General features: G+C 45.3%; 1 protein-coding gene across 1 annotated transcript; it reads left to right on the plus strand.

Annotated features, from left to right (window-relative positions):
• The first annotated feature begins 36,185 nt into the window (after nt 1-36,185).
• SCML4 (Scm polycomb group protein like 4) lies at nt 36,186-79,130 on the plus strand. The gene is made up of 7 exons (XM_059843382.1): nt 36,186-36,356; nt 44,472-44,601; nt 47,138-47,338; nt 50,542-50,736; nt 66,125-66,397; nt 74,465-74,610; nt 78,997-79,130. Exons 1-7 carry the CDS (start codon nt 36,201-36,203, stop codon nt 79,120-79,122), a joined length of 1,227 nt encoding a protein of 408 aa, XP_059699365.1. The 5' UTR covers nt 36,186-36,200; the 3' UTR covers nt 79,123-79,130.
• Nucleotides 79,131-112,474: the final 33,344 nt, after the last annotated feature.

The following is a 112,474-nucleotide window of genomic DNA, read 5'->3' on the forward strand; positions in this document are numbered from 1 at the left end:
GCAAGTAGGAATAGATGTATTTCTGTTCCTCTGTGTTAAACCATGAAAATAGAGTGCTGTAAAATGTGACAAATTCTCATACAGAATAGCATTCCATCCTATAAAAATTGCCCAAAGTCAGAATAGGTGCACACTAATTTGCGACCTTGTTTGTTAGAAAGGGTTGTCACTTTAAATGAAAATTTATATTGTTATATTCTTTGTAATTACAATAGATGCAAATAAAATTTGAAGGTGTTCTCATGGGATTATGGTATTTTTCAAAGTACTTCTGAAGTGCACATTGTGCAGAAAAAACTTGTAAACCATAAGCAGTGTCAGATGTTCAAACTCAAGAATGAAGGCTAGGTTTAAACTCAATGGTTTGTACACTTGATGCCTTGTAACTCCAGTTCTAACTTGCAAAATACAGTCGAGAAATAGCAACACAAAAGCTCTAGTTGTAGTCCCTAGGCTTTTGAGCCAAATACTGCGCTGGTGAGAGAAATGATAGGAAAGAGTCTAATGACTCTTCCTCAAGCAAATAGGCAAGGTGAATGCTAAGATGACTGAAAAACTCCTAGTGCAAGTCTGCAGTTGTTAAACGTAGGAGAGTGGTGAGTCAGGAGGCAGAGTTGATAATAAGAGCATTCTGGATGGGTTGGGCTGCACTCTGACCTCTGATCCCTAAATTTTGCTGTTAGCGGTCAAGGTATATAGATGTGAATGCATTGGAATGATTTTAAAATGAAAGAAAAAAAGAATCATGTCTCTGGTCTGAACACTGAACTGGTTTCTTCTTGAAGATTGAAGGTGGCAGCTGGGATAACCCTTTAAGTCTACCAACTGGGGATAATTCTGTTGAGCCAATAAAGGCTAAATCTAATACTTCAAAAGTGTGTCTCTTGTATTGTCAAGGTAACTTAGTAAAAATGTAAGGAGAAAAATTGTGGTGGTATTGGAAATCTTGATAATGTGAGAAAGCCATGCTGATGCTTTTTCTCGTGGAAATATCAGCTATGTAGTTGTGCATGGTTTTACCACATCTCCCAAGAGAGAGGCAGAAGGAGGCCAAGGAGGTATTGAAGAGCTTCACACAATCAAAACCACCCAACTGCAGCTGCCCAACATTAGTAAGCTGCTGGTCTTCTGTTGTGTGGTGTATCCATTAATAACTATTTTTATTAACAATATGAATTGTCATTCAAGCATTGATCAGCTCCCTCATGCATAACACTTACCAGGATGGGTAAAACTACAGGAACAAGCAGCATTTTGCATTCACTGCTGTATATGCCTCACTTTTTGATAGGGTTTAGGAATCAATCTAGCCAATTTTCTATGTAAGTGTTCTGAAACTCTGGGCTAGAAACTGAAGAACAACAACAACAACAACAAAAAGTTCAGGAAATAAAATCTGCTTTTCTGCTGCACTCCTTGGACAATGGTGACTCAAGCATAACTGGGAAGCAGCTACTGTTCTTATAGCCTGAACAGATTTGTTTCTGCCCTTTTGCTGTCATGGTGTTTTTTGTAGCCCCTTGTTCTAGGCCAGAGGAGGCAACTGTGCAGAGCCCGACTGTCCTCCCAGCCAGAGGTGCTGCAAATACCTTCAGGGCTTGTGGCACTTCAAGGAGTAAAAATGGGACTTGGCTGGGACAGGCAGGAGAGTGATGCAGTGCCCCTGGCCCTGCTCCTCCTGCTCCATCTCAAGGATGTGTGCAGGCTGCTGTGACTGCAGTTAGTGCAGGGAGGCACCACCTTGAGCTGGACTTAGGCTGCTAAATGCTGCTTGTTGAAGTCGGTAAGTGTAGCTAAAAGAAGTTATAAAAGTGATGTTTTCTCTTGGGTATTTTGTGTAATATGATTTAAACTACTGCCTCCCCCTCCCACCAAGCGTTGACAATGCTCGATTAATATTAAATCAAATAATTTAATGACTGGCAAGTGCCTGTGAGTGGGAAAACCATTGAGCTGTGGCGCAAGAGAAGGTGCTTTTCTCAAGGAGCAGGCGCAGTTCCCGGCCGCGCTCAGCAGGGGGAGGCAGGAGCATGGATTTCTTAGGAAACCTTAGGATTTTTCCGGTGGATACCTGCCGTATTTGAACTGTAGGTTTACTTTTGTGTTCTTCCTTTCTGGAGGGGAAGAGGGCTTAGATGGAAGTTTCTTTGATCTGTTTTCTTTCTTTTCAAGAAACTACTGATTTCTATATGTTTTTCTGAGGTTTGTTTTCCCCCAACCCCCTTGCTGACCTTTTAAAACCTGCAGAAGGTGACCCATTTTAATATTGGGATTAGTGTATTATTGAATTTATTTTAAAATAAAAACCCGAGGAAGGCAGAGCTTCCTTTCTTAGCGGTAATTGAGGCGTTAATGAGTCCATTTTGAGCTTTAAACATTGCTTTGTGTTAGTTTTTGTTAAAGTGTGTGCAGAAGATGATCGTTGTGACAGTATCTGCACTTCAGCTGTGTTTTAAGCTCTGCAAAGGGAGGTACATGAGGTGGTTCCACCATGGGGGTGCCCCTACATTGAAGAGCTGATTTATGGGATACCTGGGGTGCCTTGTGGGCACCCCACAGCACGCTGTGATCGCCCGAGTTTTAAATGATGTGCAGGGAAACATGTAAAAATGCCCCTGGCAGCAGCATCTTTAAAACCTTTTTTCTTAGGGTTTGTTGAGGGCTTGGCAGAGCACCCAAGTGCTGGATAAAAGCAGGTGCTTGTTTGGAATGAAGAGAAGAGAGAACTGGGTGGCTCGTGTTCACTATTGAACTCTAGCTCAGATATCAAATTTGTTCACAATACATCTATTGATATTCATGGTTGCACCTAATTTCTTTCATGGGGTGATCTTTTGTTTTAAGATGCAGTTTGAGCCAGCAGACACAATTAAGTTGGTAGAAATAACTGTGTGCCAAAATTGTTTATATTTTTCATTTAGCTCAATAACAGAACTATCACTGGTAATGAAAGCTATTAATTAATCTAATTAGCACGATGGATTGTAAAGCTAACAATAATATTTTAAAGCCAAATTGCATACACTCTACCTACAATTTGATTTCTAATGTGTGCTGAATCAGGAAGCACTGAATAATTTTCAACCTTTCACTGTGTGTAAGGCTTCCATATACATGCTCTAATCATTAAACATGGAAGACATTACATTTACATTGTATGGGTGGAATTTAACAGCGCAAAGGAAGCTGCATGGGCCACCTTGAACAGCTGCTTTTAATTCATCCACCTCTACTTTAAGGTGTGACTGCTTTCCTTTTTGTGCAAGCAACATAGATAGATGCTTCATGGCATGGAAGCATTCAGGGGAGAGACCCTGGAAGAGCTGGACATATTTTAGGTACCTCCTGCAGGGTAGTCCCTGAGCTGGAAGAGCTCAAATCCCTCTGGGGCATTCCTGGTCCCTCATGGGCCAGTGAGGATCTGCCAGGCATTGCTTTGGCTTAGCTGGGGTATGGTTAGTAGGTGCTCCAAAGTCCAGGCTGGTATGAGGCCACCTTTAACTTAAGGTAGCTGAAAATGCAAGCTGCCTTTGCTGTGAAAGTCTGTCCTGGTTTTTAGGCATGGTTCTCCTTCACTGGAGTTGTTCATGTGTATGCCACAGACACAGCATCTTTTGTAGCCCTTACATCCTGAACTCCATCAACTCGCTCTGTCCTCTCTGATGGAAACACACCCACACATGGGCAGGGATCAGAATGAGGCCATACTCACCAAAATGCCAGGGTGATGCTTCCTGCAGCTGGGAAATGTGATAGCAGTGGCAGTGAGACTTTGCCTTCTACCTCCAGGCATCCAAACTGAGATGTCCAGGTTTATTTGTGTGTTATGCTCCCATCGAGGGGAGATTTGCAGTGCAGGAGGTGTGACAGGCCAGTGGTGAATTTTTTCCTGGGTGTTTTATTTCTTCCTTCCCAGCACACAACCCTTTCTCCGTGCCCACATCACAGCTATGGAATTTGTGCTTCCTAATGTATGCACATGCAGTAAATTAAACTCAAATTGAATGACCAATTTCCTCACCACTGAAGCTCCATTAATTACTATGTGTAAAACACACTGGCTGAGATGAGGTTATAATGGCTCTAAAATAGAGACAGACCATGACAGGGTGGTGAGATTTGGAGGCCCAAATGACAATCAGTTGGGTCCCTTGAAATGAGACAGCTTTTGCTTCATTTGCAGCCAGCTGTTGGTCCACCCATATGGCCCAGCTGTGCAGGTCCCCCTGGATCAGTTCAGATTCCAGAGAGCCTGTTGCTCTCCTGACCTCATGTACAGGGCAGTGGGTGTCAGCCTCCCCTCACAAGGCAATTTCATCAACCTTATTTGCTTCATTCACCCTCTCTAACATCCTGGGGCTGGAGGGGCTGCTCATACAGGTACTTCTTCCTGAAGTTATGAGGATTTACTATTCACAGTTAACTTCCCCACATAAGGTTTTATCTTGGTTGTATCTTTTTATGATTCCCTCCTCATACAGATTTGTTAGGTGTATTTGATCTCTTTTTTATTTTATTTTTATCTCCTTCATTCAGTCGGGACTGAAGAGTTAATTCAAAAGATGCAAAGCTGCCCTTTTATATTTTGCATTTAAATTCATATTTAATTATAGTATGTACACTAAAAGTTACTGGTTTTTACGATATATGAAATACTGAGATGACTACACAGGGGCTCTTCATTCTCCTTCTGTCCCACCTCTCAGCAAGCTTGTAAGACTTGGAGGTGATCAGGCAGGGCAGCTGGGGCTGGACCTCACAGTGGGGTGCAAGCAGCCTGTGTCACCTGCTTGTCCCCCAGCCCATCCCCATCCTGAGAACAGTCACAGGAGGGGTCAGACTCTAACAGATGAGTGGAGAACCTCTTCTCCCCATTGTTGCTCTTGCCTGGTAGCCATGCAAGTCAGGATGGTGGCCCCCACCATGTGAAGGATTGTCTCTTGGAAAGGGGGTGTTGGGTGCTGGTGCAATGATGTTGTGCCCCTTGCAGTGACACTGAAGCTGGCTCTGCCAGGCACACAGCAACAGGCAGGGTGCTGCATTGAGCACTGTGGGAGCAGTGAGACCAGGAGAGAGAGGGATGGGTGGCAAGGTCAGGGGGATCACCTTTGTTATGAGCTCGGAGAAGCAGGAGGCTTAAAAGAGAAATAATTGGGATGAAAGCAGCTTAGTTCGTGCAGTCCATTGCCTCCTTGCAGCATCAATGCTGATATTATCCCTGCACAGTGTGCCTCTAACCTATTCTTCCAAACCTGAAGCCTTGAGTGGTGCCTGTGGGATGTCACTGGGGTGTCAGTGCCCGGCAGCAGCAGTGGGTGAGCTCCAGCTGGCAGCACAGCCTTGGACAGCCCTGCCCAGCCCAGCGTCTTCCACGCTCGCTGCTAAAAGCCCATTAAAACAAAAAAAAAGAGCAATATTCTTCAAACCCCACTGTGTCTTAAAAGGGAAGCATGGACCTCTTGGTCAAATGTGAGCCTGGGAGACTCGCAGGAGTGACAGCAATTAATCACCACGCTGCTTTGAATCTTTCTGTTAGTGCTCAGTGTTAAACATTACCACGGCACTGATGTGGAAGCTGACACCAGCCTTTGTAAGCCAGGTCTCTGTAGATGCGGGGTTGCAGGCTAGGCAATAATAAAATAGTTCAGCTTGTTAGACACAGGCAAGGCTTTTTGGTATGCACATCATGCCAGCCTCAAAAATTCAGTATGTGTCAAAATAGCAGAGGGAAAATAAGAGGAAACCCCAAAATCAAGCCTTTTATTTGAACGGTATCACTACTGAAATTGGATTAGTTTTATAACCACAACATAATTTCTGAAGTTTAGCATGCAAACAATTAATCAGCCCGCTCAGAATACCACTGGGAAGTATGTTTTGGTTCTGGGTGGGGTTCTTTCCCCTTTTTTTCTGTTGGCAGCTATTCCACATCTGAAAAACAGAAGAAGCCTTCTCTGGCGTACAGCAGAGGTCACTTGAGGAGCTCAAATCACCTTTGCCAGTTCAGCTACCTGCCCACCTGTGACAGGATTCAACAAGTCTCTGCAGAGGTATGTGTGGATGGAGGACAGCAGAGTCTGGCCTGGGATTCTGAATTTCATGTGACTTTGGGGTGATTTAGGACTAAACTACACTATAGTACTTCCCCGCCACCCAGTAAAATAAAGTCCAGATACAGATTATCCTCCAAAGCTGAGTGCCGAAATTTTGGTTTATTTCTGATCTCTGCTAGTATTATCTTTTGTTAAAAGTGACTAGTGTATGGCTCAGAGATGGTGCCATTTTCCTTAGGGAGGCAAATATCTGTAGACGCCACAGCTGCCTGGGCAGCTGCACAGCTGCATTGCAGGACAGCCCTGCTGCCTGGCTCTACCCACAGGTGTCACAGCCCTTGTGCTGGGGCACCCTGCGCCTCTCCCCACCACCACTGACCTCCCGTGTGTTTATGCAGAGGGATCTCTCTATTCCCTCCTGGGGACAAGCAGATGTCCCCTGAGCAGAAAACGGCCCTTGTGACTGGTGTCAGAGGCGGTGCTCTGCCCTGTCCCATGTGCCCACCTGTCAGGTTTTTAGCAAGTGTAGCACTGCGTTTCTGATCCTAGATCCATGCTCATCCCTGATGTACCCTCTTCCACCCAGGTTCCCCTTCCCTCCCCCAAGAGCCGTGAAATTTGAGCCCTTGGTTCAAGAGGCTCGAAACTGTCCCGAGGTTTGGCTCCCGGGGAGGGTTTGCCCTTCCTCAGTTTTACAAGCAGATGCTGTGTGGGGAAGTTTCCCGACGGAGTTTGTATGCAAACAACATACAGCTCCTGACTGCTGATGGCTATCCAACTCCCTGGCAAATTAAAATCTATAAACTATGCTGGCATATGTAATTTAAAAAATAGCTATGCTATAGTATGGCTATGCATGTGTATTGACTAAAAATAGCACTTGCCAAGAGAAAAACAGAGATAATTACAGTGAATTTGGATTGCAACTGATTTTATTTTTTTTTTTTTATTGAATTAGGAAAAGGAGTATGCAAACACAGCTTGTATAGAGACATATATCTTTACTGCTCTTTTTGCTGTGGAGGAAAATAAAACCAACTGGACTTGGACATTTGAAAAAATTTTGTTATATGAAATTGCTACTAAAGTCTTTTTCTCTGATGAGCTTTGCTTGAAGGTGGCAGCTGAGCCCATCCTGCTAATGAGATGCTCCTCTGGCAGGAGGCAGGAGATGGCACCATCACACCTTGTCTTTCCTGTCTCTCTGGTGCGTGAGCAAGTGTTTAGTCTGGGGAAGAATGGCTTTCCCTGTGACATGGCTGGGCAGTGCCTGCTGAGGAGGATTCTGGTGGAAGCACAGTTTCCTCCTTGCAGGAGTCTTAATGACTGCTAAATGACAGACTTCTGGGACTGAATCCCTGGCTGGGAATGGGTTTCTTGGCCTTCAATCCTTCAATCAGGTGTGACATGCATTGCCCATTGACATCTTTGACGCGATTTCTTTCAGAATACCTGTGCTAACTTACTCTCAGAAGTGTCTTTTTTCTCTTTTTTTGCGATGGGGGGAATAACATCTGCTTTCCTGCTGCCACACCAGCTTTCCATGACTAAAGGAAGGGTGGAGGCTGGAGAGGATGTGATCCTGCCCTCACCTGAGGTGAGAGAGCTCACACAAGGGTATGGCATGCACTGTGACAGTTGCTGGGGAGGGAGAACATCCCTCTCCCCCCACCTCCTCCTCTCAAGAGCAGCTTGCCATTTCTTCTCTTTTATTCACATCCATGCAGCAGGGGCATCCCAACATCTTGGGCTTTGCCTCTGTGAGGCAGGGCCAGGCACACAGGGAGGCAGAACACAGGCATCTGTGCTGCCCTCCTGCAGAAATGGGGGCTGATCCAAGAAATCCAGCGGCGCTTCACACAGGAATGTCCTTGCTGCCAGGGCCTCTTGCTGCAGAGCAGGGAGCTGCCAGCAGCTGCCAGGCTGTAGGTGTTTAATTGGTTAAGTGCCTGGGGAGCCTCTGGGATGGAAATGACTGCAGAAACAGAAGAGTAATCCAAGGAACAAAACCCCTCACCTGGAGGACTTTTTTTTTTAATTACTGCTCAGACCCAGTTATCTCTACTGCAGAAAGTGAGAAAAATTATTTGAGGGAGATGCTCAAATATGGGTCCATGAGGGGCCATCCCTCTGCCACTTCTTCCCCTCCCCAGGGGCGGTTGCTAGGTTGCCATAGCAAGGGGGAAGCTGTGTCCAGGTGCTGATGGCACCGTATCCCCCAGGGTGACATGTACAAGAGGGGAAGTGGGCCCAAGGTTGGAGGGGAGGGCAGGGCTCCTAAATATTTGCAGATAAGCAAGTTAGTGTTTTACACCCTGGCAAGCATCGATGGGAGCTGCCTTCTCTGGACCTGGAGGCTCACCTCTGTTTTTGCATCACTGCTGACGCTGGCCAGAGTGAGATGGTCTGTGGAGAGTCACCTGAGTTGTATAAACAAACATTTAATGAATGACCACGTGTGTCAAGCACCTTAAACTTGGGTATGAATAAGGTTTCTTTGCTTTTTATCTGCAGCAGGTTGCTTTGAAGCTGCAGCAGGTTGCTGGTTTGGCTACAGTTTATTTCACTTTGTTCTATCTACCCACTCTGGGTGTATGGGATTTTGTCCTTTTGGTTGCAGTTCCTCCCAGATTTTGGGTTTTCTTTTGCTTGAAAGAAGCTCAGAAGGGAAGAAGAAGGCACGATCTCGGCAGCTCAAGGGATTGTTTCTTTTATCACTAAGGATGCTGTGTGACTTTATTGCCTTTCTGAGCTTTACCACAGCAATAAAAGAGCCGTTAAAATATTTTAAAATCAATAAATGTAATAAAGAACCAAGCAAATTACAAAGCTGCTCCTGATATTTAGTGATTTGGGAAATAATCATGTCCTCAAGCGAGCAGTGGGTTGGGGTGGGGAGGTAGCTGGGTGACCTTGCAGGGGCTGCTGCTCCAGGGCTGGAGGAGCCCGGAGCCCGTCCCGGGAGCAAAGGGGGCTGTGGGGCGGGCAGTGGGCACGGGCTGGGCGGGGTGGGGGTCTGAGCAGGATGGCACTCCTGTTTCCTGCTGCCCCTTGCCCATCTCGGCTGCTGTCAGGCTTAAACCTGAGGTTTCTCTTCCCCTCAGGCATGTGCTGAATGTTTAGCTCATCCTCCCGAGCCGGCTGCCGGAGCGCACCTGAGTCTCTGAGGCTTTGCTCCCACCTAGGGACGAGCCTAAACAAAAGGGGACCTCCAGGACCGGGCTGGGCAGGGCGTGACTGTCGGCTGCGGTGGGGTCCTGGCAGCCCGGGGCTTTTTTGATTGCCCCAGCGCTGCCATCCCGCACCGCCTCCTTTGCTGGGCAAGCTGGAAGGAGCTGGGCTGGAGGCAGGGAGCGATTGCAGCCGGGGCAGGAGTCGCAGCTCCTCTCACCGCTGTTTTCAAAGGTTCATGCATCTAAATGACTTCTCAGCAGCTGTCCTCCCTGGAGACCCTCTTTCTTGAAAGATGATACTGCTCTTGTAATTAAGGTAATTGTTTAAATTCATTCCCTTAAACCGGACTCCACCATAACTTAACCAACGGTGTCTGTGCAAGCGTGGCAGGGTTGAAGAGGGTCGGGGCGGGTGTCACGGGGTTGATTCATCATCCGGAAAGATTTATAGGTTCAAATCTCGTTAAACTGAAATGCCTAATAAAGATGCAGGGGAAAAATCACATACAGGGCATCACCTGGGCAGGCAGCTGCCCCAAAAGACCCGCTGATATCTTGTGTGCAGCAGCGACTGACAGGGTGAATGTCAGCCCTGCAGCCAGGGGCAGACATGCTCCGAGCCCCACCCCGCCCCCATCATCTGCCCGAACAGCAGGCTGGCCTGCACACGTTTACCTTGTTTTGGGATATTTAATTTCCTCTCTCACTTACTCTGAATGATTTCTGATTTCATGGAAGTCTGAAGGTAATTGAATGTAATTGTTTCAAGGATCAAATTATTTAAATTATAGGGTAATGCTTAAAATAAAATGACAATCTGTGTGAGTTCATTAATGCTGGTGGTGGATGGAGAGCTATGTGTGCCATCGTGCCCAGCACAGGGCTTTGGGCTGGCTGTGCCAGGGAGCCCAGGCTGGGAAGGGGCAATGGGTCAGGGCAGGATGCAGCATGGTCCTGAGTGGGTGGCAGCCCTCTGTGGTACTCACCCCTCCCTGGCCAGGTTTGTTTTCCATCTGAAATGACCTGGGCAAGAGCTGGCAGCTCAGTGCCTCTTTGAGGCTGTTTCAAGGTATCTGTGGGGAGTGGCAGGGATTGTTCTGGGGATAAGGGGCTTTTCCCCGTTGCCACCTTGAGTGCCCCATGTCCAAACCCTGGATGCTGGCCTGCTTCCTGCCTGGTCATTAAAGCCCTGGTCCTTTGTCCCTCACCATGCCATCACCTGCCCCAAAAGCTTCACTTCCATGTGAGGGAACTGTTCCTCCTCAGAGAAGGCTGTGAAGACAAGCAGTGTAAAGAAGGGGTGAAATATAACCAGTACAAAATAGCTGAAATACAAATGTCAAGACACTGGTGAAAAGAGTGTGAATAGGATTTGCTCTAAAAATAATAATAATTTTGGAGATTGATGGTGACCTGTGGCTCAAATAGTTGGGGAAGAAGTAGCAGGAGGCAGGAGGCTTCAGCTGTGCTCCTTGCTCTGCTACTGCCTGCCTCTGTGCAGAGACCCTATTTCTCTGCAGTGCCATCTTAATCTGAAAACCTTATGCCTACAGAAGAAAGAGTTTCAATGGTTTAGGGGCTGGGTGACAACCAGTGCCTCGTGTAAACACAGCCTTTTCTTTCCCCACCACCACTTTATCACCTTTTTCACTTTCCTTTGGAAATGGGGCAAGTGATTATGCTGCCCAGCCACATTTCTGGTGTTGGGTAGGCAGCAATTTAAAGCTCCCCTACCTCCTCCAGCCACTCTTTCCCTCACCCCACAGTCAGGCATGTCCCTCTGCAGATGGGAGGGTGGTGTGAATCAGCTTTCTGTGGAAGGGCCAGCTTTGGGTTGAAGGCATCAGTGGGTGGCCATGGCTGTGACATTTGTGTGAACATGCCACAGGAGCACAGGCAGGCAGTTCCCCTGCACCACCCAGGGCACAGCTTTCCCCTCAGCTCCATCTCTGGCTCATTTCTCTCTGCCCCTCTTGGGGAGCCTGAGATCAGGGAATGAGCCTTGCATTTGACTCCACAGCAGATGTAAACACTTCAAATCATCCCCCCAACACTATCTCATCCACCCTTACTTTTAGCTGTGATTTAAATTGCTCTCCAGACCAGCTGTGTGTTTTAAACTAAAATTCAACTCTTTAAATTAAACTTCAAATTCAAGGCTGTCAAACAAACCCTGCAAAAGGCATATTCCAATGAACTCTGCCATCCTTCACTGTGCAACATTTGCTCCCAAGGCAGTGGGGTATTGGCTGCTTTGAGGTCTGGTTCGGATTTTGGCTGCAAAATTATATGCAGCATTAATATCAGCAGTGATGAGAAAGCAAAATTCCCAATCACCTCCCCAACATTTTGCTCTTGCATTGCATTTTATTGGTATGGTATTTTTTGTGAGAGGCCACAGCTGATGCCTCCATGCTGTGAGGTTGTGCCAGCCTGCCCATGCTAGATGACATTGGTAACGTGGTGTGACACAAACAACAGCACCGGGTGTGACAAGCCACAGCAGCAATGGATCTGCAGAGGCAATGGGAAATGACAGGGATGGCTAAGACTCATGCTCGAATTTTAAATGGCTTATAAGAGAAGAGAAGCTTTCTAAAGGATTTTGTCACATTTTTTCGTAATTACTAGTACTTTTCCCCATTTATCCCGTTAGGCAACTTAAAACAGGAATTTGCATGGTGGTCCAGTTCCCTCCATTTTTACTCTGGTAAGGGAATTAATGAGCATTGGCCCACTGACCCTCGTTTTGTCCAAAATAAAGAAAAAAAGAGAGAAGAGGGAAAATGAGGGATTACAGGTCTTTGCCAGGACGAAGGCTGGGATGAAGAGCATTTTTTGTGCTTTGTTATCAGTGTGTTTGTGAGCACCACGGGTTTCATACACCAGTTACAGAAGACAGAAAACAGTTGTTCCAATTCTGTGCTGATAAAAAAATTTTCACACCTACAGTATCTCTCAAGCTTGTAGCAATGCAATCAGAAAAACCCCAAACAACAACTTAATGCCACCTTGATTGTCCTGGATCTACTAAACCTCATTTTTTTTTTCCTTAAATGCAGAGTTTTTCTCTAACCATGACTCTAAGGAACAAATAATACCATGGCCATCCTCCTGACCTTGTGCTTGCAAGGGACTGTTGGAATGAGCTTGAGCATCTCACCTGGCTCACAGTCACTAGTGGGCTGGTGCTGGCCCTTCTCCCCACTGACAGGGAAGGGGACCAGCAAAGCCCTGGCTCTTACTGGTACAAATAAGAGAAAGCAGAGAGCCCAAGATCTTTGCTTTCTGCTTTTCCCCTTCTTCCTTGCTAAATAAAACAGGCTTAATGTTTATCTCATCTCTTGTGGTGGCAAGTCAGAAGTAACTCCCCTAAATGCCAGACAGCCCAACTATCACAAAACCAGTGGGCAGGGACCACAAAACCAGCAGAAACAATGGCCATGACTGCAAGCCTGTCTGGTGAGGCATCCATGGGACTGGAAAGAAAGAGAGGTGAGAAACACTTTTGGCTTGCCATGAATACTGAGTAACAGTATATGTGAGCGTGTGAAGTGGGCAGTGGGGAGCTGTGCAGCACTCACAAACAACTGTGACAAACCCCTTTGCTGGGATAATTCTGGCACAGTCAATGGAGCATGGCAGGATTATTACAACTGTTATTTTTCATGTGGGCTACAGAATTTTCTTTTTTTTTTTTTTTTTTTTTTTTTTTTTTTGTTTCTTTTTGTTGGTGGTAAGGGCTGCTAGTGCTATGCTAAACAAGGGAAGAATTGGTACTTTCTGTGATGAGTGACTGGAAATTCAATGAAAAGCCAGCCCTGCATTCTGCCCAAGCAGCACAGCATGGCAGCCATAACTAGTTGTACAATTTCTGTATATTAAGGATATTTTGCCTGGCCATACCTGTAAGATTCTCCACAGAGCCGACTTTATGAGTTTGTGTACAGGTACATTTGGGTGTGGATGTGAGCAACACTGTACACACACCCTCAGTGCCTCTGGCAGAAAGATGCCAGGCACTATTCCCCCAATTTCCATGTAAATTATCAAAACCAAGTGGCTGCTCCTTCCCATCCGTGGCACATCACGTAAGCTCAGCATCGGGCCAGGCTGCTGCAGGAGTGGGACAAAGGGCTGATGCTACACTCCGGTTTCCATGGCAACAGAGGAGGGGTAGTGAGACCAGAAATGTTGCAAACACCCCTTCTTCTCACCGCAGCCCAACACACCGTACTGCAAAAGACAGTGCTGTTCTGAGGGGGGGGAGAGGGGGCAGGAAGAGTCCAAATGAATCTACCTTTCAGGTTGCAGAGTTTCTGAAATAAAAAGAAATGACAATTTTCCTTCTCAACCTGGTGGCAGAGGGAAAGGAAACCCGCCACGCAGGCCTTGTCTTCTGCGTGCAAAATGCGTGTGTTCTTTAAAAGGCAGTGGTTGGCTGCTTATCCGGACATGATGTGGTTGAAGCTGTCATCGTAATGGAAATTCATTGCTGTAGCTATGGTAAATTGAGTTTTCTGCCTGTGCTGAATGCATTAGTCTAATGAGATGTTTGCAGCTGGAGAGCTGAGCTGCTGGAGACTTACACTGTGCTAAAAGACAGGGAGAAGATGGCTTTTGCTGGGTCCTTGTGACTGTGCTGAAAGTCCTCTGTCCTTTGGGTCCCAATGCCCAGGCTTTCTAAAGACTCTGCTCAGTGTCTTAGCCTAAGGAATAGGTAAGGGGAAAGCATGCTTCTTCTTCTTCTTCTTCTTCTTCTTCTTCTTCTTCTTCCTCTTCTTCTTCTTCTTGTTTGCCTGGTGTTTGTCGCTGAGCCTTGTCAGAGCAGTTCTTGTTCTGTTTGTGTGTATGTGTGAACTTTGCAGCTCCTCAGTTGCAGACTCCCTTCCCCAAAGCACATCCTTCCAGAGCCCTGGGAGCAGTTCCTGCGGGGAGAGAGGCAGAGATCAGCCCGTGCTGCCAGCCTGTGCTGTGTCTGTGTCTGTGTGGGGGGCTGTGTGAGTTGGTGAAGACTTCTGACTACGGGGCCCTCTGCATGCAGAGTGGCTTTGGGCTTTTCCAAACCTGAATCTAAGTGGGTTTTTTTTGCTGCCAAGGTAAATGTCTCTTCCATTTTAAAAGCAACTTATATTGCAATATATGCAGCAGACAGTAAATATGTCACGTGTTTTGGGGTTTTGGTATAGTTCATAGAGCAATGAGGTTAATTATAATCTCCTCATATCTTCAAACCAGCTGTTAACTTGAATCTTTACGTCTAACTGAAACCTGGAGGGAGCAATACTGTTTGCAGGCTGGGTTTTTTCCTTCGAGACCAACAGGCTTCTAGCTTCTGAGAGACACTGAGGAGCACACTTGAGCAGAGTTCGTGTCTGCCTTTCCAGGTGTTTTAAAGCTAACTTTGGGGGAGGACGGAGCGGGGGCATGCAATGCCTGCGGGCACCTGGCCAGCCCTGCTGCTCCCTCCCCTGCCCGCACCCACCGCTCGCTGACCGAGGGTGAAGCCCGGCGTGCTTCAGTGAGTAATTCCACCTTTCCATCGCTGCTGAAGGGCTGTGGGGTGGTTCAGTGGGTAATTCCACCTTTCCATCGCTGCTGAAGGGCTGTGCGGGCTGCCTGCTTTGCCTGGGGCTCGGCTGACAGCAGCGGTCTGGCAGAGGGAAGTTGCTTTTGGGTTTGGTGCATGCGGGGCTTGTGGCAGGAACAAAGTTAACCCGGTGAGCTGCGGAAGGAAAGTTGCTTGAATGCTCTGCTTGGAGGGGGATTGCTGTTTAATCCTGGGTTTATTTCATAGAGGCTTCTGAAGACGTTTTTCTCAAGGACAGACCAAGGGCTTTTCAAATTGAATAAAGGCACAATGGGAGAAGTAAAGCAGAGAAAGGGATGCTGTTTTTTGTGGGAGCAGGGCTTGAATCTAAAGAGTGTCTTTGTGCTACAGGAGTACTTACAGCACCCTCCACCCCACCGTGCTGCCGGTCTCTGGTGCAGCTCAGCACACCAGGTTCCACCACCACTGGTGTAAATCAGCATAACTTCCCTGGCTCCAGCCTCATCTGTCACCAGCTGAGGACATGTCTCAGAGATATGCAAGTTCAGGTTTTGCAATTTTATTTTGATGAGGTGCCTCCCAGTTCTCTCTGTCTGCAGGTGACTTTGTATTTTAATTCAGATGTCACACTGATTTTCCCAGTCAGGCAGAGCCCCTTTGCCCCATCATAAAAGTTAGTTAGCTGATGCACCTGCTCTTTAGATTAGAAAGACTGCTAGGGGCACGAGTTGTTCAGTGATTGAGTGTGAAAGATGGACTGGGAAAAAATCTACCAACAGGAAAAGCACATGTGCTGAATTAAATCAGAACACTGCAGAAGGTATACTTTGAGAAATGTTTTGTTGGTGAGTGGAATCATTCTGATGTTTCTGTTATTCTGTCTATTGGCAATGTTTAAGTCAAATATTTCCTTATGGTTTGTGGGAAAGGGTGGGTAGAAAGTGGGTAATTTTCTTTCTTGGGCGTTCCGTGACTTGCCATGAGGTTTCTCACCTGCAGGGTTGAGACATGGCTGCACAGGTGCTTGACGGTGGCTATGGGACCTAGAAAGAAGAAATTGCAATAGGATGCTTTCTCTCAGCCATTCCCTTAGTTCCATGCATGACACAAAGATTTGGGGTTTTGTTAAACATAATTTTCAATTTTTTTTTTTAAGAGAAACACAACATAGCACCTGATCATGATACCGGAGGTTCAGTAGCCTGAGATGTGACCTTACACAGATGTGTCCCCAGCATCTTTCCCTCCCTCAAATTTGGGTAATATTAAAGAAAAGGAAAAAGTAAGGGAGGTCAGGTTGTGGGGTGAATGTGGAAGTGGGATTTGAGACAGTTTTCCATTCACATTCTGGTGACAGGAGAGAAGCAAGCCCTGCCAGCTGGACTCCTGCCTGCTCCCCAGCCAGCCCTGCTGTGGGGAGGCACTTGGGCAAGGGTCTCTCTCCTGGGACATGGGCTGGCCTCAGTGGGGATGCATCCATCCTCCTCATCCCTGGCCATGCTGGTGCCTGTCAGCATCCTTGGACTCCCCCAGCACCCAGCTCTGGTGGGAGCCAGCTCAAACCCCATAGTAAAATATGGGATAATTTAGCTTATTTAGGTTGAACCATAGAAGTTGGACTTCAGTGATCCTGTGGGTCCCTTCCAACTCAGGATATTCCACCAGTCCGTGATTCAAATTCCCCAGCATCAGCCCTTCTCAGTGGGCTCCCTCCCTGCAGTGACCTGAACTCACTTCACTAAGGCTAGCCCATGTTCCTAGCACTATTTTGGAAACCCCCAGGGTACTTCCAGCTGGAGGCAGAGGCATGCTCTCCTCCTGCAAATGGCTGGGAACCCACACACACCTGGCAAGTAAATAAAAGGGATAAAAGCACATTTTGGGGTGAGGAAGACCTTCAGGAAATAGTTGATGAGAGCAAGCCAGCAATGATTCTGTTGAAAATTGAAATAAATTAAATGTTTATATTTGGTAACACTGAAGTCAGCAAAGCCCTGTTTTCCTCAGGGGGTTTTAGTTCACTTTCATAAACTATACTTGATGGCCACATGGTGTCTTTAAAAAAAATGTAATAATGAGAAAATATACCCCAATACCCTAAAATCCTACCCTACTTCTTTCTCTACAGTATTAAAATGGTGCAAAGGAGGAGTCAGCTTTATGTATATAAAACACTCCCAGCTGAGCTCTCCAGCTGACCATTAGGAGCAGCTACAGTGTTTAACAGGTGATGGCTCTGCACAGTGAGAATGAACAATAATTGCTTTACTTTTGCAAAGAAAAATATTCCAGGCTCACCTTGGAGGGAAGAATTAATTACATGTATTAATTCTGCCATAACAAGTTGCCTCATGAGGAATTGGTTTCCTGTACAAAGGAAGCAAAATTTTCTCTTTATTTTGCTGTATATTAGAGAAGAAACTTGATTCAAAATTGTGTGTCAGGAGATTACACACTGCTCTGCTGAACACAATCATGATATATTGGTGTGCTAAAGGTACTGGCTAATTTGCTATTGACAAATAAAATTGAAAAGAATTTATAATCTAAGTAAGCACCTTTGCACCAAGTTCTTCTATTGATGAGAATGAAAAAATTCACAAAAGAAAAGGTGATGCGCAGTGGAGGTGGAGTCAAAATTTATTAAACTTCTAAACTTCTGATGTTATTTTTTTAATAAAGCCTTATTAAAGATTATGAACCTGTCAGTCATTAAGATTGACTGTTCCCTTTAGGAAATAGTGTAAATTTGGCTTGAATAAAGGATTGCCCAGAGAGAGTCTGGATGTGTAATTATATTCCACTGAAGGATGAATAATTCCTCTTGAACTGAACAGTTTGCTGCAGCCCTGCAGTTTATACTGCCCTCATCTTTAGGGGTGATTCTCATCCTACAGAAGAAATGGTGCTATAAATGCTAGCCTTCCCCTTTCCCCCTGTAGGAGTTTGTTACTCTGCTCACTTTGGGTGTGAGACACAAAGGATGGGGTTTCCTTTCCAACATCACTGGCAGGGCAGCCAGGAATATGTGTCTGGTTTCCTGCTCCTCTTCCCTGGCATGTGCGCTGCTGCCGGTGCGCTCGGCATTCGAAATGCCAGAGTGACAGAAGCTTTTGCAGGCCCAGCTGTTGCTCTCGTTGCTTCAAGTATTTTTATCCATGGGGCTCCCAGGAGTATTGGCTGGCATTTTCTGTGTTTGTGACAGGTGTGACTGAGCGGGAGCATCAGAGCTGTGCCCCGAATTGCTCGGAGTGCTGTGGTTACCCTGCTCCTCACAGGGTCTGCTCCCCACTGCCCCCCACACTGGTGCTGGGCACCCTCACAGCTCTGCTGCAGCTGGAGCAGCAGGGAAGGGGCTGCACTTGGCACAGGGAGGGGGATGCCCAAGGTCTCACCCCTCTGTTAACCCTGCCCTGCCTGCCTTCCTGCCACCATGCTGCAGCTCCGAGGCTGTGGCTCAGGAGATGGGCAGCTGGCTAAGGCACCTGCAGCTCCACCCCAGCCACATGCTGGTAGAGATACACTGTCCTTGGTGGCTGGAACTGGTGCTGCACCTGAAGCAGTGCCTGGCTCTGTACACTGCTCCCACCTCAGCACAGAGTGCCAGGGAGTAGCAGCTGCTCAATTGCTGGACTTCTGCTGGCACCTGTGCAAGCCTTGCTTTCTCAGGGACAGCTACAGGAGGTTACTGCCACAGCATGTGCACTGATAGGTGATTCCTTGTGATCTCCAGTAGTTTAAAACACCGGCTGTGTTTCTCTGTGATGCTCCTCAGACATGAGCAGCACATGAGCCCATGCTGCCTTTTGCTGAGGGGTGAGTCCCCAAGAGCTGCCCTGCTTCTCTGTTGTGAAAATACCTCCTCATGAGGCTTGCCTCCATCTCTCCATGCTTCCACTTGTGTGTCAATGGTGTGAGGGAGGTACCACAAGATTCATCGTGTTCTGCTTGGTGGGAGGTGCAGGGAAGGTATGAGATGCTTCCTTGTTTCAGCCCATATTCCTGCAGGTGTCACACCCCTGAGCTTTCAGTGAAAGAGCTAACTGTGGGTCACATGTAAACCACCACGTCTCCAAAATGCAGGATAAGTCTTTGTTGGCCTGAAAGCCTGTAAGCAGCGTTGGTCCCCAATGATTCCTTCCTGCCTGCCTGTCAGGAAAAACACCATAGACAGGTAGGTTTTTAATCCAAGACCTTGTTGTGCACCACAGGGAGATTTATTGAGAATTATGGTAGTTGTCATCCTGAGAGGCTCCAGTGAGTTTTAAGGCACTCTAGAACTCACAGTCAGAGGGAATGTGTTGCTCAAACACTCAGTCTATCAAGGCAAGAGAAAGGAAAGGTGGAAATGAGGGATCACCACTGGTCTTGTTTGCTGGCCCCCCAGAGCAGCCTGAATTTGGGGCAGAATGGACGGACCTGAGCCATGAGATCTGCATTGCACCTTGCAAGCAGCTGTGGAGGTGCTTCTGGGAAGGCAGCAAGGAGGCAGAAGCTGCTTTGTGTTGGAACCTCTGTCTTACAGGATCAGTGTAAAATGATGTGATTTCCAAAGTACACATCGGTGGTTTGCAGCCATTGAGACCTGTGGACACTCTGGGGAGAGAAACATGACTGGGGGCGGAAGTAAAGGTTTGGGAGAGGTCTTCACACCTGGCCAGAGATGGTACTCAGATGAGATCCTGAAAGGAGACACAGGCACTGAACAGGGCAAAAGAGAGCTCTGGGATTTTAGCTAAGGACAAACCCAAATGGCAGCATTACAAATAGGGGTTCCATATTAAAGAACCTGAGAGATTGTGGGGTTTTCTTTTGTCTCTGCTATAATTTTTGGTTTTGAGCTGAGCTGCCACTGTGCCTGGCTCTGGCTCTGCAGGGAAATGATTGCACACACTCAGTGCTGTGCTTTAAAGCCTGGGCAGATACACCAGCCCAGAGCCAGCACAGGGATTCCAGAATCACTTCAGGGTTTGTTGGTGACTCCTATGAAAAATCCCACAGCATCAATAGGATTGCAGCCCAGCAGATGCTGTGGAGTCTAATGGTAAATAAGGCCTTTTAATATATGTGTCAGCATATTTCCATGAGCTTGCATGTGCACAGGAACTTTCCTATTGAACTGGGCACTAGAGATAGAGAATTTTCCTTGTTCTCCATCAGAAAGAATGAAGTGAATCAGTATTTTTTCATTCATTACCCCCAGGAAGAAATATCTTGTGGAGGACACATCCATTTGGCATGGCTTCTTAAAAATCATGCAGAGGGACCTGAAGGAGGACTTCAGTAATGCATCTGATGCATTTTTAAGATCTGTTTCCCACAGAGGATGTCTGTTTTCTGCCTCAGAAAAGTACAGACCTGGTGAAGGCTCTTGTTTTGCAAAAGCCCAGTGCAGATTCTCAAGAGAACATCTGTGAGAAGAAATGGCACAAAAAGTCTCACCTTTCTTTCCTGCACCAGGTGCCAATAAAGGAAGAGTGCTAGGAAAAAGGGTGTTGTAGCGGGTGGCCCATCTTTTCAAGGTGAGAATATTCTCTTCCTGCAGCTTGTGCAGCTGCCAAGGAGGTGGTGAGCGAGTTAGCAGGGATGGTGCATGATCCTCCTCTATCCCTGAGGGACAGAAGTGGCTCCTGTGCCAGTCAGGCAACAACAATGCAACAAATGGTGCTTCAGTGCAGATGTGTAGTAAAGACACTCACAGAGTAAAAACAAATAGAAGAGGGGATGTATTCAAGAAGCTGTTTAAGATCATTATTTATGTATATGTAGAGACTCAGTACCCTGTTGCCTTAAAAAAAAATGTTTGTAGCATTTATCTCCCAATTTAATCTGGCAACCTCCATCTATTTCCCCGTAAACGACGAATGAGATGTGCCTGGTAACTATCTCTTATGGCTCAGTAAATACTTGAATTTATTTGCATATTAAGTTGGCCACGCTCCTATCGCGCTCGCTAAATGCAGCAACACGAACTACTACACAGAGGAGGCTCATGGGCCATTAATGTGCCAAGGATTTATGGGAATGACTCCCTTTAACATTAATGGAAGTTATCTGCACAAATCGCCTTCCACTGGGGGAATAGACCATAATGTATGTAAATACATATTACTCACTGCCGCTTAGTTATTCAAGAGGACGCTTAGCAATCTAAACCACCACTCTGGTGCTGATACATGAGCAGTTTTCCTTAAAACGTGGGAAGAGAGGATGCTGCTTGTCGTGTAGGCTCTTGTGTCACCTCTGAGCTGGCACACATTTGGAGGTGGCTGCAGTCCCTCAGGCTTCAATGTGACACAGAGAAGCAAAGTTTTTCAGGGTTAAGTCCTGGCTGAACTGGTATTTCGCATGGGAGTGAGGGCAGCTCTGCTCGGTGGAAGGAAAGAGCTAGGAGAAGACGGGTTCCTCTGTCTCTCTTGAGCTCCCAGTGTGGCTGGGAGTGCTCCCCATTTCCCAACCAAAGGCTCTGCTGTGTGCCCCAATGCTGCCACCTTTCAGGAGGGGCTGCAGTGACCCTTCTGGTTTTGTCAAACTTGGCTCTTCTGCCTTCACTCACTCCCCTGGGAAGTCCCATTCATGCAGGTCAGTGAGCAGCATGTCTGGGCTCTACCCGTCTGTGTGGTGTAGTTTGTCTCCCTTCCCATAAAAATGGATGTCCCCTGCAAATTGGGAGCTTTGCTGCTGCCTGCCTGGAGACCCCAGGGATGCTGGACTGCTCCTGCCTTACTGGGGAGGCTGCAGGCATGGGTAGGGTGTGCTCTGGGAAAAAAACTGTTGTTGTTCCCCCTCTGCATGGCTTTTTTCCACCTTTTCCATAGGTGTGAAAGTCAGCAGTGTGCCTGAGGGGTGCAAGTCCTGCTGCACCCCCAGCTCAAAAACCTTTGGACACAGGTTGACATGTTGTGTTCCTCTTGGGATTGCTGTAGTGGCATCAGGTCACTGAGGTTAAGCCTGTTCAAATATCCTTGTCTCTCAGAACATGGGTTTCTTGGGTGATGCTAAAGAACCAGAAAGGTGTAGCTCTTCTCTTATTCACAGCTGACTAGATGAGGGTAAATTTGCTCTGGAACAAAAAAGAATCAAGTGATTAGGCTGGTGGGACTGACCACAGCGTTGCTGTTTCAGCCTTTTCCTGACCCTGCCTGACCACAGGTTTGTGTTCCTTCACCTGCACTGGTGAGCTTGGGTGTGTCAGGGCACCCTGCAACAGACACAAAATGTGCTGGTGGCCTGTGCCAGTCCTCTGGGATGGTTAGTTTGGGATGGAGCTGTGTGGTATGAGGAGAGACACCTGGGAGAAACCTGCGACTTCAGGGACATTTTTCTTAACAAGATTATTAAAGAGAGTGAAATTCCTTCAGTCTTCAATATCTTAAATTTACGTGCCATGGCTGTTATCTCTGATTTCTAATTAAATAAGATTATTGAACTGGGAGACAATATTGCACAAATCATGATTTGCTTCTCTTCTTTACACATTATTTTTACATGCTTAGTGGTGGCAGCCTCTGCTGACAGCAGGGACCGATGCTGAGATGGCAAAGAAACTCAGGGATCTGTCTTAGTCAAAAAGAGAGATCTGCTCAGGAGAGCTACCAGTAACCTTGTGCCAGGGCTTTTGTCTCTCCATGAGCTCAGAACACGTGGAGCAAGAGGGTCTGTGCAGGGAAGGGCTGATGTTTAGTGGTGGACTTGGCAGTGCTGGGTTAGCAGTTGGGCATGATGACCTCTGAGGTCTTTTCCAACCTAAATGTTTCTGTGATTCCATGCTGTAGTATTTATTTACCTGGGTAGGCAGTAGGCTGCCATATGATGAGGAGAAAATGAAGGGAGGTTGGGATAAGTGATGTAGAGGTAGGCACGCAGGAGCAGCATCCTCTCTGAAATGGGGAGAGCACTGATTGAGACTTCTGGTGGGTGATTTATTCTAATTAATTTGGAAGCTGGTGTGTTCTCTCAAACTCATTAATATCTAGCTCTGCAGATACAGAGGTCTCATGCAGAGGGACATACAGGAGGGGGTGATGAGCACACAGAAGCCCATCCTCCTGCCTGGGTGAAAGCTTCAGAGCAGGCAGGGAGCTGGGAGAAGAAAGAAGTGAGGCTCCAGCCCCTCTCAGGTGTGCTCAGGGGGGACTCAGAGCACGACTCAAAGTATGCAGCTGACAGCAAACCCTGTGGGAGGCTGTGCCAAGGGAAATGGTCCCTGAGGCCAGAGAGGGAGAGAGCTTTCCAGAGCAGGCAAAAATTGCCATGCATGCCCATCTGTGTGCTTTAATACCTCACACGAGCTGGTTTTCCCCAAAATTATGTGAGATTATAGAAACATGTGAAGTACAGGTCCCATGGCAAACAGGGCTGTGTGTGCCACTCGGTTCTTTCTCCTGTCAGGACCAGCCTGCAGAAACATGTACAACCACGGGGGCACTCGTGTCTGGCCCTTTCCCAGCTAAATGAAAGTGCAGAGGAGCTGGAAATGCTAACGATGGTCCTGCTGTGTACTCAGCCTGTGTCCCAGGCCGTGACTGCAATCTTAATTACTGTTCCATGAAGTAGTGTTGCTAGTCAGAGGCATTGTAATTATCCATTGTTAGTAGGTCCAGGAGACAGTGCACTACATCCCTGACTTTTCTGATTGTTTATTTGTTTTTTAACTCAGAAATAAATGGCAGCAGAATAAATAAATAAAGTCAGCCTCTGAAAAGGTCACATTTGCCTACAGTCACAGTCCATATGCCAGTTTCTTATGCTAATTTTGGGACAGTGAAAAGCCTGACACTCTGGTCATGCTGCCTGTGATTGCTAGAGGGGGCTGCTCAGGTTGGTTAACACAGGTGCCTTTAAGCATCAGAAGAGAAAGGACGGGCTGTGAAGGCCAGGAGACTCCATAGGGGAAAGTAAAATTAGAGGGAAGTGGGAGAAAAATTAAACAAATAAAGTCTAAAATTCTTCTGGGTACTCAGGAGGCTTTGTCATCATGTGCTATGGATGGCACTGTGCCATCTCCTGATAAGGGAGAAGAGAAACTTGCAAGGAAAATAGGAGAAACTGTGAGTAGAGAAAATGGCTTCTGACAAAGAATTTGGGGGATGATGACATTGATTGTATTGGATCCTGTGTGAATTACATCACAAGAGAGTAAATCTGATTTTGGACTTTAAAGTGCAGAGGGAGGAGTTTGCAGTGGTCTACTTTGCCTGTTCTACTGTGGGCATCTAAAACACACAGGATCCACATTTAGAGACTGGTTTGGATTTTCAAGAGAGACATAAGAAGCTTTTCAATCTGCTTTTTCATTTCCTTTGCAATATCACAGAGATTTCATGAAGAGATACATACTAGTTATCTCAAACACTGCCACAAAGAGCTTATAATCTGTTCATAAATTATGTGGTCACACACACAAACAATAAAAAAGCGTGACTTACCTCCATCCACTGTGACCATCCCCTACAGAGGGGCAGGCAGAATGGACCTGCAGATATTTTATTTGTCTCATATTCATTTGTGCTTTCTCACTGGCAGAAGATAGAGGTTAAAAGCTGAAATGTTTTATCGAACAATTTTAAAATGACTTTGCAGCGAAGCAGTGTGCCTGGGGCATGGAGGGGCTTTATGAAGGGTTTTGATTAAGGGGATTCAGGTGATGGGGGAGCAGAACAGTCCACCCTTCTGGCCAGGGCTTGTGCAGGCACCCTGAGCCCCTCTCACCAAGTGCCCACTGTTCTTGGCAGGTGATGGAGGGAGGTCTCCCTGAGGAAGGCAGGAGCCACCAATCATTCTGTGTGTTGCTCCTCTGGTGATCCATATAGGGGGACAGCCCTCAGACACTGAGCAGCTCTCAGAGCCCCTGCTGCCACTGAGCACAGAAACCTCCGTGGTCTATCAGAATACAATGTCCTGGGTGGCTGCTGTCAGCCTCAGGCTGCCGTGTGGGTCAGCCTGTGCTTGAAGGCATTTCATCCTTGGCAGCCCCTGGTATCTCCATGGAACTGTGAGGAGTTGTCCCAATTAGTAAGAAGAAATGTAGCCAGGAATAGAAGACATTGCCATTCTAGAAAGCTCTTGCCAATTCTGTGATACAGACATAGAAAATATGAAAACAGTGACACCTTGAGCGCCAGTAAACAATTCAATGCATTGTGGGGAAAAAAAATCCCCGTGTGCAGGGACTGAGTATGCAATGAAAGTTCCTCTCTGGTCCCACAGAGCCCTGTTACAGAGGTTTGAGCTGTACTGCAAGAGCACTTATGCCTTCTGCTAGTGCTCTGTGTTTGCTCTTACCAGCCGCTGTCAGAATTACACAGGGGCCAAGCTCTGGTTCCATAAAATGTCTGAAAGCTTTCTGTTAGTTGCCCTCGGATCAGGTTTGGAAGGGTGCCTTCTACTGACAGGCCCTTGCAAGCACAAACCGACTGAAAATTCATTCAGAGAAACCTTTCATCTGGGGTGTGTTTTTTTAAATAGCAGTGAAAGCAGACATTTAATCAGTACAATTTTGCAGATTCTATTGCCGAAGGTATGCAGGCTCTGACACAGGAGCCAGCTGGAGGGGTTTTGCTCTGAATATTGAGTTTCTAGGTGATGAAAACAGGGTTGTTGCCAAACACAATGTAAAAATCATTGAGAAAACAGAAAATGGTGGTTAGTTGGAGAAGGAAATGGATCAAAACAGTTCTGAAAAGTCAAGGTTATATATTTATTTAGAAAATGAATTACAGATATAGTCAAACAGAGGTGAACTTTTGAGTGCTTGTCCTTTAACAATCAGCCCCAGTTAGCAAAGCTTTGCTCCCCAGCCCCAGTGAGCTGCTCCTTGAAAACTTGCTGCACTATATTCCCATTGTTCAGTCTTAGGTCTGGAATATTTTGCAGTTTCCCAGGACATTTTTATTCCAGATGTATCTAATCTGCGCTTTGAGAACCACCTGCAGCCTCCCCCAAGGACAGATCCAATGTCCAGGCAGACAGCAAGCCTGTGAGCGGCCAGAACTCACCTTCCCAAAAGGGGTGTGCCAGCAAAACAATCACAGCTGATGGTCTGAAACTTTCCCAGTACCCTCTGCCAGCCTGCCAAGCGATCGCTGGGGCATCAGAGCTTTTCTGCTGGAGTGGGAAGCAGTTGCACTGGGCTGGCCATCCGGTTCTCAAACAGTCCAGGTTAACACAGCAGGCTCTAGTTAGTAATGCACATGCTTTTCTTATTCCTGAACTTAATTATTAAATTAATATATTTTTATTCATGCTGTCCAATGAAAATGTTAAAATGTGATTTGAATATAAATGTATCTCTCGTGTGTGTAAGTGGAAGCTTTCAGCATCTTCAGAATCCGTGGTCCCTGAAATCTCTAAAGACAGAAACACAAGAGCTACTCCAGTTTATGCCAGAAAATAATGAATCTTTTATAAGTATTATTTCTCAAAATGTAATATAAAAGTACATCAGATCCCTAAGGAATAAAGTTAACTTCATGTGAGAAATGTGTGAAATTTCTGCCCTCTGTCCAAAAAAAGATATTTCCCTACTGACTTTTGTAATATCAGTTCTTCAGATTTAGGGGGCTAATTTATTTCTTGGAACAGATATCTGTGGTAGGTACATCAGCTCTGGTATGCACGGGAAAATCTCCCGGAGTCAGGGGCTGGCTGTTCCTGGTGGTGGAATGGGAGGCAGCACATGGGCTGGTGCAGGAGCAGGGGGCTGGGCATGGCAGCCAAGCACCCCAGGGCTCCCCAGCATGCTGCTGGGATAGCATTTGTGGGCAACTGGAGAAGCAGTGGACTGCTTCTTTGGTGCTCAGACTGCCTGCAAGGCATATTTCAGTGGGAAAGAAGGGAGAGTTCCACATCTTTTTCCCAAAACAGGCACATTAGCCCTGGCGATTTCACGTTGTAGATATAACCTGGAAAGGAAGGAAAAATTGAGATTTTATCCCATATTATGAGCTCAAGAAAGGTGGGGAATGATGGCATCTGTACTCAGGACAGGGGCTGTCTCTGTATTAGAAATGTACTTACTTTGCAAGGTAACTCAGGATGGCAGTGTGTAAGCCATAATGAAACACTGAGAGTAGCACAGGAGGCAATAAATACCAACACAAAACATCCAGACCACCTCCAGCTGTTCATCATGACAATTTTCTCTTTTACCATATAAAGTTTGCTTATATTTCTTATTAACCTGAATTTGGGGAAGACAGGGAGTTTTTCAACTTGACTCCAGTTTCTGTTCTGGAGATTCTTTCTGTTAATTACAGATAATTTCAGGGATCAGACATGTTTAAATTAAATTGCTGGTTCAGAATCACAGCCTCAGTGCCATATAATTAATTATTTAATGTCACACTATCAGACATACTGGGCATCTTTGCATCTGCAGCACTTGGGGTTAGAGTTGGGGAAACTGAAACTCGAGGATCTTGATGTTGGAAATCACACCTGGTAGGTCAGGGAGAGAGGAATGATGTGCTCTGTGTTACAGTCTTCCCAGTCACTGGAAAATTCACTCAGTCCCAGACTGCAGATGGTCAAAGGCATGGTGGCAGAGAAGCAGATTGAGGTTGATTTCAACCTGGAAAGGGATCAACCCTCCATTACACATCCCTTCATCCAGAGGGGTGCTGGGGATGGATGCAGGGTCTCATGAGCCACCTAAACAGGAGTATAATGGCTGTGGAGGCAGTGGGGGAGACAACCTATCTCCTTTGGAGACTTTGCAGCCTGTCAGCACAAGGGGAGAATGCTCAGATCAGGCAGGACAGGTGGGGAAATGAAGTGGAGGAAGCCTGATAGGAAGGCCTGGCAAGCAGAGCTTGGAAGTTTGCAGGAGCATCTACTTGTATAATAGATACCAAACTTATAATACCCAGCCCTTGGCCTTAGGTCTCCATCCTGCCTCTCCAAGATCCCAGAGGGAGTTTTGCACAGGTCCCCCAGCAGCCCATTTTACCACCCCCAGGATTTCAGGACAGGGGATTTTCAGAGGGTCATTTTAGCAAAACAAAATGGCACCTGTGCATACACAGAAGCTGAGGCAGGAAGTCTCAGGACAGTGAGGGGAAGGATAAAAGTAGTTTTTCTGGGACCTTGTCTTGCAAATGGTAAACCACAGTCTGAGGCAAAGATCTGCAGGTGGAACCCCTCCCACGCCTGCAGCTCACCAAGACTGGACACGAAGTCTGCTGTATTCCTTCTGCTTCTCTGCAGTATCAGAAGTGGGGCCACTAGCTCCACATAAGCTAGAGAGGGAAGGAAGGAAGGAAGGAAGGAATTGCCTTTGCTTTGTCCCTTCTTTATGCACATTTGCCTTTGCCATGTCTGCAGAGTGACCCTTGCCACTCTCATGGCCTCGCTCATCCATTTTTCACGTCTTTCTTTTTGGTGCTCTGCCTGTACTCACTCACTCTCCATAAAGTTTCATTCCCCCAACTCCCTGCTACAGGCTGCACATCTGCAACAAAAATGTCAGGCCAAATGAAGAAAGGTAAGATCGGGAGGCGAGGCTGGCCTCGGCTGCTCCTGGGGGTCCCATTCTCGCCAGAGTTTTCAGGTTCTTCTGGCTCATTAAGCAAACCTGAGTGAGAAGGGGCATGCAGCTACTGCTCTACCTGCTGTCACCAGGGTGCTATCCTTCAAAAGAACACCTCCTCAAGGACAGCACTGTCACTGCTGATGAATTTAACTAAAAAAAATAATCAGGCTCTAAGAAGGGTCTGGGAACCATTTTCCCTTTCTTCTGCTCTTAGTAACAACAAAAGGTTGTTACTAAGACAGACACCATCAACAATTTTTGTCTGGATTTTGAAGAATCCTGTGGTTTTTTCTACCAACTCCCTGTCTCTTCATTAAGGCATCCAGATGGTAAGAGGGAGAAGAGGGCAGGATACAGGACAGACACTGCTTGCATGCTGCCCAGTCCTTTTTCACCTCAGTGCAGTGACTGAAAATACCAGGACCTGCTCTCAGCACCTGAAGAGCAAGCCTGCTGCAGGACCCCTTCTGCCACTGCTGAGCCTGCAGCAGGCAGCAAAGCACCTGTGGCAGACACATTGATGAGTTTCTGCTGCACTGAGACACGTTTGCAAGTGTAAAAGGGTGTTTCCTTGCTTTAACTCTGTTTGATTTGGATCCTCTGGCAAATTATTTAAAGAAGCAATATGGAATTGCTGTTACAGGGTAACCTTCAGCACAGGCTGGAGACATGCAGGTGCAAAGGCCTGAAAGCACCTGCAAAGAGAAATGTGCCAATTTCCAAGATGTGAAAGCCAACCAGCAGAGTGCCACCCTTGCCCAGACTGGCTGCTGCACCTCCTCAGCTCCCATGGGGCAGGCACAAAGTCAATCACAGCATTTACAGGAACAGCCTCAGGTAGTTTCCTGTGCAGAGGAGAAAAGGATGTTTGGTTTTCTATAGACTGGTGACATTGGTGACCTGTAACTGCCTGATTCTGGTGTCTGAAAGGGTGTCAGGTCTCACAAGATTTTTTCCCAGCATCAAACTTTTATAATGTGTATTCTGCTCTCATTGTCTCATGAGAGCACAACTGGGGTCTCACATCTCCATCTTTTGCACCTTTCCACTACATCTGCAAGCCTTTGCACCCCTTGCTCTTGTGCTCCATCAGGTCTGTTTGAAACAAAGCAACAAAAGTCATATGAGGAGTGAAGGAGAGCTTGAGTCTGTGAATACATGAAGTCTTACTCTGCAGGAAAGTAAACTAAAAAAATGAACCAACTTTCTGCCATGCGTATCTCAGGTACAAAGTGATGTCACTGAAGGAAAACTGTCATCTCCCACGGTGTCCCTGGCTGACATGGTGGCTCCAGGGCAAGGTACACAAAGTCTATGCAGTGACAGATGCCACTGAATGTTGCTTTGGATGCTGCAACTACTTTCAGCTCTATCAAGGAGAGTTTAATTTCTTCTGTGCTGCAAGGAGATGATGATATGGGGCTACCACTTCCAACAAGAGAGTAAAGCTCATTAGAAATCCATGTTTTTGCAGTCCAGAACATAAACACATTCACCCCTCTTGTACCTGTGTACACTCTTCACTGTAGCACTGCTCCATGTAGGGAAAACTCACAAATATCCCTTTGAATACCTCAGGATCAATCTTCTTGGGAGTGCCTTCAGGAAGAAATTGTGTTTGCATTTTCTTCAGCTTTACTAAACTGCTTCTGAAAATGTCTAAACCATAAAATAGCTGGCAAAAATAAACCTCTCAAGGAGCTATGGGGGGGATACATATTAATTTATTCAAATGAGAGGTACTGAAATATTTTGCTCTCTTTGCCTTGAGAAACAACGTGTGGCAGTGGTTGGGTATGGGTGATGGGAGTGTGAGGAGCCTGGATCCTGCAATCAGCTGGCCTTGTCCCAGGAAAGTTGCTTTCCATTGTTTGGTTCTCTTCTGGCCCCTGGAGGGGATTCTATGGGACACGTGGGAGAAGTGAGACACTGAAAGGACAGTAAGTTCCTAACTTGGAACCTGACATTGAGGCTGAAACAAGCTCAGGAATTTCATCTTTCTTACCGAGGAAGCTTGAGTTTTCACTTCAAAAGGCAATTCTTTCCTCTGCAATGTAAGGCACTATTAGCCAGGAACACAGGGCAACACAGAACTGCCCACTGCATATAGGCGTGAGCTACCAAGTGCAGGATTCACAAGGGCCTTGCAGATATCTAGACATGAGTTTGGGTTTTTCTGGACTCATTTTACAATCAGAAGAAGCAAGTACACATATGACACGATAAACTTCACCCTAGTGTTGGGTATAAAATAGATAAGTCAAACCTAACTTTCAGAAACGAGAAAAATTTTGGTTTAAGACACCTAAATACGGATGCCTGTAAGGAAGGGATAAACTGAACCTGATCACTGGACCCTAGAGCCACTAAAGCCACCACAAACTACATTTATATCTGGACAACTTCAACCATTTATATCTGGAGACATCCCCACACCTTCAACCACTCTGGCCACATCTGTCCTGACACCATGGGATGTCAGACATCCAGCACCACAGAGACACCTGTGTCCAAGTGTTTGAATGTAGGCATTTAGGTGTCTTCATCTGTTACTAAGTCTGGTTGTCTAAAATAGCCATCTAGTGGCACCTTAGATGGAAATATCTCAGACACTTAGATGACCTGAAGGGTGTGAGATATTTTGGCAGATGTGACACAGGGTATCACATTAAAATGACCAGAGGCAACTATAATGAGGTGAAGATAAACTGGGGTTTGAAATTATGTGGGATGAATCCCATTTTTGGTTCCCACAGCTAGCACAGATATTTGTGTTCGGGTTTTTTCTTGAATTATTGATTTGGGAAAATAGGCCTGTCTACTTATATCCTGTTGGCTAGACAGTCTCAAGAGTTCTATGTAGAAATACTCTTCCTGGGGTCAAAATGAGCAAAAGAGTCCCTCAGAGAAGTAGCTTCTCATTTCAATCCCCAAAGCAATAGGCAAGAAAAGAGAAGTCTTTTGCAAATCACTGTAAAAGAACTTTGTGCCACAGATAAAAATTATCCTGACCTTTCTTTGAGCAGTGGTGAAATGGGTGTTCACCGTGAGAGGTCATTAGGCAATCACATACAGACATGCAGAGAATATTGGCTCAATGCTTTTATTAGCAAAAATTCCTACTGTCTGCTTCACTAAACTCTTACCTTTCATGTACTCTGCGCCGCTGCTTTGGTATTCACGACGAAGAGATGTGTGATGTCTCATGTCCCTGAATACTCCCCAGGAAGAGCAGGCAGGTTTAAAGCTTGGCTTCTGGATCTGACAGTGCTTTGCTTTTTGCTCACCTACTCCTCAGACCATCATCTCTGAGCGGTCACAGTCAAAGGGCTGCCCTGCTGTGCACAGAGAAAGAGGGGAAAATAGTCATGTTACTGACTGAAAGGTATCCCCTCCCTCTTGTTTAACAATGTGATATTCCCCCACAAACCTGCTTTCCTGCACAACATCTGAAGAAAAGACAGACAAGATCACAAGAAGTTTATCTCTTTTCCCCATTCCACATACCACTGTTGGGTATGCAGATCAGTGAGACACAAAGCTCTGCAGGAGTCAAGAGTTGGAGGCAGGGCTGCAAATGCTGACAGGTCAGAGTCTTTCTGCAGCTGGGAGCAATGGGTGTAGGGGAGGGAAGGGGAATATCATTCAGCTGCTGAGGAACAGGCACATTTTCTACTCGACTGCACTCCTGAATGTTCCTTTGGCTTACAGCAGGAATTGCTTGTTCCTTCCCTGTGTGTCATCCCTGTGCCTGTCCAGGCACAGGTTTGCATGAGACCTGGTATAGACCAAGTTTAAATGATCATCCTGTGGAATTACCAATATAAAATTTAATGGGGTATTTTTACTTTCAGTCCTTGCAGTTACTGGAGTGCAGCTTAAGAGCTGCATTTATTGCAGACATTTATTTTTATTAAGAATGGATCTTTGCAGTCCATCAAAAACACTCAGCTTGGGAGGAAAGGCACTGTAGCTCCCTCTGCTCTCAGCTGAGGGAGCTTCCGGCACAGTGATCTGCATTGCTAATTGCACAGCACACACACCAACACGTGGTGCAAGGTGTGCATGGTGCAAAGCATGGGCTGTGAGAAACACCCCACAGCTCAGCAGTGCTGGCCTAGGGAATGTTTTCTCCCCACCCCTGGCATCTGGGGCAGACTGCTGTACACAGGGTGCTCCTCAGTATCCTCTGAAGTCACAGCTGAACCTCTGCTGCCACAGGGGATGAGGCTTCACCCTTCCTGCAGTGCTTGCCAAGGTGGGGAGAGGTGTTTCCCTGCTGCCTCCTCTCTGGGACCTGATGTGGAAGGCAGGGATAGAAATTGTATTTTCAAATGACACTGTTTGAGAGACAAGTCAGGAGAGGTTACTCTGTGCCTAGCCCTGCATTAAGTGATCAGAAGCCATAAATGCAGTTTCCTGCTGTTATTTTTAAACTAAGAATACAAAAGTGATAGACCCAGGTCAAACTGAAGCTGCACCATCCTTGGGCATCCAAAAGCTTGTGCATTTGGAAAAGTACAAGGACAGGGCAAACATACACTGATTTCCCTCCCAGGGCATTCTCCCAAGCTATTTGTACTACAGTGCTTTCCTGAACTGAGGCCATGCCTTTGTTAGTAGCCTGTAATTTGCTTCCTTGAATTTGCCCTTAAATTTCATCAAACTCTCATGACTTGCCTTGAACTCACCAATCTCTCCAGCACTGAGCTGTGGGTCAAGCCCAGGCTGTGGCAGCAGTCAGAGCTGGCCCAGGAAAGTCATTCCAAGGTAACACAATGACTTTGCTGGGGGGCAGTCAGACAAGCCCCTGTGTCCCTCTGACCTCTTTGGCCAACCTGCAATTTGACTGTGTGTTTTTCCAGCCTGCCCAAGAGCTTCCTCCTGGCTGTCAGGGAAGGTCTTGCTGTGACCCCTCACTGTCAGGCAGGAGCAGTTTTTGTGTGTCTGCTGCCCTTCCCTGCTGCTGGGGAGCACCTTTGCCTCACAGGATCTGCAGCAGTGTGCCAATAAATGCCACCAAAAGCACTCACATTTCCCTCGGCATACAAGAAAGGAGAATCAAGTCACGGTTGGGCTTGTAATAAAATGTAATTACAACAGCTTGGATGCTGAAGTTGACAATGACTTTGCTGTATCAAATCAAGTTTGTTACACTGAGATCCTGTTGTGCACAGTTCATCTGGGTCTTGTGTGTCAGCTCCTCACACTTGATGAGGAGCTCTAAGGGGTTTTGCCAAAGCACAGTGTCACGAGTATTGGGAGGGCAGAAAGAGCACAAAAACCTGTGATTGTTAAAATTTACTGTGTCTCCTGACCACCACACATTTAATACTTCACCAGTTGCAAAAGAAAGCAACATTTTTGACAAAGAAGTGCCCTGAGTCAGTACCTCTTGTTTTGGGGGCTGATCACTCAGAGTTTCTGAGGTGCCATCAGCTACTTTTACCATCAGAGGAGAACATGAAGCAGACAATGCAGTGTGGTGTCCCCTGCAGGTGCACAGCCTCTCTCTCACAGCCCCATGGCCACCAGTGGTCCCTCTGCAGGAACCACTCCCTTCCTCAAGCAGGGAGCAAACCTGGGCTGCATTTGTCTTCCTCAGCCTCCGCCAAGCTCCTCTGCAAAGGTTTATATTGCCAGTTTTTGTTTAAAGCAGAGCAAAACGCAGAGCCTGCAGCACTGGGCTTTCAGTGTGTTTTGGTGCCAAATCCAGTGTAATTGTTGCATTTCCTTTCCCTGCTGAACTGCCTGCCTACAGAGAGCCTGTAATGTAAGATCCTGGGAATGTTTTCTTTTGGGAGGTGGAAGAGACACGGAGGGTGTCCCTCAGAAAGCACTACAGGGAGGAAAATGAGCACTGCTGAAGACAGAAGGAAAGCAGTGATGTTCAGGATAAACTGGGCCTTTCCATTTAGCTCCTGCTGTGGCAAGCCTGATGATTTTAACCCTGAAAGGACACCCTCTGCAGTCACATGAGACTTTTCTTTGGTAAAAGTCAGAGCCCCACGGCAGGCTTTCGTGGGGTTCCCAAGCTGGCTGAGCATGCCTAGAGAGTGAGAGCAACCACAGTGCCTCTGGACAATATGGTAAATCAGGCACTGCTCGTTTGCTCTGCTCTGATGTTTGACACTCAGTACTTGCTCGAGAGTTTTAGGTAGGTGGGGTTGAAGACTGGAAATGTTATAATCAATCTAGAAGTCCCATCATATATAGTGGATCTATCTGAACAGAGCAGATACCCCTAGCATAATTGAAAACACACAGGTTTTAAGATATTGCAAATTAATGCATTTACTGGAAGGTAGGGCTGGGACCCTCTATTTTTTTATCATTGTGTAAACTGGATTATATGGATAATACTATAAAAGTGGGTTTCTTCTTGGTTAGTCACACTTACAGAGTTTTAACTAGGCATAACATACTTGCCATTGAAACAAAGAAGCCCCCAGCTGCAGATACTTGTCACCAGAGGCCCCTATCAAGTGGTACCCTTCCCACCATGTGAGTGAGCAATCCCAATTTCATTCCCAGCAACATCAGCTCTGGTCATACTGGGTCTTGAAATTGTGAAATTTGAAGTGCTCTGAGAAATTTGTAGGTTTTATAGTCTATAGATTTTGTAAAAAATTGTAGTTGTCTGTAGTAATAAACAAATTTTTATTTGCTTTTTTAGAGAATGCTCTTGAACCACATCTTTAGGTTTTCTCTGAAGCTGAGAGAGCTATGAGCCTGCTCTGTGAAAAAAACCCAGAACACAGGGAGTCTTCCAATATCACTGGCCTGAGGGAGCACAATTTTGACAACATTAGCCATTGCAAGGTTTATCATAAAAGTTTGAGAATTGCTTGGGCCTTTGTGTCTAGCAGTGCATGCACACAGAACTGGGACTACTATTCTGCCCATATGCAGGAAATCAAATGACCGGACAAAACAATATTTGGAAACATATTGCTACAGCTGTTTTTTTTTTAAATTAACCTTTGTTCTTAGGTGACCATTACTAGAAGCTGTGAAGGATGCCGTATATTCCCTTGGTATTGTTCATATAGCTGTACATTTGTTTTCTTTATTAAAATCTGGGCAGAGGAAAATGGACCAGATTCCACTCCATTACCCCTGCTCAACTTCAGCAGCTGCATGGAGTTGTGGTGAAGTAACTGTGCTGATGGAGTAGATCCAAAAGCCCACTACTAACATGCATGGTAACAGATGTTATACAATTGCAGAGAGGAAATGTTTGGCAATTACCCTCTAACATGGTTACCTTGTGCCGGCAGCCTCATGGCCCAGCCCAGCATTCCCACGCAGGAGGGCTGTGGGTGTAGAGGAGGGAAGTCCATTCTGGTATCGGTAGTACTTCTGAAGTGAGGTAGCATTTGCAGAACCACAGAATTTGTGAGAAAAATCAGGTTGGCAGGGACTTTAGGAGAACATCTACTCCAAACCCCCTCTGACTGATGGCTGCAAGATCAAGCCTTCATCACACTTATCTACAGGATGCAGAGTTGAGGTGGTATCCCCAAGGTTGTGGGATTCACCTCTTGGACATCCACAATAAAAGCCTCACCAGCTGAGCAACTCCCCCTACTGTACTCATGGTCAGGAGAGGGAAGTGGGAAAAATAAGGGCTTTGTGGTCAGGTGAAGATAAGGCTGTGGTCAGGTGAATCCCACCCAGGGTCATACATCTGTGGTGTGTTTCTTGCTGCTTTGTGAGCAATGGTAAGAAGGAAAATGACAGCATTGAGAGAACTGCCTTGGGATAAAAAAACCCCCAACAAACTAAAATGAAAATTAAATAAAGAGTTTGTTTGCTTTTTTTTTTTTTCTGTCTCCTTAGGGCAGATGAGCCACCCACCGTGCCTGGACCCCAGCCTGGCTGCTGGGGAGATGCAGTCCCCCAGGATGGCAGGGAAGAAGCGAGGGCGGCCCCCTCTCCAGCCAGCGCCCATCAAAATGGCTGTTCACAACCTCTTCTCTGCCCCAGCTGGTGCTCTGCCAGGCATGAAGATCCCAAAGAAGAGAGGGAGAAAACCTGGGCACAAGGTAGATGCATGGCTTTGACATCCCTTGTCCACCTCCTGGTGGTCTTCATGCATTTTCTTCTAGAATTTCAGCTGAAATGCAGGAACAGAGGAAAAGTTGTGCAAGTCTGGGGCAGAGCAATGCAAAGGAAAAAATAAACAAAAGAGAAGATGGATTCTCTTCTACCTGAGCTGGTGGAAAAAAATCACAGAATCGTAGAGTATTCTAAGTTGAAGGGGACCCATCAGGATCATTGAGTCCAACTCCTGGTCCTGCACAGGACACCCCAAGAACCACACCGTGTATATTTTTCCAAAGGTTAAAGTTATTTTAATTTGGTGTGTTTGAAAATGTTTTCCACAGTGTTGTGTAGGATGGCTGCACACCTTCGGGGAATGGTTTCTCATTTGTCACTTTCCTCTCTCTCTAATCACTAACAGTGATTAGAAATTGAACAAACTGAACAGAGAAAGAAAGGAATACAGGAGAGTGGAAATAAAGGGGGGGCAGGGGGGAAGCTACTTTCCAAAGGAAAAAAGTAAAGAGGGGCATTTGAGAAAAATAATGGTATTTCACCTTATTTGTCTGCTCATTGCCCAGCTCTCTGTGCAACCCTGGGGCAAAGGCAGAACTAAAGAAAGCCAGGAGCCCTTAGTGCCTTAAGCCCTTCTGATGCTGCTGCTGGGCTGGGTCTCTCCCACCACTGAGTGGGCTGAGCACTGCAGTGGGAGCAGTGCCGCTGTGATGCCTCACACCAGGCAAAAATGGGACTGTGATGCTCAGGGAAGGACAGTTTATTCTGGGGAGTGAAATTGGGCCACAGCTAAGGAAAGGGTCTTGTGTGCAGCAGATTGCTCTGTTAATCTCTCCGTCTCTGTCCCCAGCCAGCTCGGGGCACTGTGCATGTTTGCCATGCCTGTTCCTTGTTTTGAATGGCACTGGTACAGACATGCAGAGTGCTGCACAAGGAGGGCAAATTGCTGACTGTTGGAAAATCAGAGCTGCTTGGGTTCGTGGTTTCAAGACAGAAAAGTGAATAAAACAATCAGGGTATGCACAAGGCTGACCCAGCCTTCCTGGAGAAGGTCTTGTCTGGGGTGTTGCCTGGCTCTTCCATGGGTCTCTCCTGGTTGATAGGAAGTAACAAGGTCCCATGCGTGGTGCTGCTGGCTGAGCTCTGGACACAGGGACCAACTGTTTGATTGCCGTGAGCCTTGGACTTGAGCTTAATCTAGAGCAATCTTTAATCTTTTCATCTTTACCTTTCCCTCCTTTTCACCTCCTGCCAGATCTTCTTCCTCCCATCCCCTAACCTCTGTCTAACAGTAGTCCAAAATAGAGCTCCAAGCTAAGACTGGGGCAAATATTCAAGCGTTTTTTAAAATGTGGGATATGGAAATACTTTTTATTTTTTCACTTCATATCAGGATAAAATCCAAGATGGAAATATCTGAATTGCTTTACTTGAGGAATTTCTTATATCAAGTTTATTATATATTCTATTTATTTATTTCAAGTAATTTAGTTATTATCAGTAAAGCTGGGTGACTTGTAGACTCTTCAGATCAAAACCATCCACTCCGGACAATAATACTTTGGAGATGTGCTGAAATTGGGTCTTAGAGGTTCGAGATTGAGTGATTTGCCAAATACCACAATGACCTTGTATGCAGGGTACTTCAGACCCTGCCCCTTCTGTCCCTGCTTGTCTTGGCGGCCTCCACTTCTTGCTCATGCATTTACATCTGATTTGTAATTTGACCCAGAAAAAAAAAAAAAAAAGCTGTGGAATATGTTCTGTTCTATCCCAAATATACCCACCACCTGGAAAAAAGTCTTTTACAAATCACCACACATATAGAAATGGGAGAAGTAGTAGACTTAAATTCCTGGAAGTGCTGCAGTAACGCTGTGCTTTGGACCTGTGTGGCTGAGCATTGATTTCTATGTCCCCCACTTCTTCCAAAGGGACACTTTATCCCTGGCTGGGTACCACACACTCCTTCTCTTTGTCCCCAGGCACTTAGCGAGGTGGCCAGAGCATCTTTCCTTTGGCACTGGATCTGAGATGAGGTTCCTTCTAGGCAAGCATGGCACATAAAAAGGCATCCTTTTATATCCAGTGGCTCAGGTGGATGGGGCTGACACTCAAGATCTGCAGCACCCATGGCACCTGGCCTGGTGCAGTTGATTTGTGCCGTAGGATTCGTACACCAAAGCAATGTTTTCCGTGAGGCACCTTTGTACGCTGTGTGCTCCGCTGAAATGAGCCCCTCTCCATCCAAAGCACTTCCCCAGAGTGAGTCAAAAATTATATTTTTTGATGGGGAACTCTAGCTTGATTTAATTAGCTCAGTAATTGTGCGAGTTTCAGATACCACAAGCCTTAAATGCATTTTAAAAAATGACTCCCTGCCCAAATGGCAGACGACCAAATTCTTTGTAGCAGCCAGAGAGCTGAATTGTTACAGAACAGATGGAAAAATACTTCTGAATTTTTAAGAAACTAGGAATTTACAGCCTAGATTTAAATTTATTTTGACCAAGATGTGAATAACAGACATTTTCAATCACATGCTCCTTACAGACAGGTGACCCATTGCCTGTTTTCGTTGATATTAAAGGAAATATCTGTGTCTTCCTGAAATGACATTTCATCACACTTCATCACCAAGAAAAGTCCTTTCCTTGCTATCCTGTTTATTTTTTCACAGCTTTGGCTATAAAATTTCATCAGCTGTTTTTCCAAAAACTGTTTTGTACCTTACGTGGAGCTATTTGCCATAAAATGTTACATTTCCCCAAAATACAATATTCTTTCTGATCGTCTAAATCTCTGGGAAAAAGCCTATTCTGGCAGCCAGAGAGGGAGGTTAGCTGATGGATGGGTTTTATTTCTCTGGCTGTGAGTGAGAGCTGCCTGGAAAGGCTGTAAGAGGGAAGGGTTTGTTAGCACCCTGCAGGGAGTCGCCCTGTCCGAGGACATCGGAGGGACACACGCATGGGGCAGCGCTGCAGCACAGATCATCATCACATCCCTCCCAGAGGGCAGCAAAGCCATGGCACCCTTGAGCAGCTCGAGGGCAGTTTGTCCCTCTGTGCAACCAGTGCAGCTCCCAGCTGGGGAGGTGGCCCCAGCCCAGATCAGCCAGGTGGGGTGGGCAGCAAGCGTCACGCGTGTGGAGTGACAGTTCCATTACAGGGCACGGTTACCCTGCTGCCCTAGAAGTCAATACTAATGATGACAAATCAGCAGTCAGGATTTGGATGCATTGGGAATGAGATTGCACAGACAACCTAAAGTATCCTGTTTATTCACCTGTCCTGTGATACAGCCTTGGATTTCGAAGTTGTATACCCTCCTGTCAAGGTTACCTGCCTCATTCTCTGCGGGATGTAGGAGGCTGTGTGCAGACCCGCTTGCATCATTTGCTCTGCAGAAGAAAGTTATTGCACAACACAAGAAAAAAAGGTGGGAAAGACCTTGGACTGTGTTTGCCTTTGCCAGCTGACCTCCCCTCTCACCCTCAGTGACTGGGCTTGTGCTATGAGTGTCCTCACTCACAGCCAAATGCACAGAACCACAGACTCCAAAACATGTGCTCAGAAGCTCTGTGGTTCCCTGGTGTATGTTTAATGACAACCTTCTGTCCAGCCATCAGAAGCCCATGTGGGAGGACCAGGCTGGCTCAGCCACTCAACTTACTGCACATTTGGAAGGGCTGGAAATGGTTCTCTCTCTGGCAGCAAAAGCTCTCATTGCCAGGAGGTGCCTCTGCCCTCTGGAAGGACAAAGATCCATGGGGGTGAATCCCAGCCTTTTTTTGCAACTGTTTTTTCAGGACAAGGGAAAACTGGTACAGGGGAACAGGGAGCCGTAAAAATGAGAACCTGCATCTAAGTGGTTTAAGAAAACTGCAGGGAAAGATTGTATTGTGGTTCATCATGTTACTTTCCCATGTATTTTATTATACAAGCTTGCAGAGATCTTAAGAAAGAAAAAAAAGTTGCCTGGCAAATGTTCTTCACCCTCTTTCATTTTTTTTTTGGTGGGGAGTGACATAAATACCAGTTAGATGAATCCTGGCTTCTCTGAAGAGGTGTGCAGATTGTAAGAAAAACTCCAGGACTCTCCTGCATCCTCCCCATCTCCAGCCACCGCATACTCACACAAACTTGCAGCCAGCATCAATGGCACAAAAGCCCACTCTCTCTGCATCTAATGCATGGTGACTTTGATAAAGTAGACACACTTATTTCCTACCCAAAATCCCTGGTCAGTTTTCTCTGATCCCATTTCCATGGTAGAAAGTCCATAAGAGTGGGGGGTTGGTTGTAGATCTTGTTTTAAAGAAACCACTTCTATAGCTCATGCTGTGCATATTAAAACTCATGACATTTGATAGTCAAAAGTTGATTCCAATGCCTTACCACAAGGATTTCCCAATGTGCTCTGACAGATTTCCTCTGTCTCTCTCTCTTTCTCTCTTCTTCACTGCTTTTTTTGACTCTCACCCATATGTGCTTTCTACTGGCAAGTTCTCATTCAGTCAGCTGGTGGTTGGGTTGGCTTTTCGATAGAGAAGACTCAGTCCAAGAAAAGACATCTTCAAATGGAATACTTTGAGATTTACCCTTCATTATATTCAGGGACTATTCAGGGTTTCAGTGGCCAGGAGGCAGCTAAGCTGTTGTTTGCTTAGCTGCAGCTAAGTTGTTGTTTGCACTGTCTCTTGCACTAATCAGGCATTGTTTTATTTTGATTTAACAAAGGCCAGTTCTCTACTACCTCTAATAAAATGACATTTATCTGTACCCAGAAACTGTAGAGCACATTTTGTTGCAATTAATTTTGCAATTAATTTTTGTAAATTTTTCACTAAAACAGGGATGTTTCCACAAACAAACAAAGAGTCTTCCACAATACAGAGTTTACACAAGGCTTGCCCTCTGTTTATTTGCTCTTGAACGTAAGCCTGGCTGGGCCTCCAAGATCTAGGAGGAGAAAAAGGTCTGATGATGCAGGTGAGGCAGTGCACAGTGTTGATGGAGCAGCACACACTACCAAGGCTCAGGGGCTGAAGAGGGGGCTTTTGTGCCTCTGACTGGGACCACAGGAATGTGAGCCAGTAAGGATATTAGGGAGCCAAAATGCAAGTGAAGCAGAGTTCGTCAGGTGTACTGTCTCAAAACTAGTATCTATATAGAGAAATGTAAGAGTGAGAGCATACAAGTATTGCTAGAACCTGTCCAGAGAAGGACAACAAAGTCAGTGAAGGGTCTGGAGCATCAGTCTTATGAGGAGCAGCTGAGGGAGCTGGGGTTGTTTAGTCTGGAGAAAAGGAGGTTTGGGGGAGACCTTTTCAATCTCTACAGCCACCTGACAGGAGGATGTAACCAGGTGGGGTTGGTCTCTTCTCCCAGAAGACCAGCAATAGGGAAAAGGGAAATGGCCTCAAGCTGTGCTAGGGGAGGTTTAGATTGTATGTTTGGAAAAAATTCTTCACTAAAAGGGTGTTCAAGCACAGGAACAAAGGAAATGATGGAATCACTGTGCCTGGTAGTGTTCAAAAGATATGTAGGTGTTTAGGGACATGGTATAGTAGTGGTCCTGGCAATGTTAGGAAATGATTGGACTCGATGATCTTAGCAGTCTTTTCCAACCTAAATGCTTTTGTGATTCTATATCTGCCCATCTCTCTATAAGCATGTCTATTTTATATAATAAATATGGAGTGAGTACAAATTTACATATGTACATATATATTCTTTGTATATGTGTGTGTATATCTATGTGAACAAAAACAAGCCCAGAAGCCTAACATAGAGGCTACCCAAAGTTTCACTTTGCCAGCCCACTTTGCCGTAGAAAAGTGAAAAATTGACATATTGCTATAGAATGTAATGAATCATGCTGCTTCTCACCTTCTTACATGGAATAAATTCCAAACTGGATGGAGACCTTGATTCTTTGAAACTCTGTTCTCTTCCCATTCAGTAAAACTTTTGATACTGTGTCTCCCAGTATCCTTCTGGACAAAATGTCAGGCACACAGCTGGATAAACACATCATGCCATGGGGTGAGCAACTGGCTCACCAGTCAGGCACAAAGGGTTATAGGGAATGGAGTGACATCAGACTGGTGACCTGTCACTGATTGGTTTCCCACAGGGCTCCATCCTCAGCCCTGTGCTCTTCAACATCTTCATAAATGACTTGGATGCAGGACTGGAAGGGATACTAAGTGAGGTCACTGCTCTGCTCTGCTCTGCTCTGCTCTGCTCTGCACTGGGGTGGCCTCACCTCGAGTGTTGGGGGCAGTTTTGGGCACCACAATATAAAAAGATATTAAAGTATTGGAGAGCATCTAAAGGAGAACACCAAAGGTGGTGAAACGCCTTGAGGTGAAGCCATATGAGGAGGGACTGAGGTCACTTGGTCTGTTCAGCCTGGAGGAGACGAGGGGAAACCTCATGGAAGTCTGCAACTTCCTCATGAAGGGAAAAGGAGCGGCAGACACTGATCTCTTCTCTCTGGTGAGCAGCAACAGCACCTGAGGGATTGGCCAGAAGTTGTGTTAGGGAAGATTTAGGTTGGCTATAAGGAAAAGGTTCTTCACCCAGAGGGCAGCTGGGCACAAGTACAGGCTCCCCGAGGAAGTAAGCACCAAGCCTGATAGAGTTCAAAAGGATTTGGACAATGCTCTCAGGCACATGGTGTGACTCTTGGGGATGGTCCTGTGGAGGGCCTTGATGATCTTTGTGGGTTCCTTCCAACTCAGCATAGTCAGTGATTCTGTGAAAACAAACTGACAGCACTTTGTTGCTGGTCATTCTTGATCCCAATCCAAATGCAAGACAACTCTACAAAAACAGAACATCACAGGCAAGTGAGAAATGGCACTAACCAGGGGGCAGCTCAGGGTCCCTCATACTCTACAACTGCCATACAGCAGGAGATTAAATCCACAGCTTGCCTCAGATCCACTTATTCAATATTTTTTCCTCTTTCCGACTGAAAGCAAAAGGGGGAGGTAAAAACGCACTGCCCTAGGGGAGGTAAAAACTCACTTAGATGTCCCTAAGTCCTATATACTTCTCTCTCCTTCCCCCAGCTTTCTAGTTTTACCATTATACTGAAACAGTGACAATTATTTTAGACATTTGTAATTCATAGTCATGGACAACAAAAACTTAATCCAAAACAACTTCTACTCTCCATCAGGGATTGCTCAAGGTTTGGTTTGGAGGCAGTTGTCTGACTTCATTTCTACCTAAAATATACTTTGTACATTGTCCATTGAAAAAAAACAAAAGGAAATAAATACCTGTCATAAGAACTTTTTGGTGTAGGACATGTAAGTATATAAACCAGCAAGCTCTCTGCTTGGCTCTTTGCTTTCCCCCTACTTCCCTTCTCAGCAAAAGGAAAAGCAAGAGTGGTATCTTCAAGTCACATCCATCACATCAGTCCTTTTTAAATATGAGGACCTGATCATCATTTGACTGGTGAGGGGTTGCCAGGTACTGGCAGCATAAAGACATAGTGATATTGCACCATAAATTCACATCATGCTTCTCTTCCCCAAACTGGGCTGCAGGTCGCAAAGCTCGCTGGGTGCAGCAGCGCAGCAGTTTGTATTTACTTGCTGGTAATAACACAGTCTGGACCACAGTGTGAGCTTATTTACATGGGTGTCAGCCCAGAGTAGCCTCTTGGTGCCACTGGATTTATACAAGATTTACAGCCCTGCAACCAAGAGCAGAATTTGGCCCTAAATTATGATGCAGTTAAAGACCCCGTGTTTCTGAGTTGTGGAGCATTGTTTACACCCACATGAAATGGCTCGTAAAATGCCATTGCACTGATTTGTTGGAGTGTTAGGCTCAATTTGCTCAGGTGTAAATAACTACCCGGTGGGTGGCATAATATTTGCATCCTGTAGCTTAAGGCGTTGCTGTCTGCAGCAAATCAGTCAGGCTTCAGGCTCCAGTATCCTCCTGGGAGCAGGATGGATCTTCTGGCCTGGAGAAAGTGATGCAATAGCAGATTGCTAATGAGTGGGAGTTCATGGGGCGTGACATACATAGAATAAAATTGGAATATCTTGTGCATACTTTCATAATTTTTTGCAGCTGAAATCTCGTGTCCTGATGACTCCTTTAGCAATCTCTCCACCGAGAAGCACGCCAGAGCCGGATATCAGCTCAATCCCCCAGGATGCAGCCACGGTACCCAACTCGGACACCCCGCAGGCTCTCACAGGTACTCAGCCTCAAGTGCTCCTTGGCCAAGAGCTGAGCAGGAGCCACAGGCTGGCACCAGATGTCACAGCCAGATGCTGGGCTTTCCAGAACAGGGGGAGCTCATGAAAATGGGCTGTTTGCAGATTAGTCTAGCGACCAGTGACAAGGAGCAGAGTTACCCTGCAAGACTGTATTTTGAATGCCATGCGTGGAGTTTAGTGGAGATGTCAGTCCCATTGCTCTTGAAATGGGAACATCAAAAAGCCATGAATGCTCCATTTTATACCTAACATTTTCACCCCGTCTAACATGTTGCAGTGACCGACCTAAATCCCTGTGTGAACATGAAACATCTGTTACAGCTGTGGGGAGAAGAACAGAGGAGCCATGGTCTGATTGCAGGCAGGGCTACCAGCACAAAAACCTCAACGCCTTATCCCAGCAGCAGGCATGGCCATTTCCAAATGTAGTCAGAAAACCCCGCCTTACTCCTTCTTTTTGTTTATATTACCAGAAGTAACGTAGGTCAAGGCTTTTAAACTAATGTAAATGAGAAGAAAATCAACAAGACAGCTGATTTACCCTGAGATTTCAGAAGAGAAATGAATTGGATAACATTAGAATCTAAACACAACACATAAATCCCATTATTTCTTAGCTGGGATGCACAGAGGAGAAGTTTTCCATCTGCTCTGGTGGCAGAATGATACTAAACCCAGCAACAATGACAATAATATATTTTATTCTCATTTGTCCCTTCACACACAAAGTCTGCAAAGCACTTGGCAAACAGCAGCTGAGTGGATGGAAGTGCCCTGAGAGGTTGTGCCCAGGGCTGCTTTTGGAGTGGGACAGGGAGGCAGCCCTGCCAGATCCCAGGGTGGCTGCAAAGGCAGGGGCTCTGTGGCTCATTTCAGGCAGTGCCCCACACCTCTGTCTGCCCACCTCATGCCACTGGCACCTTTCCTCCCAGCACCCTCCCTACAGAGCGTGCAGGTTCCCACCAGAGTGGCGCTGGCAGGAGGTGAAGGGAAGCTCAAGCCAGCTTTTACCTCCCTCTCCGCTTCAGAAGGACTGTAGGGACCCTGGCTCTACAGTGGGGGACTCAGCACATTGCCTGCAAGCTGCAGAGTCCTTCCCACAGCTGAGCCCCAACAGAACCAGTGGGTTGTCACACAGAAGCCACATTCTGCAGATTTGTCAAGGTGTGGCACTCTGGGAAAGCTGCGCTCTGATATCTCCTGCAATTCCTGCAAACCACTGCTGTATTTTCAGTGCCCTTATCCCTTTGTTTGTTTGGCACTTGGAAGGTGTGAAGCAGTATAATGATAAGTATGATTGCTATTATCCTCCTGTTTACCCTGGATGTACTGCTTGAGCCCCTTCTGCTGGTCCCTGCATGATGGGGGAGCAGAGTGCACTGTGACAGTTGCACTAGATTTTCATTATGGTGATGCAAACTGTAAATTATTTCCAACTTTACACAGCTGTCATCATGTCCTCCACTCTGCTTGATGGGGTTTTTTTGTCACATATCTGATTTCTGTCAGAAGATAATGTTATATTGTTTGAGAGATGACAGCTCGAGCACACTCAGCCAGCTATTATAATATGTCTCACTTTAGCCTGACTTTAGGCTGTGTCTTAGTCGCCCTTAGTTACCCAGCTCTATCCCTGCTTCCCCTGAGATGCAGTTAGCCTCAGCCAAGCTTAAAATAAGTTCATGGTAGTGAGAACACTCATTTTTTTGGCTATTGCTGGCAGGACTGATGGCATGTAGAAAAATTGCCTTTGCAGCTTATGAGAGGAGGCATGCAGGGCTTGGCTGGGGCAGATTCCCTCAGGGACCCCTGAGCAGCACAGGCAGGTTGTTGCTGTCCCAAAATGTAGCACTGCACACTATGTACAATTTCCCTCATCTTGATGCAGTTTGTAGAGTTTCCCTCATGTTGATGCAGTTTGTTTTGTTAGGTTGGACATGGAGGGTTAGGAAGCTCCCAAAGACCGGATTTCTGCCATGGCGCTGTGCAGCAGAACCCTCCAGAAATTACAGCTGGGTTAGAAGAAGCAAGGCTCCAAAGCCTTTCCAAAAGTCATCTCAGAGCGGTGCTTCTCACAGCAGCTCTCAATGAACCAGTCTAAAAACAGAGGAAAAAAAATAAAACAATCTGAAAACACATCTGAGGCTGGCATTCCCTCCTTGCTGTGGAGTCACTGCTGGTAGTCACTGTTCTGCACTCCCAGCACTTTTTTCTGGTCACAAGTCGCATGGACAAGCTAGACTCAAGACAGCAGACCCCAGGCATATATAGGAACGTTTTTAGATGTGTGTAGCTTATCTTAGCCTGTGACACTGAGCTAGACCTAAACTTGGCTTGCTTTGCTCTGGCAACCAGTCATTAGCACAAGGAAGTCTGGCTCTGCCACCACAAGTGGCAACAATTCACCACTGAAGGAAGAACTTGGGGAATGAGTAGAAATGTAGAATGCTAGTACTTCCTAGGATGCTCCCAGGACTGTTTTGTAATAACCTTGTTGGGATTTTATGTCTACAGTCTGCATTTATGTCAACAAGCAAGCGAACCTGGGGCCGTACCTTGACAGAAAAAAGGTGCAGCAGCTGCCGGAGCACTTTGGCCCGGAGCGGCCGTCAGCAGCCCTGCAGCAGGCAGTGCAAGCCTGCATCGACTGTGCACTCCAGCAAAAGGTGGTCTTCTCCCTCCTCAGGCAGGGCTACGGAGGAGAGATGGTGTCAGGTAAGGGGTTTGTGGACAGTAGGGAAGTGCTTGAAGTCTTAACATGCTCCCTAATCCTGACTGCCCTGGATGTCCCGTTCCCATCAGTGGGATGGCAACCGGCTTTAAATATCAGTTATGCCTTTGTAAAATGAGCTGCTGCAGGAATCACCTTGGTGTCAGATGAAAGCATCTTGGTAAATGATATGGCACTGGTGATTCAGGTGAGGAATGTGCACTCCAGCCTGCCTCTTACCACTCTTTGGAACAGTGCTGATGCCAGGGCTGAGAGCTGCTTTCAGGCAGCTGTTCAAGCATGGGCAGCAATGCCAGCCCACTTCATGACACACATTGCCACCACTAGTACACATGCATGCCTCATGTGATGAGGGTGGCAGAACTCTGGAACAGGTTGCCCAGAGAAGTGGCGGATGTCTCAAACTCAGATTCCCCAAACTCAGATATATTCAAGGTCAGGTTGTATGTGCATTAGAGCAATCTGAGCTAGCTGAAGATGTCCCTGGTCATTGCAGGAGGGTTGGACTAAGTGACCTGTAAAGATCCCTTCCAGCCAAAATCTTTATATAACTCAATGATTCTGTGTTTCACAAAAGGACAACTTTAATGGAGTTTAGCTGTTGGTGTGTCCCCTGCCTGCAGTTCATGGGCCAAACCTGCTCTCTGCTGCAGGAATTGCAAAAGTCCCACAGCAATTCCCCGTGCAGCAGGACTGCACACAGTCTACACAAATATGTCGGAGAGAATCAAAGACCAAGGGGATCTTCCCAGCAGCTCCTTGTCTTCCTGCAGTGGCACTTCTTGCTGTGTCCTGATGAACCTCCCATGTCCCACAGTGAATCCCCTGGCCTGGTTCTCAGTGTGAATGCGGATTTTTCTTCTATCACAGCAAGAGTTTTGTGTCACAACATTCTTTTGGCATATGGGGATGCAGTGGGAATGAAACAATGATGGGAATATGGGAACAGCACTCTCCAACGAGCTGCTGCAGATGAGTCAGGCACGAATACAAAGTCAAGGATTGCAAGTCCAAATCAGTTTCACAGGGACTGCAGATGCTCAGCTGTGCCACTGGGACCTTCTTGTGTGGGAGCCCAAGCTCTGGCCCTCTGTGCAGCATATAAATCTTGCTTCTTCCCTCTCCTCGAGTTCTCTTTAATCACAGGTGTGCCTTCCCTAAGGGACACCGAAAATACTCTGAGAATGATCCAGACTTGTTCACAGAAACACAAGACTGAATCAATTCAGTGCAAAGTTTCTTTTTTGCCTAGTTCTGTGCTGCATATATGATTTTTCATTACAATCAGGAGAGTCATATTATGCACCAAGCCTGCCAAAATCCTTGGTCTCAGCTCCTCTGAGCTGGCTCAGCTTCAGCTTCACCTGAACTAAAAGCACCTGGCCAACATTTCTCCCAATTTCATGTTCTACTAGTCATGAAAGAGGGGTGAATGGCCTCCCAGTCATGGCATGGCTCTGTAATTGCACCTCACTCCCAGCAGTGCAGATGAGTTTTGTCAGGGGCTTTCCAATCTTCCCATGGCTTGGCTCACAGATGCTCCACCAGCTGTGGAGCATGATCCCTCTCAGCAGCTCAGGCCAACAGGAAATCTCTGAAGTTATCCCCGAAATTATAAGTCTAATGTTGCAATTTTTTCTTGTTAGTAGTGATGGGAGCTAAACTATAGGATTGGGAAAGAGCCTTCCAGGTGGAAGACTTCAGGCAGCCTTATCATGCTGTCCTCCCTAAAAACCTGTTGAAGTTGAATGTGTCTTGCTACAACTGATCCTGGTGGGTCTGTTTTGACCCCTCCACCCCTCCCATGGCTTTTATGCCCTTTTTTTGATTCCTGGCTAAGTATTCCCCCTGACAGGTTTACGCAAGAATTTTAATTGTCCTGTTTTTAGCCTTAGATGTATTTCTAAGAGAGCCACCCTCATCCTGCCAGGCTGAAATACATGGCTCCTTTCAGGTGAGGAAGATCACTGCGTCAGTGAAAGGAGTGCAGGTGTCTTGCCACAGTCCCACATAGCAGGATGGTGGTGGCTGCAGTGCCGCAGGGAAAATTTCTGTTCCCCAAACATCAACTCAGTCTGCCTGTGCACTTCTGCAAGCGTGGATTCCCCCTTCTTCAGTCTGTATGACCAGAATGATGCCCATCAATCCATCTCAGGCTTCTCCAGATCTTTGTATAGCGGCTTTAACACTCCATTTTCTCTCCTGGAAATGGTTTGTCCCACACCTTCTGGAAATATATCTGAGTTTTTCATGACTGTGTAACCTTGCTGTTTTATGGGCACCCGTAAGCTTGCATTATCATTTCTTGTCCCATCAGGTTGTTTTGAGCCTTTTCAAAGGGTTATGGATTTCTCAACATTTTATATGTTCATTTTCCAGATTGTTTTTCACTCGTTTTCACTAAGTCAAAAGTCAAAATCAGTCTACACTTTATGTGCAATCTCCCAGGCCTCTTCTCCATTGATGATGTCTGCCAGATTACAGCATCCACAAAATCTCTTTGTGCCAGCACAGACTGCTGCTGGTTTCTCTCTGGGACTTGGGGTCTCCTGCCAGCAGACCCTGTTGCCATTTCTTGACCCACCCCTCCCATGCAATCATTGCTAATTTAATGAAAGACTTCTTATACTTTACTGAATTCTGGATGGACCACAACTGCCAACAATCCCTTGCCTATAAATGCAGTTAACTGAGTAAATAAAGACCAATGATGAAGCTGTTACCTCTCTCTTCAGTACAATCCTGGTACCTTTCATTCCTTCACAACCATGCCTTTAATTCTTATCTCCCCATTATCATTTATAACCTTGGGTACTGCTGAAGTCAGCCTACCCATCACTACTGGTGATCACTGCACATCACTTTCTCTGCCCTTCCTTAGACCAGGGTATCATGATAGCCTCCTTCTAATCACACAACACAATTTTCAGGTGGATGCATATATTAGAAAACCTTGCACTGCTGGCCATGCCAGTCAGCATCTTTCAGCCCTCCAGGGGGAAGGTGATCTGGGTCACACAAACGCAGCTCCTTAAGCTCTTCCATTTTGTTGTAAGAGGTGGGGTAGGGTAATTTTGCAAAATATTTTAAGACATGCAAATACTTGATTAAAATTATTTCCCCTGCTCTCATTCCCCCTTCTGCCATGCATCCACAGGTATTGAATTGCTCCTGTTTTGCTTTCCAGTTTCAGCTTCTTTTGAGGGGAAGAAGCATCTCCAGAGCCTGCTGGTAGTGAACAGCATCGGGTACGTGCTGCGCTTCCTGAAGAAGCTGTGTCGCAGCCTGCTGTGTGACAATCTCTTCAGCAACCAGCCCTTCCAGCAGCACAGCGCCGGCACAGAGAGCCCCGAGGGCTGTGAAAGCAGACGGATGGAGGCAGGTAGGCTGCTTGGTCACCTTGGGCTCAAGATGTAATCCAGCAAGAAATGGCTGTCCTTTTTTTGGTGCTGTATTCTATTTGCGGGGTGCTCTGTGGCAGGGAGGAATGATGAATCTGACTCCATGTTCTCAGAAGGCTAATTTATTATGTTATGATACTATATGACATAAAAGAATCCTAACTAAACTATACTAAATGATACAGAAAGGATACTTACAGAAGGCTAAAAGATAATAATGAAAACTCATGACTCTTTCTCCAGAGTCCTGACACAGCTTGACCCTGATTGGCCAGTAAGTCAACAAAATTCACATGAAACCAATGAAACAACCACCTGTCGGAGAAACAATCTCCAAACACATTCCAAAGGAAAAAAACACAGGAGAAGCAAATCAGATAATTATTGTTTTCCTTTTTCTCTGAGGCTTCTCAGCTTCGCAGGCGCAAAATCCTGGGCGAAGGGATTTTCCAGAAAATATGACTGTGACAGTGCTGTGCTGTGTATGATAGGGAACAGCAGGCCTCTGTGGGACCCCCTTCCAGAGGGAGGCAGTGAGCTTTCTTGTGGTATTTTCCCAGTGGCTACAGAGGAGGTTCACTTTGGGCGAGAACCACTGTGTTGAGGTGCCCCAGCAGAGAAATTTCGGGCCAGCCCATTATGGTAGCCCAAATCCAAGGTACACATTATTAGCTGTAGCACAGACAGCCTGGATCCCAATCTGCCACCTCCACCCGTGAGTATAAACCTAAATGAGCTGTGACTGCTAAGTGGTTGGCTTTGCTACTTGCAGGGATGTTTCTCCTGGCTTAAAACCCTCCAGGACCAACAAGGTCCCTGTCTCAGTGCTTGACCATGTGGGACAAAGCCTGGAGGAGCAGGGGCATGAGGCAGATGCATCCAAGGATGGTGGTGGTCCTGAGGGGCAGCTGCCCTGAGCAGCACTGAGCTCCCAGATGGATGGTGGTTCTGAGCTTCCTTCTCATTTGTATTCTGGGACAGGGTGCTGGCCCCACACAGCCCCCACGGAGCTGGGACACGCCTGCAGCCCCATCTGCAATCAGAGGCTGGAAAGCCCTGGGGCCTTACTATGGCATTGCAAAAACTAGTTTAGAAAAAAGGGAAGATGTGAATGTCAACTTTTCTTCTATTTTCTTCTAAATTATGGGCATGAGCCTTCATTTCACCTGCAGTCTTCCTCCTGACTTAAATAATTTTTCCTTTTCTTTTATTAACAACACTGTGGGTGTTTGGGGAGGACACTGTCTCTCATGCATTCAATTTAATGGCAGATACATGCTGGCATATGACAGAAGGATGTTTTAGTGTCCACAATCACGATTTTTAATCTCTTGTTCAAAAAGAATACCCTCAGTGTGGGCTTTGCTTACCAAAATGGGAGAGGGCTGTGCACAGGGTGCAGAAATTATCTTTTTGTACAAAGAAATCCAACTGCCACTCCTACACATAGGGGAAGAAAAGCAGGAGCCCGGACTGAAAAGCAGTCTTTTTCTTTCCTCTCCACTAGGACATTTGCAGCAAGCTGAATGCTTCTGAGAGGTCAAGGGATTTCTGTAGCACCGAGGAGTGCAGCCCAGGAGGCCTGGCATTTGCTTTTGCATTTGCATTTTAATTTGCATGTACATTTGCATTTACTTTCTCACGGCAGGTCTGTGTGTGAGAGAAGGCAATTCCACAACCAGAGTTTTTACAGTTGCTGTAAAAACTGAATTTTGTGGGGATGCTGAGTTTTGTGGGGATGGAGATGCTCAGAGTGTAACTCTGAGCATCTCCATCCCCACAAAATTCCAGTGGAGATGTCCCTGACATCATCCTCACTGGATCTCCCCAGACACTGAGGATGGGCAAAATATTATTTTTCCCTCAGACTAGACAAGGGATGTGGGTGTAGGCAAAGCTTCTTTCCTGGGTTTCCCATGTGGGGTGGGGTGTGTGTGTGTGTGTGTGCAACCAATAGCCCCCCAGAAGCAGCATGGGCTGGGCAGCCTGGGCTAGTCAGGTAGCTTTAAATTAGCCATGAGGAAGAAATTCTTCACTGTGAGAGTGGTGAGGGACTGACACAGGTTGCCTGGAGAAGCTGTGGGTGCTGCATCCCTGGAAGTGTTCAAGGCAGGTTGGATTGAGGCACTGAGGCTGTGTTTAATGCTGCATTGCCTAAATTTCCTTCCATCCCCCCAGGAGCCAGCGTTTCTCTGCAGCAAGGTCAGCCTGGGGGTTCCTCTGCTGCACAGAGCAGGGACAGGGCTTCCCCACAGGGCAGTGACCAGGAGGGCCAGTGACAAGTAGGAGCTCTGCTGCAGATGGGTCTGTGAGGGCTCCTGTTGGGATAAAGCTCTCATGGAAGGAGCAGGGCCATAAAAAAGCACCACAGGAAGCCACACAAAGCAGCCACATTTTTCATTGTTTCTGTTCCCCATCTTGTAATCGAGATGTCCTTTCTTTTAAAATCATGTGCTTTTCAGCCCCTTTGCACCAATGAATCTAATCCAGGTATTGACTTTGGTGCAGTTACCCTTGATTTACACCGTCAGAAGGGAGAGGAGAAGCCAGCATCGTGTCCAGTCATATTAATCCACTTACCCCACACAGGAGTCACCTCTTAACCTTGCCCCAAAGCACATGCCCCTAAGCCATAACTCACCTGTGCTCACAGCAAGCTGCCAGATGCTAATGGCTGTGTACAGGGCAGGTGGGATTTGTTGACATATGCATGTATCACTTACAACTGTGTTTTACATGCCTAGGAAGTGCACACTCATCAGGCTGTGCCTAGAGCTGGCCTCTGCAATGAGCCTTGCTGGCTGTGCTTTACTCTCCCTGCACCTGAGCCCCACGCTCTGCCTGCCTTGCCAAGCTCCCTCACCTGTCTCATGCCTCACATGTGCCATTCCCCAGGGCTCCTTCTCAGCTGTGAAGGGACCTTCTGGCTCATGAGAGTGATTTGTGGGGAGCAGCTGTGGGATGACTCCCAGGCCTCCTGGGAAATGCCCAGCTTCTGGTCTGCATTACAGCAAATTCCTGAGATGTTACCTGTCACCACAGCACCTGGGTTCAAAGCACCTCTGGACCTGCACGCCAAAATTGTCCATGGGAGCAGCAGAACAGTTTGAGCTTAAATGATGGCAAGACCTGGGTGACCTATGCAGAAAACCCTGTGAAGTGGGACAGGGGCTAAGTGATGGGAAGCCAACAGAGATCCTGTAAAGTGCCTCCACTCTGTGTTCAGATTTCACCATTTGTCTCATGCTCAGCTGATGGAGGTTTGGATGGGAGCATGTGAAACGTTCATTTCTAGGACACCTACACACTGTTGACATGCACCTATGAGATATTAGATTATTCTTTAGAGGAAACTAAAAAGCTTCTGGCTAACCTGATGGTGGGCACAGAAATGGGAGAAGTTTTTCTTTTATGTGGGAAACATTAAGTTTGATAAGCTTTCCTTTTCAGCCAATCCTTTCCTTGCTCCTTCTGTCCCAAACCTTGGGTTTTGGCTATTTTGTGCTGTTAGGCAGTTGATGTCTCCACATAGAGCACAGCTGCATGTGGCTGCAGCAAAACTTTATGCAATAACTTTTGTGGCCACCCTGTATTGTTTTTATCACAGGGGAAGATGGGAAAGGCTGTGAATAAGGTTCCTAGCCTTGCTGTTCTCCCCATGGCCAAGTCAAATTTGGAACCATATGGAGCTGCCTGCCACTATCTGCAGGAGAACAGCTTCTCTCGTGGCACTGGCTGGAAGTAGGGATCTATATGGAGCAGAAGCACAGCAGGTTGCTAGTGCCTCTGTCTGTAGGAAGGTGGGCTCTTCCTATCCACAAGCCCTCAAAAAGCTGGTATGGCAAGCACAATAGCAATGCACAATAGGAGTGTGACTAAGTAGGCAAGACACTGGCCTGGGAACTGGATTTTTGTAAGAGACTTTCCTATTGACTATGTGGGCACTCTTCCTTGCTGTGCCTTTATTTGAGTATGTGTCAAAGGAGGGCAATAATTCTTGCCAACATGTGCAAAGCCCTTCTAAAACAGCTAGGAAAAAAAAGAATAATATGATAGAAAACCACATATTATTACAATCAATATTTTCTGTTGCAAGCACCAAATCAACAGCAGCTCAGTTTCAAGCCCTGAGAGAGTAAGAAAAATGCTGTCTTTCCCCTTTCTAGTACCATGGCTTGTTTAATCTTGTCTTGTTGCATGCTATGAGGAACAGCATGCCTGGCTGTGTGTTCTCAGCACACTCAGAATAAATGGCTTTTATGGCTATCAATAGCTTCAGCGCTCCTCAGCATTTAATTACCTGCAAAGGCCATTTATTGCCTCATATATTCCTCTACCACGATCATTATCCTTTAAACAATAAATAAAACATTAAGGTCACTCTTAAAGAGGGAGCAGAGACATCCAGCCACAACAAAGTATAATATAAAAAGTTTATATGGTCTTTAGGGCTTTTGGATTGATGGCAGAACCTGCAGTACAGTTGAGAAAGGCTGGGATAGAATTCCTTCCTTCCTTCCTTCCTTCCTTCCTTCCTTCCTTCCTTCCTTCCTTCCTTCCTTCCTTCCTTCCTTCCTTCCTTCCTTCCTTCCTTCCTTCCTTCCTTCCTTCCTTCCTTCCTTCCTTCCTTCCTTCCTTCCTTCCTTCCTTCCTTCCTTCCTCCCCCCTTCCCTTCCCTTCCCTTCCCTTCCCTTCCCTTCCCTTCCCTTCCCTTCCCTTCCCTTCCCTTCCCTTCCCTTCCCTTCCCTTCCCTTCCCTTCCCTTCCCTTCCCTTCCCTTCCCTTCCCTTCCCTTCCCTTCCCTTCCCTTCCCTTCCCTTCCCTTCCCTTCCCTTCCCTTCCCTTCCCTTCCCTTCCCTTCCCTTCCCTTCCCTTCCCTTCCCTTCCCTTCCCTTCCCTTCCCTTCCCTTCCCTTCCCTTCCCTTCCCTTCCCTTCCCTTCCCTTCCCTTCCCTTCCCTTCCCTTCCCTTCCCTTCCCTTCCCTTCCCTTCCCTTCCCTTCCCTTCCCTTCCTTCCCTTCCCTTCCCTTCCCTTCCCTTCCCTTCCCTTCCCTTCCCTTCCCTTCCCTTCCCTTCCCTTCCCTTCCCTTCCCTTCCCTTCCCTTCCCTTCCCTTCCCTTCCCTTCCCTTCCCTTCCCTTCCCTTCCCTTCCCTTCCCTTCCCTTCCCTTCCCTTCCCTTCCCTTCCCTTCCCTTCCCTTCCCTTCCCTTCCCTTCCCTTCCCTTCCCTTCCCTTCCCTTCCCTTCCCTTCCCTTCCCTTCCCTTCCCTTCCCTTCCCTTCCCTTCCCTTCCCTTCCCTTCCCTTCCCTTCCCTTCCCTTCCCTTCCCTTCCCTTCCCTTCCCTTCCCCTCCCTACCTGACACAACTGACCACAGGGCCACCCTATGCTGAGGTTCTGCTTGCAGCTGGAGCACCATCCCAAGGACTGGCTTCCTGAAACAAGGTGTCCAGGCTGGTAACTCTGCGGCAGAGCTGAAGAAGAGGCAGCTGGAGCTGCATGTTGCAGCCCAGAGGAGAGACAGGAACAGTTTAGGATGGTCCAAAGGATAGGGAGTAAAGGCAGGGGGTTGAAAGAAAAGAGAGAGTCAGTCAGTGTTTCATGAGGGTGGTAGCAGAGGCTTTAGCATTCCGGCCCTTTCAGGCTAGATCAGAAGAAATTAATAAAATGTACACTAAGGAGCAAATCCTGGCAGGAAGAAAAATAAGAGATGGATGGAAGAGAGAAAATTCAGCTGCGATGTATTTTGCCTGGACTCTACAGAATTGGCAGAATTGGATAAATTGAACTTTCTGACCTTTAAGTTTTGAGATTATTATTTGCTAACTCACAAGTGAAGACTCTCTTTCTTTTCCTTTAAGTTTATGGAATTGTATCTCTTTGTGGATGCTAAGCAATGAAGCTGTAAGCAGACATCTCTTCAGCAGCCAGCCCCAGGGACATCCTATCCTCCTTCCCACATTCTGCTGGGCTGTTTTACCTTCACTGACTTGGGGCTGCAAGGAAGTTCATCCCTTTTGAAAAGCTACCCCTGGCGGGTAGGCACTCTGGTCTCAGCAGAGAGAGAGGAAAAGCCCAAAGGCCTTTTTGTCCTTCAGCCCAAGATGTGCTCAGTGCCGTGGCACAGACACCAGCAGTGCTGGGTATTGCCTGGGCTGCAGCCATGGAGGTTAGAATAGAGAGCCAGGCTATGAAATAGAATTTAAGGATGCTTTATTTCTCCATATCAAAGGGTATGCAAAAGGAAAGTGGATGAAATGATGGGCATAAATGCATGAAGCATGATGGATGAGATCATATCCACTACAGAAAAGAATACCTCTGGATGTATACATTTAATTCAAGCTTTACAAGCAGTCATGTGGAGGAAGCACAGACACTTTCAGAGCCATAGTCAGGTAAATTATGTGATTGTTACTCTGTTTTAGCTCCAGGTTTAGCTTTAACTTTGTTTTAACTGGTTAAGACCTTCTCCCAAGAGCTCTATGATTCCTTTAGGAGTTAGTAGTCCAGGCTTTTATTTTAAATAGCTTAAATTAAAATTGAAACAGGAATTTTCATTCCTAAACTTTTAAAATATTGATCCAAATACCTGTGATCCAATATTCCGGTATTTCAAGCAGTCAGATGAGTGGGCCACAAGCCAGAACTGGGGATGGGAAACCTCTGCAAGTGCTGCAAGCATAAATCAATATGACTCACCTGGTTTTCAAAAATACGAGTGTGAAAAAAGGTGAACCTCAAGATCCAGCACTTATTAAGTGAAACAAGAGAGGTTTTGGAAAAAAAGGTGAACTTCTGCTTGTGAATCTGGATGAGAGGGACCTTGCTTCTGGGACTGCCTGGTATGTGGTGCCCATGGCAAGGCCTGGACTTGCACCTCCATGGCAGGAAGCAAAGACAGCTGAGAGTGCGGAAAGGGAATCTGGTATTTAGGCTGCTTCAATATGACAGATTTCAAACAAGATTCAAAATTTTTTCCACGGGACATTGCTGATTTTTGCTTGGATGTTCTTCAGTTTTTCACATTCCTCATGCTGCTCCCTTTTTTAGCCTTTTATCGCCATCCCTCCCTTATCTGTCTTTATCTACCTTCTGTTTCTTTCCATCCTTTCCCAGTTCACTACAAAACAAATGGAAACCCACACACAGTGGCATTTCCATGGAAATCATCCACTGTTTTTCTTGAAGAATCTTGGCCACTTTTTAATCAACAAGGCTCCCTAGTTCCTTAGGATTTATTTGTTTGCAGTAATTATACAGAGTACATCAAAATGCCTTTAGGAAAGTAGTAACACACAGCATCTGCCTGAAGAACATTAATCTGTTGGCAAAATGAGTGCAAAGCAGGGGATTAAAGCAATTAAGAGAGTACCAGAAGCAAATTCTTGGTGGTGACATGCATTTTGGTGTTTGTGCTGGCCATGGACAGCAGTGAGCAAGGTAAGGGTGCAAGGCAAGGAGTTGCATCACCAGCAGCTGGTGATGGGTAAGAGAATTACACCCTCTGACTGAAAATAGGCTGCAAATAGAGGCTTGGTGAAGGGAATCAGGTGCAATCAGGTGCCTTATGGTGGATTTCTTCATGGAAACATGAAAAGGTTACAGAAGTGACTTGAACAAAAAGGTGGCAGTGGCTTGATGGTCTTCATCATAGAAGGTGGATTTAAGGAAAATGCAGTGAGGCTGGGGATGAGTCCCCAGGATGGGGGACCCCATCCCCCCTAGGATGGAGACCCGGGGTAAGCCCAGCTCCCCAGCAGCATGGCACCGTGCAGAACAGTGATGTGGGAGGAAACTGGCTCTGTTGGAGCATGGAAAGAGGAGGGGATAAAAATGCTCAGCAAAGGGGAATTGGCATGTTCCTAGCTGCTGGGATTGAGGTCAGCCAGAGACGTCAGAAGCAGAAGCAAAGAAGACAGGAAAAGAAAGGTTTTGTGAAGGGGAACTAAGAGTTCAGAGCTCATATATATTGTACTTATATGGCAGAAGAAATATCAGAAAGTTTAGCAGATCCACAGCACTGGGCAGGGAGAAATGGAACAAAGACTTTATAAAAGATCTTATACCTGCACACAAACACGTGCACAGGCTTTATATGCACTACTCTACCCAACTTCTGGATGAGAATATTATATTTATTAATGAGCAAACACAGCTTATTTTGCAGTCACTGCATTTTGCTGTAGACATCTCACTTCTTGTATCCCAAATTATTTGTTTTTCAAACAATAAAAAAATTCTGTTAAATATTTTAAGCCAGTACTAAGCAATATGTTTAAGGGACATTCATCATGGTGGTAGCAAAACAGAGATGCACTAAGTACTTCATCTGCAGAGAATCCCAGTATATAATACCTTAAAATTTTCAAATAACACAGTCATTTTCATCTAGTCTATTCTGTATACAGCTTTTTTGTGACTTCTATCAATGCTGATTTATAGGGATACAGAGTGCATTATAAACTACCTTGACAGGAAAACCCCTCCAGCTACTGCTAGGAGCTGGAAACGGAAAAGATCGATCGCAGCCTCTCCCATCTCCCTCTGCCATCACAGAACCATTGCTGTGCTGAGACACAAAACCATACAACCCTGATAAATCTTCTTTTCATGATCTACACTTTGGTATAGCATAAAGGCAAGGGAGGAGGGAAGAGAGAGGAGGAGCAGGTCTGAAATCAGGTGGAAGAGACCAAAGGAAGACTTTTACTACAGCCTAGATCCCTGTGTCATTGAAATCCCTTTGCCTGCCCTCGTGCGTGTGCCTAAACAATTTGCCTGTGCTGTAACATAGGACTAAAACCTCTCTATTGTAACAAAATACATTTACTCAATCCTTCCCAAGCACTTTGAAAATGGAAAAAATTCCTCAATGGGTTATTTATTCACACGAGCACCTTTTATTATTAAATCTAATATATTTGTCAGCAGCTAGCATTAGAATTTACTCTACCTTTTTATTCAGTTTGGACAATAAAACCATGTTTATCTGTTCCCAGCTGGTTTCATTCCCTAGTTCTACTGCATTAAGCACATTGTGGCTGTTGTCTGGGCTGCAAACACTCAAGGGAAATTGTTTAAACAATGAAAAAAAAATTGCTTATGCTGAAGACCTAATCAGGACAACACTGGATTTTGGAAAATTCTCTAAAAAAATTTAGATTCTTGATGTTAACTGACGGGCAGCTTCTCCTTGGGGGACTCAGCATTTCAGTTACTGCAAAATATTTTTTAGCAGCTAGGACACTGCTAGATGATACATGGTGCAGAAAAGCCTCAGACTAAACCCTGGAGAATTCATTTCAGGTTTTATCTCCACAGTGTGACCATAGTTTCCATGTTCATAATATCTGCATTCACAAGTGAACGAGGCATATTTACATTTTCCTGTTCTGACTGACTACTAACCCCCCTTTTTTCCCCTGTGGATGCAACTGTGTGTTCCTGTAACCCATGCAAATGTTCTCCCCTAGACTAAAAACCACAGGCGTGACAGCCCTGGGCTGCCTGCTCTCTCCCTGCCTCTCTGCAGCAGCCTCAGGGATGCTGTGGCTCCCTGGGGACATGTCTCCATGCCACCCCGCCCTGGCAGGCAGCAAACAGCTCAGCTCTGCTGCCACAAACCAGATGTCACTCCCTATAATGTTTTCCTTGTCCAGCCACGGGTTGGTGTGGAAAAGGCCTGGTCCTTGCCCAGCTGTGTAGGGGGCAGATGCAGGCACCAGAGAGTGGTGCTGACACAGTACAGAAACATCTGCTAAGGGGTGACATCATATTTTCATTGTGCTGCATGTCTGGATGGGCAACGGAGCTAAAAGGAATGGGTTGGTGCTGTAATCCCAGAGTAAATCACAGCAGCCAGAGCTGGAAAGTCTTAATCTATCACAGGAGACTCTTATCTGTAGATAGATGCATGCAGGCTCAAGCTGCAGGGACGATAAGGGCCGTGGTACATTCCTGACTGGACTGAAATATGTGAGGCTGTTTGGAAGGAACAGAAAAAAATCTTTTAAAATCTTTTAAGAGTTGATGTTTAAAACAGAAGATAGCAGTTCAGAGCCAAGGCATATCTTTCACAATCTTAAAGACTGCTTATACCTTTCTTCTCTCTCCCTCTCTGGCTTACGCTAGATTGAACTGATGGTTAAACTCATCTGAAGGATTTCCTCCTGCATTTCAGCATTTGCTTTTTGCGTTTCCCCACTTCTAGTTTTCCTTTCATGAAGGCTGAGATGCAGGGTTTCTAAGCTGCTGCTTAAAGCCATCCCCTCCCCTCCCCCCTCCACCCACTCCTCCCACCTCCCTGATAGGGCAAATGCCATCCTTGTGCAGGGAGCAGGAGCCAGGCTCAGGAACTATAAAATACTGGCAAACATAAAGCCATACAGAGAAGGAGCCTCTCAACAGGATTTTGACACTGTGGCTGGCACCTCTCAAAATGACTGGGAGATGAAAAAAGGCTGTCCCTGGCTATGAGAAAGGAGAGGTCTGAGGAAGCTATGATATCATGCTGCTTAAAATATGGAGTTCACATCTGGTCAACCCATTATAGACAATATATGGTAGCACTTTAAAAGGTACAGGGAAAGGTCAGAGGGCAAAGCCCATCACTAAATGATATGAGGAATAGGAGACGACACAAAAAAGGAATAGTGGGGGCAGAGAAAAGAAAGACAGAAATAAATCTGTATTGACTGTGAGGAAAAGAAGTTAATGGAGAATTTAATTAAAGCAAATACAAATGATTGAGCTCTGCAGGTGGTAAAGTAAAAGGTTATGAAATGACATTAAAGTATTGTCCTAGAAGGAAGGGCAGTTTTCCCGGGAAACTACTGGTGTGTAAAAGGGGGCCTCCCTGGCTTGGGGATCAGTGTCAGCAGGCTCAGAGTAGGGAGTGTAGGTTTCCAGCAGTGCCCCAGGCAGCTTTCACCCAGATGCAGCCTCTTCACGGCTGTGCAGGATATGGCCTGTTAGCTGGGAAAGGGGACTCGGGTCCCACTTCACTGCCCTGACCTTGGGCTCTGCTGTCCAAGCAGCAATCTGGGGATGAACCCAGGAAAAGGCATGGGAGTACCAAAAAAGGGGTATCTGGATCAATGAAAGTGTGAGATGGGTGGAAGGGGAACAGCCTGGGGGGAAAATGGCTATGAAAACCCTGTGTATGGGAGGAGGGAAAATAGAAAAGAGAGATAGGGAAATAACTGGCAAAATGGGGAAAGAGTGATGTAGGTGCAGGCAAGCAGTGTTAGAACAAAGTCAAGATAGTGGTAATAGGGCAGAAGAGAAGTAGGAAGAGGTGACAGGGAAGAACAGAGGGAGAAGCATGGAGGGGGTATAAGGGAATGGAGGCTGAGAGAGGTAAAGGGAGAGAAAGATGTAACACGAGCAGTGATGTGGGAGCAGCAGCAGGTGAGGAAAGTGGTGCAAGACATGTTTGGCCTGGGAGCAGAGAAGGCAGAATAGAGTGTCTCTGGAGTGTACAAAGAGATTTTGCCTGTAGAAGAGACTCTAACAAACAAAGTTTGGGCTTTTTTTAAGATGTGGAAGAAAAAGTAAGAGATTAGATCTGCTCAGGAAAAGGTCAGCTAGAGATCATCTTTCCTGTGTATATACTATTCTTCATTTCCTGCTTGACTTGAAATTGATTTTCATTTGCTTTCCTAATGTACAATGTGAGTCAATTCTTTTGTCTTTCTGGAGTGTCTCTATTCCCAGATGCTACCAAAGGCCCAGTGTTTGTGTTCTGCAGTCACACATGCAGCATGCATCCATGTGGCACTCTGCAGTGGTAAATGAGTACTGCTGGGGCAAAGAACACAACATTTTACAAAAGTGAGAGACAAAACAAGTGTTTTCGTTCATCCTAATGGAGAACTGAGGTCTAGAGATGACAGATAACCTGACCGAGGTTGCTCCAGAGGTTTGCAGCAGAGATGGGATGTTAACTGCAGACTCTTAGGCTCTTTTAACTCTCAGCTGACAGATCTTCAGGATTTTGGCTAGGAATCTTACAGACTGATAATTTTAAGAAGCTCAGCTAAAGAAATGCACATTTTTAAATTGGGAAGGCAACTGTTGCTTTTTTCCCTCCTTCATTGCATTTTAAGGTGTGCTGGACGTAACAGCCTTGGGCTTTTCCATCCAGCTGCCTGTGGACCATTCATGGAAAGGAAAACTGCCAAAATAGCTTAAGCATCTCAGGGTGGTGAGCAGTTGTAACAGAGACTGCTGTGCTCAGAGCAAAACCTTGAAGCATCTTTCTCATAAATCCTGCTTCAAAGCATTGTGTACTAGTTTCTCACGAATATGTGAGACTGACTACCTACAAAATTAAATATGAAAGTGAGTCAGAATACAGAAGGGCTAAGCCACAGATTTATGAACTGCTGCATTTTTAACCCTGATAGAGACTTATATTTTCTTCTATTGTCTCAAAAAAGGTGTTTTTTTCCTAATTGGCCAAAGTGGGATTAGAAGCTGTGATGGCTGTGATGACTTTACAAAGCTTTCTGGCAGTTTACAAAATGCAGATTTTTTTATGCACATCATCAATGGAACCTCAAGCCATGCAGCTTCTCTATGGTGCAAACTAACAGAGAGCTGGAAAAATAGGAACACAAAAGCTTCCACAGGTTTTTTTTTGGTTTTTGGGCAGTGGGCCACTTGAGATGATCCCTGCTCCCCTCTGTCCCATGAAGACATTCGTATGACTTTTCAAATTCCCAGAGCACCTTCCACTGGGGGATGTTTCACACAGTAATGAATGGAGGCTCTGGCTTGTTCCATGGCAATAGGCATCATCACTCCCATTCTGGAGCCCAAAGCAGAGATGTGGAATACATTGATCTAGATCAAGAAAAGTTAGGAACAGATCTGACAGAGATTGGCTCCTTGCTGTAGTCTTGTACACAATTCTTGGGTGTCCTTCTACATGGAGACTATATCTGTACATGTCTTATTTCACACAGATTGTTGAGACAGTCTGACATCCATCAAAAAATCCCTGGTGTCTGCTCAGAAATTTTGGAGTAATTTACATCCATGGCAATAAAAGCTATATGCTGTTTATTTAGTAGGACTCTTTTAATGTGCTGTTTGTTGTTTTGATAGTCTATGTCTTCTTCATATTGTAATCATATTAAAAGAGCATTCTTTTCCTGGAATAAAGAGGTAATGATTCACAAGAGGCATAATTATTCCATGCAGTGCAGGCAGGATGCTGCAGAAAGAGCCATCTTCTTTATGCATAAGAGGCTTTTACTGCAAGTGTTCTACACAGTAATTAAATTCCTTTGAATGAGGAGGCTTGATTGGATTTTCTTTGGTTTATTGGGAGGAGTTTGAAAAGCAAGGTATTTAGCTCAATCACTATATAATTTTGGCATCTGTTGAGGTTAGGGGGAAAGGTTCAGAGTGTCTGATTCCCATTTCTCTTATGTGTTACGTTATCTGAACTCCCTTGAATTCAGTTGGATTACTCCCTATCTGTATTTGTATGAGAATCAAGCTCAGAAATTCCTGGCAGAAAGCAGCAGGACACCTGAATGCATGCTGTAAGAATCCAAATCATCTAAGGGAAAAAAGCCTTGCTAAAGGAAAGTTACTCACAGTTGCAAAGGCAAATGCCCAAAAACAAGGAAATTTCACATTTGCAGCTTTCCTTCAGATTTGATGTTTGCCTTATGGTGAGTCCAGCCTTGGCCCTGAATGGGAAAAATTTTTTAAAGAGGCAATAAAGAACAATGTAACAAAAATCTCTGCTGTTGCCTGACACACAAGCCAAGATGATGGCATGGCACAACTCCTGAGTATTTGAGTTGTTGAGATAAATCATGTTGGTTTAACATCAACTATGGTAGACAGCTGCCAAGTAATGTTTTGGGGTTTTTTTAGGAAAAGAGTGAAAATGTAAATTAAAAGGAATACTCTGTTTTATAAAGCCTCAACATCTATTAGCAATGGAGTTTGTGTCTTATGGCATAAATTACAGCACAAATTTTTCTTGTTACTCAATAAGGCTGTATAACACATCAGGAAGAGAGTGTTTCTCAGGCCAGGAAGCTGATGTGTGACACCATGGGGGAAATTTCACCCTGCTCAGGTGTCTCTGGAGGGAGAATACTCATGATGAGGAAAATGGCCTTTTCAACAGCTCAGAAAAATATCATGGGGCAATGGAAGGCACTTCTCTAATCTAGGGGCTCCCTGCCTGCCAGGTGTTAACACCAGTGGCAGTGGGAATCTCCTAAGTGCAGGTTGCCAGCAGAGGCTTCCAAAGGCTCTGCTTGTATCCCAGTAGTGATACTGGGGCTGGGTGACAGGAGGGCTGGTTTTGTAGGGAGAATGGTAGTGGGAAAAAGGAGGAGGAAGACTTGTGGCCATCTTTTGTGGAGACAAAAAAAGGCAAATAGAAAAGACATAGATATGATGAAACTGAAGGAAGAAGACAGTGACACAGGCGTGGAAGTGTCTGTGACAAACCTGAGCCTAAATGTGAGGGGAAAATGGCAAAAATACCTGCATGCTGCAAAACCTGGAGAAAAATCTGCCTCATGCCTGTGTGTTAGACCCCTAAGCACAGGGAAGTGTAAGTCTCCAAAGCAGGTCTTGAAGTGCAAAATTTGGTTTATTTCCAGGAATCTGAAAAGCAAGGTATTTAACTCCTACAGAGTGTGAAAATTGCCATGGAGAGGACAGGAACCATCCTAGCAATGGTTTGCAGTTGTCTGTGATGTTGGCACATTTGAACCTGAGTCAGGTCCAAGTGACTCACACATAACACATAACTGTCCATGAAAAACCTTGGGTGTGCTCATCAGTCATCAAGCCTGTATCCTTGTGGGATACTGGGCCTGATGGATGTCTGCAGCTGAGGATGCTTCTGATTAATTTTGGTAATTGCAGCCAGAATGCTTTGCTTTATTACCTTCATTCCTTCCTACGGGCTGCCAGGCATTTTGAATCTAACAAACTGCCTGTCCTGTTGTCTTCCCCTGTCTCCTTCCTTTCTATCCTCTAGTCTTGGTGTATTTGAGGAGTACCATGAGTCCAATTGGACCTGGGCTAAGTGGCCCAGGATTTTACAGAAAATAATATTGTAAGCTGACAGAGATGACTCACATCAGGCCATGGTTTCCCTCTTGTGACTCTACTGACTTTGAATGGTTGTGTTTCCTTTCACTGTTTATTAATTCTCAGCAAGGACCTCTTCTGGGGCCAGCTGTCTGTACAGAAAGTTGATAATGGAGTTATACTTTGTCAAAAAAAAAAAGGGGGAATTTTGGATAAAAAATAATTTTTGTTTCAAGGGGTTGATTAAAAAAGTTTCTGTTTTACTGATGTTTATTTTGTGTCTGGGCTTCCTGAGCAGAGACAGTTATACCTGAGGAGTACCTGGCCGATGCTCCAAGCAGGAAGCAGTACAGCGTGGATCCTGCTGATGCTGCCTTGGGCCCCATGGGCTCCATGTACACCGTGCGCCAGAGCCCTGCAGATGGACACCCTGCTGGAGGCTCCTCTTCCTCCTGCAGCCATCGTCCTGCCCACATGTCTTCAGGGGGGTCCTCAGCCACTGGCCTGCGGCATCAGACCTCCAGCCCGACCAGGAATGGGGCCTATCCTGAAGGAAACCACCAAAGAAGTGGTAATGTAACACCTCACCTTCCATTTAGCAATGTGTGCTGCTATGCTGGCGCTGTGCTGCAGTCTTAACTCATCCCCAAATTCCCGAGAAAACTAGTAAGGTGGTTCTGTGATGGAATCCATCCAGACCACTCCTGCTTTCATTTAGAAGGGGAAATAATAACCTGTGTAAACACAGAATCAGTCTGTTCACCATTAAGTAAAGAGGTGGAGGTTTTCTAATGCTGTTGTTCTGTAAACATATGCATTACACATAATTGTGTGGCAATCACACCTGTTATTATCAGCTCAGACGTATAGACATTAATATATAAAGCACTCCTCCCAAAAATTTATACTGCCTACAGGCAGGTTCCTGTTATTTGTGTGACACCAGCTGTGTACAAGATGTGATGCAGAGCAAACCCAAATATTAGTGCCTACCTCAAAGCATTTAGCCAGAGGTTTTGCTTCTTAGCTCTGTGCCCATTCTGCCCCTTTAATTACATACCACGCCAGATTTTGTTTGAAAAAGACTCCTCAACAAAACATATGTTTTTAAAAATCATTCAGCTCATGGCTTAAGGCTCTTTTATTTTTCAGGAAGCAAAGTCATAAGAAGTTTATCTGTAAATTCAATAAATGCTGGGGAAACCACTGCATTTAATCATTCTTCTTCTCTTTCTTTGTATTTTTGTTCAGTTACCGTTTGCTGGGGCAGTTGCTCTGCTCATCCACTACAGTTCCTAGTGGTCGTGCCTTTTTTTTTCCTCTTGAAATTACCCAGGTAATTTCATCAGACAGGTTATCTATTTCACTGAACTTCAGTTAACTTTGTTTGCATTTTCCAAATTCTCAGTCAACAGGTCTTTATCAGTAGTGATGCCAACAGTGTCTTCACCCCTCACTAATTATTCAAACTTCATGTATGCATTTTTCATTCTGATGACAGATCTAACAAAGGAGTCAAATGTCTCAGCCATTTTAAAGTCATTAATTTTTTTCCCTTCCTCATTTATTAATGGAATCTACTGCCACTCTAGTACTATTTTTTTTTTAAATCTTGATATATTTGCAGAAGATTACTGGTACCCCTAGCCCCTTTGTCTACCATTATCTCATTACACTGTCTTTTTGCCCTTGCATTTCCCTTGGAAGCTTCCATTGATTCTGCATATTCTTGCTTGGAAGCCATTCCAGAGCCTCTTTCTGGTATCCTTTTCTTAATCTTTACTTAATTCTTTCACATTCCTCACCTCCCCAACATCTGTATTATTTCTTGTTCCTGAACTTTCACTATTTAATATTTTGAAACATTATTCTTCCAAAATATGTATTTCAAGTAGTTACCCCTATATTTATTTGTTTATCTAAGTTTGCCTTCTTAGATATTCAATACTCACCCAAAACTATTCCTGACTTTGCTATTATTTTTGCCCACTTGCTTCCCTGGTTTAGCCTTGTGTTAATCTATTACAGAGACCACTGATAAGTGTTTGGTTCTCATAATTATCTCATTCTTTACTTACAGAGTAAACTTTACTCAAAGCAAAGTGGATAGTACAGAAATACACTGCAACCAGCTTGTAAAAGTTTGTCACTAGGAACTGGTGGCTTTAGTTACAAAGAAAAGGAAATGAAAAGCCATTTTCTTACAGATCTTGTTCAGTGCCTCTCAGGCTGGCATAATCAGGCGCTGGAAGGACAAGAGGCTCACTGTGCAGAGGATTCATTTACCCCCCTCCCACCACCCCTCTCCTTAGAGCCTCCTGGCAGAACTGGGACCCTTTCACCAAGCTTTATAGTTGGCAGCTCTGAGGAGCCAAGATTTAACAATGTTGATACTTACTTGCCTTAAAAATCTTGATCATTCTCTTTGGGATCGGTCATTGTCTCTTTGTAGCACATATGAAGAGCCAGGGCAGTTCAAAGCAAAGGTCTGTCTAGCCACACATCTTGTCTCCAGCAGGAAACAGCAGCGTGCCCCAAGGAAAGGGACAAATGCAGAGATGGTGGTGCATCCCTCTCTGCCCTCAGAAATTTGTGGCTCAAAGACTTCCTCAGCCAGAGGTGGTAGATTCATACATAGTAACCCTTCACAGATATTTTTATTCTGTATCACTTGGTGGCTTACTGAATTCTTTGTGAATTTTCAGAATACACAGAACTTCTGTGTGTAAGAATGTGTGTTGTGTGAGGAAAACTCCTGGTATCAGGGGACAGAAACTATGTTCAAGGGACTGAAGCTTAAAATCAAGCTTCTTAAGCTTGTTCAGCGACATTGCTTTCCCTTTTTGTTTTAGACTGTGAATGTCACTGTTTCCCAGTCTTGGCCAATGTTTTGTGAAACCTCCACATAGTGCCGAGCAGGAAGCTAAAATTCAGGAGACACCTCCATCTCTCTTTTCGCGACTTCGCAAAAAATCTGCAGTCTTTACTAAATGGAAGGCTGAAATATGGCTCATGTTTTTTTCCAGAACTGCATCAACAAAAAAGTCACTGAGTAGTCATGCAATAGGCTTTACAGGTTCCTGTATTTCTCTGACTTAAAACCATTAAAAGCACTTAAGGAACAAAGAGGGAGAGATTGCTTTTGAACCAGGCATCCATGACATGAGTGCCTCTGAAGCAGTCACAAGTGACTTGAAACTGCTACATTTACTACCTGGGATTAACAGAACTCATCCCAACACAGCTTAGTAGTTTTTACGTGACAATCATTTGACACTTGCATAGCCCTAGTTCCTCTGAGGTCTCTGGGTCAGTTGGCCAGCTCAACAGTAAAGGCTTCCTAAAACAGAAATGTATGCAGTGACCACCATTAAAATGTTTTGGATTAATTTATGTTGTTGGGGTTTTCCTAATTTTTAGGCATTTATTAGTCCTGGTATTCCCCATTGTAGATTAGGGTCTACCGAGAGTGATAGGGTAGAGGTAGGGCGTAGGGTTTCCCTACATGCCAAGGTCCCTAACAATCTGTGCATGTGTTTTTCTTCCTTCTAGGCATAATTTAAATGTTGCTGAATCATAAGCAAGCAAAGATGAGTAAGTGGAGCATGTCAGCCTCTGTTCTTATCCTCTTCAGTTTGTATACTTATGAGGCAGAGACGGGCTCATTAAAAAGAGGAAGAATTTATCTCTGAAACCTCAAACCAATCCTGTTTATTTATGGATAGTTTTGAAAAATAGCTTGCCTTATTTATCATGGTGGGCAAATATCATGGAGAAAGCCATAATCATAAAACACATCTCAGTGCATAGCAGAACATGTCTTTCAAGCGGAATGGATGAGATTAAACCTCAAAGCTCTCATTAATGCGATCGGAAGCTTGGTGCCTAATTCTCCTTGATTATGCTAAAAAATTCTGAAAAAAAAGATGTAAACAAAAAATCTCATTTCAGAAAGCCAGTTGGGGCTGCAAACAGATAAACATGCACTTTCCTGTCATCATTTGCCAAACTGAAGCTTTTAAATTAGGGAAGGAATGGTCAAGGATGTAATAAACCTTTCCAAGCCTGCTTACATAACAGACAAAGCCTTTATCCCAAGTATGAAGAATTGTGTGTTCAACCACAATATAATAACCTTAACCTTGCCCTGTAGCTTGTTATTTTTATGGAGATTTTATTATCCAGTATTAGCAGTTAATTATTATCACCTGAGGGTCTTTGTTTAAGGGGCAGTCCTGCTTATTAGTATGTGTATTTTCTGAAAACCTCTGGGGGCATGGGAGTTGAAATTTCTCTTTTTCCAGAATAATGCTGCAAGCAGCTCATGGGGGGCAGATCCAGCACCGCCCCAAGGCAAAGGAGCTGCTGATGGCATTGTGAGCCTCAGCACTGTGTTCAGCAAATACAGCCTGCCTGCTAATTTTTGAGGACATTTTGGTCTGAAAGTTTCAGTGCTTCCAGCGAGCCGCCTTTTTGTTTCACCCACAAAGGAGAGGCAAAGCAAGAAAAGCCCGGATAAATATTTAATCTCCACATCTCGTGCAGGTGGATGCTGGCTGCTCCTGCAGCGGGCGGAGGAGCACCTGCGATGCTGCATCCCCGCACGGTGCTGCCAGCGGGAGCGGCTGCCGCGCTGCTGGGACAGGGACTCTGCTGTGACGCGTGGCGAGGCGGAGGACACCAGGCAGGTGGTGCCCGACATGTCCTGCCAGCGCCGGCCAGTGCAAACAGATGTGCTGAGCCTGATCTTTGCAGGGCTCTCTGCTGATTATGGCTTGTCAACACCCGGTCCAGCCCCACATGTCCTGTAGTTGTGTTCTCTCAGCCTGCTTGTCTGATGCATCTCTTCTTCTCCTGCTTGGTGTGCCCTAGATTTTTAGAAAAGTATCTTAAAGCCTTCCTCCTTTCTTTCTTTATAGTGGGGGGTGGTTTGTTTTTTAAAATAATTCCCATTTCTCTGCACCTTTGAGGGTCTGCTACTTCTGCTTAGTTTCAGTAGATCTGCTACTCCTTATTATCTGCTCCAGTGCAATCAGAGAGAACCTTTTAAAATTTCATTCCCACCCCCTTCCCCTGAGGCAAAGAAATCATTTAGGCCTGCAGCAATATTAAAGTTCATCTGTCACTCCCTTTCCACTCTTATCTATCAATGACTGTAGTCCCTCTGGGCTCTGTTTGTTTGCCAAGAACATATTTAGGGAGTCTGTTATTTGTCTTTCCTTCTTTTGCAGGTTTAACTCCATTTTAGCATTTTATTTCCTTGTCATGCCTCTGCAGCCACTTGGCTGTTGGCTCTGCCTCCATTCTCCTTCTCAGGAGGGTCCAGAAGTTAGAGATGAGTGGCAGAGAAAAGTGTGGGGTGAAAACTCAGACTGAGCCAGGCCACCTCTTTCCCTCAGCTTCACTCAGCTTTTGCCACTGACCTGGTAATTCCAGCTGTTTCTGTGTGGGCAGTGGTCTTGACTGGGATGCCTGGAGACGTTCCCCTGCAGAGGAACCTCTTCACTGTCCTTCCCCAATATCGTTTGAGGCAGGAGGGGAAAGTGCTTCCCTCTGATTACCTAAATTTCCATATCTCATTCCATTAATTTGACAAATTTTTGCCACCTGTCAAAAACAGGAAATTGGATTTGACCTAGATTATGATCTCTAAAAATAATTATTGGTCGCAAGCACTCCCATCTCTTTGTAATCTGAGTATTCATTATCATCTTGATTAATTCTGATGACAGGATGGCATAGGATACCCAGGAGACATGAGACTTCCTCATTTATCTAATTCTTAGGTTAAGTGTGAATACCTTCAGATATTAAAAGAATGTATAGCACTTGCCCTGCCGCCATCAAACACTTTTGTGCTTCATATAATCTTTCACCAAAGTGGTGCTATTGAAAGAAACCCCATGCCTTTGTGTAGACATGAAATGATCTATTTGCTTTTGTAAATTGAGAAATTGCACTCAGATGGGTAAACTACAATGTTAAAAAGCCAAATAAATGAATCAACAAAATAAATTCTAAAATATATGGAAAAAAAGGATTGTTTCCCGACTCACCAGGTAAAACCTGATATTTTGCTGCAAACTGGGGGTATCTTAGTTTTATTAATAACATTTAAAGCTCCTTTCACACAAGTAAATCAATAACATTTAAAGCTCCTTTCACACAAGTAAATCAACACACCTTAATTAATGAAAAAGCAGCAGAGAATCCAAAACTTGACACTAGGTAGGTACATAAAGACAAAAAAAGTATTTGAAGAATTAATATTGACACATAATTCTTGTTTGTATATTATACTATCCCTCAGGCATGGCTTTGAAAGGGTTATCTTCACCTGCTAGGGTCTGGAAGGGTTCTAGCCATGCAGTCTCTTTAGAAAGGTCATTTATATATTTGTCTTTCAGAAATCACATTTATGCTATTGATTGTTACATTACAAAGGAGTGAATAGATTCCCCCTGTCATTTCAACCTTTTCTTCTCATCCCCTTCCTTTTATTACAGATACTTCCAATACCCATGAAGGCTCCCAGCTGCACTTAGGGCTCTCTGCTCCCCTTTGCCCTTTCCTGGGCAGGTTGCAGGGAGGAGTCAGTGGGCTGCAGGCTGCCCTTTCTGTTCCTGGTGTAAATCCCAGGCTAAGTCCTCTGAGCTTTCCTTACATTTATACAAATTTAAAGAAAAAAATATTCTCCTCAATAGTGGCACGTTTTCCCTGACCATGTTGTGGCAGTAACAGAGAAACTTCTGCAGTCTTTTGGTCATAGTCAAACCTTTCTCTCCTCCCTCTATTTTCTGACTAGTTTGCAAGAACCTGGTCTTTTTCCTGACCTTTGGTTTGAGGTGATGCAGTGCCTGATGCCTCCACACACAGACACATTATGAAGGGGGGAAAGACCCCTGTGTCTCCAAGACAAGTCTCAGTTCTCCCACTTGTCCCTGACAGAGTTCCTCGCTGTTACTGATGATCCAGGGGTCGGCCAAGACTACCCTGCTCATTGTTTTGCACTCTCTGTCTTCATTGTTTCATGCCAAAGGCTCCAGATGGTGTCTGTACCATTGTGTATTGCATTTTTCCTGTGAGCAGAGCCCAGGGTCACCTGAGTCCATACAAACACCGGTCCTGCTGTCTAATTAAAGGGACCTGCGGCTGTTCCTTGTCCTTTGTATCCAGAACAGTGACTTAGCAAATGAGAGTGCAATTATCATGATATTTACATCTCATCTCATTATGAAAACCATCGACCAGATTTGCACATTCATAGCACTGCTGCTTTCTGGAATTCATTCTGAGTAACTGCAAATACACCTCGTTACATTATACTGTAAGATGAGCATGGTGTTAAGGGAAAAAGGACAAATATGCACATAAACCCATTATTGGGTGTATATGGGCAGAGTCTCAGCTAATATAAATCACCAGAGCTCTATTGAAGGCAATGAAATGACAATCTACACAAGCTCCAAACCCACATTTACTCACATGCGTTAGGATTGTGTCATGCATGGAGATTCTCACACGTCTCATCTGTCTTTGTAAGCTCAGTGTTTCTCTGGAGAGCTCATCCCTTCTCTCCTCAGCAGTTGGGATTTTCTCTTGGCTACCTGGGGCATTTCCAGGCTCTAGTTTAGGTGTCTGTGATCTCCCTCTACACACTCTTCTGTTTGATTTCTGGTATTCTGCAGTGTGTACTTGCTTTCCATTTGCACTTCTCTCATTAAAAACTGTGCCTTGACAGAAAGAGATGAGCAGATGTGAGCAAGTAACATTTAATGCTTTTGTGTGCTGCTGCCTGCTAAACAGCTTTCCTGTAACCGAGCATAATATAGTTCTTGTTGTAAAAAAGCAGCATAAGTGGGGGTACAAATTATATTCAGGTGAAGATTGAGATTTATAATTCTGCAGAGACTAAGAATAAAAACATTAATGCACTTTCATTCCAATGTGCCTTTATTCATTTGATTTAAAGCTACAGCAAGCTGAAGTCGTCTTAAATCATTGAGGGGTTATACCATTAAAAAGTCACACGTGCAATGCTCATCTTCACATGTTTTAGTAACTTCCCAAATTGGCATTCACTGGGGACCATCAGCTTTGTGAGAGACTAAGATTAGGAAGATATGGACCAAAAACCTTCAGCTAAGCTCTGAAAGAAGTATGAATATCTGAATGCAAATTTAAAAACCCTGTTTGCTAAATCCTGATTTTATCCTCTAGCCTTCACATTCAATGGCAAACTCCTTTGTTTAGTGCTCAAGAACTTTTCTCTCCAGGTGTGAGGGTAGTGTCTTCTTGAGCCAAGATCCCTGCTGCTGCAGATCAGACAGCAGGGGCAGCTTGGTTTAAGAGCCTGGCAGCTGGCACATTTTTCCTTCCCCAGCAGGGACCTAAGGGTTCTGTGTTTATTAGCACAATTCACCAGCTGGGATCACGGCTTCCAATAAGCAGTCAGATTGGAAACTTCTGCAAGTCCCCTTTTTCCCCTATGCCACCATCTCAGGCCAACACTTGCACTCAGAGATCCAATGTCCAGGGCTGCAGTGAAGCTGCCAAAGCCCTGCACACTCACCATCCCAACATGAGGAAACCTCTGGGTACCATTTTAATGCACTGTTGTGGGCTTTTTGTACCATAGCCTCAAGTCCTTCACCTGAACAACAAGATGCAGCTCGGCCATCAAGCAAGAATCCTTTGACCTGGACAGTGGATGATGTGGTGTGGTTTGTGAAGGATGCAGACCCTCAAGCTTTAGGCCCTCACGTGGATCTCTTCAGAAAACACGTATGTAGAAGGCTACCCTTACCACCTCTAGGTAAATTAAGTCACAAGAGACAGCCAGCACATATCACACATAGCCCCTCAGCTGCCTTTGGCTTCCTCAACCTGGTTCAATGCAGGGCCTGGCAAGGAGTTCAGCACCTCTGGAGGGTTTGGGCTAAAGAAATTTCACTTATCCCTTGAGATGGTGATTAAACACCAGGATGGGCTAGATCATTGTAGGTCCCTTCCAACTGAAACAGTTCTATTCTATTCTATTCTATTCTATTCTATTCTATTCTATTCTATTCTATTCTATTCTATTCTATTCTATTCTATTCTGTTCTGTTCTGTTCTGTTCTATGCTATTCTGTTCTGTTCTGTTCTGTTCTGTTCTGTTCTGTTCTATGCTATTCTGTTCTGTTCTGTTCCATTCCATTCCACTCTATTTTGTGATGTTATACTACTCTATTCATTTCTACGTCAATGGGGAAACCGTAACAGTGTCTTTAGAAAATGCTCACTGTTTGTTCCCAGCTACTCCAGCATAAATTGTTTCTATGCCAAGCCTTAGAGAAAGCACTGAGGATTTGGTGCTCATTTTTCATTGTCAGATTGGCACAAAAAAGCCTCGTTTCAATGACAATTTTTTTCTCAGGATATATATGATTCTTCTCTGAAGAGCATTTTTTATGTGTCTCTAGATATTTAGCAGGAGAAACCCAAAGCAGCCAATATTTTAATCTTTTCTCCCTCAGTGTTATGTAACAGCATAACCAAATATAACAGACCTGCTGACTCTCTAGAGGATATGATAGCTGTTTTGTGAGGATAACCTCCAGTGATGGAAATTTTATTATCCTTAATGAGTAAAGGGGAAACTTGTCTAATTGGAGTTTCTTGTTCTGCTGCTGTACATGGACTTGACACCAATGTATCTATGAGCAATTTTTGCCTCCTCCATCTCTCCTTAATCAATTCAGTCTGCCTTTGAAAAATGGATTTTACCCTAAAAGTGACTTGTTTGTGTTTGGCTGGGGGTCATAAGTTTTCATGTAAGTGCCTGGAGCTTGGTCTAAATGAGAATTGCTCCCCAGCCCTTAGTGCTGACCAGCACCCCCAGTGCTGCAGAGACAACAAGAGGGCTTGATCATTCCTTGACCCTGTGCCAGCAGAGACAAGTGGAGCTGTGGAGCTGCAGATGAGAGCTGAGGGATGAGAGCTGAGGGTGGTAAATGGACTTCCAGCTACACTCTGCCTCCAGGACTTCCAGATACAGGAGAGGAGGTGGCTGAGGACCAGCTGAAAATGAAGATGCCCACAGGCCCTGGTGTCTGCTCACCCTAGGAAGGTATTGAGGCCATCTGCCATTCTGTAGACAGGTCTGTGGGATGAGAACAACAGCAGGCACAGCGGTGTAGGGCCAAATTTGCAGGTGCGGGTTCGGTGCTGGCCTACCTTTCCTGCCTTCTGCCTTATAAACTCATAATGAAAGCATGGCCTATATTGGTCATGTGGGCAACCAGGCAGATAAACAAGCCACCTTCAGACTTGAAGGAACTTGCCATAAAATTAGTTTCTTACAATATCAGAAGGGGCTGGGCATCAAGAGAAAATCTTCATGCAAGAGAGTGAGAATTTACATGGTCTGAGGCATACAGGAGTATCCCAAAGGGAAAAAACCCAACTTTTAAAGTTTTTATTGTAAATATGGAGAGTGCAAAAGCACTGATTTTGTCGAGTTTCCATTTGTAACAAAGCATGCTTTTATGCAGCAGCAGGGCCTGGGAATGCTCCAGGCAGTCATGGGCCAGCTGCGCTGGAGAATGCCACGCTACTGCAGCTGCTCTGCGACCAAAGAGATCAAGCTAAATTGCCACTAAAGACTGTCCCTGTCACCCTTTGTTGTACACCCAGCACCCGTGGGCTCTACTTATCATTGGTTTCCTTGTAAAATATGCTACAGGTGTGAGAACCTGGGTGTGATTGCCACACAACTCAATTCAATTACGCTTTTGAGTTATATATAGCCCTGCAATTTTTCAGCCTTCAAACCTCATCTGGATTAGCACAAAGACCCCAGGGGTGAGAGACAAGTGATTAGTCCATTAACCTCAGCCATATCTTCCTGTATGTTCAATCTTTCCATGGAGCAGGTGCATAATTTACTTAGAAGCACTTACTGTCATTGACAAGGCCCAGCTATCGCCCGAAATAGTCGGTTTGCAATCAGCTCATCTGAGCTGGGAGAGAGAGGCTGCTGGGACCAGCAGGAAGAAAACAGCTGGAAGATGCATCCTGAACATGGGCAGTGTGCTTTCTTACTGCTCTACTGGGTCATTTGGGTATTGACCTCAGTCCTCAGAGCCAGCTCTTCCAGCCTGCAGCCACATCCTTCACTGCCCCAAAAGGCGCTGCAGGATGTCCTGGCTCTGTCTGCTCTTCCCACTGGGAGCAGAAGCTTTGCTTCTTGCCAAGACACCTGAGGAACTCTGTCACAGGTAGCTCCTGAGAGTGTCCACCAAAGATTGAGAAATTTCCTGCACCTCCCATCAGCTGTTCCTGCTCTGTCAGCAGGTCTGTGTGCCAAGGACAGCTGAGCTCATCGCTGATGGAGCTTTTGGTCTCACGAAAAGGAGCCACTGCCCTGGCCAGGGACCTTGCAGCAGCATCCTGTGAGATCCCGTGGACACTCCATAAGCAGGAAAGACTTGGCAGAAAGATAGGGGGAAAGGAAATGGAGGAGGGGAAAGGTGGCCCTGATGGCACTGAACGTTACCAGTTCCAGACCTGGTTCAAAATCTACTGGGGCTAATGTACATGTGGGAACCACGTTATCAAAGTCTTCTTTTTAAAAATTAGTTTTAAAAGGGCTGACACAGTAATGCTGTAAAGAAGTCAAGCCAAGAATATGCACAGGGAAATGGCTAATATGGGCTATTTAATTGGATATGAATGCTCCCTCTGGCATACTATTGTCATGGAGTTTAATCTTGACCCCTACACAGCAATAATAATGGAAATAATAAAATGCTGAACTCAACATTTAGAAGCAGCTGCCTGCACACCTGACCCTTGACAGTGTTTTTACCCTATGGCACCACAGCTAAAGGACTTCTTATTTTATTTCTTATGCAAATAGTAATTGTATGTAACACTTATTCTTACTTTATATTAGCTTCCTTAAAATAATGGCAAGGAGAGCAGGGAGGTGGAGAGAGTTTCTTTAATGGATAGAGTGGGGGTTGCAAAATGAGGAGCATTAATTGATTGAGTTAATCAGAAAGTGACCTTAACTGCTCCTCAGATAAATCACCTAGTGAATGGAATAATAATGATCAGGGCAAATTAGGATCCATAGAGCTGCTTAATAAGTAGGCAATGGATCACAGTGGAAAGATCTGACCATCAAAACCATGGAACACAGTGTAGACAGCATTGCTGTGTGTGTGTATCTGTGTATGTGTATGCACACACACACATAGCACACATAGAGATGTTTTATCTCTGACACTCCAAGTGTGTCGATGTGCTGGAAGCTGTGGGAATGGGTAGTATTTTTTGGCAGATCCACTGATAGAGTCAGGAAAAACCAGACAGGCTTTGGGTTCAAGGAAGAACAGTACAGCTGAAAGCATCTATATTCTTCAGCCCATAGTAAAGGAGAGTCTGTTTCTCCATGGGCTCAGGCTTCTTTTGTGGTAGTACTTTGTAATTTCAAAATGTTTTCAAGCCAACAGTTCTGGGATAAACAGCTGAGCTTGATGGCAATTTCCTCCATTTACATGAGGGTTAAATTAAAATTTAACAAATTTAATAATAAATGCAATTAAATAAGCAAGTTGCTACTGTCTTGAATCTGAGAAAAAACCATATATATATATATATATATATATATATATATACACATACACATGCATGTATACCATATACTTGCATCACTGGGTATAAGTGTGCTGGGGATATGTGAAACCCACAGATAGCTGGGGACAAAACTGAAACTGAGATCCAGAGGTGTTCTCTTAGCAGTTTAATATGGCTGCATCCTTTCCTGTCTCCATCATTCATACCTTTCTCCCAAGGCTGACTTGCTTTTCTCAGAATTGCACTTATGGCAACACTGATTTTTTAAAAATTCTACTTTTAATTAAAATACATTGAAAACCTAAACTAATCTTATAGTTCCTCGAAGAATAAAAAGCAGTATTTAATTACACCTTCCTTAATGGCTTCCTTCTATCTCACCTCAGATTTCAATTTTTTAAATGAAATTTCAAAATGCATGACATTTCAGGTAGCTCTACCCTAAATGACATGCTGTTTCTAATTCACCTTGTTTAATGTGTCAGGACACAGCGCTTAAAGGGGGGGTTAACACATTTTGATTCTCTTCCTCTCTTTGGAAACCAGGAAATTGATGGCAATGCTTTGTTACTGCTGAAAAGCGACATGATCATGAAATACCTGGGGCTGAAATTGGGACCAGCACTGAAACTGTGTTACCACATTGATAAGCTCAAGCAAGCCAAGTTCTAATACTTTCTTGAACAAAAGAATCTGAGCTAAATCTAGATGGAAGACTAAAGGTAACATGTTGCCTTACAGAAATGCATTCATTTGCAGATTGCTTTTCCTTCTTTTTTATCAAAGACTTTGTCTTTTTTAACATTTGTGCGTTGTCACCTTTTTTTAATCCGATGGGATCTTTTGGGCTGCTTTGTGTTAATAATTTGCCAAAAAGTATATAATTACAATAATTATTTTGTATCATTAATATTATTATGATTATAGTAAGTCCTATTTTTGTAACCAGAAGTGGGAAATCAAAACCAAACACAGCTACAGCATATGCATAGGACTGCGAGAAGACAAACCAAGAGTCCCTCACTTGCCGCCTCTGAGGAGCAATCGCTGACCTGCATTGCCTGGGCGCCAGCTCCACTCTCCATGCTCTACCCTAAAAAGGGCTGGAAAAGTGCAGCCTTTGGTCACCTTTTGTCTGATGGAAACTGACCCGTGTCTTGCACTATCCGGAAAACTTGAATTATTCACTTAAACAGCTGAAAAAAACAAACAAACGTGAACAAAGGAAAGGGGAGGGGGGAGGAGAAAAAAGAGAAGAAGAAGAGATAATTTTTAAAAAGAGGGAGGGGAAGGCTTTTCGCCCAGCTGAAGAACTTTATCCCGCTAGAGGGAGCAGCCCTTGCAGATTTGTGGCTGAGCTCTGATGCTGCGGGGCTCTGCGTCTGACGGGCTTCGACCGTCACGACTCCCCTACCGAACACGTCCGTGAATGCCGCCGAGGAATCGCGGGCTCCCAGCAGGATGCTCCCGCCGCCGTTTACAGCTCATCCATTCAAGAGGAGCCCGAAGGCAGAGAGTGTTTGCGGCAGGATGTTTCCCGTCACGGAGGGAGGGTGGGAGGGTGGATGGATCCCACGGTGTCTGGCGCTCACAGCTGTCAGCTCCGCTCCCGGAGCCGCCGCACGCTGCCGCGCACTTCGCGCCGCTCCAGGAGAAACCTGAATGCCTGCGCTTGTTTTTGTTTGCATCTTTAAAAAACGAGGAAGCCGGGTGGGATTGTTCCTCACGAGGACCAGCACTTTGCACAGGCCCAGGACAAATGCTGTAGGGTTGGTTCCTGATTGTGCTGTGGCTTTCAGTACACAGACGGATGTGTTGGACTTTCTGTCTCAAGTGAGATAAAAATTCACTTCTGCCTCTTACACAAATCTAAAAGGTGCTTATTGACACTCCCTGTAACTGAGGGGGACAAAACAGGTCTCAGGCCGAGGAATGTGTATGAATCTGTGGATTGAGTATGTCCTTGTTTTCATCCACAAAGGGTGACGATGAAGGGACGCATCATCCATACCGTTCAAACCCCTAGTGCATGACAGGGAGAGGTAGCAAGTGTTTGTAAGACAGGCAGGTGATTTTAGAGCTAGTTAGCTCAACTTTACTGAGAAACAGGGTGCTGATAGTATGCAAGATTGTTTGACCCTGTTTATGTAGAAAAGAATGTTACCAAAAATACCTCATGAAGTAAAATTCAACTTGGTGCATGTTGCTAGACTAGAACTCCTACAAAAAGATACCTGTTCAAAGGCCTGCTCCTGGAAATCCTTAAAAATAGGAGAAACCATATCCTACAAGACTTTCACTAAACTCCTGGAGACTAGTCTCCTAATTTAAAAAACTTGTCATAAATTTGCAGGATTGGATCATTACAGGACTGACCAGCTTTCAGCAAATCCTGTCTGCATGCTGAAATACCCTAAATAGGAATAGCTGAGGAACTGTGTTAAATGAAAAGTCATATATGTCATTGAGTGACGTAATATAGGGAACCCTAAACGTGCCAATGCTTGTAGTACAGCACCCACCTACATCACTTTGTGTCTGTGGTATAAGGAATGGAAATCTCTTTGATCAGCTGTCTGGTTGAGGCAGAGGTGACATCCATCAACAGCAAACCTGTACAGATCATCTTTCACTCCCAAAACATGTAAAAATCTTGCTGTATTAGTAATATCTCCTTCAGAGAGTCCTCAAACAATCTTTTTTCCCCCCTCATAATTACAAACTTAGTTAACCTCTCTCCATAATTCAAAATGGGATTTTAATTCTTTCACTTAAAACCCCACCTTGCTGTAATATATCAGTAATCAGAGCTGGTTAGACTTTATCAGATGGCTTCAATGCTGGAAAATCCCACTTTGTCAAAATCAAAACTCTTCATAAAAGCATGTCACTTTCTAACATTAAATTCTATTTAACTGAAACTACAGCTTTCAGTAGTGTCAAAACATCATTTTGACATTTTGGAAGTGGAACATTTTTGTTCCAAGAATATTTTTGCATTTGATTGTGTTTTCCTGGAGGATCTGTAGCTTCACATTTTGTTCTGAGAGTGGAGAGGAAAAAAACCACAACCCACAACTAGATTTTCCTCAGCAAGAAGCCTTCTGATTCTGTTCTGTGTCTCACCCCTGTTCTGTGTCTCACCCCTTCCCTCCACTCCCTGCCCCTACTCCAAATGTTACAGCTGTGGGGGCTGATCATACCAGGACAGTGTGAAAGAGACTCCATGGTGGAAATGATGTTCATAGACATGATTTAACCTGCTGAGATGGTTTTCCTGTATGCACCTGACACACAGTCAGTGGTGCCATCTCATGTGATATCACACTTGTAGGTACATCAAGGACCATCCAGGCCATGATATTTAATGTTCTGTTTTTCACAGGGGAGGCAGTTAGTGGAGTCCTTTTACATGTAAGTAATGCTTATGACTAAATTTCCTCATTGCATGATGTTGTTTTGTTTTATTTCACTTGAGAGGCAATTAGGAGACAAAGATTATTGCAATCGCTGTAATATAGAAATTGTACCTAATTTTTATCTTTCAAGTCTTGTCAGTGAAGGTAATTAAACAGCTCTGCTGTGCTGAGGGGGTCAGACTGTCTCCTCAGAACAGGCACTAAAGAAACAGAGTATGCATTTCAGCTGCTTCTCCATTGGCTGCTGCTTTAAGCTTTGCCTGTAGAAATTACTTCTCTTGCTATTCCTTTCACAGCTCTCCCTTCAGACTGTAGCCAGCCAGTTGTATTTTTTAACTGTTCCCAACAGGTGGGTGGATGTGTGGTACCTTTAAAAGCAGCACATGTGCCTCTTTTCTTCTTCTAAGCACTTGTAGTTGGATCAAAAGGCACTTTGGTTGCTCCAGGCAGTTTCAATTTTTTTGTGAGTTTTCACTTTTTTTTTCCCTTAAAAAGCAAGCAGTTGAAGCCCAAGGACTTGGGGACCATTCCTCCCATGCTTGAGTGGTGGGTACAGGGTATGGGGAGCACAGAGCCAGTGCTCCCTGGCAGACCATCTTCTTGGATCTACTGTGGCTGACCAGCTCAGCCTCAGCTGCCAGAGCTGGCCAGCCTCACTGCTTCCCATCCACCTGCCTCTTCTCTCACACCAGCAAATGCCTCCTTCCCAGCCTAATTGCATTTCAAGAAATGCCTCTGGGAATGCCTCCACCTCTCTGAGCCCACTGTCTTGCTTGGCAGGCAGAGGAGTGCAGCAGCCTTTGCAGCGTCAGCAGCTTTGCTCAGCGTGATTCATGCAGGCAGGCACCCTTGGGACCGGCATGTAAAGCATCACTCTGGGCTGTTGTTGGCCTTAAACTGATGGCTGGATTTCTGTAGCTTGTCAGCAGTCTTCATGAGTTACACTTCATGCCTTTGTAAAGAATGGATGGCTGTGAGAGACTAAATGGAACGTTATTAGCAAAACCAGCAATAATTAGTAGAACAACAAAAAAATGGCTGATAAAGTCTTTGTGTGGAAAGAATGCCACTGTTGGATCAGCAGCAGGAGCACACACCATCCTCTGAAGCCTGGTCCTGGCTGCAGCAGCCCTGGGTGGCCATTCCTCTCTCCCTGGCACAGCCACCCCATGGCTCATTCCTGCCCATGGGATGCAGCATGCCTCATCACTGGCTGCACTGTCTGGGGCCTGAGCAATCTCAGGGAGGAATCTGTCAGCTCTTACTGCCCCAAAACATACTCAAAACTCTCAGTTAATTAGTTAGTGCCTTCTTTATTTGCCTGCCTACTCTCTCTTTTCATTTGAATAGCATCTGTCTGAAAGAAAGACACCATGAGGGAGATCCCCCAGGTCCTTCAAGCAGCCTGTGAATGACCCCTCACATCACCCCACAGAGGAGCATCTCCAGGGTCAGACATCTGCCTGGATACAACTGATCCTCCCTCAGCACCAGAAAGGGAGGCAAGAATTAAATGGCCCCTTTTTATAAATTAAAATTAAATGCTTTTCAGGGCCTTCCTCTCTCCAACCTACAGCCTCCTTCCACAGGGCCAGTTTCTCACTTCTTCCCAAAGCAGCAAGGAGGGAGACAGAGGAGGTGCCTGAAAGGACTGCCTGCTGCTGGCTGATCCAGCAAGGCAGAAGGCATGGAAGGACCAAAACCAGCTGCTCCCCTGGTTTGAAACTGGTTTGGCTGGAGAGAGGTGTCATGCCCAGGGATTTGGTCTGGGGGATTTCCCTGTCAGACACATGCAGGTTACACCCCAGCATTTCAGTCTGCACCTTCAGTCAGTTGCACATTCAATCTGTTGCAGTGTGGATTTTGTCTTCAAATCCACCTTCTTGAGCTTGTGTTAGGGAACTGCTCTGCTGGCACAGGCTGCTTCCACATGAACTGGCTTCAGGATGCTAGGGAAATAAGTCATAACAAGCATATTGAGGGTAAAAATTCAGGGAAATGGCAGGTCAGCAAGATCCTCCTTCCCTTTCCAGGCACTTCTGTGGGCAGAACTTTACTCAGCAGCCCCATAATGGGGCAGAACGTGCTGATTTTTGGCTGAGGTAGAGTTAAAACACGACACCCACACACCTCGCCACTGGCAACTGGGTCATATGGAGCCATAGGGATTTTCCTTCTCTCACCAAGAAATATGGTCCTAAATTCACACACCTTTACCAGAGAAGGCCAGCATGTAGCTGCACGCATTGCCTCTGATGCCTTGAAGTAGTTGCATGCTGTTCTCCAATCCATGCTCCCTTCATGGACAATTGGAATTCGATTCCCTTGGAAATCTAAAATTTTCCTTGAGAAAGAATCACTTTTATTCACTGCCATGAGTTAAATATCATGGAAACATGACTGCTAACAATTTGCTTCACATAATTTGTACTAATGCTAATAAGCAACAGCTGCAACACTTCCTGTTGTAAATTCTTTTGTGGTTGCAGCGGAATTATCACATCTGTACTTCACAAATCCGATAGACTCGAGCACAGCTCGCTCATTCTGGCCCCAGCTCCAGCAAATCCCTGTGCCTCAGAAGTACAGCTACAGAAAGATCTATTTACAGTCTCTGTCTCCCTTCGTTCCCAAAGCCTCTGCTCCCCACCAGGTACCAGGAGCAAGAGGGGTGGGGGCTGGGGGGGATGTGGCAGCCTGGGGGTCAGCCAGTGCGTGCATGGTGTGGTTGGAGCAGATTGCTTTCAGCAAAGATATCACTGACCAGCCAGGTTTATTGCAGTTCAAGCAGACAGGTTTTGGTCAGAGGCTGAGTACAGGAGAAAAGTGATTTATCAAAGAAAAAAAAAGAAATATGAGTGTGCAATACCCTGCCACCATAGGACTTAAGCTGAAACCCAAGAATCCTTCAACTGTAATCTAAAGAAAAATGTTTCCCCCACTCAAGACTCTAAATAAAGCATGTTAGGCCAAACCAGGTCCCACTGAGGTCTCCATAAGTTTTTCTATTAAATTCATAAGATTAGGGCTTGGCTCACAAACCAGGTCAAGCTTCAGCCATATCCCATAGTAACCAGAGCCTAACAAGCTATTCCATCCTCTCTTATAAAGAGCAGAGACCAGCCGCTGCTGGCCAGCCCCCTCTCCCCTGCTCCCAGGAGAGCTGCTAGCTTACTGGAAGAGAGTTCTTCCAGCTGCACCTCTACCTGACCCCAGCACCTTCCCCTGTTAGCTTTGCATTTTAGCTATGAGTTTCATGGAAGGTGGTTTGGGTTTTCCACTTTGGAGCAAGCCAAAGCCCATGCCCTGAGGATTTCAGCGGTGCCACTAGGCAGAAACTTGCACTGATTTGAACATGACTGTACTGGGAGATTTCCACATGTTCCTGAGGCGAAGGCTGAGGTGGAATTTAAAAATAAAACTTTTCAAAATGAGTCTCAGTGACCCACAACTTTGGCTCCTTCAGCATCCACCACACTTCATCATACTTCAAATGGTCAAGTCTCTTGGTAGTGCCATAATCAGACAGGAATAGCTCAAAGAGCTTCAGAAGAGACTCCATCTCTGACTACAGAGTCTTGCTCCTCTTGGTCTATGGGCAGCTGCCAAAAAGCAGCGTTTGGGGAGAATGTGTGAGTGTCTGTGTGCTGCTCAGAGAGGCTTGCCTGGCTGCACAGACAGGCTGTGAAGTGAGTGAAATAATGGAAGGACAGAGCATCTAGGAAGGAGGGGCTTTTAAAAATGGGAAAGCCCCCGGCTTCACTGGGCTTCCCATGGAGTTTGTGCCCTGTCTCCAGGTGGCCCTGTCTGTATTGAACAGCATGTCTTTATTACCCAGTCTTCCCTTAGTGTTGTATAAAAGTAGGATCTTGCTGCCCTTTGTGAACATGAAATACGTGCAGCCAACTCCATTTTGTCAGACATCTCTAAAAGAGTGGGGAATAGCAAAAATCTGAAGTCCAAGTGGCACAGGAGTGAGGACATTTCAGGGTGGAGCAGTTTCACAGGTTTCAGTGTCTTCCGGCTGAAACGTAGAAGGAGAGAAAAACAACTTCTGAACTGAAGTGAATACAAGCCAGTGAAAGACTAGTGATTAATTTTGATGGTTTCCTGATCTGTAATGTGTTTTATGGCCATGAGCATTTGCTGTAGTGGCTGTGCAGTGAATTGATCTGCATGTCCAGGTTCCACTCAAACCAAATGACTGTCTCTAAAAACTATCTGTCTTCTTCATGGCTCTTCTAATATGCAGTAGTATCCAGAAAGTTTCCAATCAGCTTGGTAAGAGTCAGTATTTAAAGAAAAACATCTCTTTTTTTCTTTTTTTTTTTTTTTTAATTTTTTAATATTGTGTCACAAAACTTCAGAAAGCAGCTATAGCCACAGCTGTGTAGCAGGTCAACATACCCATCTTTTCATTTCATGCCTCTCAGAAACCTAGTAGCAAAAAAATGTTTTGCTTACCTAGTCTATGTACATACAAGAAGCCAACCTAGATTCCAGTCTTCCACTGACCCTGTGAATGGAAGTGTTAAATATAGTAGAGTTATTGACACTCTAAATTTAGTAGAGTTGTTACACATTCTTATCAGTGTAAACAAAATCCATATCTCATTTGATAGACCTGTCCTCTGACAATACTGAAATTTAAATGCAAGCTGGTTTGGCTGCTGTTATCAAAACTTGCTATTGGTATTTGTGTCACAACAACATGTAAGGATTGTGTCCAGTGCTGTGCAGGGATACTGTGAGATGCTCAGCCTGCCTTGGAGACTTGACAGCTTTGCAGGGCAAAAGAGACAGCCTAAGGAGAAGGATTTCCTGGAGACAGTTTTTGTTTCCTATTGTAGATAAATGCTGAAAACAAATAGAAGCAAATGGCATGCATTTCCCACAATGATGTGAGTGGAAAATGGCAGAGCACTGAGAAAAATGAAGCAAAACTTCCATGAAGGTGAACAGCATTGCCTCCTTCCCAACACTCTTAAGCCTGGCCTTTGGTGAAGGCAGGGATCTGAACCCAAGCCTCCTGGTTGAATCTAGTGCCTTACCCACAAGACCCTCTACTCTCACTTTACTCTGGCTTTTCTCCCAGTGCTGTCCACACCTGTGTCCTCACACAGCCCTTAACTACATCCTTATGAATCTGAAAAATAGCACCCAAACGCGCCTTTAAAGGTCACTTAGTCCTTTGCCCTGCACTCATTGTTCTACACCTCAGTCCTCCTCTGTTATCTAGGATTTTTTTCCCTGGAGCTTCCCACCCCTTTCCGTTCCTATCTTCCCTCTGTAGTTTGTTTTATTTTTATCTCCCCAGTTCCATTCCTGAAGCATTGCTTCTTTTCCTTCCTTTCCCTCTCTCAGTAACCACGCACGTGTCTCCTCCACCCTTGACACAATTCCTTCTCTACCTTTTGGCTCTTCCCCATTCTTCCATTTCCCCTCTCTCTTTGTCTAATTTTCTGCAACCCTTTCTTTCCTTTCAATCAAGTGTCCTTTACAGGATAATCTTGTACCAGTTCTACTGTGACAGAAACTACCAGGCACTGACATCTTTGAATTAGGTTGTCTGTACATTTTTTGACACACTCTTTATCTCACACAAAAACTCTTCTGCTGCTTTCATTCACCAGCATGAAAGGCACTTCTTGAGAATGGTCTTTAACTATTTGGCTGATGACTATTTGCAATAAATATCTCATTAAGGCTTGGCACTTTTATGAAGGATAAGTGCAGTTCCTCCCTCTAGCTTCCATCTTTTCCTGCGCTGCCTATTGATATTCAAGCTGCTAAAATTCTCCTTGTTCTGAAGAGTCCCTGTTACACTGCTCACTGGGATGAATCCTTGGCTCCCACCCTGTTGCTGATGGCCACATGGACCAGGCTTGGACCTGTGAATGGCACACCATTAGGCAGGTGTGAGCACTGATGTGTACAGAGCGACCAGCATCACTTCCCCAGGCTTGGAGAAGGTCCAGCTTGCTTCCAGCCAGCATCAGAAAGTTGGTTGGAAAGAAGAGGTGCCCATTGCCAATGATAAGGGCAACAGAAGGTAGGAAAGAGCCATCCAGTTGGAGGAAGAAGAGAAGTGACATTGGCCAGCTGGAAGGTGGTGGTGGAATAGACAAAACCAACAGTGAGGGAAGGCCATCCTTGTAAACCTGTATTGAGAATGGGAAAGAAATCTGTGTGGCAAATGGCATTTCAATATTTACAGCACCATCCTTCATACTGAAATGTGTGCAGTAATGCAGGGCAGAGCGTGCATGGGTGCACACAAGTGTGAGTTTAGAGTAATGGCTGTAGCTTCTGTGGGGCTACTGCATACTTCTACCAGTAGGAATGAGATCAGATCTTGGCTCTGGGTCTCTGCTTCCAAACAGTGCAAAGGATGAGAGCAGTTTATATCCAGCTGGAAAATGGCAACCTTAAATCAGGCCACAAAACAGAGCAACTCCTGCTCAACCTTTTAACTATTTTTTTCTTTAAATGCTGCTCTGAGCTCTCTGCCAATTCTTCAGCATTAGCTTCCAGGGCTAGTGAAGCATGTACAGGGCTTTTTTTAATGTATGTACAGCTATCAGTTTTTGTATTGCTAATTGGGCTCAAAGTGTGTTAGCTTTGATTTTTAATGTTCTGTAATTTGTTAGATAAGCCTCCATTTCTGCAGCAGCTATATAGGTAGGGCATCTTTCATCACACCTTGCAGATATTTTATAACATTGGAATTGTTTATATATCTACTAACCTTGAAAGGTGAATGACAGCTCTTTCCTGCTACTGTTCCACCTTAGGAGCAGATATTTTGTAACAGGCATCACATATCAAGGGATGTTATAATTATTTTATTTTTTTTCATGCATATATAATATCTGCTAGAGAGAGTCAAACCTGACTAGACAAGCAATTTGGTTACAATCAAGAGTTCAAGCTCACATTCTGACACTCCCAAATTTATTATAGCCTATACCACTTACTGTTGATAGACACAACATCTCCACATCTCACATCACTATAAAAATGCATTTGTGACTGCTCTCATCCAAATCCCGTAGGAGATAACAGGAGCTTGTCCAGCACATGGCACAGGCTTCTCGTCAGCGACTGCTCTCATAACAGAGAAGTCAGTCCAGATACAGTAGCTCACCAGGGTTCCTTCACCTGCCAGACTATGTATTAAAAATATAATGTAAATGACTAGATTTCATATTTATTAAAAATATGCTGTCATGATGCTGATGACTCAATCAAACTATTCTATGATTCTGTTCTACGATTCTGTGACTCCATGTGAGGTATGTGTAAGGCTGAGGACTTTCGAAAGTCCTTGGCTCAGATTGTCCCCCTCCTTTCACTGTCCTGTGTGGTTTTACTTGGCACTACCACACTGCTGTCACCAGGCTCCTACTCTATTCCTGCTGGCAAAAGGCAGTGAGGTTTATTTATTTATTCCTTTATTTATTTATAATGGCAGTACAGCATTGTCAACAGCAGCCCCGTGGGCCGTGACAGGAGTGATGCTGCCTGAGTGCCCCCTCGGAAAGAAAAGACCACGTCAACTCCTCTCAGAGTTCTCCGACCCCTGTCCCCAGTCCACAGCATCACACAGCTTTACAGGGTGTTTGACCATGTCCTGCTGTGTAAATCTTCCTTGCTGCCTTGCTGTTTCTTTCCTGATGCTGATATAAATCCAGATCATCCCCACCAGCCTAGATGCAAGGATACCCATGGCACACTCACTGACGAGAGAACAGCCAGGGTTCCTGCATTCATCTTTTACACATCTTTGCCTTAGTGCTGTTTTGTTTTGCTTTCTTTCAATGAGGAACAAGGAAGCATCTTAGCCTGTGAGCAGTTTCAAGGCCCCCACGCAGCAATGCAGTTCTGTGCCAGCCCATGCCAAGCCTGAACATTTGTACTATTGCCATAAGTCTTGAGCTTTGTCTCAAGCTGAATATTCAACGTGCTGAATATAAGTAATTTCTGATTCTGGAGAGCTTATTGTTCACTCTGCTGTCCACTCATTTTACTCATCACCATATTTTAACATCATTTTTCTCTTATTGTCAAGAGATAATAAACAATTTGGGTTGCCTACATAGATTTAGATGCCTACAGCTCTTCTTAATACGAGCCTTCTCTATTTTTGACCAAAAAGTCTTACTAAAGGTGACATACAGGATAAATTGTTAATTATGCCAGGATAACCATACGATTCTAACAATCATCAGGGAAAAAACATCTGCCCCTTAGTTCCACTTATTGGAAAAACAGTGCAAACCCTTACATACTTTGCTATTTCTCAGCTATCAAATCCTCCCTCAGTAAATCATCTCTAACAGTGAACATTGCATTATATTGGATAGTTTTGTATTCACTTTGCCAATATGCAAACCTGGGAGAGCTGAGGTAAAATTAAGGTGGAACTTACAAGTGGGGATAACATGCAAATGAAATGCCTGGAGTCCCAGGAGTGGCTTGATTATGACAAACAGTGTATTAGTATTGCTCTCACCCTGCCTCAAAGGGTTTTTTGGAAGTGATTTGTCTTCAGCTGTGGAGGTGTGTGCCTTCCTACGTGTATGTACACACTGGTCTGATGTATGTACATGGATATGCACCTGCCCACCATGAGTACACCTCATACATATTCATGCATCTGAGCCAAATAAAAACTTATTTTAGCATGTTCTGTATGGGTGGGTCCAAAAAATCATTCTTTGTATGTACAGTGTTTCAGTACATGTGCAGCCATTTACCAAATATAGTGTCAAACTGTGATTCTTTTTCTATTTCTTCAGACATTGGTCTTTATTAACTGCAACTTATTCCCTCTAGTGGATTCTCTGTCACTATTTAGAGGCATGTTTCAATGTATAGCTGTATATTGCCTGTTCCGTGTGCTTTATGATACTGTTTGCATCTTAAATAAGCTGAGTATTTCTGGTCTAAATGTTCTTAATTTTGTACAGCAGACTTTTGCTTGGGTTTCAGAAGTTGATGGAGTATGTTTAAGAATGTAGTATGGAAGGGGACCAGCTGTGATAAAGTAAAAAGGTCCTAAAATTTCAGATTTATGTTTCATAGAAAAAGCTAGTACTTTCTTTTACTATTGCAAAATTATTTCTGTATTTTTTAATAAAGAATTGGATTTACTTGGTTCTATGTATGTTTTCTCTAATAAACCTTATTTTTAAAATAAGGATCTGGGCTCAGTCTTTATGCATCTGCAATGTTCATTGTGTACAACACACAAAGCACTTTTACCTACCATGCTCCCCGAGGCTGAGCCTGCAGCTCTCCTAATGCCAGAATTACCTCCTATCCTGCTCAGTGCAGAACTAATCTTGTGTATTTATTCACCTTTCTCTGCTATGCAAATAAGAGATGGATACCGAGGTGCCAGCCTCCCAATAAATCCCCACTGTGATACATTAGCATCAATGCTCGTTTGCAGGGCCAGCAGTTTCTTGGGTTCTCCACTGAATTAAGGCTGGGGTGTCAATTTGAGGCAAGGGCACAACACACAGACAGATGCCTAATCCCTCAGGCTGCCTCTGCATGGGCATGCCTTGCTCTCATTTGTGTTGATGTAAATCTGAGGTGGCTCAGCTGAAGTCATTACAGTTATGCTGGATTTACACTGGGGAGAAGACAAGAGCAAGAGTTGTCCCAAGATCATAATATTTCAAGGCTGATCTGCCCCCTTTATAGTCTGGCAGCTAGTGGAATACTCTAGCAATGTCTCAATAAAAAGGCTGAAAAACAGCCCAAAAAATCTCAGCTCAAATACCATTAAAAATCTTCTCCTAGAAAATAAGAAACGCCTTCCCTGTTATATAGAGTCAGCTCTAACTATCCAAGAAATACATTGCATTGGATGATTCCCCTCTTTTCTGCCCTTTAATTACATTTTCCTCCATGATGCTATCAAATCTACAGCCTGATGAAGTTTCCCTCGAAGTCAATTTGCCATCCATGTCAGTGAAAGTGAGTACAGACCCTGGATAATAGTCTTTGGATCCTATCTTCTTATTGCTCTTCCTAATCAGGCAGAAATCAGATGCAAAAACTAATCTTACAGGAAAAGTAGATGAATCAGGACACTCCTTGATTTCATTGATTCTGGACTCTCTTTATGAATTCTGAGTTTAAGGTAGACTTAAAAAAAAATGTTTTAAAGCTGTTTCTTCTTATGCTATGCCTTTACATGCTAAGACCAAAAATGAAGGCTTGTGAGACATACATCAGCCCAGCTGCTGCTCATCCCCAGCTGTGGCTTGTGGCTGTGCTCCTATTCCAGGGACAGTAGAAAGAGCAGGAAGGTACATATCCCAGTTCTGAGAGGCCAAAGGCCTTGGCAGAGTCGACAGGAGGCCCTGGGCCAACTCCTGCTGATGGCCAGAGGTTCCTCTGCCTGGTATGGATGCTCATATTCTGAGTGAGCTACAGAATTAGGTCCCAGTTCATACAACAAGCCTGACTTAAGCCATGTATTTCCCTTGTGCCCTCAAACAATCAAGTGCAGCATTTTGGCTCTTCTGACGAGGAGAAATTTGCCTTTTTTTTCACCAGGCAGTTCTTTTATCTCCAGGCTTTAAAGCCAGAAGAAAGTTTTCCTTCTGACTGAATATATTTAGAAGCTGTCTGAAGTCATTTAGAGCCTGGTTTCTGAGGTGAAGCAATTCAACTTCATCGCTGGTTTATGTGTCTGCAAAGGGCTCTGTGGCCTCAGTTTGAAGCTCAGACATTGTCTGTAATAAATAGTGGGGGGAGGGAGAAAACTCCTTCCTTTGATTGTAAGAAGTGCATAGAGTAGACTGGACTTCAGGAAGCCAGCATTGATCTTGAAGATCACTGAATAACAGGGGCCATGAGGCACTTTCATTTACTATTCTGTCTAAAGATCCCACCTGAGCCTCACATCCCGGCTCCACAAGGAATCACACAAGGAAATAAGACATCAGCATTCCTGCCTTGCACAGCAAACAGACCATGATTTAGACTTTGGGCAATGGATGAATATATACATATATAGATACACACATGTGTGTGTGTGTGTGTCCATATACATATAGAGATATGCTTATAAGAAAATATACATGCAGTATATGGAGAGAGCAAAACACCATTTGACAGAACTGGTAATGCAAAGCAAACAAAATATCTGGATGCTTTCTGTAGATATTATGTAAATTTTTATTTTGTTCTTCTTCCCCTTGTTACCTGGCGCGAGGGCAACAAGGGCTTGGCTGTCCTTTCCCATATAAGGATTCTCCCTTTACAAGTCCATAAGAGTCACTTTCTCATGCAGCTGTCTGCCTCTTGCACATCTGTCAGGAGCCTGTGGTCCAAGAGTTGGGATATGGAAAGTGATGATGTTTTAGACAGCCCTCTGCACAGACTGGTTATCTGGTATTACCAGGCAAAAGGGGAGTGCAATATGCCAGGGTATTTCCAGGTTTTTCAGATCTCTGGAAGGAAAGCCTGCCTGCCTTCGCCATGGTAATCTATACTAGCACATCTGGGAAGGATTTTCATATGCTGCTGTTGTGAGGAAAACTTCTGGTTAAAAATTATGTCCAGACAAGATGAGTTATTAAGTTGGAAAAAACTGTCAGGAGATGGGAGTTGCTTCCTATGCCCTTGCCTCACTCTGCACAAGGAGGAGAAGGATCAGAGAGCTCCAGTTCAGCAAAGATTTACTCTGGAGGTAATGTTGTGCGCTTTTGCAAGGCTGTAAATAATTCCAAGATCTGTCTATATGAGAGCTCTGGGAAGCAAAACCAAGCCCTGTTCATACCCCAGCAATGGGATTCCATCTGATGCACTCTATCTGCCAGTGCCTTCTTGATTGCACTCGTGCCACCAACAGCTGAGCAGGACTTCCCTGCCCAGCTGTGCGTAGGCCACTTTGACATGTGGCACAGAAGCAAAGAGAAGAGCATACACGTCCTTTGAAAACTTGCTCAGTGCCCTGTCAGGACCTAGAGGGCATGAAGGAGAAAGATGTATCCTGAGCAGGTTTGCAGAGCTGGCTCTGAGGGATGGGCTGGTAGGAGAATGGACCAAAGCCTGGACATAAATGAGAGACTGGGAACTGGTGGTACTGCTTGAGACTGGGAGAAAATAGGAAAGACAGGAATTGTAAGCAAAATGGGAATGTGCTGAACAAACATGCAAACAAAAAACCAGTAGGACAAATTGCTGAAGGAACTCTCTTCTCTCAATTGGTTTGTAAGAAGACAGTGCTGGTTTCTGGGGTTCTCTGAACCTGGGAATCGCTGCAGGGACCTGGAGCACTCATGAAGAACTGCAAGCAGCAGCGACTGAATCTGCATAAGCTCTCCCCAGCCCACAAACACATGCTCCCTGTGACACCATGCCAGCCACTGAAGAGCACAGGGCACTCTGGTGCACCTCCACCCCCACCCAGTAACCCTGGCACCCCTCTTCTGGTCCCACTCAGATCCCTGGGTTTTCCTCCCCAGTGCTGATTTTTCCGTTTCTCTCTTGCATTCATTTTTATCCCTCTGGCTCTTTAAAATGATGGGAGCTCTTTGTTCAAAAATAAGCCCTCTTTTGAAATAGTGTTACTTCTCTCCTTGAACTTTTCCCTGTGAATGACTTGACATTAAGCTGATAGTTGCTCTTAACCAATTGTTAACCTATTAGTGGGGACCATAAAAATTACTGAAAGGCCAAGGCTAAAGCTGTTTAAATGAGAAATATTTCTACAGAACTCCCCCGAGATGAAATAAAAAAAGCTCCTGCCGACAGAGCGGCTGCCAGTTTGAGACTAACGGGTTTGAAGATGATGTTTTGCTAACAGCAGTTAATCAGTAAATTCCCATTACTAATAAGGACATCACTCTTGGCTGAAGCTGAAAATTACATGTTATGTTTCTCAGAGCTGAAGATAAAGTGTTCTTTAAATTCTGCGTCTGCAAATGTAATGTTTAGCACAAAACACCATCAGGAAAAACAAGAGGAAAATTGAAAAAATGTCACACACATTCTGCATCAATTTGCTCCACCGTCACTAAAATTACATATCTTTTTTGTTTTGGTATTTATTACCACCTTGAAATTTATATTTAGGAGGGGAATGGAAACCACGGATGCTTAGTTTTGATTTCAGGCATGCTGCTGCGGCATGAGAGGCATCCTAAAGTCAGTCATAGCCTGATGTAAGTGAAATCAGAACTGGCTCCTGTCACAAGACAAAATTAAAAAGAAAACAACATGAAAAGTTTCATTATAATGCTGCATCTTGATTGTCATCCAGATCTTTTGCTCGCTTACAGCACTGCAAGTCTGGCTTCCTTCCACTGATGCAATCACCAGTCCAGATTTCAACTCTCTTCCTAAGAGGGTAGAATCTTTGCCATCAGTGTCCAAAGAAGAGTACAAAAATGTGTTTTATTATGGTTAGAGAGCTGGAGGCACTCCTTAATTACCAGTCCCTTTTGTACTGCTTTCCCTATCCCAGACACAGCCAAATTCAGAGCCCATCCAGTTGCTTGGAAATGGAAGATGAAGAGTGCCAATAGCTAACTCGACAGCAGGGCTTTTTTCCAGTGTGAAGTGTTCTTTATCTACATTTCCAGAGACAGTCATGTAAAAGTCAGCTGCTTCAGGCAAAACTCCTCCCTCCAGTGCCAAATGAGGTTTGCAGGGACATGGAGGCCTCACTTCTGCTGTCCACTTATTTCATAAGAAAGTGTCTACATGACTGACATCCCTCCATGACTTTCAGCAGCAACTTCAGACTTACTGGGCTGCTGGTAAGAGTGGGATTTTGCCCTGCACTCCTAATTCTGCATAGGACTGGTGCACACATACATGCCAACCCCACAGCAGTGAGCATGGTCCCACTCAGGGTTGGTGGATGTTGGCTGGTCTGCAGAACACAATGTTCAGCCTCTGTGCTTGGGTGGGTGCAGGCAGGAGGCCCTCACTGTTGGTGCTGTTGGGGGTGTTCCCCCATTCCCCTCTCTTTCCCCATTTTGGAACAAACCCCCTTTTTTTTCCAATGCTGCTGAGCAGCCACTTTCTGGAGCATGGCAAAAAGCCATGTTCCCCTGGGGAAGGAGGGGTGGTGGAATGGTGTATGGGCAGCAGACAGGAAATACTGTGCTTTGATTCAAGGGAAGTTTTTCCCCCACAGGGAAAAAGCTGAAAGACAACAGTTGTTTTGAAAGAGAAGCATATGTGGCCCAGGAAAAGACAAAATATGTTGTACACGCCGTGACAGGTACTGGAGCAAGCAGTGCCTGTCAGAAGTCAAGAAGTGCTCAGGACCAGAGGGTCAGAGCCTGATACCAAAGTGCCTTTTGAATCCCTGGTGCTGTGTTTTCTTGGCACTGAAAAGCTTGCCTGTGAATTTCTCAGTCAAGATGATGCCGGCTGGTGATGTCTGGTGTTTTCCTCTTCACTTTCATTTCTGTTAACACATCTTCTGCTTTCTCTTAGAGATATGTACAGCTTCTTTTTGGGTGGAATACTGTATTTTTTGGCTTTTCTCTACTTTCTGCACATATTTTCCCTCTTTTGCTTGCACCTCTCTATCCTTTCTTCACTGAGCAGCTAACCTTGTATTAATCATTGCTTCCCTGTCCCATGCTCTCCTCACTCCTCACAGCTTGGTTCTTCTCTTACAACTTTGTCTTTTCCACCAGAAAATCTGCTTCCAGGTGGATCCCTCCTTCAAGATCACTGTCTAGGAAACAAAATGTCAGCTAGGAGTTTTCTGCCTTGAACTGGAAAATGCTGACAGTCATGAAATTCAAGTTCCAGGGAACAGGCCTAGAAAGCTGGGAACTAATTTTCTGTTGCAGCTGTACAGTATGAAGACTGTAAGTGGCCTCCACTGTAATTCTCAGTTTTTCTCTTCCTGTTGCCAAGGATGCTCAATATTAAGTTAACTCTGTCAAGTCACCTCAGTTTTACCTCAGTGCACCAACCTGCACACAGCACTTAATAACAATTCTTCTCTGAATGAATATTTTTAGGCAGTATTTCTCATGTGCTGGCATCCACCTGAAGTTTTAACTGCCACAAGCTTAAAGTTAGGCACAAGAAGTAGGATAAGTTGTCTTGTATAGAGACATATATACATCTATTTATACACACACATGCACACCTGCACGTGAATGCAGTGATCACCATGTACAGCAAGCTGCACATCCCAGAGATAGGAGATGAACCTGATCTCTATTTGAAGTCTCTCCCAAGCACCCTGATTGACAAAGTGTTCAGCCTTCCCAAACTGCTGCCTCCATGTGTTGCACTGAAAGAGCTTTAGCTGGACCCAGGCCAGTGAAATTCTGTCCAGCTTGTCTTCCTGACCTTTTCCCTATCTCCTTTTGACCTTCTACCTGCTAGCCCTTTGACCAGTTTGCACAGCTCAGCCAGAGGGTAGAGGCTCAGGGATGCTGAGATCCTTCCAGTTTTGCCCATGAAGTCCCTACACTGACACAAAACACTTTCTCTGTGAAGCAGCCAGCCCCACTGTTACTATGACTGCTGTGTCCATTGCCAGGAGCAGCTATTTCTACTTCAGGGACAAACATCCCAAACTGTGATCCTCAGGGCTGTTTTTTAATGTCACTTCCACCAAAAGGTCCCTAAGGACCACATGCTTCACCAGGGAAGTGTCCTGGAGACCCTAACAACTTGATTTTGGGCATGGGCAGTGGTTTCTAAGCCCGCACCAAAATAAGAATCTCCACCTAACTCATACTTTCAAAGTACACAAAATAAACATCCTTCTGCCTTATGTCACCTGTCAGGGGGTTTTAAAGCTTTCTCCTGGGAGATGCAGATTCTAATCATCTCACTGGTTAGCATGCAAAACAGAGAAATCGTAACACCCTTCACGGGGGCAGTAAATATATGGTGGCCTATTCCACACCTCAATAAGCCACCAAGCTGCCAAATAAAAGACCTGCCACCATGTCACCAGGTTGTCTTTTGGAAGGACTGGTCCCTTCTTTGTTTCTGAAAAAAACCTATTTTCCCCTCTGGTTCCAGGGGGTTTAAGGCTATGAATCATAATTGAAATAAAGTACCTCCTCCAGCAAATGGAGCTCACCCACTCTGGGATGAGGGCATAAAGTTGAAGATGAGCCCTAGTCTGTAATGCTTCTCAGCAAGCTTCAGGAAGATTCCAGCCTTCGCACACTCACAAATGAAGGGGCATCTTGTGCAGGGACAGGAGCATGAAAGTCAGATCACAAAGTTTTGAGTACTGTTCTGAAATAAATGATTTACAAATCTCCTCCTGTGTATTTAACAGAGTCAGCTAGCCCAGCTGGGTTGCAAGAAAACCTTCACCTGAAAGCAACAAACTCAGAGCCGACTGCAGGGATGGGGAAGGCAGGAAGGGGGTGGTTTTTCTTTAAATTTCCAGGTCTTAATTTTCCATTTCCACACCTGAAGCTGTCTCCTGTGTCTTATTTATCCAGTTTGAAGTATTTCAACTTGGTCTTGATTTTATTGACTTGGGTATTTTTGTTGGCTCTACCTTCCCTCATCAGCAGGGACTGAGAAGGGTCCTTCACAGCCAAACCCTGTCCTGTGAGCAAGAAGCATCAACAGTAGCCATGGGCAGCAGTGGTCTTCCCCCTTCTCTAGAGAAAAACTACCCAAAAGAGTACGCAAACCTTCAAGGCAAGGCAATCTGTGATATTAGAAGAAAAAAAACCCCTCCATTAGAACAAATGGTGCACTCTGGGTTTCCTTTGGTGGTTAATGAGGTGACTGGTTGCTTCTTTTGCAGAGAACTGTGAAGCAGGGGTTCTCAAATGTGAACTGGTTCATTTTAAACCAAGTGTATAGTTCCACACACCAGCTGCAAGGACCTAGAACTGCAACCCTTGTTTAGCTCAGAACCAATTTCAAGTGAGCAATCGGAGTAAGAGACTCCCCAGTTTAAGAAGTAAACTGAATTAGAAAGCATGATTGATTGCTACAGTTTACTTAGCTTCAGATTTCTCTGCTTTGCTTGCTTACCAGAGAAATCCCAGCACTTGCACTTGCTGCAAATAAAAACACTGTTTCTGTTAATTGATTTTTATATTGTAAATTTATTACCTACAGTTTCATGCCACATGGCCATGTGGTTTAACAGTCTGCAGCCCGCCTCTGGCTCAGAACGGATGCTTGAATTAAAGCTCCACATGGAGAATTCTGCAAGTTAAACACCCACCACAACACAGAGTTCAGCACAACAGAGGTTCCCCAAATTCACCAGACCTATTCTCAGGCAATGAGCACTGAGGGAGGAGCCCTGCTGGCCACAGGAACCATCCAAGATCCAACTCAGGGGTTTGAGAGGAGCTTCAAGTCACAGAGCCTGAGTCAAGCCCAGAGCTGTGCACAGAGAGAAGAGGGAGCTGGAGGCTGAGCAGCACATGGCAGGCAGCCTTAAGCTAAAAGGAAAGGATGCAGAAAAACAGAAAGTAAAAATTAGTTATATCTTCTAATATTAAAAAAATTTCTTGGTGATTCATCCAAAATTCAAAGTGTCAGTAATTTCTGACGGTACAATAGCACCGTTTGCTTTTATTAAATTTTGTTCTCTTAAATTATGACCTCTGCCTGTATGTTGCCGTTTCAAAAAGAGCAGAACCATTTTTTCCCTCTCTTTTTATTTTTTTCCAACTTTCCAGAAAAACCTTCACCTCCAGCTAGAGAGGAGGCCTGGAAAATTTCAGCCTTCTAGGTGAAACTTTTGGATAGTTGCAAGAAAGTGAAAACAGGGAGATATAACATAATGGAAAAAACTTTGGCAGCCTCAGTTATAGCTGTCACCAACGTTCCAGCCTTAATGAAAACTTTCCTGAAGTGAGGCTGGGGTAGAGGAATTAACCCAAAGAGGGCCTTTCCTGACCTCGCTGTGGTTTGCAGGCAGGCTGAGCCCCTGAGACAGAGAGAGCTGCTCAAGCTGCCATGTTCCATGTTGGAAGGGGCTTGCATCTGTAAATCAGAATGTTATTTCTGCCCAGGATTTATTTCCCTTCACCTTGGGGTGAGAGGCCACAATAACTTGCCCAGGACAAGAGCTTTGCAAAAAATCCTGTCTGGTAATCCCTGAGGACCAGCAGCGCAGTTCTGGCCGGCTTCCCTGGACCTGCCATCCTACCACCCGCCAAGTTTCCATGGAAAGGACATTCAGCCTCGCCTGACAGGAGACAGAGATGTTGTGTGCTGAACTGTTGGACTCCCAGCAGGCTCAGACAAACAGCTCTTGGCTCCTGGCTCGCCTTCCTTCCCTCACAGGGCACCCCTGACCCTGCGAGGTCAAGAACGGGAGCCTCAGTGCAGTGCCCCAGCCAAGCAGGAAAGGGCGCACCAAGACTTCTCCCACCACAGCCTGTCCACAGCAGTCCCAGACAAGGAAACAGAGCTCCACCATGTCCATCCAATCCAGTTCTGGGAGAAGGCACCCTTGGCCCCCAAAAGCTCTGTGTTTGCTCTAGGTGACCAGCTGGTGTTTCTGAGAAAGGTTTGTGGGGTGTTCTGCACTGCTGGCTGGTTTGCAACACGCAGAAGTAAAAGGTGCTCCTGGTTATGGATCATAGAATATCCTGAGTGAGAAGGTTTGATGACCCACAAGGATCATCAAAGTCCAACTCGTATTATACCCCACTGGCAACCCACATGAACTGTACGGTCTTGAAACGCCACGGCACTGTCCCAGTGGCTTCCAGGGAGAGCAAAACCCAACCAGCACTTCACTCATCATTATTTGTAACTCTGTTACCTGAGAATCTCCTTCAGATAAAACCAAAATAATGATTTAGTACTTGTCACTTAAAATAATTAATTTTTGGCCCAGACTTTTACAGTGCTGCTCAACTTCAAGAATTCAAATTAAAGAGTTTTCCTCATTACTTTGCAAGGTCCTGCACCTGGGCTGGGAAAATTCCCAGTGTCAATACAGGTGGGGGAGGAAAGGACTGAGAGCAGCCCTGTGGTGAAAGACTTGGGGGTTCTGGTGGCTGAGAAGCTGCACCTGAGCCAACAGTATGCACTCACAGGCCAGAGACCAAACTGTGCTCTGAGCTGCATCAAAAGAATTGTGACCAGGAGGTTGGGGGAGGGGAATCTGCCCCTTTATTCTGTTCTTGCGAGACCCCCACCCGGAGTGCTGCATCCAGGTCTCCAAAGGAAGGACATAGAATTGTTGGAGCAAGTTCAGAGGAGGACCACAAAAATTATTAGAGTGCTGGAGCACCTTCCCAATGAAGGCTGAAAGGGCTGAGATAGTTGGGGTTGCTCATCCAGAGAAGAAAAGGCTCCAGGGAGACCTCAGAGCACATTCCAATACCTAAAGGGCGTATAAGAAAGATATAGGGACAAACTTTGTCATCAAGTTTAGCAGGGCCTTCAGCAATAAGACAAGGAGTAATGGTTTTTAACTAAAAGGGGATAGACTTACATGAGATATAAGGGAAAAGTGTTTCACAATGAGACTGGTGAAATATTGGAACAGGTTGCCCAGAGAGGTAGTGAGTGCCCCGTCCCTGCAAACATACAAGGCCAGGCTGGGTGGGGACAGGTGAGTATTGGTTTATATTGATATACACAGATTTTTTTGGTGTCTGTCAATCAGTAATATGTCAGACCTGTGGTGGCAGATGCCAGTTTTGGTCCATAAATGCAATTGATCATTAATTTGGAAGAATATAATAAAAAAAAAGATCACATGTTTGTGGGTTGTTCCTCTTGTCCCCTTAAAAGAGGGAAGTTTCTGGCCCCACAGGTGGAGGATTGCCAGAAAAACAGTTTATTTTGCATCCAATATAACTGAGGTATGGGAAAGAAAGGGTAAAGGATCCTCTAACAGCAAATCTACTATGAGTGGAGAAAGTTTCTCTTGTGTCAGAAGCTGCTTGACACAAGGCTGCTGCCTCCTCTCCTCCTCCTCCTCCTCCTCCTCCAAATCCCTTCCTCCCCCAGGATGAACCAAACAGCAACAGTGATTTTTGCAGAGCTAATCCAAGTCAGGCTAAAAGCTTCCAGGAGAGGTTTGGAACAAACAGCTGGGGCTGCTGGCAGAGGTTAGAGGAAAATATAAAATATTAATAAAAAGCAGTTATCATTTGTAAAAGGCAGACTGGCTACTGTTTAAGAACCCTACCTGTGACCAGGATGATGCTAATATTAAAACCAGGGATATCAGTGATGCCAAGTGTTGGAAACCATTAAGTTTAAGCACAAAGGCTCTTAGAGGATCAGTTCACATCTCGCTGACATACAGCTACCAGGCCACTCAGAGACTCTAAGATATATGAAGCAATTGAAAGGACACATACTGTAATTACAGGGATATACAGATATACACGTTTCAACCTTAGCTTCAGAGCAATAAATCCTCGTGAGGTAGATAAATCTTTGGTTGGTAAGAGAGGGCTCTTGCCACTGGTTCCTGTAAAGTAAACGTGCTCTCACATTAATAAGCTTTTAAAGTGAATGGTTTCATTGATTTTGGTGGGGTTCCTTGCAGAAGTGAGGATTGTAATGTTTTTTCCAAAGAAATCTGACCGGGACACATTTTTTGCAATGTATTTCAGGCACATTTGCAGTAAAATGTAGTAACTTTTCCAGACTGAGGGGTCAGTGTGTTTCTTTTCCATTATTAAGCCAATGATCTACAACAGACAGCATTTTTCTACAGAGTAGTCCTTGATACATTTCCTGCCAGCAGGTAAGATGTAATGGTTTCCCTGCCATACGAGGGACTAACCTTGCCAATATTATCCTGTCTTGCACCCTGCATTTACTGCACCAATGGGTGAAAAATAAGGGCACCAGGTTCACAAAATGCCAACAACTGAGTGAGTATCTTCAGGGTTTATCATTGAATCATCAAAGGACTGACTTGTCTGGTTTTTATTTGTGCAAGTGGTTGCCTTAGCCATGGCAGAGTTGCCTAGGAGCTCCGAGTCCATTTCAGAGTGTAGCATCTCCCTGACTAGCCCTCCATGAAAGCATCAGAAGAAGATGCAAAAACCACAGGTATACCCAATGTTTTGCCAGTCCCTGACAGCTAACAGCCAGCGTGTGCTCTGGAAAAGCTAACTCTGTTTATCTTTCTGTAAACATGTTATCCTTTTAAAAGTCCCTCTGAAGTACTGTGGCAATAGTATTAATATGCAATGCTAAGAAATCCTCGTAGTGACTTCTTCATTTCTTTCCACACTGTGAAAGGTAAGTAGCTGTATTTAAGCTACCCCTCTTTTGCCATTATTCTGTGATTCTCTCCTTGCAAGGATAGAGGTATCCATCCATCTGTCCTTTGCATGGAAACCTTTCCACACTTCCAACTGTTTTTGCTACCCATCCTCAGTACCCATGTATTTGCCCCATGGTTATGTCCAGGTAAGCAGGTCCAACTCAACCACAGCAAGGATTATTACATAGTATTCTTGTGCCAGTCTATGGGTAGGGGCTGGCATTCATCTTATTCTGTGCCAACAAGGTCTTTGGATTGTTTTTTCCTATTTTCTAGACAGTCTGTGACCCTGAGGGGCTCAGACACTGGCAGGGACTATTTTAACAACACAAATAATTAACCCTTAACTAGCTGAAATCTCCAAGTCTAGCTGAACCCTTAAGCAAGGCTTAAGTAAAGCTCAGTGAGGTTTGGGAAACTCGGTGGCTTGCAAAATAGTCTCTTCTTTTTTTTTTTTTTTTTCTCTGAAGTACTTTCCCAATTAAGTAGTAGTTCAGAAGAGGCTGTGGAATGTGGATCGTTATAGGTGACAGTCCTTGGGAGCTCTGAGGAAAGGGCCGGAGGGAATTATCCCCTCTTTCACTTGAGCAATGAGGTGACTGCCCTGGAAATCACTTCTTTTAGTGCCTTATTAGTATTCTGACACACTGCTCATCCTATTAAAAATTACCTTGTCACCAGTGCCTTCACTAACTGTCATAAGCATGGATGGGGCATTAACAGGCAATTCATTAGCTGTGCTCTGTTCCAACGCTCTGAGGCTATCCACAGCTGCTGTGGAAGAGTTTCTTCCACAGGGGATGGAGCCTGCCCTAGAAACAGCCATAAAAATGCACACACCTGTAAGCAGGTGGTCTAGAGGTCACCTATTTCCCCCTGTGTTGCCTGCAGAACAAGATCAGGTCTGTTTCCCCTCTGAGTCAGAAACCTGGGGAAAGCCATAAAAATAAAGGGACTGTCAAGGACATGGGCAGGACAGGGGCAGTAAAGAATTTCAAAGAAACAGCGTCACTGCTCTTCACCCTACATATTCCTTGTACTTTTTCAAAAAGGATTCCTGGATGAAAAAAAGGTGCAGAAAAGTAATCTTTTTTTTTTTTAAGATAGTGGTAATTGGTGTTTTATCAATTAATTTTAATGACGGGGATTAACAGTACAGCTAAAGATACAGAAAGTTTACAAAACTTTTTGCAGATAAAATCCCAAAGGAGTATGTGGGAACTACTGTTTAAAGATCTACACTCCCCTTGTAATTTTATTTGAACTGTGGAAATAACTGTTTTTCTCTGATCACATTTACAAAAAAAATCCTTTGGACATGAAGAAATATTAATTCTTAGTTTATTTTTATCTTTCAAGTTGCTTTCTACATCCAATTTAGGTTAATTCTGATCCTGAAGTGAAATTTCTTCTGTTAGTTTCTCTCTTTAAGGTTGTGGTGCCTTGCACTCCTCACCTGATTTAGGGCATCCTACAAGAAGGCTTATTTGTATTTATGCTCTATTTTTATCTTTCAAGTTGCTTTCTACATCCAATTTAGGTTAATTCTGATCCTGAAGTGAAATTTCTTCTGTTAGTTTCTCTCTTTAAGGTTGTGGTGCCTTGCACTCCCCACCTGATTTAGGGCATCCTACAAGAAGGCTTATTTGTATTTATGCTCTTTGGTTTTCTTTTTGTTTCTATGGAATATAACATGCAGGAAATCTGCATATGCCCTTTTTATTTGAGAAGAAGAAACCTCTTCTTGAAGAGGTTGAATACTTTGGAGAACAGAGTATAAAATCAGTTACATGGAAGCACAATCCAGAGCTATCCTCTGCCAAAAACACCATCTCAGCTCTCTAGGTGGAGCAGAGCATACGTGGGGGGAGCAGCCTTCACCCTCTGCTCCACGAGCATAACTCAAAAGGAGAGCCATGGAGAGATCATCCTGACATCATGTGGGATTAACAGAGCTAATCCAAGAAATCGTCACGTCTAAAGGATTCTTTGGATCAGACACAGGCCCAGAATGGGATCATTTCCTTTTAAATGTGCTCTGCTTTCCCTTCCTGGGTTTGCATTCCCAGGTGCAGACAAAGCATTGTCTGAGACATCATTTGACTGCTCACAGCCCTGCAAAGGGTTGGCTGTAAGTTTATACACAGTGGAAGCCAATGTCAATTTGCAATGAATTCTAGAGTTCATAATGAAGAACAGGTGAGAAGTCAGTTTCCTGCTCTTTACCTGGGGGACAAGGAACACTGTTTTGGGACCTGGCTCCTCAGTAGACATCATAAATAACTATGCACAAAGCAGAAAAAAAAAAAAAGCTTCTCTGTTTCCATGAGTTAAGCACATACTTTAGGAATAAGTTAATCACTCTTGCTGTTTCCTGTCTCCCACCAATAAAAGGAGACTTATTTTAAGTATGATGCATCCTGGTCTCCAACAGAGCCACTCAATTTTTACAAAGAACTGTTGGATCTTGTTGGCAAAATCCACCATCTGACTGACTCCAGGTTTATTGGAGCTGCCAGATCCTGTGTGATGGCTTCCCAGCAGGGAATCAAGGCCTAGAGAAGAGAAGCCTGCAGGACCGCCAACAGGAATGAGAGGCATCCCACGGCAAGGACCTTGGCAATGTCATTCCTTTGGAGACCGAGTGTGGCATTAGAGCAGCCCTGCAAGAGATGCACCTGCCCGCAGCGGGTGTAAAACCCAGCAGGCCCACAAACCTCGGTGTGATAACATTCCAGAGCCAGTGGACTTGTGCTGCCAGCTCAAAACACGGCAGTCCTGGTCCCAGAGATCTACGGCGGCACTTCTGCCGCTGAACAACACACACTCTGACAACATTTGGGTCTCTAATTCCTTCTGAAGTGCTTCGCTTCCTTGAAACCTCTTAGAAATCTCAAGGCCTTTGACGCAAGTAGGTTCTTGTGCATCTTTGATGGATCTTCCTTCAACACCGAGATTTTCATATCCGCAGGACCCCGCAGAGCCCCGGGCATCACACACGGCCGACATCTGACGGCTTACAAGCCATCCTGAGAGCAGGGGCTGCAAGAAGAGTCCTTCGCCATCCATCGCCCCACGGGGAGAAGCGGCGGAGGGGGCGGCGGTCTCCTACCCTTCCCCGGGTCCCGGCTGCGCACCCCGCGGAGCCGCCGTGGGGCGCAGCCAGCGGCGGGGCCCCTGCCCGGAGCGCGGCTGACACCTGGCGGCTGCCGGCCCGCACGTCGGCCCCGGGCGGTGGCAGCGCCAGGCGGCGGCCGCGGGTCCCTCCGGAGCGGGGCCGGGGCGGCGGGGGGATGGGCGCGGGGCGATCCCGGTCCGCCGCCGCCGCCCGGGGCAGCCCCCGCCGGGAGCCCGCCGTGCCGGGAGCGGCCGGCAGGGGGCGGCGGCGGGCGGCGATGAGCCGCGCTCGCCGGGACCCCGAGCTTTCTCTCGTTCGTTCGTTCCTTCATCCTCAGGGAGCATCCCTGCCGCCCCCGCCCCGCTCCGTGCGGGCTCAAATCGCTCGGCGTCAGAACTGGTCCGTGGCGGCAGCAGGACGCGGGCTCGGGGTCTCTCTCTGCCTGGCAGTGGGTCTCAGGGCTGCTGCTGTTCCCCTATTCCCCTACCTTCTCTTTGAATCGCACCTTCCCGATGCTCCAGCGGCAATCTGCACCGTAAGAGGCTTCTGAGATTTTGGAAGCCGATATTAACCACAAAGACCATTTGTGTCTGTCTTGTCAGAAAGCACAAGAAGGCATCTTGGCTTTTTAATCAGAGAAATAGCACGTGCTTTGCACAAAAGAGGCTGGTTGAACATGGGCTGTGCCTTCCTCCATCTCTTTGGGGTCCTGCTGAGAGCTGCTGGTCTTTCTTTTCCTCAGTAATTACCAGCAGTGTCTGTAACCAAAAAAGAAAAAAAACGACCTGCATTTTTTCCCGGAGGTGTCATGGTTTTTATGTCCCCACTTTTCATTCGGAGTACAGGAGCAGTGCAGACTGTGGTAATGAGTCTGGCTGGCCACCCCAGCCCAGCTGGGGTGAGTGGCAGAGCCTGGCAGAGCTGGCTGGCACATTCTGGAGAACATCATGAACCCAGGTGATTGCCAGACTCCGAGGTGAAGTTACAGAGGGGCCTCATCTGACTTCACTCATGTGGCATTTCACTGGAGGACTTTGTGCCGATCAGAATGATGGAGCATAGGCCAGCGTGTTGGCTCTGCAGGCTAATTAGTCTCTCAGACCTTCTGCTCCCCTGGAAGTCCCAGCCCGGCTGGGCAGGACGGGACTTTGTGCTGCTCGTGTGGAGTGGCCAGGTTCCACATCTGTGGTGCTGGTATTTCACTGGTCTGCGGGGCTCTCATTTGGCCTATAAACCACAAACATCTGCTGGGGTTATGGTCGGCTTGTTGGCTGATTTCAGCAGTGGTGGTGACCTGCTGTACTAGTCAATCAGTTCTGGAAGAGCAAACTGGATGCACTGCAGAGCAGTTTGAGAGAGCAGGGAAAGCACTCAGCCAGTCAAAAACAAAGACTTGGTTTTAAAAAAGAGCTGTGAAAATGGTAAAAGGCTGCAGCTTAATAGCCTGGGCACAGCACATACTTATGCTCAGGTGATCTTAGTCTTTTCCACACATTCTCTTCCTTACAACCTAGATAGTATTTTTTAATGCATGTTGACAATAGAGCATGCTAGTTTATCAACACAGTAAGATAAGCAAAAGTCTAGACTCGCTTCAGAGGAAGGAAATTTCGAGAAGAAAATGTGCCTCACACCCACACGGATAAAGTACTCAATTTCATTTAGTAAGGGAATAGTTTATTTGAAAGTGATATAACAGTGATAAATTCACCGTAGTAGCTCAGGTTGCAATGACATCTTCAGCCTTTAATGCGGATGTCATGTGTGTCTCAGAGAAATGTCATCATAGCTTGGCAGCCTGAGGAATGACGTATAAGAGACCAACTCTGCTCTCCATCCCAGCAGTGCTGCCTGGAACAATTTCACTGACCCTTCCCTCCACTTTCCTTGGATTGACACAGATGGACACTAAGATAGGAATAGACTGTCAAAGCTCTCAGTGTTCAGCCTCATTTCTTTAAAAAAGAAGTCCCTGCTGCTGGTCTGATTCACCTCTCTCCTCTCCCATGGTAGATCCAGACTGATTCTGGGGGATTTGCACTGGCAGCCGACAGAGATGTCCTTTCTTAAGTGAAACGTAGAGAGTTCTTCCCCTGTAAATTCAGTTTAGATGCAAGAGTTTGGGTGAAGGACTGTTGAAGCTACTTATCCCACCAGTTATTCTATAGTCTCACTGAGAATTTATTTCCAGGTCAAGCAGGGCACTACATGCTGAAAAGGCAAGGATGGAGCACAACTCTGTGTAAATAATACATTGGGTCTGCACTGGACCAATTTCTGCTGGCAAAACAGACTTTCTTCAGGAACCTGGTCCAATTGGGACTTCCAGCAAATGAAAGTATTTTATATTGCAACCTTGTGAACTACTTAGGGATTTTGAAAATAAACAAATAAAAGCGAGGATACTGTTCCTGTTCCTCAGTGTCTGATAATTTCCCAGGAGCATGGATGGCTGAAAAAAGATCTCTTTTCTCGTGGTTACATACCCTGCTATTTCAGGGATGTCACTCACTGGGCTGCATTATCAAAAACATTTAATGAATCTCCCCTTGGGTTTGCATTCCCGAAGAAAGCCACAGCAGCCCAGATTGAAATTCGTGGCAGCCTAACTGCTTCTTGAAGCCATGCTTACCCTGCTGGGTGACCTCCTTAAGTCTCCCCAAAATGCATAGGCGTTCTTGGTCCCCTCAGGAGCCTTTAAAAAGCCCGGCCAGAGTATTCACCAGCATGCATCCCTGTCAAAAGACAGTGGCTGGACAGGAGCAGTTTGAGGAGACTTCTGTAAAAAGCAGTCTACAAACCTGTGAGCTTAATGGACAGTGGTACATGGTACTTTTTTTTTAATCAACTCCTGTAAGTATTAGAGTAGGGAATAAAACTTTCCACTAGATTCTACATGGTGGGAAGATTATCTCTTTCTTTTGAATTCTCCTGGATTTTCCTGTGAGAGCAAATGTGTCTGACTGATAGTGTGTGGCTATCAGACACAAGGAAAATTATCTAATTTATAGCCTGTACTGAGAAAGCTACCAGCAGCAGCATAAAATAGTTCTCCATATGGCACCATAAAGGTTCCAAAAACTATAGTTAAAGAAAACAACAATGCTCGTAGAGAAATTCTCCTTCCATATATCAAGTAAGGGGTTACAGCAACAAGGCTGGTAAAGACTCACAAGAAGGAACGATGTCTTTGATTGTCTTAGATGAATTTATAGCTTTTATGTACAGGATTACAAGTATTAGATGCATCTTTGTGCTAACAGGGCTTATGTTTTGAAGTACAAGAAAACTCTACAGTTACATTCTGTGGAGGCTTCCACAGTTTGCCAAATGGAAAAACATTTGGAGGTTTGGAAAAATCTTGCACATAAATTACTAAAGGCACGAAGCGCCTGAAAGATGGATGAAATCAGAAGCCAAGGAAAAGCAGCGTGTGTGCCAAGGAACAAAAAAAAACATGTAATGATTTCTTTTAATGACTCTCCTGCAAAATGGAGAGCAAGCTTCCAGGGCATGTCATATTCTCATAAAAGCAGCTTGCCTGGGTGATGAGAAATACCCTGTAAGTGGTCAGACCGAGACCAAATTTTTCATCCTTTCTGCACGTAGCTCTCCATTGATTATGTTAAGTGCTACCCAGTGGTTAAAAACACAGCAAGCTCATTGTCTCTGCCCGTGGCAAAGGGCAGCTACACACTCGCTAATTTCCTGATTTATGACACCCTATAGAAGGAATTGAAAATGGGCACAAGGCGGGGACACACACACACACTATTAGGACAGAGGGAGATCAGGAAGTTTGTGATAAAGAAAAGGCAGGCTCTCGTCTGACATGTAATCTCCCTTTTGGCTTGAAGTAGACCTGCTCCTTCAAGGCTATGCCATCAACAGGGCCTGGCTCAAGTTTCACCACTAAATCTGAGTCAACAATCTCTAATCTGGACACTGGGCTCAGGATTCAGGCTCAGGTTGCAGTTGGAAGCAGACAACAGGGACACAGGGAGGTGGGGGTCAGGGGGAATGGGGAGAGGAGGAGAAAGACAATCTTTGTTTCACACTTGACTGTCCGCATAAGGCTCAATTGAGGTAATTTTTTTTTTTTTTTGTCATCTCCAAGATAAAACTTTGCACCTCTCTGGCCTTGAAGTTGCCTTCCTGACACTTATATTAAGTACAGAAGATATATGTCCGAGAATGGGGGACATAAGTTTGCAGAGCAGCTCAGATTTGGAGTTCTTTTCATCTTTCTGACATGTGATACCGTGACATAAGCTGCCTGCAGTGGGGTTGCTATGCAGATATACAGTTTCTGAAAAGTTACACCAGGAAAACTAAAACCTACCGATGGATTTAGCATTTCACAAAGAAGAGGGATAAAATGTGTGGCAGTTAGACTCAAAAGCTAGAAAAGGTGAATTAAACTTTCATGAAAACAATCTCCCTAAAAAACCAAAAAGGATCAATAAGTATAGAAGTATCTTGTTGCATTCCTGGCCTTTGGGCTGCTGACTTAATCCCGCTACTGTATATAATAGAGGACACCCTGTGTGTTTAATGGCAGGGACAGAAAGAAGTGGGGTATACTTGGGTACTGTTCCTCCTAATTTCACCCTCTTCCCCCGTCTTTGTTGCTTCTTTGCCATAATTTTATTTTGAAAAATAAAGACTAGAATAAAAAATATGTTGTCTGAGGCTTCCAGCCAAAAATGTGCCAGCACTTTCCCTTCCCACCGCCCCCCCAATCCTCCTCAAACTCCTTAGGCCAAAAGCCTTAACAAAAGCTGTTTTCTGTTTGGAAGATCTCCGGGTCCTGCGCTCTCTTTCCTAACCCCTAACACAGGAAATGATTTTATAATTCACGTTATTAAGGAATGCGACTCATGCTCCCCCCTCTTCCCACCTCATTCCTTGGATGTCGACCGACAATAAGCCTGTGGGCTGGCACCCATCCTCTCTGACCCGTCTGTGTCAGCTCCTCTACCTGACCCTGCCCATAAATCATCCTGCTGGATCTCTAGTGAGGGTGTGCAGGCAACAGGGAGCTTTCCCCAGCATCCAGCCCTGTTCAGCACTCGGGCCCCTGCTCAGCCATGTGTTTTGGGAGATACCTGGGAGTTCTACAGTGGGCTGTTCCCGAGTCCTCTGTGTGTGTGTGTGTCCAAACATTACGTTTCACATAAGGCCTGTCATGCCAAAGGCCATGACAGCAACTGGGATGCAGTAAGTCAATCTCCTTTGGCAAGAAAGAGAAACCACATCTCTGTCCCGAGGTGCTCAGGGGAGGGCAGGTAATGAGGGCCAGCGTCAGCCAGCACATGTGGGGCAGATGTGTCAGGGCAGCCCTGCCAGCCTGGCACACTCCCCTGCTCCAAAGCTGCTGCCCCAGGGAGCTCTTTGGCTGCCTGCCCTCCCTGTCCTTCTGTGCAGAGGGCTCAGGAAGTGTGGAGGACAGCGGGGCTGCAGCATGCTGAAGTGAACTCCTGGAGCTGGCTTGGGGGAGGCTTCCTTGGCTTCAGAAGTGGGCTCTGTAATGGGTCAGTAAATGCAGCAACTCCAAAGCCCTTTTGGAAGGAGGAGCAGATGCCCTTGTTCCAGGAGAGAGCTACAAGCACTAACTGGAGGACTGTGCTTCCTCTTCCTGGCACTGTGGATGTCATCTTTGCATCTCTTCCCTGCAAAATGAAGAGACCCTCTCCTGCCTTTCTTGGCATAACTTGTGCCCCAGTAGACCAGCCAGACAGTTTGTATTACATCTATTCTGGCTTGGGACATGGGAAGGGATAACAGCCTCTCTCAACAATTTGTTTTGTATGTGCCTGTGTGGGCTCGATTCCTTCACCTGAGGAAGGGGAGTGAAGCTGAGTCTCCTGGTCCCTCAGCAAACCCCCAGAGTACAATACTTTTCTGGAAAAGAAGGCAGCATTCCTTCTTCCTCAAGCCTTTTTCTTTTACTAAACAGGTCCAGCAAGCTCCTTCAAAAGCAGGCCTGCTGAGAGCTGAGAGTCACAACGTATCTCTGTCCCCAACTATCTTACCAGCAAAACTTTCCTTCCCACCTGGGGCAGGACTCCACCTGCAGCGAGGCTGGGCTGCTCAGATGCCACAGAGCTCCAAGAGGGAGCAGGTGAGGCTGCCCCTTCTCTGGTGAATCATGTGCCTGGACTATTGATGTAGGGACACACAACTTTTAGATGTTTGCATCATTTGTAAGGAAAGATCCTGGGCATTTGGCTGCCTCTCTGC

Source organism: Haemorhous mexicanus, chromosome 3 (assembly GCF_027477595.1).
Source record: "Haemorhous mexicanus isolate bHaeMex1 chromosome 3, bHaeMex1.pri, whole genome shotgun sequence".
In the NCBI taxonomy this organism is placed as follows: domain Eukaryota; kingdom Metazoa; phylum Chordata; class Aves; order Passeriformes; family Fringillidae; genus Haemorhous; species Haemorhous mexicanus.

Coding starts and splice junctions, on each gene's coding strand:
- SCML4 (XM_059843382.1), top strand. CDS start 36,201: ATGCAGTCCCCCAGGATGGCAGGGAAGAAGCGAGGGCGGCCCCCTCTC. Junction 44,602..47,137: donor CACCCCGCAGGCTCTCACAG/GTACTCAGCCTC, acceptor TTATGTCTACAG/TCTGCATTTATGTCAACAAG. Junction 66,398..74,464: donor AGGAAACCACCAAAGAAGTG/GTAATGTAACAC, acceptor TTTGTACCATAG/CCTCAAGTCCTTCACCTGAA.